This window comes from Lithobates pipiens, unplaced genomic scaffold (genome assembly GCF_037356315.1).
Source record: "Lithobates pipiens isolate NorthernLeopardFrog02 unplaced genomic scaffold, aLitPip1_a1.2 Scaffold_10, whole genome shotgun sequence".
NCBI lineage: Eukaryota > Metazoa > Chordata > Amphibia > Anura > Ranidae > Lithobates > Lithobates pipiens.
This window is the reverse complement of record NW_027507686.1, coordinates 196,561,117-196,705,295: the sequence shown is the minus strand read 5'-3', so window position 1 is coordinate 196,705,295 and position 144,179 is coordinate 196,561,117. Positions and strand designations below refer to the sequence as shown.

The 144,179-nt window shown below is 42.4% G+C and overlaps 1 pseudogene; it reads right to left on the bottom strand.

Moving 5' to 3' along the window:
* Positions 1–19,973: 19,973 nt before the first annotated feature.
* On the bottom strand, positions 19,974–20,023 carry LOC143956179 (U5 spliceosomal RNA; annotated as a pseudogene).
* Positions 20,024–144,179: the final 124,156 nt, after the last annotated feature.

Below are 144,179 nucleotides of genomic sequence, written 5' to 3'. Positions count from 1 at the left end.
GGTTAAGAATGTATTACACTATGGATATGTCTTCCCTTATATAATTAACGTTGGATACCATACGGACGGAACAACGAAGCTTCACCCAGTGCACCAGCAGCAGCCAGAGAGCGACACAGTGGCTTACATTGTGAAGGTCCATCCAGCCCCACAGGGGCATTAACTCTGGTGAGAGCATTCACATACTATAGCACAGAGTGGCGCACCGGGGATGAAGTTCTCTAATTGAAAGCCCGCACTATTTGCACGAATAAATCAAATACCCCCCATTGACTTTTTGTAACAATTACAAAAATAGTCTGAAGAGGCAGCACTACCAAGCCAAATATTAATTTTGGACTTATATTGGACACAGATGCGTCTTCATGCGATTATTGGTTGAAAATATTGTCTATTCGCACATTTAGCGACTTCATGCGATTTTATGGTTAAATTATTTCTGATCCTTGGTTGTTCTGACCTTTAGTTGCTTTTTTGTACATTTTTTTGCACATGTTTGCACAATCTGTTTTACACTAACATACTGTTGAATATTAACATTATTTCCACTAATTTGCACATTTAATGAAGGTTTACATGTTTTTAGCAGGCTGATACGTATATGATAATTTAATACTCATTTTCTGTTTTTTTATAATGGAACATGAATGCTGACTCCACATTAATCACACACAATTTGTTTTGGATGAAATTGCTTTAGGATATATATATTTTTTTCACGGTATCACCAACAGCTCTTTTCTTTTTCTTTCTCTTTTTATATAAAAAATCAAACACTAGGATTTGATAAGTCAACTCACCTCATCACTAATAGGGTTTAGCGCCATAACCTTTTTATTTCACATTTTCATTTCCCTCTCCTCCCCAATAAGGAAGTGAGGGCTTCAGGCAAAGGCAGCTCTAACCCAGTATATTTTTATTTTCAATTTATTTCACATATTTCTATCACTTAGGAGATTTGTTTTTTTCCATAGCGCGACTTTATTTATTTATTCATCTTGTTTATTATGTTGCTGAATATGTTGCTAGATGTGAGCTAGAGGGAGACTGTATACATATGCCACAGTCGTGAGGCTTTGCCTCACGTTGACCCAAAATTAATCCTCCCTGTTGTGTTCAGTAGGCAGTAATGCTGATAAACCCGACTTATTAAATTTAATGGCACAGTATTGCCTTTGGAAAATACCATTCTGCTGTCAAAAAATGGTATTCATTAGGAGGCAGTATTGCCACCTGAATGCCTGACCTGTCAACCACCACCTGGATGGATCACTTTTTATGCAAGTGTAAATAAGCCCAAACGATTGTAAAGGCAGAAGTTTTTTTTTATCTTAATGCATTAAATTAAAAAAAACCTTCAGTGTGCAGCAGAGAGACAAAAGGTGGTTATTCTGCATTGGCAAGATTTCTCTCAAGCAGAAATCATCAAGCTAAAAACAATAGACCATAATCCTGATAAAAATGTCACATATAAGAAGTTATGAATTTATTATTTTTTTTATTCATTTATTTTTGTGAATAACCCACAGTACCCAGAAACCCAACAAATAGAGAGGGTGCAGCAACAAAGTGAGACATCTCTGACTTAGGCAGCAAGGGAGTGAACTCAAGAGCAAATATAAGTTGAATTTTAGTGAGCCTGGTGCTAAAAAGTGTTACTTTTGGCATCATTAATGCTGTATGCTAGAAGGATAGTCCTGTCCTTTATTTCCATAAAGCTATGGGTATCATGAGGCCTCACATGTGACCACAAGATGTGACCATTAGAACTCCTTTAGAAAATTATTTTCTTGCATCACAAGTACAAATATTGTAATCACATAACATATATACTATGAATTAGCTTGCCTCTACTGAGTTTGTAGAAAAAGATAAGAGTTCTGATGAAAACGTCCAATCAATAACCCCTTTTTTCACAGCTAGCATCCTGGTGTTGCCATTAATAATTTAGACTGGCAATCCTATATTATCTTTCTTATGCAGCTCCCCCCTCAGTCCGCGCTAATACTTACCTAAGCCCAGTCTCGATTCAGCAATGTGCAATGGTTCCTGTTGCTGCCATTCACAGCCAGTAAGGCAGGAGCGGGGGGCGGAACTGAGCCGTACTCTCTGTGTCTTATGAATGCAGATCGGTGACTCAGAAGTGAGCACGCACAAGTGCCCCCACAGAAAGCAGCTTGCTATGGGGGCATTCAGCAAGGGGGGGGTCACCAAAGCGCTGGTAGGGGACCTGAGAAGAAGAGGATAAGGCTGCTCTGTGCAATACCACTGCACAGAGCAGGTAAGTTTGACATCATCAATCACTTTAAATACTTCAGGTAGTGTCAGATTTTGAAAATTGTCTATAATGTGAGTCCTCTATATACAGTTATCTTAAAAAATAATTTGATTTATTTGCAACCAATACCCCATGCACCTGTGCTGTGTATAAAACACGCTCTGTTGTAAGCATTTGCATATAATTGACCTGCGGTAAGAAAATAACATGCAATTAAAAAAAAAAATGATAGACTGGTCAAAACAAGCCAATCATATCAGGCATACAGAAGCCAGTTTTTGCCATTTTATTTTTGTCTTTAGGCATTGGAATACAACACCTGGCAACTGCCATAATTTATGCAGTTTAATCGTAATGTGAATGAACCACAGGGAAGCTTCTCCAGGTATTCTCATTTTGGTTGCCTGTTTCTAATTAATAAGTAACATTCCCTCCTAACTCAATACCTAACCCACATAGCTATTAACTAAAACATATGATACTATATGAATATCTATTTTTAACTAAATGCATAATTAAAACTTTGTACCTGTGAGCTAAAACTGATTTCAACTCAAAAAAGGTGTAATTATTTTTTTTCTTGTTTATTTTATTTAAAAGAAAAAAAAAAGAGTAGATATAAAAAGCCAGCAAGTGCTCAACAATTCACTTGGCAATCTAATTTTAGTTTCAATTCTCCTGTGGAGTTGTGTGACTGTTAGCTGAGAAATTACATGTCATAGTGGAAGATCTTTATTAAGTTAGCAAAAAATATATATTTTTCTCAGAAACCAAAGTATAATTACAGAAATGCTTAGAAAATGATATAAAAACAAGAAAGGGAAAACAACTTTATCTCATTGTAAGGACTTTTGCACACAGGCACCAAAAACAGCATGTTTTTATGCATCCGGTCTTTGTTTTTTTTTTTACTGATCTGCTTCCAGTGGGCCTGTACAAACAGGCACATACAGTACATATCAACAAAATCGGTAAAAAAAAATACATTTAAAATAAGTTTTAAAATAAAAATACTTATTAGTGTTTACAAACTTGGTTTGTCTTGGTTGTATTTGTTACTTTTTTGAGCCATGACTAGTTAACTGTAGATGAGATTTAACCTAAACTGGACCAATTTAGAGGACTCCGGACTTTCACAGATTAAGGAAACACTTTAAAAGTTTGTCCTTCAGTTCCACCTTTTCTTCTTTCTTTTAGATTGATATCACCTTCATGGGGTTCCTTTTGTCCACCCCCCAGAGTTTTATAAAAGTTATTCATTAGCGTACTTCAATGTCCTCATTTCATAAAATGAGGACGCTAATAGCATTTAATTCTCAAATCTATCCAATTTTTTTCTGGAGAGTCAAGGTGAAATTTCTGGCAGGCTTTTATTTATATGACAGTAGAAGAAAAACAGCATGTAAACTGTACATCTGGCATGCTGGCTTTCTTCTTCCTAATTGGTTCTACATAGTACCACAGTTGAGCCATGCACTAACCACCCAAGTCTTTACACTATGGTTTGATTAAGTGTTATGCTTTTATTTTTGTCTGTGACCCCTTTACGGCAATATTTTCTAACTTCCTGACCCTGCGATGCCTAAAAATGAAATGAAAGGTGTGGTTGTCACCAGGACCCTTCTCAAGTTGATTAAAAATAGTGTTTTTTTGTCTGTATCCCTACTGGAGAGATTTCCCATCACTTGCTGTCTTGACCAGACACGTGCAAAGTTAGGTATATCTGTTATGCATAACCAAGCATTTCTCCGACAGCCTACTGCTTAACAGGGTCAACATCTATATCAGGAAACCTCCCTTTCTTCATGGTAAAAATAAGATGTATGTAAAGGCAAAACCTTTTTTTTTTTGCGTATCCCTGACCCTCATTGGAGGGATTCACCCTACTATTTGTTCTGATGACTACTGTCGCCGAAACAGAAAGTGATGAAAAATCCAAAATTCGAGAACTGTTATCAGAGAAAGGGTTGAGGGTAAATCTTCCAGAGTGGATGAAGTTCCAGTGACAGCTGCAAAGAGTGGAATTTGCCTAAAGTTGCTGAGATTTCATTCCATTTGATGTTGTGCCTTCAGGATGGGAGGTAAAGGGAAATCTACCCAGAAGGACATGGACAGCAAAAAAAAAAAAAACTACAAACTATGTCCTATTCTATCCAAAATAAAAAAATAAAAAAGTTTTGTTACATATAAGCTTTAATCCTGCCTGCACATTCCCTCTCCTGCTTCCCTTGACAAAGTTCCCTCATCAAAGAAGCTTCCGAACTTCTTTTACCAGTATAAATCCCCATGCAGGTCACCAACAGATGTTAAGGACAACCTGTGACTAGTTGTAAAACAGCAAAGTATGTGCAACAGACTCACCGGGACAGAGGCTTTTGGAGGGGACTGAATGGCAGCCTCTAGCCCACCGTTTATGGGCCCTGGCATTTGGGAGAACGGTGCTCTTTGTGAGCTGTATGTCTGGGGACCTGGGAGGAGGTGTTACTTTGGATTCAGGTCCATGTCCCCCCAAGACACGCAGACTCTGGGAACCCTTTATTTGCCATATAAGAATAGTGGCTGATTCATACTGTTGGGACTCATACTGTTAGATGGTAATGTCATCAACTCCACTCACCTGTCTGTTATCCTCTATAATGTAAATGAGTCTTGTCTGGCTTACCACAGATTCTAAGAGTATTCCACCCATTGTTGTTTGTGCTAATTAACTCTGTGTTGATGTTTATGGTAATGTGCATTGAATATTCAGTCAGTGAGCTAAGAGAAGTAAAGTCTTACCCTGTAAAGTCTTATCTCTCAGTCAACTAGTCTGGGTCAATGATTACATAATTAGCTCATGTTAATTAGGTTAGGTTTTAGTCATCCTGCTGTATATATGTGTGTGAGATCTCAAATAAAAGGCTATTCCTGATGTACTCCAAGACTGGTGTTGTCTGCTTCTTGGGGGTTCCTACAACCAGATTCATTGGACTCGTGTTCCAGGACTTAAGAAGTGGTATACTGACGGAAACACTCAAGCGGAGTGTGGGGGACGTTCCGTTACAGAGCGTAACTATGTATCTGGCACTGCTGTGCTCCTGTGACTACAATATGAACTGAATTAGTGGAAGCTTCTTGAGGGAGTCGTGAAACTGAGAAAAAAAAAGGATAGTTGAAGGAGCTGGCATAACTATGACCCACAAGTGTCTTATATTAAATTTGTTCCTTCGATGCAGATTAGAGGCATTTAATCAAATGCTGAATGCCCACTAATGATAATTCCAGCCCTGTTTTCACACCATACGAAGTGAAGGGTGAATAACTAGAGATATTTAATAGGGTTATACTGTCAATATCTAGAGAACATTGCCCAACCACTAGCAGCAATTTTAATGGTTACCTTTTATTAGGCTCATTTTTTAATGAGTTTCTTGATTGATTTGCATTTCAGCGATTGAACTTTTATGCAAATTAGGGAGCTAATAAGTTAATATTTGCTTCATTAATCTACAGTCAGATAATGATTGTGCAGAATTGTCCAGATGTACATTCTCATTTCTATTCATTATCTGTAACAGAACAGATGTATTTATTGCCAAACCTTTTGTTTTTTTAATGATTAACCTGATGCAGCCAGATTTACATTTTTATGAATTTGATATTTTTTACCCACTAATGCTTAAAAAGGCCCTTTAAGTAACTCCATGCTTATCTAGAAGCCAAATAAGGGTTCTTTGGGACTTGTTGTGTCTATGAATTCAGCACAGGAACTCATTTGAAAGCAGTAGTTAAAATAACACTTGATATTTATTATTATTTTCCCTGTACTGACAGCTAGCTTGCTATGCACCAGAAAGTGAGATTTTTATAATTAATTCTATATAGCCAAATACAGAAATATACAGTATGAGTGGAATAAATCTTGTCCCAAATTGCCTTCTGTATAGGAAAGGTTAAAAACATTAAATCACCTTGATTTCCTACAGATTACCTTTAAAACAAAAATCTTTTTCATGCTTTTTCATCATTTTAGATACAGAGAAGTAAGAGTTAGATGTAAAGCTGTTTAAGTTGCATTATCCCTTCTTTTTTTTAAGTACACTGTATATGGAGGATGACACGGTATTCATTTTAGTGAAAAAAATCTATGTACCTTTTTTCATATTCTATATACAGCTGTCATGGGAACCAGCTCTTTCCCACCCCATCTGGGAAACATCAGGAGCTTCTTGTCTTCTGCTGCCAGTCACATGTTTAAAAAAACAGCCTTCGAAATACAAAGGAAATATACATAATTAATATAAAATAAATATTTTAAACCATCATTTAAATATATGTATTTAAACTCAAATGTTTATTATTTTGTGCAAAAACATAATATGGGCTATCTTGGGGAAGGTTCTGCCAATCACAGCCTGTTTCACATCCCTTCAGCCTGTATATATGTGCTTAGAATTACAGGGGTGGTGAAGCCTACATCAACCAAATAAGGGATGGAGTGGGCTGTCATGTATTCTGTAATGTATTCCGAGCTGAGTGTATACGCCCACATGTGTGTCTATAGTCATGTGGACAGCACAGATAAGAAAAAGGAGGAAATTAACAGCTTAGAAGGGAACTGAAACTGGAGCATGCCCAGTAGAGGTGGCAATGGCTGGTCTGCACAATCTCAAGCTGCAGTGAGGACACAGACAAGGAGGGAGGAACAGTGAACAGTAGGATCAACCAGTTTTTTTGGAAGAATTCAGAGAAAAATCCCATTGGGACTTAGTGAGCATGAACATAATGTTAGACAGCATGTACTGAAGTAGGATTTTATTGATGTGGATTTAATGCCACTTTTACAGGATCACAGATATAAAGAACTGGAAACAGAATGCCAAACCCTTCCCTTCAATGAATGAATGAATGAATGAAATACTTGTATAGCGCACAATGCGAACTGAATCGATTCTATCTAAAACCATTCAAAAAGCATACTTTGAACTCAAGGTGAATTGTGACGTTGCATAGAGGAGATTTCCCTTCACTTCCTGTCACATAGCCAAAACAGGATGTGAAACTAAATACTTCCAAAGTGAGAGAATCCAGAAGGTCACCAGAACTAGTGTCCCCATTGGGAGATTTCTCCTCTATTCCTGTTCTGATGTCAACCCAAAATGTAAAATTTTATTTTACTTTCACTTTTCAATGATAACGCTAAACATGACAAATAGAAGGGTGAATCTCCTTAATGGAGCACAGATAACAATAAAAAAATCAGGAGTTTTAATCCTTCTCACTTTATCCAAAAATAAAAATATTTTACACTTTAATAAAAACAGGCAAAGCTGTGTTCATCTTTGATACACAATAATGTGTAGGTTAAATTTGTTGCTAAGGGCTACTGGAGTATCCTACTCCCAACCAATCCAAGTTCAAGTTCTTCTTAGAGCATCAGAAAAAAACATACCCCCTAGACTGATTAATGGGCCTGAAGAGGCATTGAAACTGGGGGGGGGGGGGGGGGTTTGATTTACTAAACGTGGAAAGTGCAAAATCTAGCGCAGCTCTGCATAGGAACCAAACGGCTTTCAGTTTTTTTTTGATAAAGCTTAACCTGAAGTTAGAAGCTGATTGGCTACCATGCACAGCTGCACCAGATTTTGCAAACCCCAATGTGTGTTTGCTACTGAGAAAATGATCTGGGCAATCTACTTATCGGCTCCTACATAGGTAGTGCTACACGTACAACATTCCCCTTTAATTCTCATGAGTTAAAGGACCACTAATGTGAAACATATTGTGTTCTGGTAACCATGTTGGATTAAAGGCTAACTTCACCTTTTGCACCATGTGACATCTATACAGTATATAGGGTGCAACGTGTAACATGTAGCAAAGAAATAGACCTCATACAGTCATCTAAATAAGAATTTTGGTTAGATGGATCCTTCAACCACATGCCGATCAGCGCACGACGATATACGTCAGCACAATGGCATGGCTGGACAAATAGGCGTACAGGTACGTCCCCTTTAAATCGCAGCATTCAGCCCCCCAGAGTTAGAATCACTCCATAGGACACGCTTTACCCCTTGATCGCCCCCCTAGTGTTTAACCCCTTCCCTGCCAGTGCCATTTACATAGTAATCAGTGCATTTTTATAGCACTGATCGCTGTATAAATGACAATGGTCCCAAAATAGTGTCAAAAGTGTCCGATGTGTCCATAATGTCGCAGTCACAATAAAAATCGCAGATCGCCACCATTACTAATAAAAAATAATAATAATAAAAATGCCATAAATCTATCCCCTATTTTGTAGATGCTATAACTTTTGCACAAACCAGTCAATATACAGTGGTGTGAAAAAGTGTTTGCCCCCTTCCTCATTTCCTGTTCCTTTGCATGTTTGTCACACTTAAGTGTTTCGGAACATCAAACCAATTTAAACAATAGTCAAGGACAACACAAGTAAACACAAAATGCAATTTGTAAATGAAGGTGTTTATTATTAAAGGTGAAAAAAAATCCAAACCATCATGGCCCTGTGTGAAAAAGTGATTGCCCCCCTTGTTAAAACATACTATAACTGTGGTTGTCCACACCTGAGTTCAATTTCTCTAGCCACACCCAGGCCTGATTATTGCCACACCTGTTCACAATCAAGGCATCACTTAAATAGGAGCTGCTTGACACAGTAAGGTCCACCAGAAGATCCTTAAAAGCTACACATCATGCCGAGACCCAAAGAAATTCAGGAATAATTGAGAAAGAAAGTAATTGAGATCTATCAGTCTGGAAAGGGTTATAAAGCCATTTCCAAAGCTTTGGGAATCCAGCGAACCACAGTGAGAGCCATTATCCACAAATGGCGAAGACATGGAAGACATGGAACAGTGGTGAACCTTCCCAGGAGTGGCCGGCCGCCCAAAATTACCCCAAGAGCGCAGCGACGACTCATCCAAGAGGTCACAAAAGACCCCACAACAACGTCCAAGGAACTGCAGGCCTCACTTGCCTCAGTTTAGGTCAGCGTTCATGCCTCCACCATCAGGAAAAGACTGGGCAAAAATGGCCTGCATGGCAGAGTTCCAAGGAGAAAACCACTGCTGAGCAAAAAGAACATCAAAGCTCGTCTCAATTTCTCCACAACACATCTTGATGATCCCCAAGACTTTTGGGACAACATTCTGTGGACCGATGAGACAAAAGTGGAACTCTTTGGAAGGTGTGTGTCCAAGTATATCTGGCGTAGAAGGAACACTGCATTTCATAAAAAGAACATTATACCAACAGTAAAATATGGTGGTGGTAGTGTGATGGTCTGGGGCTGTTTTGCTGCTTCAGGACCTGGAAGACTTGCCGTGATAAAAGGAACTATGAATTCTGCTGTCTACCAAGAGATCCTGAAGGAGAATGTCCGACTATCTGTTCGTGTACTCAAGCTGAAACGAACTTGGGTTCTGCAGCAGGACAATGATCCTAAACACACCAGCAAGTCCACCACCGAATGGCTGAAGAAAAACAAAATGAAGACTTTGGAGTGGCCTAGCCAAAGTCCTGACCTGAATCCTATTGAGATGTTGTGGTATGACCTTAAAAAGGCCGTTCACGCTCGAAAACCCTCTAATGTAACTGAATTAGGACAATTCTGCAAAGATGAGTGGGCCAAAATACCTCCAGGACGCTGTAAAAGCCTCATTGCACGTTATCGCAAACGCTTGGTTGCAGTTGTTGCTGCTAAGGGTGGCCCAACCAGTTATTAGGTTTAGGGGGCAATCACTTTTTCAGACAGGGCCATGATGGTTTGGATTTTTTTTCACCTTTAATAATAAACACCTTCATTTACAAATTGCATTTTGTGTTTACTTGTGTTGTCCTTGACTATTGTTTAAATTGGTTTGATTTTTCTGAAACACTTAAGTGTGACAAACATGCAAAGGAACAGGAAATGAGGAAGGGGGCAAACACTTTTTCACACCACTGTACGCTTATTGCAATTTTTACCAAAAATATGTAGAAGAATACATATTGGCCTAAACTGAGAAAGAAACTTATTTTTTGGGGATATTTATTATAGCAAAAAGTTAAAAATATTGCTTTTTTTTTTCAAAATTGTCACTCTTTTTTTGTTTATAGTGCAAAAAAAAATAAAAAAACGTGGAGAAAAGCTCTATTTGTGGGAAAAAAAGCATGTCGATTTTGTTTGGGTGCCACGTCGCACGTCCGTGTAATTGTCAGTTAAAGTGGCGCAGTGCCGTATCACAAAAAGTGCTCTGGTCAGGAAGGGGGTAAATCCTTCCGGGGGGCACAAGTGGTTAAGCTTCCTATAGCCTAAAAGAAGCTAGAATATAGAACACAAGTTATATGGAACAACATTCTATTCAAAAGATTATAAAATTAACCATATTTCAAATAATCTGAAATAAAAGTTATCTAAGCTTTTCCAGCAGTATATCCTACTAGACTTATGGCCCATACACACGATCTGAATATAGTACGACCGATCATACGACCACTTCCGCTTAATAGTCGCAAGTAGAAATTGAATAGCTAAATAAAGTCCCGAAAATTCTCGTACGGCAGAAAAAAAAAACGGAAGTGATGTCATGTGTTGTAATGTATTTGCATTGAATTTTCGGACGACAACTATACTGACTAACCGAAAATCGTATGATCTGGAATCGTAGGAGGAAAATTATTGTGCAAGCCCGATCGAATAAGATGGGATGAACGGTCGTGATTGGCTGTCGAAAGTAATGTACACCCGATCCGAAAATTGTACGATCCTTCCTCGGACGAGCGGTTTTGTCTGATATTCGGATCTTGTGTACTGGCCATAAATCAGATTGTGTGAGCAATCTTTGCTAGTGATGCAGATCCTATTTCTATGTATTGATTAACCTTTCCGCTGCCAATCAGTTTTAAGCAAAATAAGACTTGTTTGTCCTTGATATATTCGTTCTATTTCAGGTTACAGTTTTACTCGGCTGCAATAAAATGTCAATTCCAAGGAAGAAAAGAGGTGACGGCACTTGCTAGACTGGGATCAACATGAGATCAGATTTGAACAGCAGCTTTTCTGTTGTCACAGCATATGTTAGACCGAATGATAACCTTGTTAGTGACATAGTAGGATACAGAGAGGTCAATTGTATTAGAGGTGCTACAACATTATAAGAGGTACCTGTATGTGGCAGACAGGGCTTTTTTCGCAGTTTTAGAACAGGTGCTGTCATTACTTGGCTCCTGCTTGTAAAAGTTAGCCTTTGTCCATGACACTTTAAATGAAAGCCTTTATAGCAGCTGTGCATTTATAAGGCAATTTACTGAAAGTGCTATAAAGCTGTGCACGATATTATGGTCGCTGTTAGTGATGAGCTGAATGCCTGAGGTTTGGATTATAAATACATTTTCAAACTTAAAGCTGAACTCCAGGCACAAAAAAATGTAATCTACATCTATTTCACGAATATCACAAAGAGTATAAATCCATTTTGTGTGCAAACAAATGCCTTTATAATCTTAAATATTACCTTAAAAAAGTAGGAGTGACATCATCCCTGTGCTGTTCACAGCTTGCGCAGAGAGCCAGAGCTGTGGGATGTACCCAGCAGGCTCCACCCTCTACAAGCTTCTGCAGAAAACTAGAGGAAGGGGCGGAGATGAGACCAGTCACTCTGCACAAGAAGAAGGACAGGTCTTTATCACATGAAGCTCCTGTACAAAGGCAGAGTTTCACACTGGATTATTGCAGAAATCTGGAAATACAAAAGCACACGACTCCTGTTATTTTGAAAATATTTGCTTTTCCCAGAATTCAGTTTTAAAGATGATTTAAAGGTTTGCATTTTTTTTTAAATAAAAATAACAAACATGTTATACTTACCTGCTGTGTGCAAGGGTTTTGCCCAGAGCAGCCCCGATCCTCCTCTTCTGGAGCTCCTGGCTCCTTCTTTTCATTGGGTGCCCCCACGGAGCACCCGTGTGGTTCCGCTCCCCAGTCCCTCTGCTGTGTCCATTGACACAGACAGCAAGACTTGGAGTTGCCCCCCCCCCACTCCTGGGTCACTGAGTTTGATTGACAGCAGCAGGAGCCATTGACTCCTGCTGCTATCAATCTATTCAATGAGAACAGAGAAAGCGGCTGGAGCCGCTGGGCTCATGCACATTGCTGGAACAGATGGTTTCAGGTAAAGGGGGAAGGGGCTCTGGGGCAGCTGTAGCAAAGAAGGTTTTTCACTTTAATGCATAGAATGCAGTTGGAAAACCATGAGACTTTACAACCCCTTTAACCACTTGCTTACTGGGCACTTAAACCCCCCTCAGTCCCAGACCAATTTTCAGCTTTCAGTGCTCTCACATTTTAAATGACAATTACTCAGTCATGCAACACTGTAACCAAATGATTTTTTTGTCCTTTTCTTCATACCAATAGAGCTTTCTTTTGGTGGTATTTGATCACCTCTCGGTTTTTTATTTTCTGCGCTATAAATGAAAAAAGACCGAAAATTTTGAAAAAAAAATGAATTTTTCTTTGTTTCTGTGATAAAATTTAGCAAATTAGCAATTTTTCTTCATAAATTTTGGCCACAATTTATACTACTACACATCTTTGGTAAAAATAACCCAAATTATTGCATATTATATGAGCTGTGTGAAATGTATAGAGTCTACAAGCTATGGTGCAAATCATAAAGATTTGCAAAAAAAGATCACATCTGATGTACTAAGGCCTATCTCCATTCTTGAGACCCTAACAAGCCAGGAAAGTACAAATGCCCCCCAAATGACCATTTTTTGGAAAGTAGACATTCCAATGTATTTAGTAAGAGGCATGGTGAGTTATTTTAAGTTGTCATTTTTTCCCACAATTCTTTGCAAAATTAAGATTTTTTTTTTTTCACAAAATTTTCATTGTAATAGCTTATTTCTCCCACACGGAATGTGCATACCACAAATAACACCCCAAAATACATACTCCTACTCCTCCTGAGTATAACGATACCCCATGTGTGAGACTTTTACACAGCCTGACCACATACAGAGGCCTAATTTTGAAGTAGCACCTTCAGGCATTCTAGGAGCATAAATTACACATTTCATTTCTCAACCACCTATTACAGTTTTGAAGGCCCTGGAACACCAGGGCAATGGAAACGTCCAGAAAATTACCCCATTTTGGAAAGCTAACACCCCAACGTATAATCTTTGAGGCATAATGAGTCTTTTCAATGGTTCATTTTTTTCCAGAAGTTTTTGGAAAATGTGGAAGAAAATGAAAACGCATTTTTTTTTACACAAAGTTGTCGGTTTATAAGATATTTCCAACACATAGCATTTACATAGCAAAAATGGCACCCCAAAATACATTCTCCTACTCCTCCTGAGTATAACGATACCACATGTGTGAGACTTTTATACAGCCTGACCACATACAGAGGCCTAATTTTGAAGTAGCACCTTCAGGCATTCTAGGAGCATAAATTACACATTTCATTTCTCAACCACCTATTACAGTTTTGAAGGCCCTGGAACACCAGGGCAGTGGAAACGTCCAGAAAATGACCCCATTTTGGAAAGCTAACACCCCAACGTATAATCTATGAGGCATAATGAGTGTTTTCAATGGTTCATTTTTTTTCCAGAAGTTTTTGGAAAATGTGGAAAAAAATGAAAACGCATTTTTTTTACACAAAGTTGTCCGTTTATAAGATATTTCCAACGCATAGCATTTACATAGCAAAAATAACACCCCAAAATACATTCTACTACTCCTCCTGAGTATTGCAATACCACATGTGTGAGACGTTTACACAGCCTGGCCACATACAGAGGCGCAACATGCAAGGAACACCGTCGGCGTTCCAGGGACACATAGCCTGCACATACCAAGAATTACACCCCCAAATACATTATGCTGAGCAAAGGGTAAAGAAAAGATTACCTGTGGTTTTAGAAGCGCAGTTGTCCACAGGAGGATATCACTGGTCCAGGCAGCAGGCAGGGACTTGGTCAGCAACAGCGAACAGTTTTTCAGGCAGCAGGCAGGGATACTGTCCATATTACAGTCCAGGGTCAGTGCAGAGATGTCAGCAGTGCCAAAAATATTGGTCCTGGTAGTAGGCAGGTCCTTGTGGTGTGGTCAGTGTGGCATGACGGCAGTAAGTCCTACAGGCAGCAGACAGAAGTAGAGCCTCGTTCAGGACAGAATGGGGATAGGGGTAAAGGCTTCTCCCTCCCAAATCTCTTTGAAGCCTCCGAGTCTCCAGACCCTAATCTAGGAATAAGAAAACAAAGAAAATTGTTTTCTTCTTCCAGAAAAACTATACTGGAGCCCCTCACATATGTGAGACCCCGTGTTGAATCCCACTAGTCCAGTTGCAGAATACAAGATCAGTCCAAGAGGCAGGCAAATATCATGGTCAAACAGTCCAAGGTCAGTTCCAGATCAGGCAGAGATATGTACAGAATCGTTAGAAAGAAGCATGGTCGAATAACAGTCCAGGGTCAGTTCCAGATCAGGCAGAGGTATGTACAGAATCGTTAGGCAGAAACATGGTCGAATAACAGTCCAGGGTCAGTTCCAGATCAGGCAGCGGTATGTACAGAATCGGCAGGCATAAGAGTGGTCAAATAACAAGCCAGGGTCAGTTACAGAGCAGGCAGTGGCATAAGGGGTGTGAAGGTGTATGAAGGCAGGAACTGAGGATTATGTTTACCATACTTCACTAAAAATTTATTGAAGTATGGTAACGCCGATAACAGTCGCCTATGCAGAGGCCTGGTTGGGAAGGACATTGTGCACAATAATAAGATGTGTCTCTTCTGACTCCTGCTCTGGTACACACCTTACATCTTTTTTGACGTCTTTGGCCTGTTGGTTTGGGAGGGATTTTATCGGGAAAGTGCCGCTCGGAGAGTCGACTAATAACATCTGATCGGATATTTTCTGGTGGGCCGTTTGGGAAAATAAGGGCAGTGAAAACTTCCTCCTGGTAGCCAAAGAAACATTTGGGGTTTTGGGTGGAGTTGCGGTAAATGACATAGGAATTGTAAATGGCCAATTGAAAAAAATAAATTGCTACTTTTTTGTACCAATGGTAAGTCCGTCTTGTGACAAGATATGGTTCCATCATTTGGCTGTTGAAGTCGACTCCCCCCATGAACAAATTGTATTCATAAATGCATTTTGGTTTTTTTTACGGGGCCATTCCTTCTGGGGATTTCCACGAAAGTATCATTGTGGATAGAAGACAACATATACACATCCCTTCTGTCCCTCCACGTCACTGCCAGAACCTCCTTGTTTCTCAGACTTGCGGTTTCTCCTTTTCGCAGCTTCTAATTCACAAGACTTTGAGGAAAGCCCTTCCGATTCCTTTTTACGGTGCCACATGCTGGCGTCTTCTTCCGGTGAAGGTTGTGGAACAGGGGCAGAGATGTGTAGAAGTTATCTACATACAGGTGGTAGCCTTTATCCAATAGGGGGTATATGAGGTCCCAAACAACTTTCCCGCTGGATCCCAAGTAGTCCGGACAATTAGGGGGCTGCAGCTGGGTGTCCTTCCCTTCGTACACTATGAATGAATATGTGTACCCTGTGGCTCGGTTGCATAATTTGTAGACCTTCACCCCATAGCGGGCCCTTTTGCTGGGCATAAATTGCTTAATTTTAAGCCTGCCGCTAAATTTAATAAGGGACTCATCCACACATATGTGTTGGTCCTGGGTAAACAATTTGGGGAATGTTTCTGAAAAATAATTAAGTATTGGTCGAATTTTGTAAAGCCTGTCGTAATTTGGATCATTTCGTGGAAGGCACTGGGAATTTTTTCGCTGAAATGTAAGAACCTCAGGATTATCTGATACCTGGTTCTGGGCATTACCGCGGAGAAGAGCAGTGTGTGGTGGAGGGGGTGGGTTGACCAATAGGTACGCAATTGATTATTTTTGTTGAGTCCCATGTTAAATGTGAGGCCTAAAAAAACCTTGAACTCCTCCACCGTTAGGTCTCTCCATTCGTAGGGACGGGCATAATAAGATGTCGGATTTTTCAAAATAAATTGTTGTGCATACAGGTTGCACTGGGCCACAATTGACGACAACATATCCTCCGTAAAAATTAAATTAAAAAAATCTATTGGGGTAAAATTCTCCGTGTCCACCTGGACTCCTGGCTGGGCAGTGAAAGGGGGAACATTGGCCTCTCCTGAATTAGGAGGAAGCCACAAGGGGTTCTGAAGGGCATAGGGAAGGCCGGCATGGCTCCTAACCCTTTGGGGCTGAGATGACACCCCACTGGTACTTGGCCTTTCTTGCCGGGGCACTGCGGTGCTGGTGGACAGCACTGCGGTGCTGGTGGACGGCACTTCGGTGCTGGTGGACGGCACTGCCTCACTAGAACGCCTTCGTTTGATGGGCCGGATATCTTCCTCCTCGGAATCAGTCAGTGTTTCACTGCTGAGGACTGGCTCATAATTTATGTCGGCTTCAGAATCCGAATCTGAAAAGGAATCTGAAGAGGAGAGCTCCCCGTTGCTCTCGTCGGCCGTGGAAAGAATTTGGTACGCCTCCTCGGCGGAAAAGACTCGTTTAGCCATGGTTGCTGGTTAAGCCTGCACTGATGGGCACTGATGAGGTGGCACTGATGTGCACTGATTGATGGCACAGATGTGCACTGATGAGGTGGTACAGATGTGTACTGTTGAAGCAGCACAGAGGTGGCACAGATGGGCACTGATGAGTCGGCACAGATGTGTACTGATTGTACAGATGTGCACTGTTTAGGTGGCACAGATGGGCGCTTTTGAGGTGGCACAGATGGGCGCTTTTGAGGTGGCACAGATGGGTGCTTTTGAGGTGGCACAGATGGGCGCTGTTGAGGCGGCACAAATGGGCACTGATGGGTCGGCACAGATGTGCACTGATTTATTGCACAGATGTGCAGATTTATTGCACAGATGTGCACTGATGAGGCGGCAGATGGGCACAGATGGGCACTGCTAAGGTGGCACAGATGGGCACTGCTAAGGTGGCACAGATGGGCACTGCTGAGTTGGCACAGATGGGCACTGCTGAGTCGGCACAGATGGGCACTGCTGAGTCGGCACAGGTGGGCACTGATGGGCTGGCACAGATGTGCACTGATTTATTGCACAGATGTGCAGAATTATTGCACAGATGTGCACTGATGAGGCAGCAGATGGGCACAGATGGGCACTGCTGAGGCGGCACAGATGGGCACTGCTGAGGCGGCACAGATGGGCACTGAGGCGGCACAGATGGGCACTGCTGAGGCGGCACAGATGGGCACTTCTGAGGTGGCACAGATGGGCACCGATTGGTACAGATGGGCACTGATTGGCACTGGCGGGCACTGGCGGGCACTGGCGGTGCACAGATGGGCACTGGCGGGTACTGACGGGCACTGGCGGTGCACAGATGGGCACTGACGTTGCACAGATGGTGCACAGATGGTGCACAGATGGCACAGGTGGGCACAGGTGGGTACAGGTGGCCACAGGTGGGCACAGGTGGGCACAAGAGGGGTAGAGATGAGCACTGGCAGGGTAGAGATGAGCACTGGCAGGGTAGAGATGGGCACTGGCTGGCACAGATGGCACAAAAACACATTTTTTTTAACTCACGGAATCTCTCTCCTCACACGCTATCTCTGTGTGAGGAGACAGATTCGGCAATGGGTGATGATCTCATTTGTCTACATTTGAGATCATCACCCATTGGAGGCGGCGATCGCGCTGTAAACGGCCGCTGTGATTGGCCGTTTACAGCGATCTGTGATTGGCTGTGTCCAGGGGACACGGCCAACACAAATTTTCCCCCGATGCGCGCTCCCGGGAGCGCGCGGGGAACCATTAAAGGGGACTACGTCAATAGACGTAGTCCCGGCATTCGAGATCCGCGCTGTAGCCGTCATTTGACTATAGTGCGGATCTCAAGTGGTTAATGAAAGCTTACGTGTCAAGTCTGCTTCCTATTACAGCCAATGGAAGCTGAGTGTTCGAAAAACAGTAATGGACATTTTATAAGCTAATATGCTAGGGAATGTCAAACATAAGGCATGGGCAGCTGAGCACTGCCCTTGGGAACATGTACAAAAGAAAAAAAAAACTTTTTAAAATTCCTTTTGGTGGGGAGCAGTGAATTTAATAATACAAACATGTTAAGCAACATAAAACATGCAAACTTCCTTTAAATATCATGCCCAGGGATGTCATAATCTGTTAGCGAAGTGGTGCATCTGTATAATGTATACAACTTACTACAGTAAAACTGATATGTACAAAAAATGCAGTGTACATTTCCAGTAAATGACAGTTCCCTGGTGCATTCTTTGGTTTGTAAATGGTCGGGGATTCTGATGTATCCTAGATGAGGGTCTGGCGTAAATGTTATTAGAGGAACCCACACACTCCCATATTTAGTCAATGGCATCACTGGGATATCCCACCCCTTTGATTAAATTTAGCAGCAGGGGCCGAGAGATGTCAGTCGCAGTAAACTGTTGTCAAGAGCATATCATTTCAGTAGGTTGTTTTTTTTTCAGAAAGTCAACCGATGTTGTTCATCGTGAGTGAGGTGAATCTTCATTGCTGGACAACATGATTGATGATAAATTTACATTGTGGGGTGTTTTTAGGGTTTTTATTTTTTATTAAAGGACTTGCAAAAAGTGCTTGTGTATTTACTATTTAATTTTCTTGTGAATGAGTAAGGCCGCGTACACACGGGCGGATTGTCTGCCCAACTAAGTTCGTCAGACAATCCGACAGACAGTCCGTCCAAATTTTGAATGAACGGACTTGACCACACACGATGAACAGACAGTCCGCTGAAAACTTGCACGATGACGTGTACAGCACGTACGACGGGACTAGAAAAACGACGTCCAATACACTGCAATGCAACCTTCGGCCGTGTAAATCCTTTCTGAGCATGCACCATACTTAGTCCGTCCAACTTGCCTACACACGAGCGGACTGTCCGCTGAAACCAAGTTTGGACGGACAAAACCAAGTTTGGACGGACAGAATTACGGAAATTCAGAAAGACTAAGTCCGTCAGATTGTCCGTTGAAAAAGTCAGCTGAAGCCCGCACACGAGCGGATTGTCCGCTGAAACGCGGTTCAGCAGACTAAGTTGGGCAGACAATCCGCCCGTGTGTACGCGGCCTAAGAGTACTATGTACCCCTTACTTGTTTACATGTGGGGGGGCAGTATCTGGGGGCCCCTTATTTATAAAGGACGCTTCCAAATTCTAATAAGCCCCCACTCACAGACCCTCACAGCCACCAGGCCAAGGTTGTGGGGAGGAGGCCCTTGTTCTTATCAACATCCTCCCTATCAAGACACCCTCTACATGTTGGGGGCATGTGACCTAGTATAAATAAAGAGATAAAAAAAACAATGTGCTACCAAGTGTAAACAAATATGATAAATATGCAACCTATGTGTAAATATAATAATCACGTGCACTAATCAGAGTGAAAACCAATAATAATTATAAAATATAAAATATATTTGGAGTACTTCCTAAATGTGAACAAATTGAATAGGCCTCATAAACAAGTTAATAATAATGTGCAAACAGTTATATATGTACCATCATCTGAATCAATTGAGAAAGAATGTTTGGGAGTCAGGACCCCACCCAAGACTCACCAAGGCAGAGGGGCGAGCAGACTATCACGGTACAAGTAATAAGATTTCTTCACGGAAATCTTTTGTAAAAGGCGAAAGATTTATTCGATCTGAAGAGTAACCAGAGTAAAGATTTCAGTGGAGAGGAACAATTATGAGTTTCTAATGCCTTGCATGCACTGAGGCATGGATGTATTTCCTGAAGAAGCGGTGAACCCTCAAAACTAGTCAAAACACCATGTCATCTGTGTAGCTTTTTAGCTCCTATGTGTATTCTTTCTATATTTTGTATGAATAAACTTTGTTAATTTGGTTTTAATTTGCTTTGTATTTTTGATGTATATTTTCTTTACTTGTACCGAGATAGTCCACTTGCCTTTCTCCCTTGGTGAGTCTTGGGTGGGGTCCTGACTCCCAAACAATCTTACTTCCTAAAAGAGAGGCACGGAATGATGCTGCAAGGGTTAATGGAGGGCCGGGCATGACAGTGGTGACTAAGGGACACCAGGCGTTAATGGATCTGCAAAGGAAGAGTGGGAGTTAGGAGGCTGGCTCTCAGGTTAACTTGTGGAGGAAGGGGAGGAGCCTTATAAAAGGGAAGGGGAGGAGCGGTAGTCAGTCTGTGGAGAGAATCAGGAAGAGGAGGCAGTTTTTCCCACCCTCCCTATATAAGGTGTGGTGTTTTTGGTGTGGTATTTTTGCTCTTTTTTGTTTCTTTCAGGTGTCGTTTGAAGGTCGTCATTACAGCAAAATTAGGTCTTCAGAGTGGGGCGGTGTTCCTGGTGGTCTTTGACGGTTGGCGGTAAATCAGAGGTGATCTGAAGGTGTGGGGGGCTCATCAATAGTATCGGCCCCTCCGTTGTATTCCGGAACGGTGGATGGAATACTGGTATGTGTTACTGCGGGAGGTTGTCTCCGACTGGTTACAGGTGGAGGCCTGGAAAAGTTATAAATGGGTACCGCAGTGACTTTGGTGTTTGGTGGAGTTATGGGTCACCGTCAGAGATCACCAGAATGGGCAGGTTATGGTTTGTTATGTTAATGTTGTATATATATCTTTATTTATTATATATATATATATATATATATATATATATATATTTTTTTTTTTTTTTTTTTTTGGAGTACTACTAAGTTGTTAATAAAGGCTGTTGTGGCCATTTTACTCCAAAGAAAGGTGTGGTCTCATCTGTTAATCGGGTAAAGGTAATGGGCAGGTGAACTATGGGGGGTAATTGAGTTATGGGGAAAAAGGGAACATTTAGGCTACACTGGTCATGTTATAAACCAATATATCTTCAAAAAAAGATAAAGCTGCCAATCCCTGTAGTGTCCCCACATACATAGAAAATATATATCACAATGGGTAGAAAGGTACTAAACCCATATAAAACAGTGCTCACATAATAATAAATGTAGCGCTGACCCCCGAAGGAGCGGTTGGTTTTGCTGGGCTTACCTTCTCCACCTCGTGCTCGTCTAGGGGTTTCCCAAGGTTGATAGCCCAATAAACTGTAGAGACCGACACTTGAATCCCTTTAGGAATTTTCATTTGCAAAACTCTGAACAGAACACAGTCTCTCAGTAGGGAATAGAGGGTATGGGTAGTAAAGCTCAGGTACTCTTGGAACTGCTGACACTTGAAATGTCTCTCTCTAGGGGATTCAGGGAATAGCCATTCACAACTGGATATTTAAACTATTGGATAAATCCCTTTTTGGTGAATTTAGCAACCGACTGGTGATTTAAGTATAGCAAAGTCTCTGCCACAGACTTGATTGTAGAACTTTAAAATACAACATAAAGTCTCTCACAGAAACTTAGTTGTAACTGAAGGATGAAATTAGGAACTCTCTTATGGTACCAGTATCTTGCAGCCGGTCCGGCGATACCATGAGAATGTGGATTCACTTGGTGTCCTTTCAGCTCAGCTTCCAGGCTCTTACCGATCAGCCAGCCTCATGCATGGCCCTCTTCTGAAGAGTCCTCCCCTGGTTGCGTTTTCAGTTGCTGGGCCTCTCCAAACCTGAGACAGCACCGGACCACCTTGAAACCCTCCTTCCTGTTACTGTGCCTCAGGCTAGCTACCCCTGAGACTCGGAAATGGATGGATCCGCACCCCAGGCCATGAGGGCCTCTGGGGGCTGGTCAGGAGGACCAGGACCAGGGAGTCAGAACATACTTCTGGACCAGAACCTCAAATCACGTGATCTCAGCACCTTAAGTACCCTCTCCCGGAATACACAGCGAGACAATGGACCCACTGATTGGCTCCGAAAGAGAGATTGGTACCCAATATGTCCAACCAGACTGCGTTCCAATGCCTGCCAAAGGTGATGCACAAACCTATGACCAGGCAGAACATAGCACCGTCCAGCCAAACTGATACTGAGACCATAATTTACTGAAATTAACCCTAAAACCCAACTAGGGTCTTAGGAAAACTAAATTGACAAAAACATAGTGTGTGCTCTTCAGGAGCCCGGCGCTACATAAACATGTAAAGTATTAAATAGGAAAAAAAATCTCACAGATGATCGGTCCGATCTGCCCGTATGTATAGAAGGTAATAAAAACTCCTAATGGTGTAGTACCCAAATTTAATTTACTGACAAATAATGTAGTAACTTACAGTTAAAAATTAAGACATCCAGCATAGGCAAAGCCTAAGGGGTCACAAACAAACAGAACACTGAAGCAATCACAGACTTCTGGCCCTCGGCCATGACATCACCCGACTCCTCCTGATGCGTTGCGTCACTGACACATGACTTTATTAAGGACATGTGGCCTGGTATGGTTCAAGAATGTAGGGTCACACGCTTATCCCCCCTTTTTCCTGCACTTCTGATCTACATACTCAAATAAAGGTCTGGTATGGATTTGGGGGGGTAACCCACATCATCTTTACGGTATCCTTGCCCATTTGTTTACATTCCTCTGTCAATCTGGAATCTCTGGCTGATAGCTAAATGGCTGGGCAAGTATATATCACTGGTTGTTAGAATGCTGGCATTTGCTGGATCGCTAACAACTCGATGCCCTGAGCAGGAATTGGTCACATTTAGCAGCAGTAATACCTTTGCTTCTGATAAAGGTTTCTCTTCCCAATGCAGCTGGAGGTTCAATGCGTCCACATGCCCATTTAATTTGGCCATTTGCTGAACCTCCTGAACAGCTGAAATTTAGTCTGAACCCTGCTGGCAGCTCAGGCAACCAGTGTGATTAGCATGTGATGTGTGATTAGCATGTGATTCTAATACAACGTTTAACCGCTTTATAAATACCAACTTCCTTTATTTTGGTGAGCATACATTTTGAGTTGTGTAAAATATAGAGATCTGCAGATTACCCCACTAAAGGGCGCTTGAGCATTGTTTTAGTGAGTCCTATAGACTTGCATTGTGTGAAGAAGCAGCAAAGCATATCCACTGTATAGCACTGCAAAATAGGCAGCTGAGCCTACATAAATAATGAGTAGGGATGAGCTTCGTGTTCGAGTCGAACGTACGTTCGACTCGAACATTGGCTGTTCGGCCGTTCGGCGAATTCCGAATGTTTGGGCCGTTCGTGTCAAAATTTGAGTGGCACGCGCGGACCACAATGCACTGCGGTGGCGCAGTGCATTGCTGGCTCATGATTGGCCAAGCATGCACTGTGACCCCGCATGCTTGGCCAATCGTAGTGCCAGCAGCGAGGAGAGCCATGATTGGCCACAGGCATCCTGCCTGTGGCCAATCATAGCTCAGGCTGTGTAGTGCACGCCCCACACTATATAAGGCCGCCTTTGAGGCGGCCTCGTGTAGTGTGTTAGCATCTGAAGCAGTGGGTGTTCTGTGTACCTTCAACACAGTACACACCAATCGTTTTTGGCTGATTTCCTATCTTGCTGCTGTGTAGTGGTTGTTGTCTGTGCCCTGACCGCAGTATACACCACTATATTCACCTCACCTATATAGCTAGTGATCTAGCTTTAACCACTTAACAACTGCCCATTGCCGATTAACGGCTTAAGGGCGGTTGTTTAACTCTGAGAGGCCGTTAATTAACGGCCTCCCAGAATTCTGCTCTCGCACGCCCCCTGGGGTGCGCACTCGAGAGCATCCGTGACCGGGACCCGGCGCATCACGGATCACGGTAAACGGCCGCTCGTCGCGGCCGTTTACCACGTGATTGCTCCGTCAAATGACGGAGTGATCACTTGTAAACAAACCGGCGTCATGTTATGACGCCGGTTCCTCCCTCCCCTCTCTGTACCGATCGGTACAGCGGAGGGGAAAGAGATCGGTGTCAGCAGCGATGTGGGCTGCATCTGCAGTGCCCACATCGCTGCTGACCGAATTTAACCCCTCAATTCCCTGCCAATACTCTGCAATACCAGTGCATACTCTGCAGTACCCTGCCATTACTCTGCAGTACCCCGCCATTACTCTGCAGTGCAGTACCCTGCCATTACTCTGCAGTACCCTGCCATTACTCTGCAGTACCCCCCATTACTCTGCAGTACCCCCCAATACTCTGCAGTACCCGCCATTACTCTGCAGTACCCCGCCATTACTCTGCAGTGCAGTACCCTGCCATTACTCTGGAGTACCCTGCCATTACTCTGCAGTACCCCCCATTACTCTGCAGTAACCCCCATTACTCTGCAGTACCCTACCATTACTCTGGAGTACCCCCCAATACTCTGCAGTACCCTGCTATTACTCTGTAGTACCCCGCCAATACCCCGCCAATACCCCGCCAATACTCTGCAATACCCTGCCATAAATTGCCATACCCAGCCATACTCGGAGATACCCAGCCATACTCGGTGATACCCTGAAATACCCAGCCATAGACGCCCCTCACCGCCCTCCGGTGCTTCTACCAACTCGCCAGTACGATCAAAGCCAGAATCTTTTTTTTATTTTTTATTTCAGGCTTCCCAGCCTAGAGGTGGGATGTGGGGTCATATTGACCCCCAGATTTCACTGTAAAGAGGACCTGTCACCCCATATTCCTATTACAAGGGATGTTTACATTCCTTGTAATAGGAATAAAAGTGATCAAAAATATATTTTTGGGGAAAAAAATGTCAAACTAAAATAAATAAAGTAAAATGAACAATAAAAATTTTTTTTTTTTTAAAGCGCCCATGTCCCCATGTGCTCGCATGCAGAAGCGAACGCATGCGTAAGCCCCGCCCACATATGAAAACTGTGTTCAAACCACACATGTGAGGTATCGCCGAGAACGTTAGAGCGAGAGCAATAATTCTAGTCCTAGACCTCCTCTGCAACTCAAAACATGTAACCAGTAAAAAAAAATTTAAGCGTCGCCTATGGGGATTTTTTAAGTAGCGACGTTTGGCGCCATTCCACGGGCATGTGCAATTTTGAAGAGTGACATGTTTGATATCTATTTACTCAGCATAACTTCATCTTTCACTTTATGCAAACATTGGGCTAACTTTACTGTTTTTTTTGTTTGTTTTTTAAGCACAAAACTGTTTTTTCCCCCCAAAAAACGCGTTTGAAAAATTGCTGTGCAAATACCGTGTGAGATAAAAATTTGCAACGACCACCATTGTATTCTCCAGGGTCTTTTGGTATGCATATGCTGTGTGTGTGAAATAACCTGATAATATGACAATTTTGTGAAAAAAAAAAAAAAAAGGAAATAGGCCGTCAGTACTTCAGGTGTGATCAATTTTCAGATATTGGCACCATAGCTTGTGGACTCTATAGCTTTCACAAAGACCAAATAATATCCACCAATTTGTACTTATTTTTACCAAAGATATGTAGTAGTATGAATTTTGGCCAAAATTTATGAAGAAAAAATTACTAATCTGCTAAATTTTATAACAGAAACGAAGAAAAATTAATTTTTTCACAGAATTTTTGGTCTTTTTTCTTTTATAGCACAAAAAATAAAAAACTGAGAGGTGATTAAATACCACCAAAAGAAAGCTCTATTTGTGTGAAAAAAAGGACAAACATTTCCTATAGGTCCAGTGTTGCATGACTGAGTAATTGTCATTCAAAATGTGAGGGCACCGAAAGCTAAAAATTGGTCTGGTTATTAAGGGTGTTTAAGTGCCCAGTGGTCAAGTGGTTAATAATAGAGCTTGCAGTCAGTAGTGTTAGGAGATAGTGCGTGCTGTCTGCGTGCTCTGTACCCAGTACATACCGCTATAATATAGGGCAGGCCCCTACTTTCAAACATCCAACTTACAAACATCTCCTACTTGCAAACGCAAGGAGACAGCAGCAAGTGAGATGAAAAAAGATGGACGACAAAACAAATTATACAGGGGTGATAACCCTTCCCTATGTTTTCCAAAAAGCTTAAAAATATTTTGTTTGACTGGAGCTACACTTTAAAAATGTACCGGTTGAAAATTACAAACAGATTCAACTTAACACAACAAACCTACACAGTCCCTGTCTTGTTTGCACCGCCTGTATACTGCTGTTCTGAGTATATAGGGCCTGGGGGCCACACGCATTTCCTTTTTTTAATATGGGTACGGGGTTCCCCTTAATATGCGTACAAGACCCAAATAGGCTGGTAATGGGCAGGGAGGGCTACCCATGCCATTTTTCTCAATGATTTTCAACCATATTGCAGGAACCAGATATAACATTAAAACCGCAAGCAGTTTTAAATGGTGTTATTTCCATTTAATGTCATTTTGTGCAGGGACTGTTCCAAACACGGGAAACACGTGGCACTTCACAGGCATACTACAGACACCCCCCAGGCACCATATTTAAAGGAATATTTCACCTTTTTTTTTCACTTTAATCGTCATTAAAATCAGTGCTCCCGCCAAAACGGCAGTTTTTAAAACTTTTTTTTGCAGTGACCCATGTCCCCTGAGGCAGGAGGCAGGTCCCCAAACCCTTTTTAGGACACTATCTTGCATATTAGCCGTTAAAATTAGCACTTTCCATTTCGAACGTTCGAGTCCCATAGACTTCAATGGGGTTCTAACGTTCGTTTCGAACGCGGGGGTCGTTCGCAAGTTCTGGTGCGAACCGAACCGGGGGGTGTTCGGCTCATCCCTAATAATGAGCAACAAGGAAAGTTTAATATACAAATATTGTTGCAAGCTGTACATAGAAACAACATATTTAAATATGTTTATAAGATTATTAACAGTATTAATCAATAAATACTAATATTCATTATTCATTAATAAATTAATAGTATTAATAGGAGCAGGGCTTTTTTTCTCAGAGAATAGGTACAGGTACTCCCTTTTAGAGTCACCCCTTATCTCCATCCCTACCCACCTTTGAGCACACTCCCTTGGGTCCACCCCCCTACCCACCTACCAGCTACCCTTTTACAGAATAAAGAACCAAGTATCATTTTGTGGTGCTAATTAATTTGTATGGAATTTGATAATGTTAACAAAAAAAACTGTAAAATAGATCCCCTGCAGCCAGCAACCATAGTCCCCCTCTGCAACAATAGATCCTCCTGAAACAATAGATTCCCCGGCAACAACAGACCCCCCCCCCATCCCAGCAACAATAGATCCCTCTTTGCAACAACAGATCCCCCAGCAACAATAGACACCGCCACAACAAAATAGCCACTAGTGACAATATATCCCCCAGCAGCCTACATCAATAGACCCTCCAGCACTCAATGTCATTACATACATGCAGTGTTGGAGGTGCTGCGTTTCCCACTGAAAAAAAGCCCTGAATAGGATTAACATGATAAATACCCAATACATAGACAAAGCATTTATGTGCATTTACTAGTTTTGGATAATGTCCCTTTGTGGGTTAATTAGTGTGCTTTTTGCTATATTAAAGGAGCTAGAAATCAGACATAATTACTCTAGTACAGGTAGTACAGTTTTCAGCCTGCATTATGTACATAAGATAGCAATCTGAGCACACAGCAGAACCTGTTTTGACAGTGTGGCTCTGTACATATGTCATGTTAAAGGAAATCTATACAAATCTGTTAAGGGTTATCTCTCCAGATAATGAACTTATGTGCCTTTCAACATTTACAATACTTTGTAGAAATGATATTTAGGCTGAACTCCAAGAAAACAGCTAAATGCACAGATAACATACATAAGGGAGCTGTTTTACCTACCAAATTATTTGTATTACTGTCCATCCGGTCTTGAGATTTATATAGCTTTGTCTAAATCTCACAGGTCTTTTTCCTACCTCATACTGTAACTGATTGTGGTGGTAAATATGTGCCCTTCAAAAATAAGTTCTTGAAAATCCTAGGCAATTGAAGAATGCTGATCACTTGATTAGTGTGTGACATAACGCAAGGCCAACATTGTTTGGGGGATTTCAGTGCCCTCTTCCTTAGGGCTTTTGTAGTGTTAGATCTATCAACCATGATTACTGCAGACTGTATCCTAATATGATAATAGTTTCATAGTTAGTAAGGTTGAATAATGACACCAGTCCATCCAGTTCAACCTGAGTGAGCGTCTAAAAGTTAGCCCATGGAAATCCAAGGGATTAGAGGGGGGAGACAAGAGCATTGGAGAATGGAGTTTGGAGTTCCCCTTTAAAAGCAAAAGTTAGCCCATGGAAATCCAAGGGATTGGGGGGGGGGGGGGACAAGAACATTGGAGAATGGAGTGTGGAGTTCCCTTTAAAAGCAAAAGCTAGCACAAGGAAATCATATGCATAGAGGGGAAAGGTTAAATGCCCTTTTAGGAGGAGCTAGAGGAGCATGTACTTTGCTTAACATTTACTAACATTTTGAGCTCACGCAGTTTTAAACATGCTTGCAGGTGTTCTGCCAAAAACTGTCCCCCTATCGGATAGTGTCCACCCTGTACTGCGCAGGCGCAGCGCTTACGTAGTATGGAGGACAAGGAGACTCCAAAAGTCTCCGAAGATGAATGGCTCCTGCGCACTCAGTCCAGCTTCAAGCCCCACCATCCAAGTGGACATACAGTAGCACTTAGTAGCAGGGCCCCTTGCGGGCTCACTTTGCTCTCCGTGCTTCATTCGCCACGCTTTGGGCACGGCCTCCCTTCGCTCTACAATTTTTTTATTCTAACTCTATGTCCACTTGGATGGTGGGGCTTGAACGTGGACTTAGTGCGCAGGCGCCATTCATCTTCGGAGACTTTTGCCGTCTCCTTGTCTTCCGTACTGTGCAAGCACAGTACAGGGCAGACACTATCTGATGGGTGACAGTATTCGACACAACACCGGCACAGCAGGCTTTCTCTGAAAAAATTACTTTCTCATTCTATAGTGGGCATATTTGTTACTTGGGTAGTTGTTACTAAACTTCCTCACATTACCCCATAATATTGACACCTCTATCTTCTGTCAATATTGAAATGGAGATGCCATGTGCCATGTCCATAGTGGCGCACAGATTTCATTCTCCTGTGCGCCGAGATCACTATAGTAAATGGGGGATTTGAGCTCTCTTACCAGCACACCATGTTGTAAATATGGAAATGTGTATTGCACCTCGCCGTGCGTCTCTACTGATGGCGCATGGCTTTCATAACTCCAGGCCAGGCTGAACATCCTATAGTCCAGTCAGACTGATGCTGAGGTCCCAATTTGGAACAATTGTACCCAAACCAAACTGCAGTTTAGGTGAAACATTAACTTTCAAAACATATAGCGTGTGCTCTTCAGGAGCCGGCACTACATGTATAGTGGCAACAGGGTGAGCTTTAAAGTGGTTATAAACCGATGGTCATTTTTTTCTTTACACCCTGCAAGGTAAAGGCGAAATGCATACTAGCACATTATGTTAAACTTACCTTGAAATAAGGCCCTCCCGCACTGAGATCTCAGAGCTTCAGCGGGCTCCCATCTTCACCTGTCTTGCTTCCGGGTTCGCGGACTCCGGTTCTGTGACTGTCAGGAGCCACGAAAATGTCACTCCTGCGCATGCCGTTCCATCAGAGCGCCTGCGCCAGTGATGTCACTGGCTGCATGTAATGTAAATATCTCCTGAACAGCACACATTTATGAACTATTTACACTACCTATAGGTAAGACTTATTCTAGGAACTTTACTTGGAACTTTACTTCCACTTTAAAGCCAACACACAGCATATATGTCTCACTAGGTGACCAATGTTTCTGTGCTTAGAGTGCACTCCCAGTAGGGAGACCTAGCTGTCACTGACAGCTCTCAGTCCTCACTAACATTCAGTAACCGTCAAGACTGACTCCCGATCATGTGACCATTGTGACAAAGTTGTCCAAATTATCGGTAATCATTCCCACCTCCAGAGTGTTCAGAGGTTGGAAAGAAGGAGGTTAATGTATATGGAGCTGAATTCCTCTGTGAGTTATATCTGCTGAAATTTCAGCTTTAACTAGCTTTGCGCTTGTTCCATTTCAGCGATTAACCTAGTAATGAACCTGTGAGCAATTACAGATCCCATATTTCTAGCTTCAAAAGTTAACTTTTTTTAAACTTTAAAAGTACTTTAATTTTATACCTTGAAGTTCTAATCACAGTATTTACTATTATAAGAGGACAGTGGGATCATCTTTTATGGCACTCTTAGTACACTGTATCAGGCTCCACACCTTTCTCTCAGATACTGACATCGATGGTGGAAAAACTAATTTAATGGACCCTTTGCAAGAACAATTTTTGAGCCCCTACTTCAACTACTGCTAAATTACAAACATTTATTCATGGTGGAGAAACAGACAGATTAAAGTGGTTGTAAACCCTTTTTTTAAACGTTATGCTACAGGTAAGCCTATATTGAGGCTTATCTGTAGCTAACCAGGATATCTCCTAAACCTGCACAGTTTAGGAGCTATCCCCTGTCTCCTGCATGTGCCGATGACATCGGCACATGCGTACTAGAGCAAACTGATGCAATGGCACCTATGTGCCGCTGCATCAGTCTGCATGCCGTTACCAGTGTCTCCCGCATGCATGCGCGGGAGTGACATCATTGTGGCTCCGGCCAATCAAAGGGCCGGAGCCGCGATACTCGGAAGTAATTCCAGGACGACATGTCACTGGCCGGGGGGGGGGAGATGAGGACGGCTTCAGGGGCTTCAATCTGAGGTAAGTAATACATAATGAGCTAGTATGCTTCCGCTTTAACAGAGACAAATGTAGACTTTGCAATACCCTGAACTTTCACATGGTATATAGTATGCATCTTGGGTCAGACAATGAACACCCCCTTAACTTCAGTTCAGTGGAGAAAGCACTCTGCATGTCTCTCATGTGGTTAGGCATGGAGTGAAGGAAAGGCTCACTGGCATGCGACTAGAAATTATAAACCAAGAAATCAGTTATACCATCATAAAGAATACTTCTCATCTTTTACTTGTACTAAAAATTAATAATGGTCCATGTAACAGTGGGAGAGGATCCCAGCACATGTGTGGCCCACAACCAGTATAAATGCCTCCCTAAGTCCCAGAGGGCACTAATGTATCAGCAGTTCTGCACAGCCTACACAAATGTTTTTACCAGCCCCAGACTGGCATTTATACACTATTATAAAAATCTATTTTAAGCAACAAGAGAAAACTTAAAGTGATTGTAAATGATCACCCTGTAAAACAACGTAATCAGTTTAAAATAGAAATGAAAATCATTTCTGTATAGATATAAATAGAACATTATAAATACTTTTTTCATCTTTTATAAGTTATCACATTCCCTCTGTTCTCAGCTGCATAGGAGCTGGGGGGAGAAGAAGCAGCAGCACACTGAGCTTCCCAGCTATTCATGCCCCGTGTCAGGACAAGTCTGATCCTTGGAGGAGAGTACACTGAGTTCCCAGCACAGCTAGAGAGCTGACTATGGTGTGCTTTCCTGCTTAGTGTGGTCAGTTTTTAATAGGGAAGCAGAGGGACTGGCGGGAACACCAGTTTGTACAAGTTGTACAGCCAAAAAGCAATCTGCAATGGTGGTATGCAATATATGATATCAGTTATTATTGTTCTTCAATTATAGGATGACTGAAAGGCTGTGCTTGAGAAGGTGACACAGAAGATCCAACCAAAGTCAGCATTCATTGTGTGATGAAATTACTATGGGGGCGTGGTCTGGAGCCGGTCCAAGATGGACGCCTAGATCCGGAGTTCCCGTCTCCCGAGGTCCAGCTTCAGTGACAGCAGCACCGCACAGCGCCGAACGAACACCGGAACATGGTGAGAACCCCCCGGAGCGACGCTGCATCCCGTTCACGATCCCCGCGGGTCCCAGACACCCCAGCGAGCAGCCAAATCCCCGCGATCTTCAGACTGCGGCCTAACAGCGGCATGCAGGCCTCACAATCCCCGGCCTCGCGTGAGCCGCGCTCCCCGAGCTCCAGCCCACACCGCGGCGGTAACCGGAGCCAGCCTGGCTCAGAGTCAGGGCAGAGACGCCCACACGCAGTTAGCCTAGAAGACCTCCACAGCGTGGCGGCAGACATAAAAAACACCCTCATGGCGGCCATCACTGACATGCGCTCGGACATACAGGCCATAGCCCTACGTGTGGAAGAGGTGGAAATTACTCAAGCCCGCCAGGATACTGCTCTATGCCACGTACAGCAATTGACGGAGTCCCATGCCATCCATCTCAGAGAGATCAATCGCCACATGGAGGACTTAGACAACCGCGGGAGACGTCGAAACCTCAGGGTGAGAGGAATCCCAGAGTCGATCGATCCTAGTCACCTCTCTCTGGCGGTCACCAATATATTTAATGATCTCCTAGAAAGACCCCTGGACACACCAATAGTCTTTGAACGGATCCACAGGGCCCTACGCCCGAGGGGACGAGACCTGGACCCTCCTAGAGACGCGGTTTGCTGTCTTACGGATTTTCCACTGAAAGAGGAAATTCTCCGCAAGTCAAGAAGCAGAAACCAGCTCACATATCAGGGGGCGACGATAAAGATTTATCAGGACTTATCCAACATCACCCTACAACGTAGACGTGAGCTAAGGCCCCTTCTGGAAACTCTGAGATCCAGATCTATTATCTACCGCTGGAAGTTCCCCTTTTGCCTGTCGGTGACGCACCAAGGCCGTATAGCAAATCTCAGAGTTCCGGAGGATCTGGAACACTTCTGTTCTACACTGGATCTCCTGATGGTCCCTCTTCCAGATTGGTATAGGGACTTCCGCTTGCCGTTACCCAAGAGAGCCACTTCCATGGACGGAGTGGACGAAGCAGGCACCTACAGCATCAGCCGCCGCCGAGCCTACCCTCTCACACCACTCACTCCACCACGGATACCTGGAGCCCAACGCAATGGTAGCCCAACGGTTTCCCCAGCTCACCGTAGAGCCCGCATCACCTAGACAGGTACTCAGGCCCTCTTTATACGCTTTTTTTACTTTTTGTTGTTGCTGTTGCCTCTCTTTGTTTTATGGTCCCTTCCCATGACACGAGGCCCTAGCTCTCTTCCTGGCGAGAGCAGGGGATGGAGAAAAGACTTTAGCCCGATATTAAGGTTGACTTTTTTATATTGGCAACGTATGGATGATACCCATTGCCCGGAACCACACTGAGACAATACTTTGTGCCCACCATGTCTTTAATTGATACGGATTAGCCATAACCCTAATATCCCTGACTGACTCACGCAATGTATGCCACTTCAAAGGAGCAGAGATGAGGCCCTCACCTCCGCGATGTGTAACTGCCATTACTGGTTCTTCATCCTCTGGCTGAAACTCTCTGTATTCCATTTGCCTTCAATGTCTTTTTTTTTTTTTTTTTTACGCAAGGTATCTCGAAAGGCAGACTTTCCAGCAGACTTCTATACCTGGCTCGTAGTTTACCTTATTATCCATAACAGCTCCCCCTAGAGATTCATGCAATAACAAAGGAGTAGTAGATCACTCCTCTAGGTGGAGTGCCAATCTCTTCAACCTTTTGGCTCGTCCCTTCTGCCCTCCCTTTCTACTGTGCTCATACCTCACTGTTTCCTACCCCTTCTTTATTTTTATTTATTTATTTATTTATTTTCATTCTCTTCTCTCTTCCTTCCCCTCTTTTCCTAACTATGCAGCTCTTGTCTTCAGGCCAACAAGAATAGGCCTATACCCAGATAATGCGTATTGCAATAAGACCTTTTTCTACTATTGTAAGATTGTGGCTATCCTTTTTTGCCTATGGCTCAGCTTTGATGGTGGGCGCGGGGGGCGCCAGGGGAGGTCGCTCGCAGGTAAGACTGCCAATTGATGACAAAACGCATATCCACGCATTGCATACAGAAACAGGGCTGTGCTCGACCCCCCCTGGCGCTGTGCCTTTGTTCACTCCTTCAGTAGGGCATAGTTTTATTAAGGGTTACTACTTCTTTGTTCTTTATCAATGTTATTGTTACCATGGTTATATTCATTAACACATAGTTTTCTAGCTCTGTGTCATGGGAACCATTAGTTTTAAGTGTTCAAATTATTTGTTCAGTTAAGCTAAAGACATACATATACGGTGTTTACGTAATATCTGGGCCCTCCCTAACCTCTCCAGCTGTAAGTCTGACCCCGCTCCCCCTTACCTCCCTCCACCTACTGGTCCGCGTCTCTGGCTTCCCCAAACCAGCATACTTGAAGGGGCTTCCTTCTACCCAAATAAAACATGGCTCTGTCCAAGACCAATAGACAAAACCTTTCCCTTAAACTTGTTTCCTTGAACACCAAAGGCCTGAACACCCCAGAGAAGCGTTCCCAATTACTGTCTAATATGAGAAGTATGAAAGCAGACGTAATATTCCTCCAGGAGACCCATTTTTACTCGCAAAAAAAACGCCACTCCTAACCAACAGATTATATCCCGTTGGCTTCCACTCGACTTCCCCGACTTCAAAGTCCAAGGGGGTCTCTATACTCCTTTCCAAAAACGTCCATATTGACATTAAAGAAAAAATCATTGATGACCAAGGCAGATTTATCTTTCTGAAGGGCACCTTTAAAAACCACCCCATCACCCTGGCAAATATATATAGCCCCAATAAAGCTCAAGTCCCCTTCTTCCAGGCCATCACGCGAATGCTAGCTAACTTCCAGGAGGGGATCTTGATCCTTGGGGGAGATTTTAATGTTCCACTTGACCCTCTCCTGGACTCCTCCACGGGACATTCCCACTTACCCTTCCGAGCCCTCACACAAATCAAAAAATGCTTCCAAGAACTACTAATCCATGATACTTGGCGAACACTTAATCCGAACGATAGGGACTACACTTTTTTCTCTAACCCCCATAAAAAATACTCTCGTCTTGATTATTTTCTTCTCACGCAACAAGACCTCCCCAAATTGCGAACGGCAACCATAGAGCCAATGACACTCTCGCACCACCACCTGATTACGATAACCCTCGTTTTCCCAGATAAGATCAACCATGCCTATATTTGGAGGCTAGACCCCACGATTTTGACAGACAATTCAAAAGAACAAGAGATCAGGGAATGCCTCTCCAACTACTTCACTGATAATGATACCCCCGACACATCAAAATTGACACAATGGGAGGCTCACAAATGCGTCATAAGAGGCAAACTGATCTCCTTGACGTCAGCAATCAAAAAAGAAAAGAGACTCAACCTGGCTAAGCTATATACCAAACTCAAGAATCTCGAATCTCTTCATAAACATAACCTAGCCATGCAAACACATGTCGAATTAGTCGCGACGCGCACCCAGATAAAGGAGGAATTGGGACAACACTTACGGAAAAAATATACATTGTCTCAGAAACTCTTTTATGAATATGGTAACAAGTGCGGCCACCTACTAGCGCAAGCCCTACGTAAAAAATAATCTAACATAACAGTCCACCAGCTTCGATCCAAGACAGGCATATCAATCATGACAAATCCTGACATAGCAGCGGAATTCGAAGCATATTACACAGCGTTGTATAACCTCAAGAGCACTGACCCGAATTCCCCACGGCCTCCCGGAAACATAGCGGCGATAAAATCGTTCTTAGCCCAATACTCCCCAGATAAGATTTCAGCTGAAAACGCCACTCATCTCGATTCCCCGATTACCATAACGGAATGGAACCAAGCGATAAAACAATTGAAACCAGGAAAAAGCCCAGGCCCAGATGGCCTCTCTGCGGATGGCCTCTCTGCGGTCTATTATAAAACATTCTCCGATCTTTTAACTCTATATCTCCAGAGAACCCCCTCTCTAGGGAAATGTTGGAAGCACACATTGTTGTCCTCCCCAAAGAGAATAAAGATCCAACTTGTACGAGTAGCTATAGACCCATATCTTTGCTAAATGCGGATATTAAGATCTTTTCTAAGATACTCGCGAATAGAATCTTGCCAATACTCCCTTCATTTATATCCCAGGACCAAGTGGGGTTTATCCCTGGCCGGGAAGCCAGGGATAACACTATAAAAGCAATTAACTTGCACTACCTGATGACGCACACGAACCAAAAAGGTTTTTTTCTCTCTTTGGATGCGGAGAAGGCATTCGACAGAGTGTCATGGGAGTACATGGGAGAAGCCCTTCGAGCATTAGGAATGGGCTCGCGCTTCATGGACTTAATACTCTCGTTATACACAGAGCCCTCGGCCAAAATACGAGTAAACAACACTCTGTCGAATGCCTTCCCCATCCGCAATGGAACGAGACAGGGATGCCCCCTCTCTCCTATCCTCTTTGTACTTACACTTGAACCATTCCTCCGTAAATTGAGACTCAACCCCGATATTACGGGTATTCGAACACCTGACAAGGAGTATAAGTACGCAGCCTATGCGGACGATATACTGCTATTTCTAACGAACCCAGTGACCTCTCTACCAACTTTACTGGCGGAATTCTGTAATTTTAGCCACCTGTCCAACTTAAAAATCTATTTTTCAAAGTCCTTTGCCCTCAACATCTCCCTGCCCCAACTTTAGTCTCCCAATGCAAAGATAACTTTCCATTCCAGTGGAAACGGGATTCTATCACGTATCTAGGAATACAGTTGCCATCCAAGCTCTCGGATCTATACATGTTGAACCACCTTCCCCTTCTGAATAAATTATCCTCTGACCTCACTTCATGGAATAAATCTTTATTTTCCTGGTTTGGTAGGGCGGCGATCCTAAAAATGAACGCTCTACCACGAATGCTCTATATATTACAAACGATACCTATACTACTCCCATCCGTATTCTTCAAAGCTTACAGAAGCATCTGCTCCAGATTCCTATGGGGGAACCGCAAACCCAGAATTAGCTTCTCCCAACTTTCCCGCCCAAAGAGACTAGGAGGAATAGGTCTCCCAGACCTTCTAAATAACCACATGGCCATACACCTTACAAGAATAGTAGATTGGAACGTGCACTCGGCCCATAAGGATTGTGTTTCACTGGAAGCATCCTTCACAAACATGTATCTGGCATCCCTTCCTTGGATTCTCCCTAAACATATTCCCCAAAGTTTAAAACAACACCCCCTAATTGGATCCACGCTAGAGTGTTTTCGGAAATTATGTCACAAAACCCCAATATCCTCCATTCCGGGCCCACTAACAGCGGTCAAACTAAACCCTGATTTTCCGCCGGGCTTGCATAGTAGATTCCTCACAGAATTCTGTCCGCATGATCAGATAAGGGCCCATCAATTCTTTCACCAACATAAACTACTCACAGCCTCCCAGCTATCTACCCAAGGAGATAAACCACCCATTCCTCCCTGGACATACCTACTGCTGACACACTTTCTAAAAGCCCTCAACAAGGACATGCACTGCTCTAGGCAGCTCACACCCTTCGAACGGTTATGCACCCAACGTTCTCCACAAGCCCACCTAATAGCTGTCACACATGAGCTCCTCTTCGCTAATATACCAGCCAATGATAGCCTGTCGTGCAAAGCATGGGAGAAGGACCTTGCCATATCGCTCTCAGAGGAGCAATGGGAAACAATCTACCTAAACATCCATAAAGGTTCTGTTAATGTTAATACCCAAGAAAAAGGATATAAAATCCTAACCAGATGGTACCGTACACCTTCCCTTTTACACAAAATGAACCCAGCCATATCAGACGCCTGTTGGAGGTGTCATCAAGAGAAAGGCTCCCTACTCCACATCTGGTGGTCCTGCGCTACCCTTCAGACGTTTTGGAAGGAAGTTTGCCGGATCACATCCCAGGTCACCTCATACACTCTTGATTTTACCCCAGCCCAATTCCTTCTACACTACTCATCCTTATCACATCATTTATATCACAAGTCATTGGCAATGCATATGATTAATGCAGCAAAACAATGCGTCCCCTTATTCTGGAATTCCAATTGCGCACCTTCATTCAAGGACTGGTTTTTCAGACTTAATAAAGTGGCTGAAATGGAAAAACTCATCCACATTGCACGGGATACCCCCACAAAATACAGCACTAAATGGGCCTGCTGGTCTCATTTTCAGTCGACACCAGAATATAGGGATATAATGGCTTCACCCTCACAGAAGAGGAATTAACAAGAGCCCACTATTGGGCATTCCACCCGGAACTCCACTATAACCGCCTTCTCTGCCCTCCCCCTTATCACTTGTAGGACCTGCCATACAGAAGATCATCCCTACCCCTGGCACTCCTGTCTCCAATTGGACCTTAGAGGATTAGGGGAAGCCAGAGACGCCCCCCCCCCCCAACATCCACCCTTGACCCTGTCTTCTTCCCTTTATCCTCCCCCGCCCATTTCGTACCTGGTCCCCAATACACTCCCTGGTCATCCCTATCTAGGCACTTTCCCTAATCGGCACCCTTCATATGCCGGACACATATCTAGTTCATCTCTTCCTATTTACAAGGCCCAAGAATGAGGAGCAAATATCCATTACATGATTGGAAAAACGCCAGACTTCCCTCCCACTTGTGGGGTCCCATATAGTCAAAATTCCTTTAAGCCCCCTGGATTAAGCCCCCTAGACCCAGCCACAGCACACCTTCCTATAATTATGCCCCTCCCGCTCTAATGTTTTATACCCCCTTCACACTCTATGCCTATCCACCAGGCATCCTACTCTGAACAGCAGGGAAGGTCACGACTCTTGTCTCCCATTCTCATTTGTTACTGTATGTCTTGGTACCATAAGTCTTGTAATAAGATGAAAGTTTTGGGCTTTGTATCCCCTTTTTGTGTGTTCGTCCCTACTATTCAAGACTTCTGTAAGCTCTTTTTTCTTTTTTCTCAATAAAGAAAAATTTCTGGAAAAAAAAGGAAAAGTAATTACTATGTACAATAATTTTTTAGTTTAGGGTTTGAATGTAGGCTAAAATGGATTGAACGAACATTAATTTATATATAATATAATAATAGATTGGAAAATAATATAATATAACGATTATATTATATGATATTGTATATATTAATATAAATTAAAGCGGAAGTAAAGGCAATTTTTTTTTTTTTTTAAAACACACCCTGTAAGGCAAAGGCATAATGAGCTAGTATTGTTAAAATATATAATGAGGGACCCAGGCGCTACCTGTATATTATATATTATATTATATATTTTTACAACAATCACAGCTCACGCCCTCCTTTGGGAGGTGTGAGGTATAGGGACGGCAGCACCTTATATAGTTTTTTTACATTTATCACCATAGCGTGGTTTTGCTTCTTCTTTAATCTTTCTACTCATAATGAGCTAGTATGCATAGCATACTAGCTCATTATGAATAACTTACCTAAGAACAAAGCCCCCGAAGCGGTCCTCCGTCTTCCTCTTCGCCGCTGCCATGTATCCCGGAGCAACTTCCCGGTCTCGCGGCTCCGGCGCTGTGATTCGCCGAAGCCATGATGACATCACTCCCGCGCATGCGCACGGGAGCCGACACTCGCGGCATATCACCACGATCTGCGGCCTGCCCCAGTGCACACGCGCACCGCTGTCTACGGCGCATGCCCCGTAGACAGCAGTGGGTGTCTTCGGGTAAATATCTCATAAACCGTATAGGTTTAGGAGATATTTCTTGGACCTACAGGTAAGCCTTAATCTAGGCTTACCTGTAGGTCAAAGTTGGTTGTAAGGGTTTACAACCACTTTAATTAATGTAATACAGTGGTGTGAAAAAGTGTTTGCCCCCTTCCTCATTTCCTGTTCCTTTGCATGTTTGTCACACTTAAGTGTTTCGGAACATCAAACCAATTTAAACAATAGTCAAGGACAACACAAGTAAACACAAAATGCAATTTGTAAATGAAGGTGTTTATTATTAAAGGTGAAAAAAAATCCAAACCATCATAGCCCTGTGTGAAAAAGTGATTGCCCCCCTTGTTAAAACATACTATAACTGTGGTTGTCCACACCTGAGTTCAATTTCTCTAGCCACACCCAGGCCTGATTATTGCCACACCTGTTCACAATCAAGGCATCACTTAAATAGGAGCTGCTTGACACAGTAAGGTCCACCAGAAGATCCTTAAAAGCTACACATCATGCCGAGACCCAAAGAAATTCAGGAACAATTGAGAAAGAAAGTAATTGAGATCTATCAGTCTGGAAAGGGTTATAAAGCCATTTCCAATCGCTCTCAGAGGAGCAATGGGAAACAATCTACCTAAACATCCATAAAGGTTCTGTTAATGTTAATACCCAAGAAAAAGGATATAAAATCCTAACCAGATGGTACCGTACACCTTCCCTTTTACACAAAATGAACCCAGCCATATCAGACGCCTGTTGGAGGTGTCATCAAGAGAAAGGCTCCCTACTCCACATCTGGTGGTCCTGCGCTACCCTTCAGACGTTTTGGAAGGAAGTTTGCCGGATCACATCCCAGGTCACCTCATACACTCTTGATTTTACCCCAGCCCAATTCCTTCTACACTACTCATCCTTATCACATCATTTATATCACAAGTCATTGGCAATGCATATGATTAATGCAGCAAAACAATGCGTCCCCTTATTCTGGAATTCCAATTGCGCACCTTCATTCAAGGACTGGTTTTTCAGACTTAATAAAGTGGCTGAAATGGAAAAACTCATCCACATTGCACGGGATACCCCCACAAAATACAGCACTAAATGGGCCTGCTGGTCTCATTTTCAGTCGACACCAGAATATAGGGATATAATGGCTTCACCCTCACAGAAGAGGAATTAACAAGAGCCCACTATTGGGCATTCCACCCGGAACTCCACTATAACCGCCTTCTCTGCCCTCCCCCTTATCACTTGTAGGACCTGCCATACAGAAGATCATCCCTACCCCTGGCACTCCTGTCTCCAATTGGACCTTAGAGGATTAGGGGAAGCCAGAGACGCCCCCCCCCCCCCCCCAACATCCACCCTTGACCCTGTCTTCTTCCCTTTATCCTCCCCCGCCCATTTCGTACCTGGTCCCCAATACACTCCCTGGTCATCCCTATCTAGGCACTTTCCCTAATCGGCACCCTTCATATGCCGGACACATATCTAGTTCATCTCTTCCTATTTACAAGGCCCAAGAATGAGGAGCAAATATCCATTACATGATTGGAAAAACGCCAGACTTCCCTCCCACTTGTGGGGTCCCATATAGTCAAAATTCCTTTAAGCCCCCTGGATTAAGCCCCCTAGACCCAGCCACAGCACACCTTCCTATAATTATGCCCCTCCCGCTCTAATGTTTTATACCCCCTTCACACTCTATGCCTATCCACCAGGCATCCTACTCTGAACAGCAGGGAAGGTCACGACTCTTGTCTCCCATTCTCATTTGTTACTGTATGTCTTGGTACCATAAGTCTTGTAATAAGATGAAAGTTTTGGGCTTTGTATCCCCTTTTTGTGTGTTCGTCCCTACTATTCAAGACTTCTGTAAGCTCTTTTTTCTTTTTTCTCAATAAAGAAAAATTTCTGGAAAAAAAAGGAAAAGTAATTACTATGTACAATAATTTTTTAGTTTAGGGTTTGAATGTAGGCTAAAATGGATTGAACGAACATTAATTTATATATAATATAATAATAGATTGGAAAATAATATAATATAACGATTATATTATATGATATTGTATATATTAATATAAATTAAAGCGGAAGTAAAGGCAATTTTTTTTTTTTTTTAAAACACACCCTGTAAGGCAAAGGCATAATGAGCTAGTATTGTTAAAATATATAATGAGGGACCCAGGCGCTACCTGTATATTATATATTATATTATATATTTTTACAACAATCACAGCTCACGCCCTCCTTTGGGAGGTGTGAGGTATAGGGACGGCAGCACCTTATATAGTTTTTTTACATTTATCACCATAGCGTGGTTTTGCTTCTTCTTTAATCTTTCTACTCATAATGAGCTAGTATGCATAGCATACTAGCTCATTATGAATAACTTACCTAAGAACAAAGCCCCCGAAGCGGTCCTCCGTCTTCCTCTTCGCCGCTGCCATGTATCCCGGAGCAACTTCCCGGTCTCGCGGCTCCGGCGCTGTGATTCGCCGAAGCCATGATGACATCACTCCCGCGCATGCGCACGGGAGCCGACACTCGCGGCATATCACCACGATCTGCGGCCTGCCCCAGTGCACACGCGCACCGCTGTCTACGGCGCATGCCCCGTAGACAGCAGTGGGTGTCTTCGGGTAAATATCTCATAAACCGTATAGGTTTAGGAGATATTTCTTGGACCTACAGGTAAGCCTTAATCTAGGCTTACCTGTAGGTCAAAGTTGGTTGTAAGGGTTTACAACCACTTTAATTAATGTAATACAGTGGTGTGAAAAAGTGTTTGCCCCCTTCCTCATTTCCTGTTCCTTTGCATGTTTGTCACACTTAAGTGTTTCGGAACATCAAACCAATTTAAACAATAGTCAAGGACAACACAAGTAAACACAAAATGCAATTTGTAAATGAAGGTGTTTATTATTAAAGGTGAAAAAAAATCCAAACCATCATAGCCCTGTGTGAAAAAGTGATTGCCCCCCTTGTTAAAACATACTATAACTGTGGTTGTCCACACCTGAGTTCAATTTCTCTAGCCACACCCAGGCCTGATTATTGCCACACCTGTTCACAATCAAGGCATCGCTTAAATAGGAGCTGCTTGACACAGTAAGGTCCACCAGAAGATCCTTAAAAGCTACACATCATGCCGAGACCCAAAGAAATTCAGGAACAATTGAGAAAGAAAGTAATTGAGATCTATCAGTCTGGAAAGGGTTATAAAGCCATTTCCAAAGCTTTGGGAATCCAGCGAACCACAGTGAGAGCCATTATCCACAAATGGCGAAGACATGGAACAGTGGTGAACCTTCCCAGGAGTGGCCGGCCGCCCAAAATTACCCCAAGAGCGCAGCGAAGACTCATCCAAGAGGTCACAAAAGACCCCACAACAACGTCCAAGGAACTGCAGGCCTCACTTGCCTCAGTTAAGGTCAGCGTTCATGCCTCCACCATCAGGAAAAGACTGGGAAAAAATGGCCTGCATGGCAGAGTTCCAAGGAGAAAACCACTGCTGATCAAAAAGAACATCAAAGCTCGTCTCAATTTCTCCACAACACATCTTGATGATCCCCAAGACTTTTGGGACAACATTCTGTGGACCGATGAGACAAAAGTGGAACTCTTTGGAAGGTGTGTGTCCAAGTATATCTGGCGTAGAAGGAACACTGCATTTCATAAAAAGAACATTATACCAACAGTAAAATATGGTGGTGGTAGTGTGATGGTCTGGGGCTGTTTTGCTGCTTCAGGACCTGGAAGACCTGCCGTGATAAAAGGAACTATGAATTCTGCTGTCTACCAAGAGATCCTGAAGGAAAATGTCCGACCATCTGTTCGTGTACTCAAGCTGAAACGAACTTGGGTTCTGCAGCAGGACAATGATCCTAAACACACCAGCAAGTCCACCACCGAATGGCTGAAGAAAAACAAAATGAAGACTTTGGAGTGGCCTAGCCAAAGTCCTGACCTGAATCCTATTGAGATGTTGTGGTATGACCTTAAAAAGGCCGTTCATGCTTGAAAACCCTCTAATGTAACTGAATTAGGACAATTCTGCAAAGATGAGTGGGCCAAAATTCCTCCAGGACGCTGTAAAAGCCTCATTGCACGTTATCGCAAACGCTTGGTTGCAGTTGTTGCTGCTAAGGGTGGCCCAACCAGTTATTAGGTTTAGGGGGCAATCACTTTTTCACACAGGGCCATGATGGTTTGGATTTTTTTTCACCTTTAATAATAAACACCTTCATTTACAAATTGCATTTTGTGTTTACTTGTGTTGTCCTTGACTATTGTTTAAATTGGTTTGATGTTCCGAAACACTTAAGTGTGACAAACATGCAAAGGAACAGGAAATGGGGCAAACACTTTTTCACACCACTGTATATATACAGTATCTCACAAAAATGAGTTTATATATTTTCATGTGTCAACACTGATGAAATTACACTTTACTACAATGTTAAGTAGTGAGTGTACAGCTTGTATAATGCCGCGTACACGCGATCGGAATTCTGGCCAGAAAAAGACAGATGAGAGCTTTTCATCGGAAAATGCGACCGTGTGTATGCTCCATCGGAATTTAGCTGTCCGAATTTCCGCCAGCCAAAAATTGATAGCATGGTCTCAATTTTCCCGAAGGAAAAACTTTCTATCAGTAATTCCGATTGTGTGTATGCAATTCCGACACGCCAAAAATCACGCATGCTCAGATTCAACTACGAGACAGAAGCTATTGGCTACTGGCTATTGAACTTCGTTTTTCTAGTCCCGTCATATGTGTTGTACGTCACCGCGTTATAAACGATCGGAATTTGATGTGACCGTTTGTAGGCAAGACAGCTTGAGCCAAATTCCGTCGGAATTTCCGTCGGGAAAACTATCAGAGCTTTTTCTGTCGAGAATTCCGATCGCGTGTACGCGGCATAACAGTGTAAATTGGCTTTCCCCTCAAAAAAACTCAACACACAGCCATTAATGTCTTTATCGCCGGCAACAAAAGTGAGAACACCCCTAAGTTAAATTGTCCAAATTGTACCCAAAGTGTTAATATTTTGTGTGGCCACCATTATTTTCCAGCACTGCCTTAACCCTCTTGGGAGTGGAGTTCACCAGAGCTTCACAGGTTGCCACTGGACTCCTCTTTCACTCCTCCATGATGACATCATGGAGCTGGTGGCTGTTAGAGACCTTGCGCACCTTCCGTTTGAGGATGCCCCACAGATTCTCAATAGGGTTTAGGTCTGGAGACATACTTGGCAAGTCCATCCCCTTTACCCACAGCTTAGAGGTGTGTTTGGGGTGGTTTTCATGTTGGAATATTGCCCTGCGGCCCAGTCCCCGAGGGGAGGGGATCAGGTTCTGCTTCAGTATGTGACAGTACATGTTGGTGTTCATGGTTCCCTCAGTGAACTGTAGCTCCCCCATGTCGGCAGCACTCATGCAGCCTCAGACCATGACACTCCCACCACCATGCTTGACTGTAGGCAAGACACGATTGTCTTCGTACTCCTCTCCTGATTGCCACCATATTCGCGTGACACCATCTGAACCAAATAAATTTATCTTGGTCTCATCAGACCACAGGACATGGTTCCAGTAATCCATGTCCTTAGTCTGCTTGCCTTCAGCAAACTGTTTGCGGGCTTTCTTGTGCATCATCTTTAGAAGAGGCTTCCTTCTGGGATGACAGCCATGCAGACCAATTTGATGCAGTGTGCAGCATATAGTCTGAGCACTGACCTCACACCCCTTCAACCCCTGCAGCAATGCTGGCAGCACTCTTACATCTATTTCCCAAAGGCAATCTCTGGATATGACGCTGAGCATGTGAACTGAACTTCTTTGGTCGACCATTACAAGGCCTATTCTGAGTGGAACCTGTCCTGCTAAACCACTGTATGGTCTTGGCCACCGCGCTGCAGCTCTGTTTCATGGTTTGGCAATTTTCTTATAGCTTAGGCCATCTTTATGCAGAGCAACAATCCTTTTTTTCAGATCCTAAGAGAGTTCTTTGCCATGGGGTGAGATGTTGAACTTCCAGTGACCCGTATGAGAGAGTGAGAGTGATAACACCAAATTTAACACACCTGTTTCCCGTTCACACCTGAGACCTTGCAACACTAACGAGTCACATGACAGGGAAAATGGCTAATTGGGCCAAATTTGGACATTTTCACTTTCATTCTTGCTGCTAGTGGTTTAGACATTAATGGCTGTGTGTTGAGTTATTTTGAGGGGACAGCAAATGTACACTGTTATACAAGCTGTACACTCACTACATTGTAGCAAAGTGTAATTTCTTCAGTGTTGCCACATGAAAAGATATAATATAATATTTACAAAAATGTGAGGGATGTACTCACTTTTGTGAGATAATATATATATATATATATATATATATATATATATATATATATATATATATATATATAAAGATTTTTCAAGAATAAAATCATCTTGACATTGAATTTAGTCAGTGTGGCTAGTGAAACAAATGGCTGAATGACAGCAAAAGGATTTAACTAAGAGGATTATTGTGGCATTCATTGTGCCTACTTGTTAGGTACAGTAAACTTGACATATTGTTCTCAATTAATGTGGCTATTTCCGTTGTAAAATAAAGTTGCTTGGCACAATGGAATATTTTCTTTCAGTTGTTACATGTTTTAAAGGAAAATCACCATGAAATATACAATAGGCTCAACTCATAAAGCTTTTACACATAGATAAGTAGTTTCATATTAGCCATGTGACTGTAAATTTCAAATCTCATTGGACACAGATGAAAGTAACTGTCTATTTTTAGAAAATAGGTATGCTTTACCTGGTGTTTTTGCTTTGTGATCCAAGTCCAATGTGACCAAAAGATATTGTACACCTGCCCTACACTTCTATAATGCCCTGTACACACGGTCGGAAATTCAGACGGAAAAGGTCCAATCGATTATGTTGTCAGAAAATCCGATCATGTGTGGGCTCTATCGGACTTTTTCCGTCTGAAATTCCAACGGAAAAAATTTGAGAGCAGGATCTCAAATGGTGGTTTTGTTATGGGTGCAATGAGCTTTAAATGGCTTCCAGCTGCTATGTGGTTCTAAAACAAAATTGTTAAATGTTAACATCAATGCCAACCAAGAATTCAACATATCTGTGCAATATTTCAGCTTTTCATTTGTAGATGATTACACAGTTAAAGTGATTGTAAAGTCATTTTTTTCTAAATAACAAACATGTTATACTTATCTGCTCTGTGCAGTGGTTTTGCAGAGAGCAGCCCTAATCCTCCTCTTCAGGGGCAAACCTCCTACCCACTGTTTATGGGCGTGGAGAGAGCAGCTCAGTTTATAATGGTGGACAGTAAGGATGGGCGAACATCCCCCCCGGTTTGATTCACACCAGAACCTGCAAACAGACCTAAACTTCGTGTGAACTTTAGAACTCTATTAAAGTCTATGGGACTCGAACATTCAAAATCATAAACTTGCGTTACATCAGAGGGGGCGGGGTCACCCACACGTCATTGGGGAAGCCAGGCTTCCCCAATGCGTCAAAGGGGGACGGGGTCAGCTGACAGGTGGCCCTGCCCTCCTCATATAAAAAAAGGCAGGCTGCCGCAGTGTCTCCGTCAATGGAGACAGAGGATGGATGGACTGCGCAGCGTTGGAGAGAGAGATCACCCATCATTGGATCATATCAGCCATCGCTGGACCCCGGAGAGATGATCATCCATCGCTGGATAGCAAGAGTGGATTACCACCGCTGGAATCTTTTTCACCGGTTTTTCAACGGTGTGTGTGCCTTTTTTAACATTCTTGTACACTTTCTTTGTAAAATGGTAGGGGTACCCCTTACCATATTCAAACAGGGGGGGCTGGGATCTGGGGGTCCCCTTGTTAAAGGGGGCTTCCAGATTCTGATAAGCCCCCATGCCCACAAATCCCCACAACCACCGGCCAGGGTTGTGGGGATGAGGCCCTTGTCCTCATCAACATGGGGACAAGGTGCTTTGAGGGTTTACAGACCCCTAAAGCATCCTCCCAATGTTGAGGGCATGTCGCCTGGTACAGTTCAGCAGGGGGGGTGCTCTCTCGTCCCCCCTCTTTTCCTGCGGCCTGCTAGGTTGCGTGCTCGTATAAAGGGTCTGGTATGGATTTTCAGGGGGAAACCTACGTCATTTATTTTTAAATTTGACGCGGGGTTCCCTTTAATATCAATACCAGACCTGAAGGGCCTGGTAATTGAATTTGGCGGAACCCCACTCTTTTTTTTTTATCAATGACTTTCAATGACTGTTCTCTGTATTACGGGGACCCGATAATTCATTATAGTCACAAGTGATTTTAAATGAATTTTTTTCTGCAGAAATTACACTTTGTGCAGGGACAGTTATAAGCACAGGAAGCATGCGCGCCTTCAAAGGCATACTATAGACACCCCCCAGGTACGAAATTTAAAGGAATATTACACTTTTATTGTTTCACTTTAAGCATTATTAAAATCACTGCTCCCGAAAAAACGGCTGTTTTAAAAAAAATTATTTGCATTGATACATGTCCCCTGGGGCAGGACCCAGGTCCCCAAACACTTTTTAGGACAATAACTTGCATATTAGCCTTTAAAATTAGCACTTTAGATTTCTCCCATAGACTTGTACAGGGTGTTCTGCGGCTTTTCGAATTTGCCGCAAACACCCCAAATTGTTCACTGTTCGCCGAAGAGGCCGAACAGGCAATGTTTGAGTCGAACATGAGTTTGACTCGAACTCGAAGCTCATCCCTAGTGGACAGCAACGTGATAAACTTTCAGAGCATGGTTCGGATTAATTCTCTGAATAAGGACAATAAAGCTTCCTTTCTGGAATAGATGGAAAGGTGTAATATTAATCTTGTACAGGTTAATGGTCAGAGGGAATATGGTGGCCCTCCTGCAGACTAGGTTGGAGAGACTCCCTCATTTGGGACATAAATATTTATCAACAAGATCCCACAAGAGATCTATGAAGTTAAATTAATTCCACTTTATCAGACTGCTAGAACATTGTTTGTCTTCTGATGACTTGTCTAGTGAACAGAATACAGAAGTTTGTATCTCTCCTATTGTTTGCCTCCTGGGTGTGCATTCCCATTGTTAATTGTGTTAGTTGAGTCACCTATTGTTTCTTTCAGTCTGCTAGTATAGTGTCCACTTTACCTTGTTACCAAATTATTGTGGGATGTTATATGTTTGTTGATTAATTTACAGTTAAATTGGATTACTGTTTAATTAAGATCACTAATAGCTGTTAGCTGTTAATTGGATTGGTGTTTTAAGTTTGCATTGTCATGCTAATATCCTGAAGATGGCATTGTCCTCCTGTGTGGTATAAAGTATGTGTCTGAGTTTCAATAAACAGTCATTGCTTTGGTTCTATCCCAACATCTGTCTGTGTATGATGCTTGGGGTAACAGGGCTGGTATTAGCTCTAGACCTGCTGGAATGCTTTGGAGGGCATGAGGCACTGTTTGGTGGATGTACCTAATCAGGATGCCAAGCGGCTCCATCACATCTACAATACATGTGAATTTCCATTGATTTATGCTTTAAAGCATGCCATACAATATGCTTAATTCCACCATCAACACAATCAGTTTTGTCAGCTTATAACTGGCGGCAGTAATCATTCAGGAAAAACCTTACAGGCTGGTTGTACACAAGACGATGGATGGATGAACTTGTGTACAGCCAAGCTGCCCATACATGGCCAGCGGCCATCAGCTTTACAAATGCTGCAAGTACAGAAAACTTTTAACTTCACGTTTGAGCTGACAACATTGCTTCTGCTGCTCTGAAATACAAACCATTGTTTTCAGCCCTGCCCAGATATCTTCTGCTGCGCTGGGCTACAGAAAACCTCTGCTCTCACTATCTTCAAAAAGAGAAAGGGTTCTGTAATCCAAGAGAAGACAACTCATTTATGGCTGACAACAACACTGCTTGTGACAGCAGAGGCAGCATTAGCAGTTCAAACATGTAGTTAGTAGGGATGGGCGAACAGTTTGGCCCAAGCATTAGTTCAGGCTGAACTTTGGTTGTTCGGATGTTCAGCGAACAGCGAACATTATGCGGTGTTCGCGGCAAATTCGAAAGCAGCAAAACCCTGTTAATGTCTATGGGACACTAACATGAAAAACCAAAAGTGCTCATTTGTATGGCTTATATGAAAGTTATTGTTATAAAAAGTGTTTGGGGACTTGGGTCCTGCCACAGGGGACATGTATCAATGCAAAAAAAGTTTTCAAAACTGAAGTTTTTTCAGGAGCAGTGATTTTAATAATGCTTAAAGTGAAACAATACCAATTAAATATTACTTTAAATATCGTGCCTGGGGGGTATCTATAGTATGCCTGTAAAGTGGCACAGTTTTCCCGTGTTTAGAACAGTACCACAGGCAAGATATTTAAAGGAATATTTCATTTTTATTGTTTCACTATAAGCATTATTAAAATTACTACTCCCGGAAAAACTGACATTTTTAAAACTTATTTGCATTGATACATGTCCCCTGGGGCAGGACCCAGACCCGGGTCCCCAAACACTTTTTCTGACAATAACTTACATATAAGCCTTTAAAATTAGCATTTTTGATTTTTCATGTGCATGTTCCATAGACTTTATTAGTGTTCATCCGAATTGTTTGCCTGTTCGTAAGCTCTGGTGCAAACTGAACCGGGGGGGGGGGGATGTTCTGCTCATCCTTAGTAGTTATGAGCTCACTGAATTTTTGGCAGAATCAAGGTTAAGGTATCTTTCTATATTTATAACTTTTTTAATGAGGCAGACCAATTAGGGAATGTACATGTATTACAGAGATGCATGTTTTGCAGAGAATATATATTTTTTATATTATCCAGACATATTATTTAAGGCAGTCTTGATAAGAGACCTTGTCAAAAATCTCACCTGTCATACAAAGTAGAGCAGACAAGGCCGTGGGGAAAACTCATTTCATTACCAGGCACTCTTAGATACCTTAGAGATTCATACAATGCATGTCTTGGGGGGTCATACTTGAATAAGAAAGACAAATGTTCTTGGACTCCAAAAGCACATTTTCCAAGTAAAGGCGAAATTACCTGCTGCTTGAAAAACATTGAAATTACTAAAAACCATGAAGCAAAAAACAATTTTTTATTTTTTTGCAACGGCTGACAAATGTCAAAAAACTCTCCAGTGAATTAAAATGCACCCTATGACAAACTTTGCCCTCTGTAGACTTATTATCATGCCGTGTGGTGCACCAACAAAGCTGTTATTCATCGATGAGATGAAAGTACTTTGAAAGCTCAACACACTCTGAATCCATCTATATACAACTCACACTTACTGAGCCACTGAGATATATCATGGGCTTGAAGAAATCTACTTTTCTCCAGTACCAATTTATCTCCTAGATTTTTAAATTGCTTACTCTAAGCTCAAATTTCAAAGACCTTACTCAACTAGATATAGGTTCAAATCCACTAAGATAAATAGAACTTATATTTTCAACTTACTCTGCCATCTCTGAAATTGCTTGAAGATGAAATAATTTGTGTTTACTACATAGACATTTTGTACCATTAAGGTAACACTCATATTAAGGTTTCTTTCTTTTCAATTGGTTTCTATTGAACAATATCGCAAATTACATTGGTGCAGTCATTAAATCATCGTGTACAATAGACATATTGCTTTAGATTAACGAGTGCTTTTTCACAGCTTAAGCCATCAAGATAAAAATAGAGGTGTTATCTCTATAACTTTTTCCCAATTGGGAGATTGTTCTTTCTTAAAAGATAAGGATTACTTGAGTTAACAAGGTTAAAGGGGGGAAAGAGAAAAAAGAAAAAAAGAAAAACAGGGAGTAAACATAACAGAACTAAACATAGACACCATATTGTACCAAGGGTTAAATGGTTTCAAGAGACTAGATCTTGTATGTTTATCAATTTATGAATCTTTGATCGGGAATTGGTGGAGCCAAAAGTTCCAATTGTTGTGGAATTTTTGTATAGAATCTGCGCTGTATGCCAATGTTCGTTCATATTGGGCAGAATTTTGCACTCTACTGATAGTCTCTGACACATTATGGGCTATATTCGTTTTCTAGAGGGATGCTATAGTCATACAAGCTGCAGTGAGGATTTGGACAATTAGAAAGTGGAATTGTTTTGGCATTTTGTCAAATTTTTGATGTAGGAGAACCATCTCAGGTGTTGGAGAGATAAAGAAACCCATGACCTTTGAGATTAAGGCAAATATTTTATTCCAGAAGCTGCAAAGACACCTGCACCTCCAAAATATATGGAATTTTGATATTGTTGTCATCGGGTTTTAGATGAGCATATAATCTTGAGATGCCTCCCTCCTTTTTATATGGTCTGTATTATAGCTCCTGCCACATCTCTCTATTTACCCCAATAGACCTTATATCATTTTTTGGTACCGGTAAGTAAATGTTTTACCTGAAGAGAATAGCAATGGTTATATTTCGGTTTACTACATTAATGTCTTTAAAGCGGAGGTCCACCCTAAAGTGGACCTTCCGCTCATCGGAACACTCCCCCCCCTCCGGCGCCACAATTGGCACCTTTCAGGGGGGAGGGGGGTGCAGATACCTGTACAGTACAGGTATCTGCACCCACTTCCGGGACAGCTCTCTGCAGAAAGGGGCGTAGATTACGCCCCTTTCCGCAAGTGCCCGCCCCTTTCCGCAAGTGCCCCGCTGCCTGCTGGGAAACACACAGATCCCAGAGGCAGCGGGGACCGTCCTTATTGCGCAGCGCGACTCGCGCATGTGCAGTAGGGAACCGGGAAATGAAGCCGAAAGGCTCCATTTCCTGATTCCCATACCCAAGATGGCGGCGGCAGGACCCGAGAGACGATCTAGAGATCGGCTTCGGGTGCCGTCATCGCGGGCGCGCTGGACAGGTAAGTGTCACTATTTTAAAAGTCAGCAGCTGCAGTATTTGTAGCTGCTGGCTTTAAAAAAAAAAAAAAAAACGCGGAGTCCTGGCGGACTCCCGCTTTAACATATTTTATCCCATGGGAGAACCAGGGTCATGTTTTAATAGAGGGTATTATGTATTCTAATACTGAGACAGAGGCAATAATTTGGGTATTCATGGTATTATTTCTATGGTTTTGATGCTTTGCGTTCCAGGTGTATACAGACACTTGGATAGAAGGGATATTGGGTATATTCAATGGGAGACCAGTCCTGAAAGCTAGTAATAAGGTGATGAAATCTGAGGAGTCTGTTTAGGCTCTTTCCAGTATGACCCACTGTCGAGCAGAAGATTAATTGAACCAAGCGTGAAGTTGTTTTAATAGCACTGCTTTATGTTAGGTTTCCAATGCTGGGTCCCACCCGTCGGTTATGTTTAGGCTTTACTAGTGTCGAGAACACAATTTTTGGGATTCTTCCTTGCCAGACAAACCTTTTAAGAGTAACATTAATCTTTTGGAAAAAAACTAGTCGGTATGGTAATGGGGATTGTCCTAAAAAGATAAAGGATCTTAGGGAGAACCATCATTTTAAATGCTGCTATATGGCCTAACCAGTTAAGTTCAAACTTTGCAATGTGTATGGTATCCTGAGAAATTGTTTGTAAAAGTGGCAAGAAATTTGCTTTATATAGATTAACTGAAGTGGACATTAGGACTATCCCTAAGTGGGGTAAACTGCTGTGTTCACAGGTGTAGGAAAATTGTTGTTTTAAAGAGTCTATGAGAAGTCTGGGGATATTTATTGGTAGGACTGTAGACTTGGTGGTGTTTAACTTATAGTTTGAGACTTTGTTAAAGTTATTGATAATAGCTTGGACTGCAGTTAAAGAAGATTTTAGGTTGGTGAGGGTGATGATCACATGTCATCCAGTGACTTAGGCTCGGTTCACACAGGGGCGACTTGTCCAGGCGACTTCGCCGCCTGACAAGTCGCGCTCCGTTCTGTACTATGGAACCGTTCTAATAGGAGCGACTCAAGTCGCTCCGACTTAGAAAAAAGGTTCCTGCACTACTTTTGCGGCGACTTCGGGCGACTTGCATTGACTTCTATACAGAAGTCGTTTTGCAAGTCGCCGCTGATCGTGTGCAGGTCGCGGCGCTGCAAGTCGTGCCGCCCACTGTGTGAACCGAGCCTTAGACATACTGAGCAGGTGAGATGTGGATCTGGGTTTCTCTTGAAAGTGTATATGGCACCAATGGTGTCAACAACATAACATAGAAAGAATAAACATAAACAAAAATTATAACATAAACAAAAATTATAACATAAACAAAAATGATAAGGTATAAAAAAGTAACAAGTCATCTGAAGCAGTAACTTCTGCTTTTTAGGGTGGGGGTGTCAGTTCTTCAGAGCCACAGGTTTCCCTTAAATTTCACTTATGTTGCCTCCTGGCTGATGGGCTCTTAACTCACACGTTCAGCTGGGAGCTGTGTTCCACAAGGGATCAATTTTTGCCGGTGTGACACACTCTGGTTGGTTTTGGCGCTCAGTGGGCAATAGGCTCCACTGCTCTGCCAAGTGCATTCCCGCTTCTACTGTAAGTACCATGTAGCTCTTTCTTTCCCAAGCGACTAATAGCTTGGCAGGGTATCCCCAGCAGTAAACAACATTGTGGTTGTGGTACAATTTAGTAAGCGAGACCAACTTGCTGCAAGCTTGCATTGTGTGCTTGGACAGATCTCTATATAGTGTGATTTCATAATAAAGGTCCGGCAATTTTGAATCCCTCCTTGTCTGTTGCATGAGTGCCTCTTTCTCATGGTAAAAATGTATGTGGGCGATTACATCACAGGGCGCATTTTCAGGTAGAAAGGGTGGTTTAGGGAGTCTATGCACCATATCCACTTTTATTTCTCTCTTCTGATCTGATCAGGCAAGAAAGACCAAATTAGCTGCTGGATGTGGTTTGCGCAAGTCAGCTGGGGGTATTTTTTCAGCAACCCCCCTGAAGTTTATGTTATTTCTCCTGGAGCGATCCTCCAGGTCTGCTAATTTTGATTCAATGCTGTCAGCACATCTTCTGCTTCATTATGAGCGTCTACAAGTTTGTTGTGTGCGTTCGTTGTGTGCGTTCGTTGTGTGCCCCAGTCCCCCATTTTATTCTCCACGAGATGCACTCTTTCTCCTATATCATCTACTTCCCTGTGGAGCAATCCCCTCAGTGACACCAGCATGTCTTTCAGAGTTTTATCTGTTTGGAGCTGTCCCACAGCAAGGTAGTCAGATATGTCCTTCTGTCCCATCTCACCTGCATACTGGTATACTGGAGACTTCATGGGGTTTAATTTAGCAGGGTTGCTGCCCAGTGAGTCTCTGTGGGAAGAGCGGCTGCTGCTGCTGGAGTGAGATCCGCAAGGGGTACTGTGGTGTGAGGGAGAGTGTGGCATGAACTGGCCGGAGCCATCTTTGACTGAACAAGCTCCGGCAGGCCTAAAGTAGGTAGTCAGCTTGCGAGGTCCTGAAGGCGGCTTACATTTCCCCATGTTGTCAGCTGTGTGGTGCCACTTAGAAGCTGGTGGGGCACTTTTAAGCTGTCGGAGGTCGCTGTGAGAGATCGGGAACCACTATGCGGACCAAGAGGTTAAGGTTTCTTTCAAGCCAAAAAAAAAAAAAATGTTTTTCTTTAGTAAAGGTAGGTTTCAACCCAAGTAAGAATTTAATTTCTGCCTGTGCTCCTTTTGCAGATTTTCCTTCACCTTCTGTCTGCTGGATATGACTAAAGGACTTGTCAGCAGAGACGGCTCTCTAATTAGGCAAATTAGGTGATCGCCTAAGGCCCGCACTCAGAGGGGTCTCGCGGCCGCCTAGTTTGACTGTGACCAAACTCTGATGTCAAGATCTCATCACAGAGCGTCCCGGTCTGGTGGCAACAAGTGCGGGGAGTGGGACAGTAGAGGCCTCTAGGTGGCGGCAGTGGATCAAAGCACCCGGCTCCAAGGCATGCAGGCGACATGTCCTTGTGGGACCTGCAGCTGATCTGCTCCTTCATCCTGCGCCACTCACCCGACCTCTCCGCACCTGCCTCCTATTTGGTGCAGCAGTCAGCGCCGGGGGGGGGGTCGCTGAAGCTATCCAGCTGAGCTGCCCCATGATTGTGAAGAGGAAGGAGCTCTTATGCTGCCTGGCTGACCGGAGAGAAGGTGGGTAACCATGCAGCCTCCCTGTGTGCCTGAATAGGAAGAGCAGTAGGGAGAATGAACATAGTGGAATTGATTTTTTCATATTCGTCCATGCAGCCACTTAATGTCTGCAGGAAGGAGAGGAGGAGATGTTTTCATTCAGCGGGTTGCATGGACGAATATGGAAAAATCATTTCCTCTATGTTCAGTCTCCCCACCGCTCCTCCTATCTAAATTTTCTGCAACCTCGAGCCTTCCGGCCCCTCCTTGTGCTCCCTGGCTCCACCCCTCTGCTCTCCAGCCCCTCCTTGTCCTCCCTGCCTCTGCCCCATTTCGCCAGCACCCCCCTGTTCTCCACTCCAATTCTTTCTGCTCCCCCCAGCACTCTCTAGCCCCCATCCCTTCTGTGCTCTCCACATTTCCCAATTCTCTCTGCCCCCCAGCACTCTCCATCCCCCATCCCCAGCACTCTCCATCCCCCACCCCCAGCACTCTCTGTCCTGCACCCCCAGCACTCTCTGGCCCCCAACACACTCCAGCCCCCACCCCCCCACTGTCTGGCCCCCAGCACTCTCCAGCCCCCACCCCCAGCACACTCCAGCTCCTCCATGCTCTTTGCCCACACCCAGTGCTCTCACAGACTGGGAAAAGGGGCACAGGAAGGGCTGCAGACAGGGACATGGCTAGGGATCTCTCTCACCCCCTTTAACTCACCCCCTCTTTCTCACCTCCCCCTCTCTCTGTCTAACCCCCTCTTACCCCTCTCCCCCCTCCCTCCTTCCTCTCTCTACCTTCCCCTATCTCTCTCTTTCTCTCTCTCTCTCTTGCCCCACTCTCTCTCTCCCCTCTCTCTCCCCCCCCTCTTTCTCCCTCCCCCCCTCTCTCACCACACTCCTCTCTCTTACCCATTCTCACCACTCCTTCCCTCTCCTCTCTCCTCTCTCCCCCCCCCCTCTCTCCCTCCCCCTCCTCCCCTCTCGCTCACCCTCTCTCTCTCTCAATGGATTATCAGGCCTTCCCTTTACACACAGCCAGGCAACAGGGATTTTGCAACTCTCCCACAGGTTTAATAATCAGTTCTGGGTGCTTTGTTTTGGTTTTGTTTATTTAGGGGATCAACTTGGATAGGGAAATAGGAAGATATGGGATGCCCAGGACTTTAGAACTTGACTGAGCTTTTGAGGACTTGCTAATGTCTCTGGCTGCTAAGTACTAACTTCAACAGTGCTGCCCAACCGTGGGATTGATAGCACAGCTAAAATAACAACATCTCTCTATCCAGGCTTGGGGTATGATGAAAAGAGTTACTCAGCCAGTTCTTTTTTTTTATGGATCCTGGAGTCCAAGAAGCTATTGCACAGGCTTTCTGCTACACAGGCTGGATATTGTCTGTCAGGAAGGATGGCTTCAGCTGCACTTTCTTCTCTCTTTTTCTCCTGTCCTTCCTTCCTTCCTTCCTCTAGCCGCACCTTCTCTCTTTTTCTCCTGCCCCCCCCCCCCCCCCAAGCACAGAGGTCCCCTCCAGGCAACTGGACCACAGAACATTTATGCCCATATCCCCAGGGATTGGTGGAAATATTCAGGAACATATTAGCCTCTTAACAGAGTACAGTATTGGGGGCACGGTGTTGGCCAGCACTACACAGAAAAAAGATTTTGGGGGGGTTCTCTTTTTTAGATGAATGCAAAATGAGCAAGCAGTGTGGCCAGGCATTGGGAAAAGCAAACAGAATTCTAGGATGCATCACTAGAAGAGTCACCAGCAGGAGGAAGGAGGTTCTGATTCCCCTATATAGACCTATAGTAAAACCTCATTTAGAATACTGTGTCCAGTTCTGGGGACTTCATTTGTCAAAAGATATTGATATGATAAGATAGAATGAGTGTAGAGACAGGTAACACAAAGGGTGAATGATCTGAGTGATAAAACAAATTAGTAGAGACTTCAGGAACTTAATATGTACACTCTGGAGGAAAGAAGGGAAATGGGAGACATGACTGAAACCTTTAAATACAGCAAAGGGGTGAATAAGGTTCAGAAGGGCAAGATTTTCAATATGAAGTCAAGATCAAGAACACGGGGACATGAATTTAAACTTACAGGATGACATTTCAAAACTAGTGAAATTAGAGGTAGCGAGTCAGTAAAAAGTAAGTGGATTAAAACATACTTGAGACAATCATAGACCTATACTCAGTCAAAAAAATTCAAAGAAAAATGGTATGGACTTCAATGACCATGTGGTCTTTTTTCTGCCTTCACTTTTCTATGTTTCTATGTTTTTAATGCCTTTTTAGCTAGGTAACTAATTTTCAAATCTTTTGGACTAAAATAACTGTTGCTTTTATGTAAGTATTTGGATCCTGGTGTGTTAGCTATGTAAATTAAAGTGACGCCAAACTTTGTCCTTATTTTAAAAAAAAAAAAAATTTATATACATTCATTGCCTTATGGTTCTGTAATATATTTTTAACTACATTTTTTCTCTTTTTTTCACTTCTATTTATTTGGAATGAGCAGTGTGCACTAGATAAGGTCATTTACGCTGCTCTGTGTGCACATCCCATAGTCCATAGTCTAAAGTTCCTAGTCCATTTTGGGAGTTAAAAAGAGAGGGCGGCTATGTTCTTACATACAGTGAGACAATGGAGAAGTAAGATAGCCATCTTCGAACAGAAAGTCAGATCCCAGCATCATAAATAAACACCTTTAGAGATTTGTAGGCAGCTAAAAGCATGAGAAGCATATTTTCTTCAGTTAAAGCAGTATTAAACCCAAAAGAAAACATTTATTATATAGCAGCTTACCAGTTCTTAGATGTGGTGGCTGCATTTGTTTTGTTTTTTGAAGGCAGTCTTTCTTCTATTTTCACCTGGTGATCCAGCCAGTAAGACTGTTGTTTTTTCAAAAGAATAAACTCTCCTCCAGATGCATCAGTTTACAGGGATGAGACAAACCATTTAACACTGGCAGGAGTGTATAAAATGATCAGCTTTTATTTATTCATGTAAAACCTTTATATTAAAAGGAAAAAAAAACATTTGCTGTAACTGATTATAAAGTGTGAATTGGAGTTTAGCTTAATTTTGTTAGTGTATATAAAACTGCTAGTCGTAAACTTCTATCCCCCTAGACTGACAGTACTGCTGTCTGCTGTTCCCCTTGTGCTCACTCATTCGGAGTGGGGGCACTCTAATACATAAGGTGTGTTACTGGCCAGATCACCATGTGAAAACAAAGGGAAAAAAGCCTAAAGAAACCAAACAAATGCAGCCACTACAGCTAATGATTAGTAAGCTGCAATATATTACATGTTTGGTTTTGGGTTTATAATTGTTTTAAGATTACGTAATTAAATAGAATACACGTTTATCAAAAGTATTAGGACACTGTGGAAAAAACGAAGCGGGCTCACCAACCTTGCACATTACCCAAGTGCAAGTTGGTATATAAAAAAAAGGAAATATACTCACAAACAAGTAGGTTATAAAAACATATCCAAGTCCACAATGGACACAAAGCGACCAGGTCACCAGGGCCATGTCCAGAATGCCAGAGAACCTTCCAGAACGGCTGATGCTTTTGGAGAAGAAATCCCCTCCTCAAAGCCCCTGTGCCTGTGCATCTATCGGAAACTCATAGATATTCCAGGAGAGATTTATTGCTGACACATCACTTTTGAACGAAGGAGATTGTGTTTGTTTGCTATCAAACGTATTGGGCCCCCTACCTTTACATGTTCATGATTTTTAATGGCATCCACGTCTTATGCCCCATACACACATCAGCAAAAGTCCAATGTGAGCTTTTGGTCGGAAATTCCAACCGTGTGTATGCTCCATCTGACTTTTGCTGGTGGAATTCCCGCTAGCAAAAGGTTCTCAATTTTTCGGTCAGAAAAAGTTCTGATCGGAAATTTCGATCATCTATACCAATTCCGATGCGCAAAATTCCTACGCATGCTCGGAAACAGTTTGACCCATGCTCTGAAGCATTGAATTTAATTTTTTCGGCTAGTCGTAGATTTGTACGTCACCACGTTCTTGATAGTCGAAAGTTCAGAGAACTTTTGTGTGACCATGTGTATGCAAGCCAAGCTTGAGCGGAATTCCGTTGGAAAAAAACATCCAAGATTTTTCCAACGTGTGTACGGGGCATTCGTCCGTAAGGTTCAATATTGAGTTGGCCCACCCTTTGCAGCTATAACAGCTTCAACTCTTCTGGGAAGGCTTTCCACAATGTTTAGGAGTGTGTCTATGAGAATGTTTGACCATTCTTCCAGAAGCACATTTGTGAGGTCAGGCACTGATTTGGATGAGAAGGCCTGGCTAGCAGTTTCCACTCTTATTCATCTCAAAGGTGTTCTATCAGGTTGAGGTCATTTCTCTGTGTAGGCCAGTCAAGTTCCTCCCCCCCAAACTTGCTCATCCATGTCTTTATGGACCTTGCTTTGTGCACTAATGCACAGTCATGTTGGAACAGGAAGGGGCCATCCCCAAACTGTTCCCACAAAGTTGGGAGCATGAAATTGTCCAAAATGTCATGGTATGATGATACCTTAAGAGTTCCCTTCACTGAAACTAAGGGGTCAAACCCAACCCCTGAAAAACAACCCCACGCCATATACCCCCCTCCACCATATCATTTGAACCAGTGCACATAGCAAGGTTCATAAAACATGGATGAGCGAGTTTCGGGTGAAGGAACTTGACTGGCCTGCACAGAATCCCGACCTCAACCCGAAAGAACACCTTTTGGGATGAATTAGAGCATAGACTGTGAGCCAGGCCTCCTTGTCCATATGCGTGCCTGACCTCACAAATGCCCTTCTGGAAGAATGGTCAAACATTCCCATAGACAACCTACTAAACCTTGTAGACATCCTTCCCAAAAGAGTTGAAGCTGTTATAGCTGCAAAGGGTGGGCCAACTCAATTTTCAACCCTACAGACTAAGACAGAGATGCTATTAAAGTTCATGTGCATGTAAAGGAAGGCGTCACATAATTTTTGACAATATAGTGTATATATATATATATATATATATATATATATATATATATATATATATATATATATATATATATATTAAACCAGAGATTAGGGCCCCTTTAAGCCTTTTGTATGCTATTTATGTTATTAAGGAGTCTTTTGGAAAGTTTAGCAATGATGGAGGCCTTCTGCTAGGTAAATGCCACCAATTCCGATATAAAAAGTCAGTTTCATGCAAAACAATTTGATTTTGTCACGTTTGTTATTACCAAGACCATAATGATGGACCCTGCTCTGGAGGCTAAGACTGAATTAGAAAGCTTCTGGCTTTTGTTAAGAAATACATCTATACAGTGTGTGTGCAAATTAACATTTTCATATCAGATAACAGCTGATAATTCTATGGCAATTTCTTCTAAATATTAGAAAATGTCTGTCAAAAGCACTTCATATCTATCTAGCTTACAGTAAACAACATTGTATTAATTGAATGCCATGGAGACACTAGGTACAATCTTTATTTCTGAGCAGTACCTGTCCCAAGTTCTGCAGTGGTGCAGAAAATGAAAACCGTACAGGCATGAGATTCTCCTATCAGCTTCTAATTGTTTCCATAGAGACTGAAAATACACAAACAACACTCAGGAACATTCCGACTCTGGGCTACAAATGGTGTCTAAAAACATTTGGAAAGGCATTCCTCTTGCATATTTAAATTAGTGTATTGAATTAACTCTAGAAGATGTCCTACTGTAGTAAGATTTACAGATCTTTTACAGATGCTTTGTCTGCCGCAAATGTAGATGACAACAGTTGTGAATTAAAAAATGAATCGTAGCACTACCCTCAAAGGAGCCGCTTAAGTATATTTGGGTCTGTACTCTGCCTCTCAACCCCAAGAACAGTCTCAGCGCCTCTGGCGCACCTGGCAATAATGTTAGTGCTAACACCACCAATGAAAGACACATGTTATAGGAAAAACACAGAAATAATCTTTTCTGACGTACCTGTACGTCCCTTTAAATTTGCCGGCGGCGCACGAGCGCCGGTCGGGACCTCCGTCAGTGGGATTGCGGGTCCCGCGGACTTGATCTCCGCAGGGATACCCGCGAATGGCTCACAGGGCGAAAGAACGGGGAGATGTTAATTTAAACAAGCATCTCCCCGTTCTGCCTAGCGACAGTGTCACTGATCTCTGCTCCCTCTCATCAGAGCAGAGATCAGTGACGTGTCACACACAGCCACGCCCCCCCACAGTTAGAAACAAGCCCCAGGACACACTAAACCACTACACTGCCACCTAGTGGTTAACCCCTTCACTGCCAGTATCATTTACATAGGAATCTGCATTTGTATAGCACTGATTGCTGTATAAATGACAATGGTCCCAAAAATGTGTCAAAAATGTCCGATGTGTCTGCCATAATGTCGAAGCCATGATAGAAATCGCTGATCACCGCCATTACTAGCGAAAACAAATTATTAATAAAAATGCCATAAAACTATCCCCTTTTTTGTAAACGCTATAACTTTTGCGCAAACCAATCAATAAACGCATATTGTGATTTTTTTACCACAAATATATAGAAGAATACATATTGGCCTAAACTGAGGAAAAAAAAAAGTTTTTTTTAATATATTTTTGGGGGATATTTATTATAGAAAAATGTAAACAATAATGCATTTTTTTCAAAATTGACGCTCTTTTTTTGTTTATATTGCAAAAAATTAAAATGGCAGAGGTGATCAAATACCACCAAAAGAAAGCTATATCTGTGAGGAAAAAAGAACGTCAATTCTGTTTAGGAGCCATGTCGCGCGACCGCGGAATTGTCAGTTAAAGAGATGCAGTGCCGAATCGCAAAAAGTGCTCTGGTCTTTTGCAGAAAAATGGTTCGGGACTTAAGTGGTTAACAATTGACAGATCAAAAAATAGCAGACATTGTAATGAATTGACCACTACTCTATTTGAATTGGGCTCTACGAGTCCAGGCAGGAGGAGAGCAGAAGAATGACCCTCTCTTATGTCAGACTTTTCTCTTCTGTCCCTTGACACCACAGGCCCACAAGCCCATAAACTCCTAGTTCAGTGGTCAATAGCGTAACTCCCAAGTCACACTACTGTGCGTGCCCATACGGCGCCAATAAGTTCAGTCTTTTAGAAGAAGAAGGCCTTGAATCTTCAGCTAGCCATTTTAGTCGGTGCACTTAGAAATCTTGTTTGGTAGAGTGAAAATGCAGTATGCTGGCAGCATCAGAGTAGCAAGGCAGACACTGTGACTGCTCAGTGTACTCCACAAGTGTAGGCAAATTCGGTAAGTTGTCTGTATGCAGTGTCTTGGGAAAGGTGGGAAAATGCCCGCTCACCAATCCTGAGACTGAGGCCCAAGCAGGGTTCGGCAACCTACAGCCTGCGATCCGCCCTACTGCCGCTAAATGTCCAGCCCGTCAGTGCACGTGATGAATCCACGTGCACCCGGCCCGTGGACATTTTTTGTCGAGCCGATTGTTGGCTTTCTTGGGATAATGAGAGGGCCTGGGCGACCAGTCGGCGCATCCGCTGGCTGGCCGGAAAATCCAAAGGAAGTTGGAATCGGCTTTAATCGGGTCCTGGATCAAGTAATCCAGAAACGATGTCCTGATATCACTTCTAGTTTACAAAAGCCAAATTTGGTGTTTTGAATGCTTTTAAGTGTAAAGAAGGGATTTTAGGTTTAAAGTGTTGTCTATGGAGATTTCTAAGTACGGTAGAGTGTGCGCTATTTTAACGCATGACATGTTAGGTATCTTATCTTCATTTATTAGCAGGTGAATGCCGCACCTCCATGTATTCCTATACATTTAACCCCGCCCTAAAGTGGAAAAGGTTGCTGACCCCTACTCTATAGGTTGCCCAACTGGCTACCTCACAACCAGAATTCTTCACGCGGTCTGTACAGGTGTGCCTGGAGAGTGCATCTGGGATCCTCTTCTCAGGCCAGATGTCCCCCAACCGGCCATGGATCTTGGAAGGGACTTCATGCCGACCTGGAGGACAACACCCTTTCCCTGGGTCCAGTCTTCTTCCTTGCCTCGTGTCATCTCTCCAGTTCCCAGGCAGCCCCTTGGTATCAACATGAAGCAGAGGAGTTGTATCACTCCAGGTAATCTGTGAGGTCTCGACTTCTGTAAAGCAAGCCGGGTGCCAGGCTTGGTCCAAGGCCAAAGAATGCAGAGTAGGAAAAAGAAGATAGCGGCACTTCAAGGCAAAAAAAAGGTTACTTTATAGTAAGTCCATTAAAAACGAGGACATGCAGCTAGCTCAAATGTTCAACAATGGAAGGTGCGACTGGTAGCAGGTTGAGCATTATATGCAGTCATGTTTAAAAAAAAGCAATGTGCAAATGTCCTCTAACATACTTATCAGCAGTAAAATATGAATGTAGAGACCAAAAGCTCACTTCTACAAAATAAGTCTCTACATCCATATGTAGCGGGTGCCTCACTCTGTCACCCGTGACCCTGCTAAGCTGACCTCCCCAATGTACACATACTTTCCAGATTGAAAGAAGGAGAGTGCGCCTGTCATGTCTGTGGGGGGATTTCTTCCCCCCTCCTTCTCCTCATTAACACAGGCATCTTCCCACTCTGCCTTCCTCCCATGTGCTCATATTGGCAAGAGAGGAGCAATTTAAAGGCACAGTTACAGCAGCCAATCATAGGGAATGTACTAAACTGCAGGAAGCTGCTGCAAAGGACTCTGGAATATGAAGTCTCAGCACAGACCGGGCTCACTGACTTTTAAAGAGACAGGACTGCAAATCCCAGCATGCTCTGCTGGCAGGAAAAGAGAGACTCCATTTTGATTCCCTGAAGAGAATTTAGTCAGCACGAGGGGGGGAAGAGATCAGACCTGAGGGAGAGATACTGCCTCTGAGATGATCTCCCCCATGCGATATAGGCCTCCCCGTCAGTCAGGACATCCAGACTGGGGGAGGGGGATCCCAGGTGCACATCCAGGCGCACATACACTGACGGTGAAGCGTTCCACTGTGAGGTGACCAGTTAGGTGGCTAGGAGAGCCTGCTTGTTCCAGCATGTTTTGTTTGGGCCTTGACCACAGGATTTGGTGAGTAGACATTTTCATCTGAATGCATTTTCATCCGAATTTCAGGTATTTTCGTTTTTGTTTTGACAAACGATAACGAAAGTGCAGAATCCGAAAAATGAAAGATCCGACATAAATAAATGCTTTATTTTTGTTTTCGTTGTTACAACAGTTCAATATAGAATAGGAGATTCAACGTGACTCTAACAATAACAATCTGTGTCTATTGAACCTGTGGTTGAATGTGCCTAACCTTACCTCTATTAGTCCAAGATTATATCGAGAAAATATTCGACACAGAGAAAATATTCGACATAGAGAGAAAAGATTGGACAGAGAGAAAAGATTCTAAAGTGCTAATTTTAAAGGCTAATTTGCAAGTTACTGTCCTAAAAAGTGTTTGGGGACCTGGGTCCTGCCCCAGGGGATATGTATCAATGCAAAAAAAAATTCAAAACGGCTGATTTTTCAGGAGCAGTGATTTTAATAATGATTAAAGTGAAACAATAAAAGTGTAATATTCCTTTCAATTTTGTACCTGGGGGGTGTCTATAGTATGCCTGTGAAGGGGGCGCATGTTTCCTGTGCTTAGAACTGTCCCTGCACAAAGTATCATTTCTGCAGGAAAAAAGTCATTTAAAATCACTCGCGGCTATAATGAATTGTCGGCTCCCGTAATACAGAGAACACTCATTGAAAGTCATTGATAAAAAAAAAGTGGGGTTCCCCCAAATTCAATTACCAGGCCCTTCAGGTCTGGTATGGATTTTAAGGGGAACCCTGCATCAAATTGAAAAAAAAATTGGACGTGGGGTTCCCCCTAAAAATCCATACCAGACCCTTTATCCGAGCACGCAACCTGGAAGGCCGCAGGAAAAGAGGGGGGGACGAGAGAGCACCCCCCCTCCTGAACCGTACCAGGCCACATGCCCTCAACATTGGGAGGATGCTTTGGGGTCCCCCCCAAAGCACCATGTCCCCATGTTGATGGGGACAAGGGCCTCATCCCCACAACCCTGGCCGGTGGTTGTGGGGGTCTGCGGGTGGGGGGCTTATCAGAATCTGGAAGCCCCCTTTAACAAGGGGACCCCAAGATCCCGACCCCCCCGTTTGAAATGGTAAGGGGGTACAAAAGTACCCCTACCATTTCACAAAGAAAGTGTAAAAAATAGTTAAATAAGACAAACACACTTTTGAAAAAGTCCTTTATTAAAAATAAAAAAAAATAAAAAAAGATTCCAGCGGTGGTAATCCACTCTTGCTATCCAGCGACGGATGATCATCTCTCCAGGGTCCAGCGATGGCTGATCTGATCCAGCGACAAGTGAATTCTACTTTCACAGCAGGCCAGTCATCCGATCCGGCCTCTGCAAACCCATTCACAAAGTATGTAATATAAATAATGTACTATACCACAGTGAGACATTATAAAATATACAGCGCTGCAGTGAAAAAAAGTATATGAAAAGGTAAATAATTCTAAACCATATCGTGACTATAAATCTCAGGAAGGGAGATGATATAGATGTGATGTACTAAATCAAACAATGTTGTTCTGTTGCTCAATTTTTACACACCATATACCTCCATACGTCCTCAAAAGGGAAGAAACCATGTATTATACAGTAGTCCATATACAGTATATTAAAGTCCAGCTCTTGTGCAAAAAAAGGAAGACAATCTTCCAAAGTGAATAAAGTGCAAAAAGTGCAAAAAATGTACAAAAGAAAAATTCATATATTTACAAAAAAGTGCAAAAAGGCATCAATAAAAAGTCTACAATCCTCTGTGCATATATTTGTATATGAAAAAATTTCAATGAAATAAGAAACGTTAAACAAAATTTCAATGATAATGTGCAAAAGTAGGCCTATCACCCCCAGTCCTAAAGAATAAGGGTTATAGGATAATTGATCACAGTGAACAACGAAGCAAGAAAACAAAAAATAAATAGTGAGCACCCAATGTGTAATTATACAAACATTTAGATTCCAACAAAGTCCATTATAGATGAAAATCATCAAATCTTCTACTGTGTAGCAAGTGCTTGATCCACCACCATGCAGCCAAAATTGCTTCTTACCAGAATTTCATGACCCCCCACTACAGAGGGTCACCAACAGCATGTAGCAATAGATATCTACCACTTCAGAAGGGTCTCAGCTGTTCTCCTCCCTCCACCGATATCATGACCAGGTTGTCAAACAAGTATCTTTAGTTATCTCCCATATATTAGGTCATATGTGCCAATTCCATGCAAAAGAAATGAAGCTCCAATAGTGTAAAACCTTTTAATATAACTCAAATATAAAAACAAAAATGCACTTACAAAGCACAAAGAAAAAATCAGCCTTAAGTCCGATGCACCGGCCGGATGCAAACGGACAAACTCGACGTTGCATGGAATTGGCACATATGACCTAATATATGGGAGATAACTAAAGATACTTGTTTGACAACCTGGTCATGATATCGGTGGAGGGAGGAGAACAGCTGAGACCCTTCTGAAGTGGGAGATATCTATTGCTACATGCTGTTGGTGACCCTCTGCAGTGGGGGGTCATGAAATTCTGGTAAGAAGCAATTTTGGCTGTATGGTGGTGGATCAAGCACTTTCTACACAGTAGAAGATTTGATGATTTTCATCTATATTGGACTTTGTTGGAATCTAAATGTTTGTATAATTACACATTGGGTGCTCACTATTTAATTTTTGTTTTCTTGCTTCATTGTTCACTGTGATCAATTATCCTATAACCCTTATTCTTTAGGACTGGGGGTGATAGGCCTACTTTTGCACATTATCATTGAAATTTTGTTTAATGTTTCTTATTTCATTGAAATTTATGTGGGTTTATGATTTAGCGCAGCTTATTCAATTTTTCCTGTGTATTTTCTGTAATTATGTAATACAGTCAAGCCGCAGCTGATCAAAGTTCCATTGTGGACGATTAGTATAATATTTTTATCATAGCGCAGTTTTTTATTTTTTCCAATATATTTGTATATGTGCTCCCCACAAAACTCTATGAAAGAAGGGGATTTTTTCTATCTCACACTGATAGTGCACACTGAATATATATCCAATCCCAGAACTATAAGCCAGTCCTAGACAGGAGATAGCAGGACATCAAATTGAAAGTGACTTTCGTGCTCGCACGCTCGGGTCCCCACTCACCAAATCATTGTCCCCCTAAGGGGTAACGTGCGTGTAGTCACTCAATTTCTAGGAGTTTTTTCTTTCTTTCCGGTGCGTCCGCCTCCTCTGGCTTATCCGTATTCCTTATGGTTGGGATAATCCCCCTTTTGTAGCAGGCTTATGGCAGTAGGATGGATCCTTAGAAAAAGCAAAAATCAGCTCCCATAGTGCAGCAGATTAATAACCAAAAATGTTTTATTAAAAATCTCTTGCAGTCCAGAGCAAAATATATATATACAAAAAACGTTTTTTTTTAAAACTATATATTAAAAATAATATATAGTAATAAAATTATATTTGTACAGTATGATCTGTTTATTGCAGAAAATGGTTATATATGGTCGGCATAGAAAAACAATATAATAAAAAAAAAAAAAAAAAAAAAATACACACGAAGAAAGTAATATGTAGAAAATAAAAATAAAAATAAGAATCCTCTTGTAGTGTTTACTGACCAGATGAATGGACCACCTACCAAACACTGGTCAAGCAACATTCTACAATCCTTCTGTATTGACTTTAATAAGCAGTAGCCACTTTTGCCAGCACTAATACTTGTATCAGCTATAGGATTATAGTTCTATAAAGAATATGCCACGAAGGAGAAGTTGGACTGTAACATTTAAATAGATATACATTTAGGATATAATCTATATATACATATAATATATATATATATATATATATATATATATATATATATATATATATATATATATATATATATATATACAATTTAATGACGCAAATGTTAACAATGATTTTAGACAGAGGCTTACATTTAACAGTGTCATAATTTTGAAATGTATCCTTATGTGTAACCTAATTATACCCCAGCACTTCAAACCACTGACGTGTTGTCTGCTGATGGAAATCAGTATTCGTGAGCCATTAATGATATGACTCCTGTTCTGAAGTGCCTAGCCATCATAACTCTAAACTGTTAGTACATAATTTTGTCTTTGCTAGATTCTTGCTAATAATGTCTCCAATATGCCCATCAAGCACCCTCTATCATCATAAAACAACACTCAACATCTGAATCCAGCGGTACGATTCCAAAGAAACTTTGTTGTCTAAAGTGTTGACGCCATTAGACACCCCAGCATGTTAATAATCCTGCTGTGGAGATAAATGGGTTCCATTAGCTTTCTCATTAGATTTAACTAGGATTATTTCTTTAGCTATGAGTCATTTATCTCAGTTTGTGCTTCCTGTTTACTATAAACTGAACTTCTCTTGCCCGTGCTTTATTTCCCCTGAGCTCATTACTTTCATCCACACCACAAACTTTTTAAGTGACAAATCAGGTGAAACTTTAAGAGGGATGGAAGTCTAATGAAATAAGCTGGGTTTAATTATAGAGTGTAGTTTACATTAGTGTGCTTTATATATAACTATGCGTAAGTTTTGTTTTCTCCATATTTTTTATGAAACAGTTATATTTTTATACCTTACCCTCAGTGGTGTAGATGATACCTACCTGTTCTCTCTGCCTGTGCTGCACGCTTACCAGTTACATTGTTCTCAGCTATCTCTGGAAACTACAGAACGCTTTGGGGTTGATTTACTAAAATTGGTGTACACAGAATCTGGTGCAGCTGTGCATGGTAGCCAATCGGCTTCTAACTTCAGCTTGTTCAATTAAGCTTTGGCAATAGAACTTGGAGGCTGATTGGTTTCTTTGCAGAGCTGCACCAGATTCTGAGTGCTCCAGTTTGATAAATCCCCTCCTTTCTCTCTCTACGTTATAAAGAAGAGAAAAGGTCATTGTAGTCCTGCCTAGGACGACATTTCTTACCCAAAAACACAGTAAAATTTGTTGCTAACAAAAGAACCAGGTAAGAATAAAAGAAAACAAGGCTGAAAAGGACAAATAAACCAGCTAGTGCATCTAAAGCCGCGTACACACGGGCGGACTGTCTGGCCAACTTAGTCCGTCGAAACACATTTCAGCGGACAGTCCGCTCGTGTGTGGGCTTCAGCGGACTTTTTCAGCGTGCAGTCTGGCGGACTAAGTATTTCGGAATTTCCGTAATATTGTCCGTCGTACTTTGGTTTCAGCGGACAATCCGCTCGTGAGTAGGCTAGTTTGACGGACTAAGTATGGCGCATGCTCAGAAAGGATTTACACGGCGAAAGGTTGCATTGCTGTGTATTGGACTTCCTATTTCTAGTCCCGTCGTACGTGCTGTACACGTCATCGTGCAAACTTTCGACGGACTGTTTGTGCATCCGTGTGTGGTCAAGTCCGTTCATTCGAAAGTAGGACGGACTGTCCGTCGGATTGTCTGACGGACTAAGTTGGCCATACAGTCCGCCCGTGTGTACGCGGCTTAAGGCTTAGTGGACTTCAAAAAATTACATTTTTGTTAGTAGGTTTGTATATGCTTTAAAGCAGGGGTGTCCAAAGTTCTGACCTTCCTGGGCCATGTTGGAAGAAGTGGAATTGTCTTGGGGCACACATAAAATACACCAAAAATAATAATAGACGATGAGCAGAAAAGGCCAGACAGATTACAAGAAAATGATCACTGATATAGATAATATACCCATCTAAGTAATAAAACGTAATGTTTTTTGAATATTTTTTATTATATAAACATAAAACTAGTGCTCTATTTGACACTGTTTTTGATAATTAGTGCATCAATATCTGGTTCAATGCCTGTAATACCAATTCTCAAGGTGCTCATCAGATGTTGTGGTTCTAATTTTTCCCTTTGTGTGCTTCATGCTTGAAAATAGTTGCTCACAAATATAGGTGCTGCCAGGACTGGACTGGGACAGAAATTTGGCCCTGGACTTCATCCAGACCGGCCCACTTACATTTTCAGTGTCCCATCAGCACTCCCTTACATCAGAGTGTCCCAATACCAGCCCCCTTACATTAGAGTGTCCCATCAGCAGCCCCCTTACATCAGAGTGTCCCATCAGCAGCCCCCTTACGTCAGAGTGGCCCACTGAGTCATAGGCCCACCGGGAAACTGCCGGTAGTCCCAATGGCCAGTGCATGCCTGGGTGCTGCCGGAGACTGATGACATGAATAAGGCGTGATTGTAAAGAGTGGAATATTTTTCTTTGGGAAGATAAATCTTATAAAAGTCCAGGAAACAGGATTATCACATCTCAAGTAATAGGCGTATGGTGCCACATCCCAAATACTACAAGAACAACATTTGAAAGATCACCTCCAGAAATAGCAGGATTTTTAAGGCACTAATAACAACAATAACACAATTAAATAAAATTATATATTTATTCCACCTTACATTTTAACTGGAATTAAGTAAACATATTGTTTTAATTGTGTTATCATTGTCAGTATGGTACCTTGAAAGTGGTTGTAAACCCTTACAGACCACGTTGACCTACAGGTAAGCCTAGATTAAGGCTCACCTGTAGGTCCATGAATTATCTCCCAAAAACCTACGCAGTTTCGGAGATATTTACAAAAAGACAGGCACCGCTGTCTATGGCACATGCGACGTAGACAGTGGCGCGCAGGCACACTGAGCATGCCGCTGCTAACGGCAATATGCCATTAGTGGCGGCTCCCGTGCGCATGCGCGGGAGTGACGTCATCGCTGCTCTGGCCACTCACAGCGCCGAAGCAGCAATACCCAGAAGAAGATGGCCACTCCGTGCTGCAGGGGACAGCGGTGACATCGCAGGTTCCTGTGTCAGGTAAGTAACATATAATGGGCTACTATGCGATGCATAGTAGTCCATTATGCTTTACCTTTGCAGGGAGACAAAGAGGAAGTAAGCCTTGTTGTTCTTAAAAAAGTCCAGTAAAGAGACATTGTCAAATTTTTCTTCAGTCACATGTGTTCGCTAAGTGTAAATGCATTTTTACAAAAAATTTCCCAAAAAAATCAAAATGTTAAGTAAGTTTATGATTTCATGTTGGGCCGCATTCATAGCCATCTTGGGCCACAGGTTGGACACCCCTCCTTTAAAGTGTCATTAAACTCCTAGCCACTATTTCCCAACTATGATGAGTTTACATAAGAGGTAAAGGTTACTGTAAGCAGAATAAAGTAATAAACTAACTCCAAATGGGATATTTAAAGTGGTTTTAAAGGCAGAAGGTTTTTTTTATCTTAATGCATTCTATGCATTACGATAAAAAACATTTGGTGTGCAGCAGCTCCCCTCAACCCCCCCTAATATTTTCCTGAGCCCCACCTCAATCCAGCGATGTTGCATGAGAGATTTGGCTGTCCTCCTGATTTACTGAGACACACAGCATGCACCGTTGGGTCCCGCTGCTGTCAATCAATGTCAGGGAGCCAATGAGAAGAGAGAGAGGGGGGGCAGGGCCGAGCCACGGCTCCATGTCTGAATGGCTCAGGTGCCCCCATAGAAAATTGCAGGAGGGAGGGGACCAGGAGTACTGATGAGGGGCCCAAGAAGAGGAGGATATGGGCCGCTCTGTGCAGAATCACTGCACATAGCAGGTAAGTATAACATGTTTGTTATTTTTAAAACAAAAAAACAAGACTTTTATATCACTTTAAGTCTTATTGAGCTGGCCGTGTAACATGTATTTCTTTGCTACAGTGGAAGCCTCTGAATTATTATATTTTATAATATTATTATAATTTATTTATTATATTTTTTTTTCACATTTTTTGCTTCCACATATGTAAATCAAATTGTTGAGCACTAGCCACTTTTTAGAATTCATCTGACTCCATATATATATTTTTTAAAATACTGACACACACAGTAGCTATAATATACCCAGCAGAGCGGTGCCATACCCATTCTATTTTTCAACAATGTAACTTTTAATCGCAAAGGCTGCATGAGACTCAGGTCTTAAAATAATAATAAACACACATGTTAATTTACATTGTCCTTTGCATTTCTGTATGTGGATGATGGCACTGTAATTATTTTAACTACTTGACCTCCGGAAGATTTTCCCCCTTCATGACCAGGCCATTTTTTGCTATATTGCACTGCATTATTTTAACTGACAACTGCTCAGTTGTGTAAAGCTGTACCCAAATAAAATGTATGTCCTTTTTTTCCCTCACAAATGGAGCTTTTTGGTGCTATTTGATTCCCTCCGTGTGTTTTATTTGTTGGGCCATAAACCAAAAAAGATTGACAATTTTGAAAAAAAAACAATATTTTTTACTTTCTGCTATAAAACATATCAACATGGTAAAAAAATAATAATATTGGTTTGTGCAAAAGTTACGTCTAAAAATGATGGGATATTTTTATTTATTTTTATTTATTTTTACTAGTAATGGCTGCGATCAGTGACTTCTAGTGGGACTGCGATATTGTGATGGACATTCGGACACTAACTGACACTTTTGAGGGGACCAGTTACACCAATACAGTGATCAGTGCTACAAAATATGCGCTGTCATTGTACTAATGACACTGGCTGGGAAGGGGTTAACATCAGGGGCTAAAGGGTTAACTGTGTGTCTAACCAGTGTTTCACTACACTGTGGGAGGTGCTTTTACTAGGGGAAGACATGGATCCCTGCTTTGCACAGACATAGGAGCCATGCCTTCCCTCCTGTTAGAACAGCGATCTGCCTTGTTTACATCGGCATACCAGTGTTCTGTCTCGGAGGGTGATCAGCGGATGCCGGCGGACATCGAGTCTGCAGTAGCAACCGATAGGCTCCTGATGTGTGTAATTACAGAAGGAGTGAGCCGCCGCCCTCTACCTGGAAATGTCGGATCAAGTATATAGTAAAACTGCAGACTGCAGACCTAAAAGAGGAAGTAAACTTCCTCTGCTTACATTTACCTATAGGTACGCCTATAATAAGGCTCACCTGTAGGTAGTGAAAATATCTCCTAGACCTGTACAGTTTAGGAGATAATTACATTCCATGCAGCCAGTGACATCACTGGTGCATTCGCTCTGAAGGAATGGCCACAGGTGCTGTCCTTCCAAGCCCGTGCTGTGAACGGCGGCTCCCATGTGTATGTGCGGGAGTGATGTCAATGTGGCTCCGGCCAATCACAGCGTTGAAGCCTGCAAACCTGGAAGAAACTCCAGGTAAATTGTCAGCCAACTCAGCGATGTGCAGAGACTGCTGCAACAGCTTTGTTCTAAGGTAAGTAGCCTGTCTGAAGGGAAACATAAGCAAGAGGGGCTTCTAGTCCTCTGCTGCTGGTCACATCTTCAAAATAAAAATAGAGTAAAAATAAAAAAATATATATATCAATAAACTGTTTTAAATTATTATACAAATATAGATTTGAAATCAAATCTTTATTATTTTGTGGAAATAACATGGTGAGGGCAGATTTCTGGCTGTGTCACGCCCCTCCAGCCTGTGTCTTAGAATAAGAGGGAGGTGAATCAAAATGTAACCTTCTGCCCCCATTGTGTTTAGCTGTTAGTGGGCCTGGAGGAGGAGGAAGGGAGTGAGCTGTCATTTACCAATGTGTATACGCCCACATGTGTGACTCTATAATCACATGGGCTGCTCAGATGTGATAGGGAGAAAATGCTCAGCATACAAACTCACTGAAAACTGAGCATGTGCAGAGTTGCCACCACAGTGGCCGAAATCCCTAGCTGAATTGGGGACATGGACAGAAGGTGGAGATAGAGAGCAGCAGGATCAACCAGGTTTTCTTCAGAATACAGAAAAATGAATCCCATAGTGACTGGGTGAGTATGAACAGCATGTAATACACTATTTATTGATAGTTTTTCATGAGATGGATTTAGAGACACTTTAATGGTCATGTGACTGGCACCATAGAGGAAACTGGACAGTTGAAGGAGCAAGGTAAATATTTTATATCTCTGTCTAGCTTTTTAAGTCTCACTCAAGGTGATGAAAGTAATAAAAGAAAGCTGTATAATCGTAAAGAGTGTCCAACTTCACTTTGATTAATTAATTGACTTTATAACTGCGAATTACCTAGGACAGACAAACCTCAAGAAATCCTGGGCCAAGTACTAAACCCTTCCCATTTTTTTCTCCCCATTTTTTAGAAAGAAAGATCTCTGAATCCACTAGAAATTGAATTCTTCACCAGGGGCGGACTGACCATTTGGCTACTCGGGCACTGCCCGAGGGCCCCGGGCCACTAGGGGGCCCCATCAGGGTTGCCAGCCTCAGTAAAACCAGGGACAGTATGTAAAAATCTGTGTTTTATTTTACATCTGTCTCTGAAATGTCCCTTACCGAGATCCTTTTGGTCTAAAAATCCTGAGATTATAGCTGCCCCAACTCTCCAGTACCTTCTCAGCCAATAGAAACATGTCTGTGTATACTGTGTGTACATGTATGTGTATACTGTGTGATTGTACACTATGTGTGTATACTGTGTGGCCCAATAATCTCTGATTGCCTGGGGGGCCTATAATCTCCTATTGCCCGGGGGCCCCATAATCTCCTATTGCCCGGGGGACCCATGAGTTGTCAGTCCGCCCCTCTTCTGCACAGACTTTTCACACTTAGTTCCAAATCTTTGACATATTCTCCCCACTTCAGCTTGAAGGACTCTATCCCTGTACATACCTAAAGCAAACTAAAGGCCCTCTAATTTTTGCAAACCTACGAATAAACAAACCACATCCTTCCACGATATATTGTTTTTAATACAAATTCTATTTCTACAATCCTTTCTATCCTTGAAAAGAAAATGAGTAAGGTTAGAAAAATGGTTAGAAAAATGGTTAGAAAAATGCTCTAAGTGTTTTAATATTAATATTTTTAAAAAGTGTTGGTTGGCTTATAAAATTATATAGAAAATAATAGCAAATATAGGCTGTTGAAACCAACCAAATTAATTCCAAAAATTTTTTTAGGTAAAAAAATTGACACCTGATGGTCTCTTTTGGTCACAGCAACCACAGTTCTTTCTACAGTTCTTTTTTTATAAGTCAGCCCTAATAAGTGGTACCATCTTAATAATTAGATTTTATTTGAGCTCTACAATAAAGAGAAAAAACATAAAATATAATTAAATTTATATAATTCTTTTTTTTTTGTCTTTAAATTGTATTGCATTCGTTAACTATGAATCTTTTTTAAAATCTGAATTCTATCCATGCTGTGACCACAAAGAGCATTCATTAGACAATTCAGTAACAGACTTCTCATGCTACTTTTCTATACATATACATTAAGCAGTTCTCATTTAAACGTATGCATATAGATGTTCTACTAAATTCCAACTACATATTTAAAGGGTGACAGTTAAGACAAAGGATAGACTGCATGACTGGTTTCTTAAATGAATCACATGAATATATTATTTAAACATTAAATAACTTGTCTTTATAGTGCTGACTTAAAAACTAAACTTCAGTCAATTGGAGATTTTTTGGTTATGGACAAAATTGGGGAACTAATCTTAAAGTGGTTCTAAAAGCTGAAGATTTTTTATCTTCATGCATTCTATGCATGAAGGTAAAAAAACCTTCTGTGTGCTCTCCCAAGCCCCTGTAATCCTTATCAATCTTGAGCCCCCTCCGATCTAGCGATGTTCGTGACAGCCTTGGCTGTGTGGGGACTCTCCCTCCTCATTGGCTGAGACAGCCGCGGGTGCCTATTGGGCCAATGAAGAGCATAGGGTTGGTGCTGGGCTGCGGCTCTATGTGTTTTATGGATGCATAGAGCAGTGGCTCGGGAGCGAGTATGCAGCGGTGCAACCAGGGCAAGTGGCTTTCTTTGGGGGCACTGCTCGAGGGGGAGGAGCCAGGGTCACTGGTGGGGGACCCAAAAAGAAAAGGATTGGAGCTGCTCTGTCCAAAACCACTGCACAAAGCAGTTAAGTATACCATGTTTGTTATTTTTTTTTTAAATGAAGGTTTAATATCACTTTAACTTTTAATGCTGCATGTTTCCCTGTTTTGGAAATCCCCTCCTAAAGTGATACTAACGTCTCTTTTCTTTAAGTTAAAAATAACAAACGTGTTATACTTACTTGCTCTCTGCAGGGGCTTTGCATAGAACAGCTCAGATCCTCCTCTTCTCAGGTCTCTCGTTGGCACTCCTGGCCCCTCGCCTCTGTTGAGTGCCCCCACAGCAAGCAGCTTGCTATGGGGGCACCCGAGCCAAGCCATAGCTATGTGTTTCCCCCTTACTCTCCTCATTGGCTCACTGATTTTGAGTGACAGCAGCGGGAGCCAATGGCGCCACACTGCTGTCTCAACCAAAGAGGAGGGGAGTCCCGGACAGCTAAGTCTCTTGTTCAACATCACTGGCTCTAGATGGACCTCAGGTAAATATTAGGGGGCTGAGGGGGGCTGCTACACACTGAAGGTTTTTTTTATCTTAATGCATAGAATGCATCAGGATAAAGAACCTTCTGCCTTTACAAGCACTTCATTCCTGTCCAGGCCTTTATTCTGACATTTTTTTTTTTTTTTTTATTGCTAAGACCGTAGAGAATAAAATGCAATATTTAATGTTTATTTAATTTAATGGTTCTTAATGAACGCATGGTGGCCGCGGAGGGAGAAGGCTATTCTTAGGCTAGACAAAGTGACCTTCACTCACTCAAAACACTTCATTGACATGAACAGACACCTCGAGGACCTTGACAATCGGGGTAGAAGGTGCAACATTAGAGTCAGGGGGATCCCTGAAACAGTTGAGACTGACCAGATTGTACCATCACTGAGGAGGGTCTTCAACAGCCTATTGGACAGACCAGAGGACACAGACATAGAATTTGTCAGAGCGCACAGGGCTCTGAGGGCCAGAGGACCTGACAATATGCCACCACGCGATGTCATATGTTGTCTGCAAAGTTTTTCTCTGAAAGAAGAGATTATGCAGAAGGCACGAAGGAATGAGCAGATCATATTCAATGGGGAAACTATAATGCTTTTCCAGGATCTTTCTCAGATAGCACAAAAAAATCTCAGAGCCCCCGCACCCCTTGCTGGACAAGCTCCAAGGAGATGAGGTATACATGGCGCTTCCCGTTCGCACTATTAGTAACCCACAATGGCAGACAGCACACTTTGCGCTCTCCAGAGGACTTGCCTGAGTTTTGTCATGCACTACATTTGGGACATGTGGATCTCCCAGAATGGTATCAGGAATTTCACCTGCCTCCCCCCGAAAGGAGCCCCCCGGATTCGCCGGCATTTTCCCCCGGAGAAAAGACTGTCCAAGAAGTCAAGAACCAATCGCCATGGGGGATCGGTTGCCGGCACACCAAGCAGCAGCAGAGCGCACACCTCCAGAGAGCAGGATGACACGTACTGAACTTACCTGGATTAGCATACACTGACTGCCAAGAACATCTCCACTTACTGTTTTGCGTCCCTGAGTCTCCAGGATTCCGTAGACTTTGAGCCGGGGGGAACCCCCCCCCCCCCCCTTTTTTTAATAATTTTTTTTTTTTTTTCTGTCCCCCCATCCCTCCCTCCCTTTCCCTCCCCCCATCCCTCCCATCTTCCCTTCCCTTCCCCTCCTTCCCTTACCCTCCCTCCCCTTTCCCTCCCCTACGACCCATAAATGTGAGCTGAGATTTTGAATGGGCGAGGCTCACCGTTGGGACTTAAAATGAAAACTCAATTAGATTGAGAATGACCGTCCTCAGAGTAAGAGGCACATTATTTACCAAGTACTGGCAGTTGGTCTTAGCTAACAGTATGGCTTAGTTATTAATAAGTTGGTTGTTAATTCTTTTTTTTTATATATACTCGCAGTTTAGCTCTATGGTGAAATCCGGTTAGCTAATACATGACCTGATCTTAAAGGCTGTTTGTTAATGTTTGGCCACTCAGCTAACAGAAGGCTGAAGTGCAGAGGGGCTATTTTAAGCACATTATAATAACAAGTGATGTATGGCGAGGTTCTCCACCCTCTCATGCCAGGTGTTTTTCCTTTGTTGTTCTTTTTATTACCGGCTTGACTGGTGTTTAGTTTAGCTGTCGGCTCGGCCGACCGCCTCCCTTAGCCCTCCACAGTGGGCCAGAAGGGGTCAATTGGATTCTGTCGGGCCCACAACAGAAAACCTCTCAACAGTAGATGTACAGGTTGGCTACTGATAACTTTTCTCTACCCCATCCTTTCTGAATCCTTTTTTCTTTTCCTACTCTCGCTTCACAATACTTTCTTCTCAATTCTAGTGGCTGCATGCAGCGTCTCATGGTCAGGGTTATTAACGTTAGCACTTTCCTATTGTTCACTCTGCACTGCTTTTGCAAACAGGTCTTATTTCTCTGGATCTACAAGTCTCCGCGCTATGGCGTACTCCGCACTGGGACGTAACCCTATGGTGATCTCTCACAATGTACAGGGCCTGAACATACCGGAGAAGAGGTCATCCCTTTTACGGGAACTTAAAAAAGGTAGGCCACATTTTGCTTTCTTACAAGAGACTCACTTTCGAACGAATAACATTCCCAGACTTACTGACTAATTTTTCGTTGAGGCCCACCATGCCACGAATGCTCAAACGCAAATGAAAGGCATATCAATTCTTATCAGTAAAGAAGCACCCTTCACATTACTCGAGAAAGTGGCGGACACAGAGGGTAGATTCCTTCTCCTTAAGGGCCAGTAAGAAGGGCATCCCATAACATTGGCCAATGTATATTTCCCCAACAAACTCCACTTAACTTTCTGCAGGAAAATAATTAGGGAGTTGGAGGGGTTCTGCACGGGATGTACAATCCTGGGGGGAGATTTTAATCTCCCTCTTAACCCCCCTAAAGGATACCTCTACGGGCAAATCCCACGTAACATATAAGATCTTGAAACAGATAAAGGGCCTCCTACATTCCTTGCACCTGATGGACTCTTGGCAAGTTCTCCATCCAGAAGGCAGGGACTATACATTTTATTCTGCCCCGCATGCTAAATACTCCAGAATTGATTATCTATTCGTTTCACATAGGGACTTGCACCTGGTGACTGGAGCACAAATAGGAATCCAATGTATTTCTGACCACTCCCCTATATCTCTTACACTCAGACAGCAATACAAAACAAAACCCCCTACCTGGAGGTTGAACTCATCCCTCCTGACAGACCCCAAATTTTTACCCGAAATATCCTCTCAACTGCAGGAATTTTTCACACTTAACTCTACCCAGGACATGGACCCTCTGATGGTGTGGGAGGCCCACAAATGCACCCTTAGGGGGGTGTTGATGAAAATGGGCTCCCAACGCAAGAGGGACAAAGAAAATGAAATAACCAAGTTAGCAAATAGGATCTCAAATCTTGAAACCTTGCACAAGCAGTCTCTGTCAGCACAGATGGCAACAGACCTTTTAGAAGCCAGGAAAATACTACAACAGACTTTAGACGTCACGTCGAAGAGATTTTTATGGCGGAAAATTTACTATGAGCATGGGGACAAAACGGGCAAGTTTCTTGTGAGAGCTTTGAAAGGCTCTCGCTATCGAAACAGCATATCGGGCATAACCAATCATGAAGGAAAACTTGACATTTCAGACGACCAGATAGCTAGATATTTCCAAACATACTACTCCAAACTCTATAATTTGCCACCCCAACACAGACCCAGTGATTTGAAGGGGTCTAGAATTCAGGATATACAAGACTACCTAACCAATTCCAAAATGTCCCAGCTCTCTACAGCGTATTCTGAACTTTTAGAAGGCCCTATTGACGCGGCTGAGGTCCAAGGGGTGATAAGGGACCTGAAGACATGGAAGAGTCCAGGCCCTGATGGCTATACCTCTATATACTACAAAATATTCATCGACACCCTATCAAACCCACTAACAAAAGCACTGAACTCCTTCTCAACCCCCAGAGAAAATCCTCCAACATTTTTAGAGGCCCACATCACTGTCCTGCACAAACCAAATAAGGACCTGACCCTTTGCGCCAATTACAGACTGATTTCCCTACTGAATCTAGATGTCAAAATTATGGCCAAAATCATGGCGAACAGAATAAAACCCCTACTCCATACTATAATTGGACCTGAACAGGCAGGATTTATGCCGGGACGGGATGCAAAAGATAATGTGACAAAGTCACTCAATCTCATCCATGCAGCCCACAAGTGAAAAATCGAGGGCCTTCTCCTCTCTACGGATGCGGAGAGGGCCTTCGATAGAGTAGCCTGGGACTTCATGTTGGGGACCTGCAAATTTATTGGCCTGGGCACACAAATGATGCCATGGATATCTGCCTTATATAAAAATCCTACCGCAAAACTACGCATTAATGGCTCTTTATCAGATACAGTCCATATTTCCAACGGAACGAGGCAGGGTTGACCACTGTCACCCATTTTATTTATTATTTCACTAGAACCCTTTATCAGAACACTGAAGATGAACCCCGACGTGACTGGATTTTCTATAGCACAGACGGAATATAAGATCGCCGCTTACGCGGACGATCTATTGTTTTTTTTAACGAAGCTGCACATATCTATCCCAAACCTTTTACAAGAGTTTTCAGTTTACGGTTATATATCCAATTTGAAAATTAATCTCACCAAGTCTGAAGCCCTGAACATTAGTATCCCGAGCCATTCACTTAGACGACTCTGGAACAACAGTCCCTTTAAATGGGAGAACGAGGCGCTCAAATATTTTGGCGTCTGGTTGACCCCCACGCTCCCTCAAGTATTCGACAAACACCACTGCTTAAGGCCATAGAGACAGATTTGAAGGACTGGCACCCAAGGAACTTCTCATGGTTCGGTAGGGTGGCCATATGCAAAATGACCATCCTGCCCAAAATACTCTAATTGTTTAGAACCCTCCCAATCAGGGTCCCAGCAAGCTATTTTAAAAAATTACAGACGATTCAAACGCAATTTATATGGGCACATAAAAGGCCTCGCATCAGACATTCCCTCCTTACTCAGCCCAAGGACTCTGGAGGGATGGACTTGCCTGATTACAAACAATTCTACCAAGCTGCACACATGGCAAGAGTCATTGATTGGCACTGCCACAAGGGAATCAAGGATTGGGTTGCTCTGGAGAATGAACCATACCATTGAGGTTCTCACATTGGGTACCAGATTCCAAATATCCAAAAGCGTTAAAACAACACCCTTACAATTGTTCACCAGTTGGCCTTAAACTTCAGATTTTCTTCCTCACTGAGTCCACTCACACCTTTGTGCCATAACCCCGATTTCCCACCGGGGGTGGAGACACCACTCCTCAGGTCCTAAAACCCCCGAACCCCCCTTCTTGCGAAACACTGCTTCCAAAACGCACAGATGAAGGACTTTGCGAATTTCAAATTAGTTAACTCATTGCCTCATTTACCCTACTGGACCTATCGCCAAATCCGAAGTTACACCAATAGGACAACACTTAGAGGACACTTTGTGAGAGATCTAACAGACATGGAAAGATTATGCTTGGAGGGTAGCCAAATACCAAAAACCACATCTCTTTCATATGCCTGGTTGCGGAGTATGGAGGCGAGGCGAACAGAGAGACTCAGAGAAAGATGGTCAGAGGCACTTGGGGTAGAACTTTCCAACAGACAATGGGGGAAGGCATGTGTTTTGGCACATAAATGCTCACTGAGCACCAGAACGCAGGAAACCTCCTACAAACTACTAACGCAGTGGTACGCCACACCAGCAAAGCTGCGCAGATGGTTCCCTCAAACTTCTGACATCTGCTGGCACTGCCGGAGAGAAACAGGTACACTTCTACATATTTGGTGGCAATGCCCCATGATAGCTCAATTCTGGAACGACCTGATCAGTGCCATAACTGAAACATCCATGAGACTCGATGCAGCGTGCTGTCTGCTCCATGTCATATCCTTCTCTGTAAGGAGATACAAAAAATCTTTAACCAGACACTTGTTAAATGCGGACAAAGCTCTGGTACCGCTATACTGGAAATCTAACAATGTTCCTTCAATCAGGGAATGGCTACTCAAAATCAGGGGGGTATGTGACATGGAGGAAACGGTGGCCCAATCCAGCGATCTGGTGAACAGATACCACACAATGTGGACACCGTGGTTTACTTTCAGAAGCTCACAAACTTACCAAGACCTGATGGAAGGGAATTTCACCTGACCTCTTGCTTGTTAAACTATCTACCCTAGACAATAAGATGCAGCCACTGGACTAGCCTAGTCTAGTTTACATTACTCTTCTTTATATGTCCTTACTTTTCTAGATCTTTATCTTTCTTATCCCCTTCTCTCTACCACCCCTTTAAACCTAACCTCTCATCTTATGAGAGATAAAGCAATACTGACATAAATAGACAATATTACATAAAGAAATGAGCAGTTCTGCAACGAGGCTTTACAGTTATTCGTTAGATAATAAAGCTCACAGGAAGAATACACATCTCTAATATACTGTATTAATGTTACTATGTATCCTGGAATGACCATCATATGTAATTCCTGAGTGTACATTTTTATTTCTGTAACTGCTAACTTTCGATTGTTTACTTTTTGAGATTAATAGACTTGAAATGTTAAAAAAAAAAAAAACAGTAAAGTTAGCCCAATTTTTTGTATAGTGTGAAAGATGATGTTACGCTGAGTAAATGGATACCTAACATGCCATGCTATAAATTGCAAATGCTTGTGGGATTGTGTGTACGCTACTGTGCATGCGTGATCGCTGTCTGAAATTTAAAGGAATTGTTTGGCTTGCGATATGCTCTCAGCTTGAATGTAACTATCTAATGTAAGTGCACTACTTTTATTAAACTGCAAACGAAGAGACAAGGAGGGTCATCCACTATAAGAAGACGGCTTATACATTAATTGGTGCGCCGGAAACATTGTTAATCTAACGTTCAAACTGGCTCACGTTGAAGCGAAAATATCGATAATAAATAATCGTGTATGTACACTGCAACTTGCGCTAGGGTAACTGCAGTTTTCTCATTAATAATAGCGCAAGGTTAATTTCATCTAATTGGTTGTGTGTCTTGTTAGGCAATTAGTAGATGTTTTCAGTTAATTAACCCTTTTGATGCAAATCGCATTCCTATTACTTCTAATATATCTTTGAAATTTTTTATTTTATTTGACCCAAATCTATCCAAAACTTGTCCAATACTGTCTACTGTAATTTTTACTTTTTTTACACTTTTCTTGGTGAATGTGGTGAATGGTGAATGTACAGGGATACAATGTACCCGACACTTATTCACATGGGGGGGATCTGGGGGTCTCCTTGTTAAAAGGGGCTTCCACATTCTGATAAGTAGTGATGGACGAACTTCCGACGGGACGTTTCGTGAACGCGGACCGCGAACGCGGCCGATAGTTCGCGAACCGGAACGTTCGCGGCGGGCCCCATTGACTTCAATGGGAGGCGAACTTCGCAAACCTACAGGTCAAATTTGCAGCCACAAAATAATTAATAGCTGTGCAAACATAGTCCCACCACATGGCCAATGAAAATACACATGTATGAGGTGAATCTGAGATTGGCAACTACAAGCATTCTTTTTTTATATGGGAAATTGTTGTGACAATTCAGGACTGTGGAGCGCATAAAGGTAATGGAGGAGAGGGAAGGTCAGGGACCAGGGTAGGCAAAGAAGAGGGTGCAGGAGATGATCACCAGCAGCGTGACATACAGCAATGACACCTGCACCATGATAGAGTCATCTGACACCAGCACCGTGATAGAGAGCACTGACACCAGCAGCGTGACATACAGCAATGACACCTGCACCGTGATAGAGTCATCTGACAACAACACCGTGATAGAGAGCACTGACATCAGCAGCGTGACATAAAGCACTGACATCAGCAGCGTGACATACAGCAATGACACCTGCACCGTAATAGAGTCATCTGACAACAGCACCGTAATAGAGAGCACTGACATCAGCAGCGTGACATAAAGCACTAACACCAGCACCGTGATATACAGCACTGACAGCAGCACCGTGATAGAGAGCACTGACATCAGAAGGGTGACAAAAAGCACTAACACCAGCACCGTGATATACAGCACCAACAGCAGCACCGTGATAGAGAGCACTGACATCAGCAGCGTGACATAAAGCACTAACACCAGCACCGTGATATACAGCACTGACAGCAGCACCGTAAGCAGCCCCAGGAGGAAGTCAGCATAGCATAGGAATGGTGGGAGCCCCTCATAATGAGCATAGCACAGGGATGGTGGGAGCACCTCAAAATATGCACAGCACAGGGATGGTGGGAGCCCCTCATAATGAGCATAGCACAGGGATGGTGGGAGCCCCTCATAATGAGCATAGCACAGGGATGGTGGGAGCACCTCAAAATATGCACAGCACAGGGATGGTGGGAGCCCCTCATAATGAGCATAGCACAGGGATGGTGGGAGCCCCTCATAATGAGCATAGCACAGGGATGGTGGGGGCACCTCAAAATATGCACAGCACAGGGATGGTGGGAGCCCCTCATAATGAGCATAGCACAGGGATGGTGGGAGCCCCTCATAATAAGCAGCCCCAGGAGGAAGTCAGCATAGCACAGGGATGGTGGGAGCCCCTCATAATAAGCAGCCCCAGGAGGATGTCAGCATAGCACAGGGATGGTGGGAGCCCCTCATAATAAGCAGCCCCAGGAGGAAGTCAGCACAGCACAGGAATGGTGGGAGCCCCTCATAATGAGCACAGCACAGGGATGGTGGGAGCACCTCAAAATATGCACAGCAGAGGTACAGCCCCAGGAGGAAGTCAGCACAGCACAGGGATGGTGGGAGCCCCTCATAATATGCACAGCAGAGGTATAGCCCCAGGAGGAAGTCAGCACAGCACAGGGATGGTGGGAGCCCCTCATAATAAGCAGCCCCAGTAGAAATATGACACCGCTCAAACTCTTCAAACAGGAGGGTACGGGCATATAGTATGGTGTGCTTTTTTTGGACAAGGAAGTGAGCCAAATGAAGAAAGAAGGTATTTGTGCTCGTTTAAAAAAATTGTTTATAGACCTATACATGGTCTACTGGTCACATGTGTTGAATTCCTCCGAGATCCATGCCTCATTCATTTTTTGAAATGTGAGGTAGTTAACACTGTCGTGAGCTAGGCGAGTACGCTTATCGGTCACGATCCCCCCTGCTGCGCTGAACGTCCTTTCGGACAGGACACTGGACGAGGGGCAAGCCAACAGTTCGATTGCAAATTGGGCAAGCCCACCCAGTAGTCCAGGGCTTCATCACTCCTCAGAGCGTCCACATCGCCCGTTAACCCGATGTAGTCGGACACCTGACGGTCTAGGCGTTCCCTGATGCTGGATCCGGATGACACCTGTCGATGGGTCAGCTGAAAGAATGATATATCATATCCACCAACACATCTTCAAACCGGCCTCTTCTTGCAGGCGCTGTTGGATTGGTACCCGCAACTCCTTCTCTGGGACTGGGAATTGCTCCTCTGCCAGCGCACGCAAAAGCAGAATGCAGCATTTCTCGAAGCAAGGCCTGGAAGTGCTCCATTCTGCCAGCCCTCTGTGACGGCGGTAACATTTCCGACATTTTGTGTTTGTACCGCGGATCTAAGTACGTTGCCACCCAGTACTGGTCCTTGACCCTTATGCTTTTTATACGGGGGTCCCTATTAAAACACTGGAGCATGAAGGCCCCCATTTGTACTAAAGTGGAAGCGGTGTGGTGGCCTGGCTCCTGCTCATCATCCAGGATAATGTCGTCCTCTTCATTCTCCTCTCCCCATCCACGCACAACAGGGATCCCAGAAAGGTTTAAAGCATGCTCTTCTTGCTCCTCCTCATCCGCCCTGGCACCATCCTCCTCTGACTCCTCTTCAGACTCCTGTATTTAACTTGTCTCAGATAGAGTAGCCCCCCCTGGGAATTCATCCAGCATTGCGACTTCCTCATCTTCCCGCTCCTGCTCCTCCACAGCTTGATCAATGACACGACGCAATGCACGCTCCATAAAGAAGGCATAAGGTACCATGTCACTGATGGCGCCATGGCTCCGACTGACCAGTTTGGTGATCTCCTCAAATGGGCGCAGAAGTCTGCATGCGTCGCGCATGAGCAGCCACTGGCGCGATAAAAAAAACCCCAGCTCCCCAGAACCTGTTCTGCCGCAGAGTTCATACAGGTAGACGTTAACTGCACTTTTCTGCTGGAGCAGCCTATCAAGCATATAGAAGGTTGAGTTCCATCGCGTCGGGCAATCGCAAATAAGACGTCTGACCGGCAGATTGTGTCACCGCTGAATGTCAGCAAGGCAAGTCATGGCCGTGTAAGATCTTCTGAAATGGGCCGAGATTTTCCTTGCCTGCCGCAAGATGTCCTGGACCCCAGGGTATTTGACAAGGAATCGCTGCACGACCAAGTTTAAGACGTGTGCCATGCATGGCACGTGTGTGATTTTGCCCTGTTTCAATGCGCTAAGCAGATTGGCACCGTTGTCACACACCACTTTACCAACTGTCAAATTGAGCGGTGTTAGCCACTGATCTGCCTGTGAACGCAAAGCTGAAAGGAGTGCCGGGCCAGTGTGGCTCTTGGCTTCCAGGCACAAGAGACGCAGCACGGCATGGCAACGTCTCACCTGGCATGTCGAATAGGTTCTGGGGAGCTTGGGCGGCGCAGCGGAAGAGACGCTAGCAACGGAAAAGGAGGAGTGAGCCGAGGAGGAGAGGGAGGAGGATGGAGTAGGAGGAGGAGGAGAAGAAGAGTCAGGCCTGCATGCAATCCGTGGCGGTAAAACCAAATCTACACAGGTGCCACGGGTTACATGCTTGACGGCCGTCAGAAGGTTCACCCAGTGGGCAGTAAAAGTGATATACCTTCCCTGCCCGTGTTTGCTAGACCACGTGTCTGTGCTCAGATGTATCTTGGCACCGACACTGTGTGCCAGAGATACATTCACTTGCCGCTGAACATGGCCATATAGCTCTGGGATGCCCTTCTCTGAGAAATACTTCCTTCCTGGGACCTTCCATTGTGGTGTTCCAATGGCCACAAATTTGCGAAAGGCCTCCGAGTCCACCAGTTTATATGGCAGTAGTTGGCGGGCTATGAGTTCTGACAAGCCAGCCGTCAACCGTTGGGCAAGAGGGTTATCCGGCATCATCATTTTTTTACGCTCGAACATTAGGTCCACGGAAGCCTGCCTTTTTGCAGAAAAACGTGAGCTTGGCGTGATGGAAGGTGGAGTGGAGGACAATTGTGAGGAGAGAGGAGAAGGAGAAGTAGAAGACGAGGCTTGACGGTGAGAGCCTGGAGTGTGGCTTTGTGTGTTCCGTTGCTCCCACTGGGCTTGGTGATGGCTGCTCATGTGCCTTCTTAAGGCGGTCGTCCCTAGGTGAGTGTTGGGCTTACCGCGACTAATACGTTGACTGCAAAGATTGCAGATGGCAATGCTATTGTCAGCAGCGAATACGTTAAAAAAAGCTCACACTGCGGAGCCATGTGCCGGTGTCCTGGGAGCGCCAGATGTGACCGTACATGGTCGATGACTCGCTCCTGATACATTTGCAGTCTGCTTTGTCCCTCCTGTGCAATGTAAGTTATTCCTGCTTCTCCTCCCTATCTGCTGGTCCATATCTCCCTCTGAACTCCCCTCCTCTTCCTCTCTTGTGGGCACCCACGTGACATCACTAGACACGTCATCATCGACGTCACCTTCCCCACCGCTATAAGTAGAGATCTTGGAGTAGGCAGCAACACCGGGGACCAACTTCCTCCTTGGGCTGATCTGGGTACTGTCGTCAGAATGCTGAGTGGCGCTTGTTGCTACCTCCTCTTCCTGATCCAATGCCAAGAGTGGCTGCGCATCAGAAATGTCTTGATATGGATTGGAAAATAATTCCTGTGACTCAAGCGGAAGGTATGTGGTAGTGGTGGTGTTGTTGGTGGTAGTGTCTTTGGGGGTGCACATAGCAGAGAGTGAAGAAGAGGGTGCGGATCGAGAGGATGAGGAGGGTGCAGAAGAGTAAGGCTGAGTGAGCCACTCAACCAAGTCTGGTGCGTCCTTTAAAGTAATTGAACGCACCTTCTGCAACTTCCCACTTTGGCTCAAGTCTGTTGCTCCTGCCCTACCCCTAGCATCCCTGTAGAAGGGCCTGCCTCTTCCTCTGCCTGTCATTTTTTAAATGACCCTGTGACAAAACTCTCAGTCCCTACACTGATGAAGGACTGCTGCAGTATAGGGCAGTGGTCAGCAGTAGTGCACTTCAACCCTATGTATTGTGGACCTATACCAGTCCTTACGGAATAGCAGACTGTACCTCACTCAACCCTATGTACTGTAGCGCCCTACACCAGGTTACCAGTCCTTATAAGGACCTTTGTGGAACAAGTAGGTTGTGACTGATTAGCAGACTGCAGCAGAAGGGCAGCAGTCAAGTATAATATTCTTTCTATATTTGGAAGAAAGAATATTATACGTGTACAAGCCTATTACCATACCACTGATACCAGTCCTGAAAAGAACCTTTGTGGACCTAATATAGTAACAGCTACTGATTAAACTGACCCTCACTGCCTCACACACAGCTTCCTGCCTGTCCCTATATAAACTGGCAAAACAGAGGCTGCTGGAACAATAACTGGAATAGCGAAACGACCGCCGGGCGAACCGTTCGGCCATCACTATTGGTCACATGTTAGTCTTCTGCAAATGTTTTAGTCGACTAAATCTCCAGTACATTTTAGTCAACTAAATCCCCAGTACATTTTAGTCAACTAAAATAATTTTAGTCCAAAAGTGCGGTTAAAGCAGAGTTCCACCCAAAAGTGCAACTTCCGCTTTAAGTACTCCTCGCCCCCTTACATGCCACACTTGGTATGTCATTTTCGGGGGGGAGTGGGTACCTGGTTTTGACTCCTCTTCTCCCCCTAGGCAGCTCCTGTCGCTCTGCAATCTTCTGGGACACATCACAGATTCCACTAGAAGAGTGCAGCGTGACTCAGGCATACGCAGTGCGCACCTGGCTGTGAAGACACAAACTGTCACAGCTGGGTACCCACACTTGCACCATGGAGAGGAGGGGGAGAAGAGCGAGGCTTCAGGTGGCCGCATCGCTGGACTGTGGGACAGGTGAGTGTCTGTTTATTAAAAGTCAGCAGGCACTTTTTCTGTAGCTGCTGACTTTTAATAAATTGAAAATCTAGCGGAACTCCGCTTTAAGTGTACTGTGCTTACTTTTGTATGAACTTCAGGATGAGTTGTCCAGAATGTCTGCAAATGACACTTCAAGTTTGCTGTATTTTTAACTGTGAGTGTTGCTCCACGTGGTTTGCAAAGGGTCTTCTTATCTTTAACATCACAGTTCTGGACTGTCTGAGGACAGTGAGGAGACCTGTAATGCTGAACAGTGCTCTGAACGGTGGTCTGAGGAGACCTGAAACGCTGCAGAGTGCTCTGGACAGTGGTCTGAGGAGGCCTGTAATGCTGCACAGTGCTCTGGACGGTGGTATGAGGAAGCCTGTAATGCTGCATAGTGTTCTGGATGGACGGTGGACTGAGGAGGCCTGTATTGCTTAAGAGTGCTCCGAGTGGTGGTCTTAGGAGGCCTGTGGTGCTGCACAATGCTATGTACGGTGGTCTGGCTACAATGTACCCCATTACCAATTCACATGGGGGGCTGGGATCTGGGGGTCAAGATTCTGATAACCCCCCCCCGCCCGCATACCCCCACAACCACCAGGCAAGGGTTGTAGGGATGAGGTCCTTGTCCCCATAAACATGGGAACAAGGTGCTTAGGGTTCAAACCCCAAAACAGCCTCCCCATGTTGAGGGCATGTGGCCTGGTACGGTTCAGGCCCCTTCTTTTCCTGTGGCCTGCCAGGTTGCGTGCTCAGATAAGGGTCTGGTACTTTTGGGGGGACCCTTACGCCATTTTATTTTTAATTTTTGCACAGGGTTCTCCTTAAAATCCATACCAGACCTGAAGGGTTAGTTTATCATCAATTGGAACAACAATCCTGTGTCAAGTAGAATGTGCTTTCATGATGCAGCCAGAAATAGACTGCTTAATTTGCTCCCTCCAGAATGGCTTCTATGTGTGTTTGTCTCTTCCTCTTATGTACTGCAACCCACCTCCATTAACAGCATGCAATCATGTAGTGACTTTGGCATAAGACTCTACTCCTCTTTTGGCAACAGCTGATCTTGTTGACTATGCCAGATGTAGGTGGGACCCCCTTGCAGCTTCACATGACCATATCCTGCACAGAGGTTGCGTGTTGCAGTTTAATCTTGTAAACAGTCCACAACGCTGGGTTCAGTGCAGTTCCAGAAATATGGTAATGCTACCTTAACCATGTAGATTATAATAATCTAAAACAGGAGTAATTATAACAATAAAGTCAAGCAAGGTGAAAGGAGGAAGAACTGCTGCATTCACAATTCTGTAGCATGTCCTCCCTTAACCCTGAAGTTCTGGTCACCCTCAGTTCCCAGCCAAACTTTCCCAGAAAAGGGGATAGTACACAGCTCCTCTCCTACATTCTCAGCTCTCTGCAGGCCACTCTATTCTCCAAACCCCTCCTATTCTTTGCGTATGGGCAACCCTCATTCTCCACCTACAGGGTGGGTTGTACAGTTAAAAGGGGAAGTAACCCCTACTTACAAGATTCTATTTAGAAAAGTTTGGGGGCCCTTGGAGGTAGTCAATGTTGCATAATGTCTCTTTTTACAAATAGTACGTATCTGTCAGAGACCATGAACCAGGCAGAAACAGAAAATGCAGTTTAATGTAACAGTAAAAATAATACAAATCAGGAACGTAGTCAAAAACAGAAGCCAGGGTTAAGAAAGCCAAAACGGGAAATCACACGAGCCGTGATCGGGAAGCCTGGAATCAACATTGTCAGAAGCCAAAGATCAGGATCAGGAACCAGAAGACACATCAGCCAGGCAAAAGTCATAACAGGAACACAGCAGAGACACACAGGATATGTTGACCAGGCAAAGGCATGGAGGGAATGAGCAAGGCAGTTTAAATAGCAAAAATGATCTGGCTGTAGGCTGGACTAATGAGGCAGGTAATGGTAACCAGGTGAGTCACTGTGCAAACAATGGGTGGCTGGTAATTAACTGACAGCTCAGCAGCCTTGATCACTGTTATGAGAGCTGCTAGAAGCCCAGCCCTGACAGTACCCAGTCCACTGTTGATCCATGGGTGTAAGTGGAAGGTTCACTAAATAAAAAGTAAAAAGTATTTTGTTAATTTCACTCCTCAAATTTAGTTGATGTAATGAAGAAATTTATCCCAAAGGGAGGAAAAAGCTGGACAATTCCAAAGGCACTGTTTTAATGCTGTTCCTCGTAGGTTAAATTTTGGGCAAATTAAAATTGAAAACCCAGCAGGCCCTATGGATAATCTTGAACTGGGTCTCTCTCCACACCTCACTGATGATACATATTGAAGTAACTGATCAATACCAACTATTATTATTATCAGTTATGTATTACTTTGTCTAGTCCCTATAGATTAGTTAGTCTATTTATACTCTGAGCATATGCTATCGTTAATATCACAATACTATAACAATTAGCTATGAATCCAAATACTCGGTCTAAGATCAGTCAAATCTCATTTATTTCCCAAGGAAATAAGAAAGCTTGCATAAGGTATCAATAGAAGTTACAAGAGTACATAGCATACAATAAGAATACAATACAAGCAATACTTAGCAGATCCTCGTGATTGAGCCTCATGGTGGAGTGAGAGACAGCTCTCTTTGATGAATCCCTTTTTGATAAACACACCTCAGCCACACCACATCCCACTACTCACCCCCCTTTGCGTGTAGACGAATCAGTGTCTCTGGGGCGTCTCCTCCCCCATGCTACCCTCCTGCCATAATTGGCCTCTGGGGGGCAGTGTTTGCCCATGAATTGCAACTGCTCCGACTGGGTTCACATCTTGTGATTCGATCTCAGACGTCCTTCCCGCTCATTAGGCCCACCTGTTGTCCTCACAGACAGACCGGAGCCATCATTGTCTTAAATCTATTTGAAGCTCCGTGCACACCAGGTGGGCTGAATAGAACTCCTTCTGCTATGCAGATTTGGTTTGGTGCTTGGTTGTACAAACAGATATGTAGAAACTTTAGATGGATCATGGTCAAGTCCAACCATCCGCTTTGCGCCTAAAAGGCGCATACCACCCTTCTTCAAACACGGCTCCTATTGAACAGACCATAACCGTCTTAACGCGTGTCACTCCCCAACCTGTGTCTCCGAACCAGTACCTGTGGCACAGTCCTTAGCTTGTGTAACGTGTGGTGGTTTTCAACGTGTGCTCCAGATACATCTCCCATAGAACAGACCACGATTGTCTTACCGCGCTGTGCTTTCAACATGTGCAGAAACAGGTCCTATGGAGCAGTCCATAATTGTTTTACCATGCGATGCTTCCCAACACGTGCCACTTTGCCACTGAGTGACACATCACCACCATTCTCCAGTGACAGCTAACCATGTCACCATTCTGTATCTTCGGTATCTTCAGGACAGGATGCAGTACAGGCAAGGGATGTCCATTCACTCACCATTCACCAGCATAAGTTCAGAGCAATATTTCACCCAGCTCTCAACTACCGAGTTTCAATGAGGGCCTTTCTTGCCCATATTACTAGCCTACACTACACAGAGGTCACACTATACCATAACATAAATCCACTTATTACCACAATATGTACATACATATGTGTCCCCTCCAATTATGCACCCCGCTCCCAACCTCCTATAATCTCTTAGGCCGCGTACACATGCGGGGACTGTTCGCCCAACTTTGTCCGTCAAACAGTTTCGGCAAACAGTCCGCTCAAAATTAGCATGGACGGACATGGCCACACACGACGAACGAACCGTGCGCGATGATGTGAACGGCACGTACGACGGGACGAAAAATACGACGTCCTATACACTGCATTATAACTTTCGGCGTGTAAATCCTTTCTGAGCATGCGCGGAACTTAGTTTGACGAACAAGCCTACACACGAGGGGACTGTTCGCTGAAACGATCTGAAATTCCGAAAAACCTTGTTCAGCGGACTGTTCGCTGAAACTGTCCGCTGAAAGCCCACACACGAGCAGACTGTCCGCCGAAACACTGTTCAGCGGACAAAGTTGGGCGAACAGTCCCCGCGTGTGTACGCGGCCTTACTGTAAATATGGGTCGGGATTCGGAAAACTTGCTCACAGCAGTGTTGCAGGGCTCTGACTTGGCAGCAAAGTCTCTAACTTGTAGACAGAGACCTTACCTTCAAATCGTCCCTCAACTTGCATAGACAAATGGGAGACCCTTCTATATAAATATAGAGTTTAACCATACATACAAATCTACAACAATGACCAAACCCACACAATTCCACCCCTGTGCCTGGATTTCAGAGATCATGCCCATGGTATACCATGCACCTCTACCTATGGTTAGGTTCAAGGAACCCTCTAGTTCCATGACTAACACCACACAGGTATTCTTTAGGACAAAGAAACAAACTCGCCTATGTCCTAAATAATACCCGGGTGCCTCCTTCCCAGCAATGATCTCTCCATCCAGAACACAGAGAGAAATAACTTCCCAACATTATTCGTTCATCCCCATGTATTGAGCTGGCATACAAAGGACATCATGGTCATGCTTCCGACACTATCAACCTGCCTCCAGCTTCCATCTTCTCTGATCACATGTGTGATATAGCCTCAAATGCAACAAGATAGAATCCCCAGTCAGTAAGCCCATTGATGCCACCAAATATACAGACCAAGTCTGCACTTCTGTATATGGGAACATACAGCATAACACCTTTCACAATCCAAATTAGTACAGCCCATACAGGCATTCGACCACTACTTTGGATTAGTGTAAGCAACGTGTTTTGGCAAAATCTTACTGAGCGGTGATGCTAACTCATCAGGCCACTGCCCCTCATACAGAGATGGTACAATCAGCTTGATGTTGGCTGATTGTACCACAGAGTGCACACCAGAGCCAATGACAGGTTTCTGTCCTGTACCATCACACCCTCCACCAACCTCTCAACATGGTTGATAAATTCCAGAGCCACTATAACCTGGGTGTTTCTGTGACTTTGTTGAATGTTATCAAGGACGCCACCAATCTCTCTGGGTAACAAAGTCACGCTCCTTCTCTGAAGCTATGGCTGTGAGTTTGTTCCTTAGGAGGCCGATGTCCACTCCATTAACAACACCCATCCCAGCTATTATTCCCCTCCAATATAGTGCTGAATACATCCCTCCTCTTTCGGGTTACTCCTCAGAAATAAGCATCCTGCATGGACTTCATCGCATCTCTGGGAGTAAGTCACTGGTACAATGACCACACTTGATTCAGTGTATACTCAGCACATATAGGGTGATAGGTTTTTATCAACCACCGTGAGATGCTGCAGCACCATGTGGTGAAGTCATACGGTACCCTGGTAGCCAGCATTTGTTCCCTTTATTTAACAGAGCATACTCCCGTGTGTATTCACTGGCATTATCTGTGCAGGGTTTCGACCTCTCAGGTGAGACATCAACCAGGCGTATCTTCCCCATGTCTAGTTCTGGTGTCCCACATGTCCAGTAACCGAGAGCTTCTCTCTAGGACCACTAAGATTGAGACACCACCCCTACGAGGAAGTTTTCACCCCATTGATGTGTCACCTGGCACCCTTTAGTCTGGCCAACAGCTACCTTATTATGCATGAGTGCCAACCTCATTTCTTCTTTCAACTCCTCCTTCCAACAAAAACACATATTTTGCATTTTCATGTTCTGACGGATTGGATGTGTCATATTCCTTCCCCAACCTCCAACCCATTGCACATGTATTAATAACATGTTTGCATTCATCAGGAGAGACTTCAGCAAAAATATTTCACAAGTTCTGTTGTTTCAGATTCAGCATTCGCACCACATTGTCCATAAGAAAAAAACAAGTATCAATCTGAATCTTTCAGTTTTATTTCCCTCCTGATGTTTCTCAGAACAAATTTGCGGTGTGGTGTGGCACCGACAAACTGCCAACCAGATGATCATCTGTCATCCATGTTCCAGAACCCTCTCCAATCTTGCTCCACCAGGATTCTGGAAGTGAAAAACAAGAGCAGCATCAAATTCTTATCCATAACATCTGCTCGTTTACCATGTTTACTTATAGTTCCCTCCTTGGAACCCAGGACCTTAGTATTCCTGGCTTCTGCAACTCTCACCACACTATCAAAACACTCATGACCTCTTTAGGCTGAACCCACTCTAAAATTGATCCCCATGGTATGATCAAAAAAATGTTAAAACTGAATGTCAGTGTTGCTTCTCAAAAATTCAAATTTTACAAGCTAAAAAGACAATGCATTTATCTGTATCTTTACGATGTATGCACTACCCCCTTTCAGGTGGACAGAGCCTAAAACTTTTGGAACTCTTTTCCACCTGAATGAAAATAATGCAAAGAAAAAAAACACAAAGCTCCAGCGGCTTAGAATGGTTTCCAGCCGCTAACTGAGGGCATTGTCAATTACCCCCCTTTCAGGTGGACTAAACATACTAATTTTTCCACCTGAACAAAAATAAAAATAAAATAGATGACTAAATAAATATCACAAAAAAAAAAAAAATGTAGAAAAAATTAAAAATCTGGCCATTATCACACAAACAACATGACAAGACAACCACCATAAAACAATGACAAACACTCAACTTTTAGTTAACAACATCCATGGACCTTTCTCCTGAGAAGAGTGCTCATTCCGATCTGAAATACAATTAGTTAATGGGAAAAACAAAAAACAAAAACAAAACAAAGCATATGTATCTCATCACAACATTGTAGCTTCATTTCTAACTCTTTAGTACTATTTATTTTTCATTGTTTGCAAACTATTACTAACTAATGAGCTCATGGTACCATGTGATAATCGATTATGCGTTTACAATAACCTAACCCCTGTTCTGCTATATTTTACCACTGTTGTTCTCATTTTGACAGACCTGCAAACAAATGCAAACGTCAGTATCCAAACCAGTTTAACTTCTTCCCTGGTCTCTGTAAAAGGTACACACAGACAGTGATTACACACAATTCTTATATTAACCACTTTCAGGCCGGACCATTTTGCTGGTCAAAGACCAGACCACTTTTTGCGATTCGGCACTGCGTCGCTTTAACTGACAATTGCGCGGTCATGCGACGTGGCTCCCAAACAAAATTGACGTCCTTTTTTCCCCACAAATAGAGCTTTCTTTTGGTGGTATTTGATCACCCCTGCGGTTTTTATTTTTTGCGCTATAAACAAAAATAGAGCGACAATTTTGAAAAAAACGCATTATTTTTTACTTTTTGTTACAATAAATATCCCCCAAAAATATATAAAAAAAAAAAAATTTCCCTCAGTTTAGGTCGATACGTATTCTTCTACATATTTTTGGTAAAAAAAATCGCAATAAGCGATTATTGATTGGTTTGCGCAAAAGTTATAGCGTTTACAAAATAGGGATAGTTTTATAGCATTTTTATTAATAATTTGTTATTATTTTTTTTTTTACTAGTAATGGCGGCGATCAGCGATTTTTATTGTGACTGCGACATTGTGGGGGACCCATCGGACATTTTTGACACATTTTTGGGACCATTGTCATTTATACAGTAATCACTGCTATATAAATGCAGTGATTCCTGTGTAAATGACACTGGCAGTGAAAGGGTTAACCAGTGGGTGGCAGTGTAGGGGTTAAGTGTTCCTAGGGGTGTGTTACTAACTGTGGGGGGGTTGGGCTTTCATTTAGTGAACACTGATCTCTGCTCCAATCACATGGAGCAGAGATCAGCGTCACTAGTTGCTAGGCAGAATGGAGAAATGCTGTTTACACGGCATTTCCTCCATTCAGCCGTCCCGTGAGACGATCGCGGGTATGCCCGCGGCGATCGAGTCCGCGGTTCCCGCGACCGGACTCACGGGGGTCCCGACCAGCGATGGCAGGGCGGCATTGAAGATTGGACGTACATGTACGCCAATATGCCTGCCCGTGCCATTCTGTCGACGTACATCGTCGTGCGCTGGTCGGGAAGTGGTTAAGCAGCAGTATTGGATATTAATGAGGAAAAGTTTACAAAAATTGAAAATAAGAGAAGAGTAAAGAAACACAAAAAAACAATACTCATAACAGAAACATCTTTTAACCACAAAAAAAACACAATGCCAATTCAGAGGTTTATCCTTGAAAATACAAAAAATATATATATCAAGGTCCTCTATCATATTCTGAACCTGAAACTCACATCAAACCTTTTTCATAGCAAGGAAACATTGACCAGAATATTCTTACCTTGCCTGCAGCTCACTAAGTTCTGCTAACATTGTTTCCCCCAGTGCTATATTTGAATAACCATGCAGCTACCTCCATTTTGACTTTACGCAACTGTCCTACATATTGCTTTTCAGTTTGTAGACTCCGCATTTGGGTCTTATACGGGAAATGGGTTTAATTACTATGGGTTCCATGCTTTGGATGGCTACCCCACCTGGCTGAATAACACACATAACGCCTTGGGGTCATTTTCGGGTATGATCTCCTTTTGATATCATTATTCGCCGCCCAACAATATTTTGCAATGTGACCCCCCCTTTTACACAAAAAACATTTTAGCTCTGGTTTCCCTGCATAGGCCCTTCTTTGAGCATATGGCGCTGGAAACCTACATTGCTGGATAATATTACTGCGATTGGAATGAACAGACTTTACACTTTCATCGTCTGAGGAGTCATCAGATGTTTCCATGGTTTCAACTCCTGAATTAATTTGTTAATTATCGCACCTTTATTTGCCTCTTCCACATCAATTCCCATCACAGTAATATCATTTGCAGTAATAATAGCATACGGGTTTTCTTCATGTTCCACTTCTAGCTTTTCTGTACACTGAGCATGTGTGGAGGGTACCTCCACCATTGCACATTTGAAGGATAACCTGCAAATTATCAGCCTCCCTTTGATTCAAAGAGGCAATGCAACTTTCTCTTAATTTACATGTTTGTTCTAATTCTTTTGGAAAACTTTTATTAAATTTATACAATCAAACATTCAATCATGAAAAAGAAAGTCAAGAAGAATCATGCAAACATTGTAAAATGACCTTGACAAGAAGGTATAACATGCAAATTATATTTAATGCATAAGATCAATATGCTTTAGCCGTAAAGTGAGTGGTTGGGATCAAAATACAGTGTACAAGACATTATATACAGGTATCTCGCTGCAGCAGAACCGTTACAGAATTTGTTGATCCCGAATCCATGGTGTTATCTGAAGATTTGTACAGGCATTTAGTATAGGTGTGTATAGTTAAAAAGGCACAATGAGATAGCAATATATGGGCTTAAAACTAGGCCTCTACTTCTAACCACCCCAAATGGGATCTAACTGTGGCCGGCAATAGAGGCCTATTAAACTTGATAGGCTAAGATGAATTGGGACATTTAATAGTGCTGAGCGAATCATGGTGATCCCAAGGAATTTCTATTACCGTATATACTCGAGTATAAGCCGAGATTTTCAGCCTCTTTTTTGAGGCTGAAAGTGCCCCCTCGGCTTATACTCGAGTCACCGCTGTCTGACTGCTCGATCAGCGTATCGAGCAGACAGACGGCGGACATTAAAATTCAAAAGCCGCGCCTCCTTCTCCGCCTCCGCCTGTGATAGGCGGAACACTGAATTTCCCAGCAGTCAGTGTTCCGCCTATCACGGACATCCGCTCATTCTCATACTACGGACGAGTATGAGAGGATGTCCGTGATAGGCGGAACACAGGCTGCTGGGAAATTGAGTGTTCCGCCTATCACAGGCGGAGGCGGAGGCGCGGCTTTTGAATTGTAGAATGGCCGCCGAGAAGAGCGGCGATCCTGGAGCGGCGATCCATCGGCACGACACGGGACGGAGGAGGCACGGGACGGAGGAGGCACGGGACGGAGGAGGCTCGGGACGACGGCGGCTCGGGACGGAGGCTTGGGACACAGGTAGGCTGGACACACACACAAGGCTGCACGGACACACACACACACACACACACACACACACACACACACACACACACACACACACACACAGGGATGGATGGATGGATGGATGGATACACACACACACACACAGGGATGGATGGATGGATGAATACACACACACACACACACACACACAGGGATGGATGGATGGATGGATACACACACAGGGATGGATGGACGGACACACACACAGGGATGGATGGATGGATGGATGGATGGATGGACACACACACAGGGATGGATGGACGGACACACACACAGGGATGGACGGACACACAGGGATGGACAGCCATGTCTCACCCTCGGCTTATACACGAGTCAATAAGTTTTCCAGTTTTTTGGGGGTAAATTGGGGGCCTCGGCTTATATTCGGGTCGGCCTATACTCGAGTATATACGGTATATATGCAGGGAGCAATAATAAATATACGTCCCAAAAACACAGCTGCAACTGGGATAATCTTTGTATAACTGGTTCTTAAGGGGAATAGAATAATGCATGGTCCAATAAGCAGCGGACTTATAGAAAACTAAAACAAAAACACAAAAAAAAAAGGGACATATATGAATGGGGGTGGGGGGGAAGGGAGTGAGAGGGAAATAAATCCCCTAACTCGTACAGAAGGAAATTAAAATGTGAGGGTTACAGGTATTCGACCTTGAGAAGCATCTAGCCTGTCACTCAAGAATTAAGTTAAAGACAGGGTTTGGAGACAAATAGGGATTCTGAAAAAAGACCAAATCAGAATATTTTTGCATTTATTAGTTAAATATCGGGTGGTTTTGGAAGTGAATCATGAATCTATATCAAACACCTATACTGGACTTATAATGATTGAGGCAAGCCTCCTAAATATCCCAGAGTAGTATGGTCTTCTGTGAGTCTGTAGTACAGATATTGGTTACTTGATCAGGTCTTGGTAAGTATCAGTTGAAGTGAAATGTATTCAACATGACCATGTTTGTATGAATTTGGAAGGAGTATCTCTGGTTTGGTGTATGAGATCCTCCATCTCTGCGATCTTTTGGGTGCGAAGGAGCCAATCTTTTATGGTGGGCGGGTCTGGAGATCGCCATTTACATGGTATGCACATGTTTGCTGCTGAAATCAGGTACATGGGCAAAGATCCCAAGTATGTGCGGGGTTGTCTGGTGGAGTGATGCAGTAAAAATTGTGCAGGTGTGTAGTCAAGTTTAAGCGTGGTAATGCGATAGATGAATTTACGTACATTGTTCCAGAATGATTGTATTTTATGACAAGACCACCAGATATGAAGATGAGATCCAGGTTCTGTTCCACATCTCCAGCAGAGTGGGGAAACCGAGGGAAATATACGGTTTAATTTAACGGGTGTGTTATACCATCTCGATATAATTTTAAAGGCATTCTCTTGTGCAGATACGTTCAGAGAACCTTTGTGTGCAATTTTATGAATCGTTTCCCAATCCCTGCTTGAGATGTTTTTGGATAAATCCCTGCCCCATTGGGCAGCTCTACCATCAATTGTAGACTCCAGTTGGGAGAAAAGTAAAGCATATGAAAAAGAAATAAGATGTCTTTGCAGTTCTTTTTTAAGGCACATATCTCGTTTGTTCTAATTCATCTAATCTCTGTTGCAATACACATTTCTCAGTCACTAACTGTTCAATCCGATTACGAGCATCTGCATCAGCCTTTTCAATCCCCATTAATATATTTCTTACCTGTTCCATTACTTGTTTTCTTTCAGCAAACCATTCTAATTCTTTTTGTTCTGCAATTTCTTTCATTCTCATTAACATGCATAAGGCATTGGCCATTCTCTGTTTCCTGCCTTTTTTTGACTTATTACTTATGAGATCGTTATGTTTATTACATTGTCTCAAAAGTTCACAAAATTGGTGTGTTAAATCACTCTCTTGTGTAGATTGAGATCTAATACCACCATGCTTGCTAATGAAACCTTCAATGGCTTCCATTGATATGCTAATTAGCCTACCCACACCAAAGTTGCTCAACCAGTTGCTTAGACAATAGACACAGACGAATAGATAGATAACACCTACAAAGACACAGATAAAGCTGTTTAAAGCTAGCTTTCACCTGTAGTACCACCAACAAACAAATAAACAAAAAAAAGAAAACAGATACGAACCGTTTAAATCTACAGTGACTTGTGGTTTTACAGCATACAAGACACAAGGCACATTCTAAGACACAAGGCACACTCTTAATCAATGCCTGAGGTTGCAGGCCATCTTCTATTGGACCAGAGGTATTTCACTCTCACGTGGGTAGAAATAAAAACCTATATTTCCCCTACTTTTTTTCCTTTTTCCTCAAAGATATATGGTAATTCCTGTCAATATCTAACCTACACTTTGCATTAGCAATACACTAGACGAACAGATACCAAGCACACACAAAGACACAGATAAAGCTGTTTAGAAGCTAGCTTTCACCTGTAGTCCCACAACAAACACAAAAAAACGGAAAAGGAAAAAAACAAAAAAACAAAACAAATACAAATCCGTTTAACCACGAATTTCTTCAGGAGAACACACTCTTAATCAATGCTCTCCTCTCCAATTGCAGGCCACATGGAATTTCTATTGGGACAAAGAGCTTTTTCACACTCACGTGGGGATTTCCACTTTTCCCTCAAAATTGTATGGTTATCCTGTCAATCTGCGGTTATATCACATAACCAGGGATGATCAGTCCCTAACTCGCCAGTGCGCCAACTTGCCCTCTGCTTACAGGTCTGCAGCACAATACAACATTAACGTACATACATATATCAGCCACAGTTCTCACCAAGTTCTACGTGTCCGTTTCACCGGTGAAATATCTCACAGAATTTTCATGCTCATCCAAGCGTGCTTTCAGAATTCGCGAGCCAGCGCCAATCTTGTCCACACTAGAGATGATTTCCAGTTCTGGGTGTCTTTGAGGATTCGTGCTTACAGGGACTCAGAAACAAAAATACATTAGGTTTTTGTGGATTCTGTGTAAAAATACCTTCTACACGCCTTTCTGGGGTGCCAACGGAAGTAACTGATCAATACCAACTATTATTATTATCAGTTATGTATTATTTGTCTAGTCCCTATAGATTAGTTAGGCTATCTATACTCTAAGCACATGCTATCGTTAATATCACAATACTATAACAATTAGCTATGAAACCAAATACACGGTCTAAGATCAGTCAAATCTCATTTATTTCCCAAGGAAATAAGAAAGCTTGCATAAGGTATCAATAGAAGTTACAAGAGTACATAACATACAATCAGAATACAATACAAGCAATACTTAGCAGATCCTCGTGATTGAGCCTCATGGTGGAGTGAGAGACAGCTCTCTTTGATTAATCCCTTTTTGATAAACACACCTCAGCCACACCACATCCCACTGCTCACCCCCCTTTGCCTGTAGACGAATCAGTGTCTCTGGGGCGTCTCCTCCCCCATGCTACCGTCCTGCCATAATTGGCCTCTGGGGGGCAGTGATTGCCCATGAATTGCAACTGCTCCGACTGGGTTCACATCTTGTGATTCGATCTCGGACGTCCTTCCCGCTCATTAGGCCCACCTGTTGTCCTCACAGACAGACCGGAGCCATCATTGTCCTAAATCTATTTGAAGCTCCGTGCACACCAGGTGGGCTGAATAGAACTCCTTCTGCTATGCAGATTTTGTTTGGTGTTTGGTTGTACAAACAGATATGTAGAAACATTAGATGTATCATGTTCAATTCCAACACATATTCAAATTCAATAATACATTTTGCTGGCAATATCTTCCATGTGACTGCCTTTATGCAGACTTTCAAGGTTGGTTTTGTGAAGCAGGGGTACAAGAGCGTTACTTAGATGAGGGTATAAGGTAGAAATTGAGTATGGTCTTTGTTTTTTTATAGAATCCATTATATTCAACTTCAAAATAGGTTAATGCTGAACAGGTCCTCTTTAATTTAAGCAGCCTGCAAGAATGTCAGTATGTATTGCAACAACTACAGTATACCGAGTAATAAGCAATGTGTTATTAAACGTATGTGAAATATTTATTTTAAAATGAATATAAAATGTGTTTGCATTAATCATCATCATGCACAACCTTACTAGCACAGCACTTTGAGATAATGTAAGTTGTTTAATCACATTGTGAAATGTGATTATTCCACTTTCCTCGATTCACTTTATCAAACAAAATGGTTTAATTTTCACTTCTGAAAGTGAGGCAAAAAGAATGTATTTTGCCCCTGACACAAAGTATATTCAAATACGATAAATGAATCTTGTTATCTATAGCCCTAATTTGCAATGGCTAAATAAGTTGTTTGAACTATGATAGTAGACATGTAAATGGAATTGACCTTAGTCTACAAGCAAGCAGAAAGGATTTAAACAATAAATTAGAAATGCAGTATATCCTATAAGGCATTGCATTACAATTTCACAAAGAGCAAACATTTTTAGAACGCCAGGACAAGCAAATAAATACAAGAAGCATGTGGGTGGACCTTTCAATCAATTGCCCCTTCTCCATTTATCTATCCTGTTCCATTCATCGAAACTATAGAATGGCTTCTATGAATAGAGGAGGTGGGCAGAAAGGGTGGCTATAGTTGGGCAGTCTTGATGATCGCATGTCACAGTTCTAATAACCCCCACAGCACCAGAAGATTATGCCAGCTGGGGTAGGGATGATGATTTCAAGGAAACCAGGAGCCAGCAGCACCAGAGACACATCGGATTAATAGTAAGTATTGCCCTTTGTGCTATTTTTGTTTTTTTTGGCTAAACTTTGGCCATACACAGTGCAAATTGCAGGAACGAAATTTGCACTATCCCCCCATTAACAATTGTCTTCTCCCAGTGTGAGGGGGGGGGGAGGGGAAGCCATCCCCACCAGGAGACAAAACAGTGATAATCGCAAGAAAATCTTTAGGCTTTACGCCCATTTATAATGTGTTTCACTGTCCTTTTTATGTTGGTGTTTGTTTTGTAATTGCAGTAACTGACATTCTCATTGTATGCATCTTTTTTTTTTTTTCTTGCCTTATTCTCTTACTTTCCATTGAAGCTTCAATACATTCTCTCTGTGTAACAATGATGTAACTCTAAATTTAAATACAATTATTAATAAAAAGAAAGTAAGGATTTTTATGAAATATGTGCTTTTTTTTCTAGGATTACCTATTAGGTTTACTAAAGTGTCCTGATCACTTAAAAATAAAATTAATAATTTGTACAAATTTGCTAAATGTACTATACAATAGACACCGTCATTTTATTATTATTAACAAAATTCCTTTAAACTGTGCTAAAATAGTGGTTAATTTAGCTCATTTAAAAATACTAATGAACAAGGCTATAGCAACTAAATATACTGAATATATGCCTGCTTGCATATTTTGAATAGCAATAAAGTTTTTTTGAAAAAAGATTGATTGACATGCATAAAAAAAAAAAAAAACTTTTGCGGGTTTGCAACATTGCCACTGATCTCTGTAGTGAACTTCAAATCTCTTGCAAGACAATAGAATGATTGCTAGAAATTCGGAATTACATAGCTCAAGCTTTTGCCTTTATCTTCTAAATTATACAGCCTTTCAGCTTCTAGCTTTATGCCTGTCAAAAGTGAATGAATCTATAATACATAAACTCTGCAGGAGGGATTATGGCGTAGTATGGAGTTGTTTTTCCAGGGGTTGGGCTTGGCCCCTTAGTTCCATTGAAAGGGAATCTAAAGGCATCAGCATACCAAGACATTTTTGACAATTTCATGCTACCAACTTTGTGGGAACAGTTCCCTTCCTGTTCCAACATGACCGCGCACCAGTACACAAAGCAAGATCCATAAAGACATGGATAAGCGATTTTGGGATGGAGGAACTTGACTGACCTCAACCCGATAGAACATCTTTGAGATGAATTAGAGCAGAGACTGTGAGCCAGGTCTTCTGGTCCAACATCAGTGCCTGACCTCACAAATGCACTTTGGGAAGAATGGTCAAACTTTCCCATAGACACACACCTAAACCTTATGGACAGCCTTGCTAGAAGAGTTGAAGCGCTTATAGCTGCAATGAGTTGGCCAACTCAATATTGAAACCTATGGACTAAGACTGGGATCCCATTAAAGTTCATGTGCGTGCAAAAGCAGGCATCATAATACTTCTGGTAATAGTGTATAAACATCAGTAAATTATTACGTGTGGAACTGGCCTTACTGTATCAATAACCCAAACCAAAATTCCACACAAGTGTCAAATATTCCTCCTCATAAAGCAAACTCATTAGTTTATTTTCTATAATTACTGAACCAAACCCATCACTGGAATTTCTGATCTCTGTTTAAACTCCAGAAAAGTGATAAATTCATATAAAATGCTGCATTTCTTTGCCCATTTTATTCTTTCATTTGTTTATGGATATACCACCTAGAAGAAAATATAATGCTCCATGAAGCTTTTGTCCTGTAGAAGTAAATAAGGTCAGACGTGGACATCTTGCTACACTAGTGGATACTGGGCAGGAAGCAATAAAGTCAATCTGTGGGCAAACTAAATAAGAGAAGCTGACACGTAAGGGAAGGCAGCAGGTTAGCTTTATCCTATGCCAGCACCATATGCACCTTTGCTTTCCTTCCCCACCCCTCCGTTCAGTGTTGGGAGTAGAATGAAATAGCTAATATGGAGGAGCATGTGACTCACAACATGGGGGCCAATTAGCACTGGGTCCATAGCTCTATACAGTAGGCTACATCTCCAGGTCGTAGTTTACACAGGACTTTCCTTTTACTCCAGGGGGTTAGCTATTCTGTCCAGTCTTTTCTTTGTACTTGGCAACTAGACTCAAAATATGTTCCAAGTTTTGTAACAGGAATTGTTACTTTCCCGATTTTATAAAAAGCCCAGGACACATTGAAATTAATAAAAAAATAAAAAGAAAAGACTACTTTACCCCCAGAGACACTGACAGACTAGATATCTCACCGGCAATAATTACAATTTGTCCTCAAACTCATCACTCATTGCAGTTTCCACAGTTTAGGTCATTGTTATGACAGCATTACTTAGGGGTTTGGGCAGGCCAGGCATCTCTTAAAACAGGACTTCATAACATGTCTTTCTCATAACGGGGAATCTCAATAAAACATCTCCAAATATTTATTTGTTCTTAGAATCAGAGAGCTTGGTAGTGGAGTAATCAAAACTTTTCTTTAGGTGTACTACTCCCCATTGGCTTCATAAAAGTATCTATGTACATGTCCCCCTCGGTGCAACAGCAATAAGGATTAGCCCAAAAAGTGGCACAAACTTTCATAGAATACATTGAAAACAGAGCATACTGTATTAGTCATTGATCTTATATTCTTTTCTACTCTAATAACATAGCACATACTCATTCTGACATAAAGTGCAATAAAAAAAGAACACTGCTGTATAAGAATGATAATACCATAGGACAGGTTTAGTGTAAAGACCTTATTATATATTGTATGTACATCGAGGGAGCCATGTTTGCGGTGCATTCTTTTGCTTGGCGGCCAATGTTTACTTCAACTGCTATCTCCCAAAAGGTATACTGACAGAGCTTTGTCTATAGATTTCCACTGAACTGAATATACTCCAAGTGGCTGAAAATGTAGCAGCTGTTTAGCACAGTCTGACCTATTTTATGGCTAACCTTTCCTTCACGAAATGGCAAATGACTTAATGATGATGCACAAGCAGTGTAGCTATTATTTTGCAAAGAAAATACACAATTTTCTGTAAGGTGCTTTCTGTATAGGGCTTTCTGCTTTCAGTACAAAAAGAGGAGGATGCCTTAAGGATAGCGAAGTCCAGTGGAAAGGGTCCCTTGTAGGGTAGGGGCACACAAGCTTGGTGTAGTTCCCTGGTTTGGCAACAAGGTGTTGCCATAGCTAGTTAAGAGAATAGGTTCAGGCCAGGATTTCAGGCAAAATACTACTATTGTTCTCTGTCTGACCACTAGAGGGTTCAAAACTATTCCTAATAGCTGGTGGAAATAATTATACATATCTTTTGCTAGGTAACTGCAGTTTATGTCCTTTCACATAGTTATCCAAACAAATAAAACCACACCCCTTACTAATATGGACATAATAAAAAAGTAATTTTTAGGAAAAAAATGTCCTAGTCTGTAATAAGAGCAAACAGGAGCAGAAGAAAAATGTGAAAGATGTTTTGGCAGCTCAACGGGTACAAAGTGTTATAAATAATTTCTTGGAAACACATTTACTTAAATTATACTGTATATTAAAGTGTACATAAAGTATACCTGTATAAACCTTATATGATTATATAAAAAGCATATTTATATATAAGTATAATATACTTTCCTGACACCCACATGCCAGCATACATGTGATATAGCTCTGCCCCTATATCCACCCACAGGACCTGTTTGAATCTATAAAAGTCTGACTGAGAGCAACCTCCCCCATTCTCCTTTTTGTCCTCAAGAGCTACACCCGCAAGACCATGATATTGTGATAAGTCCCTACCTGCTGACTGTGTCAGAGTCTGCCTGGGTTCAGCCTCTTCCAGGCCTCTCCCAGGCACAGTCCCACATCTGAGGTTGCTAAATGCACCAACAAGGTGGGGAGTCCCTTCTGGTGATCTTTTGGGGCTGAGGATTGTTGTGCACCTGAGCTGGAGGTTTGGTTGCTGGAGTCCATGTTGCTTGTTTTTTTCTGCACACCTGAGCTGGTGTTTGGTTGCTGCAGTTCATACTGCATGTATTTATCTGCAAAAACTGAGTTGGTGTGTGGTTGTTGGGGTCCATGTTGCATGTGTTTCTCTTCACACCTGAGCTGGTGTTTGGTTGCTGGCGTCCATGCTGCTTGTGTTTCTCTATACACCTGTGCTGAATCCTGATGCTTGAGTTAGTGCTGCTTTTTTTTTTCTTCTACACGTTTTTTCTATCCTTTATGTTTTTCCTCCCTTGCCGCTACCTTCATTAGGCTTTGTCAATTCTCCTTTGTGGGAGTGATTTATTTTTCTTTCTTTTGTCTGCAATTTTTTTACTTTTGCCTGTAGCTTTTCCTGTAACCAGTGTGTGTGCATGATCCCATACAGATTTTGTGGCTGTTCCCAGTCTCATGGCCTGCTATGGCATCCATGCATGCACTGTGCAGAGGACCTCTTGTGGCAACCATCTTTTTTATGGCACGTCCAGGCTCACACATGCATGAAGTGGGTTTTGCACTGGAAACATCTTCTGTTTTCCTTGCTTATGCTGCAGGTGAATGGGAGGGGGGGAGGGGGGACTCAGGGTACATGTCCATGATATGTTTGCCTCCTTCTCTGAGTCTCTTTCATTTTACTTTCTGCACAGTGCTGATATTCTTGCTCCAATATGAACTTTCTGCCACATAACCAAAACCTCCATGTGCTCAGGTAGCCTTTCCTTGATCGTGGCTTCTGGGGAAATCTAGCCCGCTCTCACTCTTGCTTACAGTCAAGCTAAAAAGTGTTGCCATGTCATGACCAGTCCAGCATGGACAGAGGCTCATCGCAGGTCTCATCCAGGAGGCACAGAAAGTTACAAGTTAGTGTCGGCATTCCTACTCCCCTGAGTGCTAACAGTCACAAAAGGATCAAAAGTGCTGGGCCTGCAATGCAGACCAATTACCAGACTAACATGTCTGTGTATTTTGCCACCGAGACCTCTCTAATGGCAAAGGACGCTGGGAGACAGCAAGTTATGGCTCTTCATGGGCAAGTAATTAATGTTTCTCTGGCAGAGTTCTACAGCCACTTATGCCAGCGAACTCTAGGTTCAACATCAGGGCTTCACATTGTTGTGCTTTTTAAGGACAATTTCCCGCACAATATTTACTAAGTAATTTTTAACGAAGATATTTTTAAGATACAGAATCAGTCTATATGACACAGTCTATATATGTGAAACTTATTCACGGAGACGAGTGATCATACAAAATAGTTACATTTATTGGTTGACAAAAGACAAATATTTACATGAAATATTAAAATACAGATTGCATTACTTGATCCTTTTGACAATTAATAGAAACATCCTCAGACTGGGCGTAGTAGTACCTTGGACACAATTATCACCATTATCACTTCTCGGTAGAATCAATAACCTTTTGATAATTGACAATTAAACAGAATGTCTGTATTTCACACGTCCAACCGTTACTATACTGCAGGTAAGTAAGTGGTTAACAATGTGAAATAAATTAGACATTTGTTTGTCAATAAAATTGGCATCTATGCAAAAAGAAATTTATAATGAAAAATTGAATTTAGAGAAAAATCTAAAAGGCGGTTATTGATTCGGGAGAAATATTTTCAATAATAGAATATTCAAAAAATCAATATTTAAGAGAACATAGATAAGATGATAAACATATACTTATCAATGTGGTATATTTACCCATTCCGATTGGCTACTAGTGTGGATTGTTGGTTACCAGGAATTTTAAGATGGCTGCCGTGGCTTTCAACATGGATTCTGTTACAGAGGAATTACTTTGTGTGACCTCCGAGTTCCAAGGAGCAGGGATCTTCATGAATGTAAAAATGTGTATTCATGCATGTCTTCCAGTGTCCCTTCTCAGGGGGGGTCCCTAAGCTTCCCCCTGACTCTCTCCCCCCAGCTCTCCTCCGAGCTTTCTTTCTTTTCTTCCTTTCTCTTAGTTTCTTAAATATCCTCTTAAACAAAAAGGTCATAAAATTATACTAAGTTCTGCCCAGAGGGTATGTGTCCCTTTCCTATTGGCCGGCAGACTTAATGATCATCTTTCCCAGTAGTCTCGTGATTTTAAGGTAATAGCACCTTCAACCACCAGGTGTCTCACATGTGTTTGGTGTTTTATTTCTTTAAGTTAATATTTTTATTTCTATAATATGCGTTTGTTGTTTATATATGTTCTAACGAATATATTACAAGTGTTCAGGAATGGTAGTATAATATAAAATACGCTTAACATAATTTTGAATAATCACTTGCATAAAATGGTGATATATATGCATATCAATGTATATCTATTAATCTTTAGTCCATTTCGAAAGGACCCAGGTTAGATATATATCAAACAATATCACATACAATTATTATCTATATGGATACATGTATAATTCGGGTATCCAATCCATATTTGTTTATCTAAACGTAGGTTAAATTCTTATACAGTTATAATCATGATTATATGTTTTTCATAATACTAATTTGTTGCTAAAACACTTCTACTTATGATCACACTTTCATATATAATCTCTCCATGACAAAGTTCCCCAGATCATTAGATACCAAACCACAATATCTCCTTGTTGTGACCTATATATATAATTTGAATGGCTTAGAAAAATATTGATGATACTGGTATATGAATCTTACTCCAACATTGTGACACAACACCCCAGATATATGCACCTGTCATTCGACTCTCGGTTTTTATAACTGTTATCTTCCTAGCGTGTAAATCTCTCCTGCCATTGTTTCATGAGAAGCTAGGACAATACTGACTACTTGGCTTATTGATCTCTCACTTTCTGAGACAATGGGATATTTGTTCTGGTCATTCAGGTTTAATGGCTGTTGGTCACATGTACTCCAAAGTATAGCCCAAAACTTGCCATATATATTTGCATGGTTGTATACTATCCAAACAGTCTTTTTACTTACGCACAATGGGGTTTTCTAGTTAAGGGTTATTTCCATGCGATAAATACTTATGCAAGTTTGGTCTTCTCACTCTAACCAACAAAATAAGTAAACAGCTTTTTGTTTGGTGACAGAAAATACCATTGTTTCAGCGAGTTTCTGTCGCAATGCATGCTTGTAAAAGTTTTCAATAGTTGATGTAGTAAACATGAGATCATGTATTTTGTGTTCTCCAAGAGGGTAATAGTTCAATCATAGCAAAATCGTGGTTCATCTGTTCTTGAGGCCTAAACAAATCTCACCTCTCTGACAGTAAATATTGAATGTATTATTATTATTATTTTTTTCTTAATGAATTCACAAAAAAATTTAGCAACCCAGCGCACCCCGGAGCCCTCTGCTTACCAGCTTGCTGAGCAGCAACTGCTAGGCACTCTCTGTATCACTCCCAGGGGTATGTTGCACTTGGCCGCAAGGGGCGCCCTCTCAGCAATCCGGCCTCACGCCAGAGACGTGACAAGAGGCTAAGCAGGTTTTGAATGTCTCTTGGGTCCAGTAATTCATTAGGGCAATTAAGCAGGCCCAGAATGGGGTGACTCAGATGAGTACCTTCAAAGTCAGAACATACTTCATGGTTTCAAGTCATGGCCATCCATACTCCCCAATGAATGGAAAGCTAAAGAGGTTGATTCAACTGGAGTGGCAGTAGTAGTATGAAGTTTTACATAAGCAGCAGCAAAATGATACCCAACCCCAGAGGGAAATTTCACTTCTCTGTTCAAAAGAATGGCACTGCCATATGCTAATGCACTTAAAACGCATTGCAGCACTGCACCCCAATGCAAAGTCTGTGGATGCTAACGTTATGAATTTTGTCAGGGGTCCTCAATCGAATTGACGGAGATCTGAGAGATCTATTTTGAGAGGCATGGGGTGCTTGTAAACCAGTGATCACAGAAATTTGGGGTAAGTGCAATACAATCGGGACCCAGAATCTCAGGGTCACCCTTCTACTGTAAAACGTGTTTACTTTCTTCTTCATCCTGATGAGGATGGCACATTCCACTCTGGAGGTGGATACCGTCTCTTAGTACATCAATATTGTATGACTGGGGGGCAAAGGGCAATAATTCTAAGTCCTCCCTCACAGAGGTCTATTCTACATGGTGTCTCATAGGAAGAAGACCGGAGACTTCCCCTCTGAGGAAATGGGGGTGCTTCAAATCCATCATTACTTGGATGGTATTCTGCTATTGGCTCGGAATCCAGAGGGCCTACTAGTTCAAATAGGGATTCTTCTTGTGCTGGTTTGACAACAAATAGGGTGTACTAGGCCACTGGTGCTTGCCAGTTCACCAGAAGGATGAGCGGCACTAGTACTGGCTCTCTGCTCCATACAAGAGCCCTGCGGTTTTTGCACCTCAACAACAGCAGAAGAACAAGGTCAGGTACACTACTAGGTAGGGACCACTACTCTGTTGTCAGAGCTATCTGTCAGGGTGCCGCTGCCGTCTAAGGGTTTGAATACTGAGCCTGAATCTGACAGATGGGTGACTTCCTCTTAACTCTCATCTGTCGTGCTCAGAAACATGTAGACCTAATCATTGGTGTACCTTCGATTGGACATTGTGGCCTCTAAATTTACTCGTACAACTAGTGAGACTCACAGGCAAAAAGAGCACCTGACTGTCAGAGCCTGCTTCAATCATTACCAAAAAAACTGTTAGCATTCACAGGGATCAGGCCTGACTCTGCGAATGCTGCAGTTATGTATGTTGTGTTTTTGTAAGTGACAGTGACCGATTGATAGTGCACTTGGGTGGGCTTGGCTGGGCTGGGCAGAGGGGCTAAACACAGGTGCTAGCAGGTATCTGGGCTGATCCCACTAACGCTGTATTTATGGGAACCCTAAACTACTGGGGATGCTAGTATAGACCTTATCAGATCAAAGAAATTGATCTATTCAGACATTATACAACTAAGGGAGGTGTATGGTGCATGTGTGGGTGTTGGCACTACTCACACTAATCTGCCACTGCCTGAGGCGATGCAGACCCTAACTGATGATAAAAGCTAACTGATGTCCCCCACTGGGCAATCAGTGGGTTAATATACGGCGTGTGCCTTGACGCTATAAGAAACAAACTAACCAGCGTCACCCGTAACACTAGTACGGTGAACACTGGTGACAGGAGGTGAAAGGGTTAACTAGGGGGCAATCAGGGGGTTAAAAACTTTATTAGGTAGTATATGGGGGTACCCGACGCTAAAAAAACCTGGCGGGGAAATAAATCATCTAACTGACTAACCCGTGACACTAATACGGCGATCACTACTAATTGCCCTAACACTTATTACAAGTCACAAATTACACCAATGAAGTGATCAGTGAAAAATCTGACAACTGCAATTGGTGACACAGTGACATGGAGTGAAGGGGTTAACTGGGGGGGGGGCGATCGGGGGGTGACATGTGTATCTACGTGTACTGGTGTTAGTGTAGTGTTGTGCACCTCACATTTAGATGTCCTCTCTCCTCTCTCTGGAACCGAAAATAATTCCAGGGAGATGACATCACTTCCCCTGCCTGTGTTTACACTTACAGGCAGGGATGCATTTTCATTCGCCAGAACCAATCAGCGGGTACGCCCATTTGTGCAGCCATGCCATTCTGCCATATATCGGCGTGCAGCGGTCGGCAAGTGGTTAAAGTAGAAGTCCACCCTAACACTAAAATCCCTGCATCTACAGACATCCACGATCTAACACTAACCTATTTAGCCCTATAAAGAAGAAATCAGTATATATACCTTTTCTGAAGCTGATCTGACCCAAACCCAGGCGGAGCTAACAGCTGCGGCTTTGCTCTGGAGGAGGATGCAGAGGACACATCCGACAATAAAAGCCCCATGATAATATATCTATGTGTGACGTCACTCCCCATTCATTTCACAGCCATTGTCGCCTGTCTCCTCTGCAGAGCTTCCACCGCTGGAGACCGGATCGACTTCAAAAAAGATATGTATACTGATTTCTTCTCTACAGGGCTAGATAGGTTAGTGTTAGATGGTGGATGTTTGTAGATGCAGGCATTTTAGTGTTAGGGTGGACTTACACTTTAAAGTAAAATGTTTAGGCTTTGTAACCACTTTTAAAGAGGAAGTAAACCCTGATGAGTTTACTTCCTCTTTCATTCCCCGCAAAGGTAAAGCATAATGGACTACTATGCATCGCATAGTAGTCCATTATGTGTCACTTATCTGACACAGGAGCCAGCGAAGTCACCGCTGTCCTCTGTAGTCCGACGCATCCATCTTCTCGGTGGGTCTCGCCGCTCTGCTGCTGTCATTCGGCAAAGCCGCGATGACGTCACTCCCGCGCATACGCACGGGAGCCGCCACGCGTGGCATATCGCCTTTGATGGCCGCACGCTCAGTGCGCCTGCGCGCCGCTGTCTACGGCGTATGTGCCGTAGACAGCGGTGCCTGTCTTTCGGGAAATATCTCCTAAACCGTGTAGGTTTAGGAGATATTTCTTGGACCTACAGGTAAGCCTCAATCTAGGCTTACCTGTAGGTCAAAGTGTGTTGTAAGGGGTTACAACCACTTTAATAGAACTTTTTAGAAATTTAAACATTGGACCAAAAAGTGGGACTACTGAGAAACAAAGAGGGACAAAGGGATTTGGTTACAAAAGAGGGACAGTCCCTGCAAATGAGAGAATTGGGAGTTATGCCCTTATGTGGGTTATTGGTGTATACAAACTTCTGTCTATCACTAATGGTAAGGTTATTTCATCTAGTGCTGAGATTATCCTGATACTGACAGTATTCCTAGGAGTGGCACATGTTTTGTGGTTATTTAGACTACGCTTATTTTTTTTAGGAAACTGTGGCTTTGCTCTTTTCAAGACAGAATCTGATTCCTGGGTATTGTTTGACTAAGGCACTGTTATTGCATGATGTCTAACATTAAATTACTGAGCAGACAAGCATTTGCTTTCAGCAAGCTTTAAGAGGCTTTTGGGGAGCTTTTAAAACTTCAAGCTCCCTTTGGCTCTAGTTTGGGGATGTTGGATCTTACTGGGAACTCTGCCTGCTGCTGGCATCCTGCATAAAGTTTTCTCATTATGATCCCTGAGAAGCTATTATCCTTTTTTCACAATCATTTTAATAAAATTTTGACTTCTAATCAATTAAAACAAAATCTCTTTGAAAGTAACACTTAATGCCAAGTTTGAACTAGACAATAGGATCCAAAAGAATGAACATACAAATCTTAATATTTAACCATTAATAACGCAACAGAATGACACGCAAAATATGTTAAAAATCTAAGAACATGGAAAAACAGATAAAAATAATACAATAAAACAAATCAAATAAATGAATGACCTAATTTTTCAAAATATTTGAAAAAATGGATCAACCCAATAACATGGAAAACATTTTAGATACAAACCACAAAAAATGTAGAAATGGGGGGCAGGGAAGGTTATTCTACAACCTGTTTGAAAACCATTTTGTAGAAATGCTATTAATTTAGGCTTGTCATACTGGCAATACCACTGTTCTCAGCAGTCATCAAGGCACAGCAGGCACTTTACATCGCTGGTTATAGAACATAGAATAAACAGTGCTGCACTAATCAAAATATGTTTATTATCATACCAGAATTCTGTGCAATAAAAACAATTGAAAAAGATAAAAGTGATCTACACCACTTGTGGGCTGCATGCATACAAGTGGTGTGGATCACATCCAATTAAATTTCTTTCCTTCGACATTTTTTTTGCACAGAGATTATTATTATGGGACTTTTTCACAATTTTATGGTGAATGGACTTTGTTTTTTAATTTTGTGACACTATTGAATACAATGTCTTTTTTTGATTTATCTTCACTTTTATTTTTTATTAATTTTTTTGCACAGAATTGTATTATGATGATAGGTATAGTTCTGTATTCTGTTTTTTCTATACTGTGTAGTGGATGACATTTTGGACTAAGTGTCATTCATGTGTAAATTTAGTTTTTGCCTCAGAACAGTAGTGGGGTTCTGAGGGTTAATTATGTAGGTTAACTTTGACATCAGTTTGGCTGGGCTGTGTTAGAGTTCTGCTTGGTCATGTGTACAGTGAGGTGCACATGACAAGCCAGAACCAGGCCTGGTTGGACGTTTTGGGTATCAGCTTCCTCGGAACCAATTAGTGGGTGTGCCGGGCTCTGCTGAGGAGTCTCGGAAGGGGTACTTAAGATGTTGAATTCACGTGTTTCGTAAGAGTTCGTGAGGCCCGAGTGGTCTGTTCTTGTTTACTGGACCGGGGTAGCCCCGCAAGGGGTCCCGCTCATGGGGTGTTCGACATCCTGCAACATGCTTCTGTTGGTTACCCCCAATAGACTGGGTCTGGGGTAGGGATCCGTCTGTTCCAGAGTCTCGGAATCGGCTGATCCGAGGTGCAGTAACTGAGGGAGGATTTAAGGTGTCTGGGTGTGCTCTCGGCTTAGAGGGGCACCACAGCTCATGAAAGTGACCGGGGGGAGGACTCTTTGGAGGAGGGCCAACAAGCTGGCATCCTGAGAAGTGCCTGGTTACTGGGTTGGGAAGGAGATTGACAAATCCATGCTTTTTCCAGTACTATCAAGGAGACATAGGACAATCCAGGTACTGAGAAAAAAGGTTCCTGTTCACTTTCAGCTACAACTTGTTCAAGGTCAGAGATTTTACAAGCTCTGAATCAAAGTGCTGACTGCCATAATCTCTGGCTAGAGATTTGTTCAGCCTTGAAGCGCCCAGTTGCGAGTGGCTACTCTCTGGGTGGTACTAGAGACTTTATGTCTGCAGTTCAAGGTGCCTGAGTTTCTTCATCCTTGCCCTCTGTTCCTATACAAGACTGTGTTGTTGGATGTTACCCCTGCAAAATAAAACCTTTCAAAAGGACTTTATTGGTGTCAGCGTCCAAAGTTGTTGAGTAAACCTGGAAACCCCTAGACGTGGAAGAACAAGCCAAGCGGAGGTAACCGGTAAGCCCATAAAGTTAAGGCCACCCTAAAAAGGGTTATGGCCGCTACAACTGTATAACCATTTATATCTAGTTGTGTGCTAAATGCCTTCCCTTTTGATTGAACCATAAGCCCGGCCCCACTCCTTTTATTTTTTTGTATCTTTACATTGCTGGCTGAACTGCTGCAGATTTAAAATCACTATAGAGACATCAGCATCAGAGTAACCTTTCACAAGAAAGCAACAGCATAGCAGTAGACTATATGTAATTCTGTCTTTGGCTAGTTGTTGCTTGTAACAAAACAGTTAATATGATTTGGGCAATTAAACTTTAAGGCCCCATTTACATCTGGTGTTTTGTGATCTCAGGCAGAATCACAGCAATTCTGCCTGAGATCAACAAAATACCAGATGTAAACAGGGGCTGAAGATGAACTCCGGGCATGCTATATTTTTACACAGTAAAGCCTAGTACACACTATCAGTTTTTGTTTTTGTTTAACCCAGCAAGTTGAAGGAACAAAAATGGACAGTTCGGGTTGGAGCCCCTGTACTAATAATCCAATGTTAGTACAGCAATTTCCCCTGCTGATCTATTGTGTTCTGACAGGGGGGTGGCCTACTACCCCTCACCCCCTGTCCACCAGAACACTTCGGTCAGCCAACGAGCACTAATCAGGAGTCAGTTAGCTGCTGGTTTTCCAGTATGCTCATCCGACAGAAGCCGGCCGGCGTTGGGTCCGAGTATAATAGGCTTTACATCGGTCCTTCACCACCCCGCCACTCCAACTCATGCAATCAGAGAACACTTTGCATTCATTCAGAGATGCTGACCTCATGTGATTTAAATGAACCAGTATTCAGCTAAACAGTTATGAATTGTAAATCTGTGTAGTACTGATTAGCTATGTAACTATGTAACTATGTAACACTGACATGTGCTTCAGATCGCAACTGCAGTGCATTTTCACCAAGGTGTGGGGTGTTTGGCTGGAGACAGAGAGCGAATTAGGTCTCTGTGATCCGGATTGGGCTTCAAATGAATGGGTTAACACTACTTAACTTTCATCCACCAGGGGGAGCTGAGAAGCACAAGGAGGTCAAGCCACATAATAGTGGATAGCATGAATCATGGAAGATTTAGTGCAGTGGAAGGATCATGCTATGGGATTCAATAGACTATAGCATTACAATTCCCCATGTAAGCCAGGTATAAAGAGAGAGCTGTATTTTCACAGGCTGAATAATGAGGAATGCTTTCTTTACTGCAAGGATACTGAAGTGTGCACATTGCTACTCCTGTGTGCACATCAACTTGCTACAAGCTTGTGGACGTGTGCTGAGAACCAAAGTATTTCCAGGTAGAGTCAAAAATGACATGTGAACAGCGAGACCCCTGTTACTCTATCATTGGGACTGGTGAGAGGACACTGCTGTTATTGTCTGCTGCTCCTAGCAGAGACTGAGCACATAGGGACTGGTCATCTAACTAGCAGAATTATTTACTGCATGCAGACTTTATTGGGACTGTACTTATTTGTGCCACCATAAAAAGTGGGCCCCGAAGCTAGCCAGCTAAAGACTGCTCACTCAGAAATCTGTTTTATAATAGGTACCTCTTTAGGGAGCCCTAAATTGTATCACTGCCATTCATATAGAGGGCACTCTAAAGTGACTATAGCCTACTGTTTACAGAGCAGTTATCACAGTATTGATTATCATTGCTGTTACTGTTTTCTAATGCCATTACTTATTGCTGATTTTCTGGTTTACCAGGTTTATGCCTATTTAGCTGCATAGAACTCCATTCTATGCCGCGATAGCCTAGTTAATATATTGTCTAGTGAATGGTGATTGATCTAATCCTGTACTTACTCATTTATGTGCATACTGCAATTTACTGACAATATATTGTGTTAATTTACTAATAACTATTTTGATGTTTGTTTTTTGATACTGAACCTTACTTGTGTGCAGGGTATACATACAGGTGCATCTCAAAAAATAGAATATCATCAAAAAATGTATTTATTTCAGTAATTCAATTCAAAAAGTGAACCGCATATATTATATAGATACATTACACAGAGAGTGATATATTTCATGCATTTCTTTCTTTTAATTTTGATGATTATGGCTTACAGCTAGTGAAAACCCAAAATGCAGTATCTCGGAAAATTTGAATATTACATAAGACCAATAAAAAAAAAGGATTTTTAAAAACAAGAATATTGGCTTACTGAAAAGCATGTCTATGTACAGTATAGTATGCACTAAATACTTGGTCGGGGCTCCTTTTGCATGAATTACTGCATCAATGCAGCATGGCATGGAGGCGATCAACCTGTGGCACTGCTGAGGTGTTATGGAAGCCCAGGTTGCCTTGATAGTGGCCTTCAGCTCATCTGCATTGTTGGATCTGGGGTCTCTTATCTTCCTCTTGCTAATACCCCACAGATCCTCTATGGGGTTTAGGTCAGGTAAGTTTGCTGGCCAATCAAGCACAGTGATACCATGATCATTAAACCAGGTATTGGTACCTATTTACTAATTAGGTGACTTCTGAAGGCAATTGGTTCCACTAGATTTTAGTTAGGGATATCAGAATTAGATGGCTTTCCCACCAAGCCGCCCATAGCGTCGGCAGTAACTGCGTTTTACCGTTGGATTTGCAGCGCATTTCGCCACTAGCAGGGCTCTTTTACCCCCAACTAGCAGCCGCGAAAGGGTTAAAACCGCCCGCAATGCGCCGCAATAGCGGCGTTTTGCCGGCGGTATTGCAGCGCTGCCCCACTGATTTCAATGGGGAGTAGCGGTGGAGGAGGGGTAAACACACCGCTCCTTCATCGCTCCAAAGAAGCTGCTGGCAGGACTTTTTCTGACGTCCTGCCAGCGCACCGCTCCAGTGTGAAAGCCCGAGGGCTTTCACACTGGAGACAACGGAGCAGCAGTTTAAGGGCAGATTCTAACGCCATAGCGCCTGCAAAATGCCCTCGGTGTGAAATGGGTCTAAAGGAGCTGAATACAAATGCACGCCACACTTTTCAGATTTTTTTTTGTAAAAAAGCATTAAAAACCTTATAGAGAGAAAAAAATATATATAGATAGATAGATAGATAGATAGATAGATAGATAGATAGATAGATATATAGATAGATAGATAGATACAGTATATACTGTATATTTTTTTTCTCATCTTAAGTAACTCACAGTGCATAATCATGGATAATATAAGAAGTCAGTAGGTGATTCGGTTTTGGGCGGCCTGATTTTTTTATGTACATAGTTTTATCTTTTGTTTTTTTTCTAATTCCTTGGTTTTCTGATAAAATACTATGGGTTTATTGTGAGCAGTTGGCAGAATTTTTCATTGTTAAACTGCATGTGGTGTGGAACGCTGCGCAAGTATGAAAAAAAGTGAGACCTTACCATGCAAACAAGTCTATGATTTATTAAAGACTTACCGGCACTGTGCAATAAAAGAAGAAACGGCACAAAATCCATCAGGGAAAAGCCCGCAGTCACAAGAAGGAGGGATGTTGTCTTTGATAGATGTGCTGCGTCTGTCCCTGGTGTAGGGGAGATAAACATTCCCCTGACTTTTAAAGCTATAATCCAATGCTGAACTAATATTCACTGGCAATAACAATGCATTAAAACCGTAACATTAAAGAACAGCCAATACACAATTTGTAATATATTTACCACTACATGCCAATCAATGTATATTGAACTGGGCATGGGACAGAATGCGTATTTAGTTTAAAAAATTCAATAGTGCATTACAATAGTACATTACAAAATATGCCGCTCAATATATTTGTTCCTGTTTTGTATATTCTGTATATATGGGGCTGAGGTCAGCCCTTGGATCTATGATGCTTTGTATTTAAAGCAGAACTCCAGGCAGATATTTTTTTAAAATACTCCAGCTCTGCATTCAATAATATATTATTAAATGTTACATTTTTTGAATGCAAGCAGTCTAAATACCTTCATTTGACCTGTTATCAGCATTATGCAATCCCTGTTGCAGCAGAACTTTGACTCAGAGAGGGAGAAGCACAATGAGCCAATCAGGTGTGCTCATGACACAGAGACCTGAGATGACCTCACAATTGCTTCTACTTTCACTGTCCAGTTACAGGTTTGGGGAGAAATAAGACCTGTAAATATAATTTATCTGGAACTGAAAAATCTGGTCTCCTGCCATGCCAGGCTGGACTGTGCTCAGGCAAAGTTGTGTATACCTCTGAATTGGATTAAGGAGAAATATAAATATTGAAAAATATTTTTTTCATTTGTGTATTTAGTTGTTTGCCTAGCGCTCAGCTTTAACTTTAATGTAAAGAATGATTACAAGTACATTAATTAAACTTTAAAAGACTAACATTTTTAACTCACCTAGGTAGCTGTTGTTCTTCATATCATCTTCCTCTAATCCATCAGGCTAGGAGAGGGAGGGAAGCACTTCAAACCAATCATGCCTCTACTGCGTTGCATACTGCCATAAGTCAGAGCAGAGGGTTGACCTTATCAGTGTTTACTGATAGTTCACTGTCCAATCCCATATTTTGTGGACCCTGGTCCAGGCTATATTACTCGACTGCGGAAGTTATTAAATGTAGAACAATATTAAAGCAAAGTTCCCCTCAAAAGTGGAAGCTCTGCTTATCTGCCTCCTCCTCCCCTCTGGTTCCACGATTGGCACCTTTTGGGGGGAGCAGGTACCTGTTTTTTGACATGGTCTCCACTTCAGATAGATCTCGCAGCAGTGATTATGTGGCCTGGTACGGTTCGGGGGGGCGCTCTCTCGCCCACCCCCCTCTTTTCCTGCGGCCTGCCAGGTTGCCAGATAAGGGTCTGGTATGGATTTTGGGGGGACCCCTACGCCATTTTCCTTTTAATTTTGGCACTGGGTTCCCCTTAAAATCCATACCAGACCTGAAGGGTCTGGTATGGATTTTGGGGGACCCATACTCCATTTTTTTATTTGGTGCAGAGTTCCCCTTAATTTCCATACCAGACCTGCAGGGCCTGGTATGGATTTTTGAGGAACTCCCATGCAATTTTTTTTTTTTGATTCGGGGTTCTCCTTAATATTTATACCAAACACAAAGGACCTGGTAATGGACTGGGGGGGGGGGGGCATGCCATTATTTTCTATATTGCAGAGACCCAACAATGCATACTATAGACACCCCCCAGGGACCCCCATGCAATTTTTTTTTATTTTTGATTCGGGGTTCCCCTTAATATTTATACCAAACAAAAAGGGCCTGGTAATGGTCGGGGGGGGGGGGGAGACCCATGCCGTTATTTTCTATATTGCAGAGACCCAACAATGTATACTATAGACACCACCCAGGCACGATATTTAAAGGAATATAACATTTTTATTGTTTCACTTTAAGCATTTTTTAAAATCACTTCTCCTGAAAAAACATCAGTTTTTAAAACTTTTTTTTGCATTGATACATGTCCCCTGGGGCAGGACCCGGGTCCCCAAACACTTTTTATGACAATAACTTGCATAGAAGCCTTTAAAATTAGCACTTTTGGTTTTTCATGTTAGTGTCCCATAGACTTTAACGGTGTTCCGCAGCTTTCAAATTTGCCGCAAACACTGTATATTGTTCTCTGTTCACCGAATGTCCAAACAACCAAAGTTCTGCCCGAACCTATGCTCGGGCCGAACCGTTCACCCATTCCTACTTGTAGTTCTTTAATAACCCCAATAGTGTGTCACCCCACTGGTGTTGCCCTCTTCTGGGTATGTTCTCACCTTGCTGCGTGTGACCTTACACTTAAAAGAGAAGTAAGGGTTTCCTTTTTTTTTGCTTACATCTATTCTGTGTGAGCAGCTGATATCAAAAAATCTTTCCAGCCCTCTCAGAAGTGACCCATTCTGTTAAAATCAAGCTAAATACCTGTGGGAGGGGCTACAGACATCCATACATTCATACCATCAATGGTCTTGCTCTGAAGTCTGGATCCACCCACTTTCCTGTCATCTTGCTTGATTGATGTCCTCTCTCTGCTCCCTCCCAAGACTTCAAACAGTGTAGCTGCTCCCCCCTCCCTTCTCCTCTGCAGCCTGTTCTGATGTTCAGAAAAGTCAGCAGAGATATCAGCACTTCAGTCAATGACTAAGGCAGGAGAAGTCACAGATAGTTTGTGTATGTAAATGTCCTCTACATATTACTATCTACCAGAGTGAAAACATTGTGACTGATTCATTTTATTGACAATCTGGATTTTTATATGAGACAATGAAACCTTCCATTCACATTTACTTGTATTTTCATACTGAAGCATAGAGCTCCTCAGACATGGACAGAGCTTTGCTCCCCCATAATTGGTGTATTACCTGGTACCCCTATAGTAATAATGTTTCATTCATTGTAAATAGAGTATTACAGGATCACATGCCACACAGTGACATCACATGCCGTACAGAGTCATCACATGCCATACGGGGATGGGGATGATGGGATTGTATAGGAGTAAAGGGGATGAGGATGATGGGATTGTATAGGAGTACAGGGGGGTGGGGATGGGGATGACCTGACTGAATAAGAGTACATGGGATGGGGATTATGGAATTATATAGGAGTACATGGGATGAGGATGACGGGACTGTATAGGAGTACAGGGGATGGGGATGATGGGATTCTATAGGAGTACAGGGGATGTGGATTATGAGACTGCATAGGAGTACAGGGGTTGGGGATGATGGAACTGTATAGGAGTACAGGGGATGGGGATTATGGGATTGTATAGGAGAGTACAGGGAATGGGGATGATGGGACTGTATAGGACTACAGGGGATGGGAATGATGGGACTGTATATGAGTACAGGGGATGGGGATGATGGAACTGTATAGGAGTATAGGGGATGGGGATGATGGTATTGTATAGGAGTACAGGGGATGGGGATTATGGGATTGTATAGGAGTACAGGGGAAGGGGATGATGGGATTGTATATTAGTACAGGGGATGGGATGATTGCATTTTATAGGAGTACAGGGAAATGGGATGATGTGACTTATAGGAGTATAGGGCATAAGGATGATGGAATTGTATAGGAGACATTGGGATGGGGATGATGAGATTGTATAGGAGTACAGGGGATGGGGATAGGGATGACATCAGCAGGAGAGGGATGGTGGTGGGGGATGGGATCAGTGACAGAGGGATGATTTGTATGTACAATAAAGGAGACTCTTGGGACATATCACTTTAGATGTGGGGGAGTTGTCAGTCTCCCTTTCCTATGTACTGTACACAGGTATGCTCTCTACACATAGCACTGTGTACATTTCAGAGAACAGACACAGGGTACAGGTCACTATGCTCATCACCATGTCTCCTCTTCTGATATAACACAGTGCTATGTGTAGAGAGATTACCATGTTCATTACTGAACATGAGAAGTGACTCGCCCCCCCCCCATCGGCTGGACATGAACTTTGAATGAGTGTGGGGAGAGGGGGTGAGGGAATTCAGAGGACACAGGAACATCAAAGCCCAGGGGAGTCTTGCAGAGGAGAGCTTGCAGATAACAGCCAGAGAAAGGTGAGGATTTCACTGCTTGTATCACACGGTCTCTCTGCTTCTGAGTTTTAGCTGGGTAAACACTGCCATGGAAACAGAGACATGTGAAGACCGTGTTCGTTCTAGATAGCAGCCTGGCTGTGCAACTCTTCACCAAACACACCCACATGTCCTCCAGAGGAAGGGAGTGAAGGAGGGGCTGGATTGTGGATTGTGTTTTCACCCCCTGGAAACTTTTGAACTGAGAGAGAACCATTAGAGGCTGATTCTGGACACTTCAAAATACTATTCTGCAAAAACTAAAGGACTGAGGAAAGAAAGAAATACAATGCAGTTATGAGGGTAGCATGTACTACCTATTTTTGCATTCCCATACTTCTCCTTTAAGTTTGGTCAAAAATGCTTTTCAGCCTCTCCAGGGTAATGCAGAGTACAGAAACATTGGTCCGATCGTGTGTGCAAGTCAAGTTTCAGCCAACATCCGTCGGAAACAAAATCCACGGTTTGGTTGTCGGAAATTCTGATAAGAAAATATGTAAACCGAGTTTCCTTGTTCCTCCTCCCTTTAATACTGGCTCATATAATGTCAGTCTCATCAAATGGCATATGCAATGGAAAAACAAAAATAGTGCTTATACCTTAAAATCAATCTTTATTAAACGTTAAGGAAATGTACTCACATTTTTGAGGTGTGTCCAGTGCACCACTCTATGAATGCTTAAAATGAATTCTTTATTTGATATGTCCGTGACACCGCTCTAACAGCATAAGTCTCTGTCTTCACATAAGATCTGGGTGCCGTTCCCCTGGGAAGGGCAGGGTATTGCATGAATTTATGTAAGGATGTCATTTTAATTCACTTGTAAGATGGTACACAAATTTAAATTTTCACAATATTTGTTTATTTTTTCCACATTATTTCTAATACACTTTTGTAAACACAAAGAGAGGATGTGCGTTTAAGGTATAGTTTAGGGATCTTTAGCTCAGCACATCGATTTTTTGGTTATGGAGTGAAGTATTCCCCCTCTCCTTGGACGTTCAAAATGTTATTGTCATGGAAAACTGAATCACAGTGGATTTATTTTTATTTTTTTTACATTTTCCAACTGTGTGTATGTCAATATTAATCACTTGACCTCCATAAGATTTAACAAGCCCCCCCCCTGCTTTATGACCAGGCCAATTTTTGCTTTTTGATATTTTACTTCACCCATGCAACGCTGTACTCAAACAAAATTAATATATATTTTTTTCCACATATAGCACTTTCTTTTGGTGGTATATGATCATCATGACACTTTGTGAGAACCAGTGACACTAATACAGTGATCAGTGCTAAAAATAAGCACTGTCACTGTACTAATGAGCTCCAGCCCCCCCACACTAAAAACTGTAAAGTCAGCAGCTACAAATTAGGACACTTACCTGTCCAGTGATCCAATGGTGTTCTCACTCATGCCAATTCTTGAAACGGCCTCCAGGCGCTGGTGCCGCCATCTTGGAGAAGGGAAACTGACAGTTAAGCCTTACGGCTTCACAGCTGGTTTCCTACTGCGCTGCACTTTCTCAATGGACTGGCTGCAGCGAGGGCTAAACTTCTGGCTGAGTTGCCCGTGGCAAAAACTCAGCAGGAAGTGGGAGTGGTTACCCATCAAAACCATGTACCCGCTCCCCCCTTGCCCCCACAAGGTGCCAAATGTGGCACTGGAAGAGGGGAGGAGGCAGGCACTCCTTTTGGGTGGAGCTCCACTTTAATAAACATCTAACGTGATCAAAAGGTTAATTGTGTGTCTAATTAGTGTTAATGTGTGTGCTGTGTGGTGCTTTTACTAAGGGACGTGCCGGTTTTTATTCCCTGCCACATTCCCACTGAAATAATAACATAGAGCTCTGTCCAGTTTTCCTCCTTGCCGATCAGCTGGTGCTGGCAGTCATCTATTGGCCAGCGTCCGCTGATTGGCTTGTGCCGTGTCTAATTACAGCGTGTCCCCCCCCCCCCCCCCAGCTCGAAAGGCACGTATATATATGTGATTCTTCACACAGCGCCCGTCTGTAGCAGTAAAGCTACATGGCTGCAGAGATATGCTTTAACCAGTTAAGGACCAAAGTGATTCAAATTATTTACAATTAAATTACAGCTATACTTTAGACTTAAAAGGTAACTTCACTTTTGTAAAAAATTTATAAATAACGACAATGATAGTCTTCACCCAAGCTCTGCCCCTTTATTCATCCAATCAAGGGTTAATTGTATCTCTACGATTAAGCCTTGATTGGGTGAAACACATTAGAGAGGCAGTACCAGAGCAGGGATTGTCATTGTCATGATTGTGAATGATTTGTACAATAAATGAAGACTTGTATGATACATCCAGTATGCAGTAGCTTCTCTTTTTGCTTCTGGTTGTTGAGCGTGGACGGTTCAGCTTGCATCTATCACTTGGGGTTCGAGTGGCAGTGGGGAAAAGCTGCTTGGAATTGTTTCTGTTTGATGCTGTTTGATGCTATCCAAAGAAAAAAATTAATAATATAGCCTTTACAACTGCTACAGAAGCCATGTTGTAATTTAATGTTATTTATGTTTAATCTATTTTTTATTGTTTTTCCGAACAAAGTACAGAAAACAATGTGTACATATCCAGAAGGTGTAATACCAAGGGTAATACATAATTACAGACCTTAATGGGAATTGAAATAAAGAATGTCTTTCTGATGTCATTGTAGTACTGAAATATTTGCGAGGAGTCAGTAAGCAAGTGAGAAAAGAAGAAAGAATAAAAAAAAAGAGTGAAAAAAAAATGGGGAGGGGGAGTTTTGGATGGAGCTGTAGCAGTTATCCAGAGTCACTCTCACTGCTACACTGGGAGTAGGTAATGATATACATACCACACATAGATATGCCCTGTATGCACGATAGGATTTTCCGATGGAAAATGTGTAATAGGACCTTGTTGTCAGAAATTCCGACCGTGTGTAGGCTCCATCACACATTTTCCATAGGAATTTCTGTCCCAAACATTTTTTGTTCGACAACAAAATCCGTTGTCGGAAATTCCGATCATGTGTACACAATTCCGACGCACAAATTGCCATGCATGCTCGGAATTAAGCAGAAGAGCAGCACTGGCTATTGAACTTAATTTTTCTCGGCTCGTTTTACGTGTTGTACGTCACCGCTTTCTTGACGTTCGCAATTTCCGACCAACTTTGTGTGTCCGTGTATATGCAAGACAAGTTTGAGCCAACATCCGTCAGAAAAAATCCATGGATTTTGTTGTCGGAAAATCCTACTGTGTGTACAGGGCATAAGGCTCAAAGTTTAGAGGAACAATCAGAGGCATATAAATGATTAAAAAAACTTTTTTAACTTATAAAAAGATAATCAAATTTAAATAATCAAAGCAGCACTCCAGTCAACATGACACATTGACATACATATACATGATTAAACTGTATATATTCACATATACTTCAAATAGTGCTGCTACAACATTAATAAGCTTATAAAGCATGTGCTGGTAGATAGATTAAGTCTGTGAGAAGGCAATAGAGGGTGCGTTTCCTGGATGTTAATAGTGCACTCCTACACCAAAATCCTCCACACGGTGCTTCCACACATCCCCCTAAGGGGTTAAGGGGTTAAATTTACATGTTTTTAGTAAGACATAGTCTTTTGAAGTAGCTGCTGTTTGAGGTGCAAACCATTAACTAATATATGTTGAGTGTGATCCTTGAACCTGTAGCGCTGAGGTGGAAGGAATTGAGTAGCGCATTTTTATTATGGAAGGAATTGAGTAGCGCATTTTTATTATCCTTCCCTTGTTTTGTAATCAGAGGCATATGTAAAGTGGGACCAGATCCTCCATGTAATTTTATAAGCTTCAAACTGGCCATTTTCCCATGAGACCAAACGCTTCATATCACGTATGGCAGCTCACACGCCCACTCCACTAGTAGAGGGGTGTGCAGTTTGCGCCAGTGCCTGGCAATGACAGTATGGGATGCAGTCAAAAACGGACATACAAGACCCTTTTGATTTGTTTATTTGACCCAGGTGCCATCAAGAGAATAGTGAGTTGAGGGGTATTCACAGCCTTATCAACTAGCAGCTTATGATACATCCATAATATTTTGTCCCAGAAAAGAATTACCAGGAGGCAGGTGCTCTAGATGTGTCATGGTACCAGCTTTGGGCAAGCATCACTAGCGGGTATCAGGTTTAGATGTATCCATGACATGTAATATTGTGGGGCACCTATATCAACAAAATATAAGTTTATAGTTGCGTTCTTGGACTCCAGACGTTAACAGCCGGTTCACACAGGGGCAACACGACTCTGGTTGTGACTTTGTGAGGCGACCTGGACACGACCTGAGCGTGCACCACAGTGCGACTTGGGGCGACTTACAAGGTGACTCCAAGTCACCTCCAAGACAGGCGACTTTCCAGTGGTCAATCAAACAACAATCAGCTCTGTGGGAGGGAGGGGAGGGAGGAGTTTGCCTGAGAAAACAATTTTCTCTTCCTGTATTGTTGCTTCATTTAAGACACAATCTGACTTTGAAATCAATGGGTACAAGTCACCTAGAAGTCGGATTGAAGTAGTACTGGAACCTTTTCTGAAGTCGGTGAGGCTTCAGTAGTGTGCATTAAGTCAGATCTCATTCACTTACATTGATTTTATCATGTCGCGCGACTTGAGGCGACTTGGGGTGACTTCAAGTCGGATCCAAAGTCGCCCCTGTGTGAATGGGCTCTAAGGAGGTCTTATGAGTCGAGATTAGAATTGTCTCCCAGGTCATGTCATCATGAGGAATCACACATTCCTCTTCCCACTTACAAATAAAATGAGATGACTGAAGGTAAGATTCTTTCAACAACAACTGATATATCACAGATGAGAAGTGTTCCAGTCCAGTGAATTGCAGTGGTAAGAACTCAAACTCTGTGTGTGTGTGTGTGGGGGGGGGTCTATCCATCCAGTACTTTAGCCAGGCTTTAGACATGGTGTGGCATGAACATCATGGTAGCAGTCTCATCAATGGTAACAGCTTCCCTTGTGATAGGGGTCTCTGTAAGAAGCGGCTTGTGCCCTTTCGTCCAGGATAAAAAGCAGGGTTATTTGGACTTTAAAGTGATCCTGCGTTCACTATATCTGGTGTCCCACAATACGCAGAACATGGAAATGCAATAGTTTTAGTAAATATAAACTGCTAAATACCTTTTTTCATCAGCGATTAGAGCAGTCTTGTGACTTCTATCAGTGTCTGGTTAAAGCTTGTAGGAGGAGTTTTCCTTCTGCACTGACTGTCCTATGATGCTGCAGGACCCCTGACCCCCTGTCCAGACAGTGTTGATTGGCCCTGTGCTGATTAAATACACTCTTCCAAGAAAAAAAAACTCTCTAGCAACACACACCAAACTGAGCATGTGCAGCTTGTCCCCTAGCCTCTGTTCTTTCAGGAGATGGATTGGGGACAGTGGGAAAATTGGAGGATCAGAGAAGACAGGATCAAACAGCCTTTTTACACAATGCAGAGGATTGACCCCTTAGGTTCCACATTGAGTATAACAAGCGTGCTTTGCTGCATATACATACTTATTTTACTATTGTAGGTTTAGTAACACTTTAGGGTCATTTAAAATTCCTTTATGTTTTCAATATGCAGCTGCTGTACATTTCTGTAAATTTTGATGCAATATGGCACCCTGTTAGCATTCTGTACACTGCTGGTGGACAGAATTCCCCCAGAAATCATATTTCCTGCTTGTGCGATGGGCACCCAGAAGTCTGCACTAAGCTACAAGACACATTTCGGACACCCCTGCAAAAGGAATTTCAGTTTTGGTAAAATACTCCTCAGGGCTTAAAATCTCCTATAGGGATGCAGACCTTGCAGATTTTCTCATTAGAACACTGAAAATGCACCAGGTGGTTATAAAGAAGTCTTATTTTCAAAAGAAGATTTGTTCGAATTTGACTCATGTATGGCCTGCATAAGCCTGCATAGGATATGGTAAAACAAATAGCCATTTCTTCAGAGCAACAAAAGGTAGGAAGCTGCTACAATGTTTGTTAAAATCCTTGCAGTGTACCCAGGGGTGATTAATTTTTCTAAGCAAATGTGGAATTATTCTTTAAAGTACAGATCCACTTTAAATTTGCAGCTCCAGATAAAACAATTTTAGTAGCTCACAGTTCTATATTCCGTCAGCCACAATAAGAGAATATATTACAATAAGTTCTACCACCAGATAACTATCCGGTTCATAAAGTTCATAAAACTCTCAGTTCAAATGCATTTCATTCTTTGCATTCTTATTATTAGCTGCCTTTTATGCTCCCAGACATCCCAGTGTAAAGGAAAGCACACAAGACTGTGACATTCATTTTATAATGATACCACACACTTAATCCTACATTGGCTGAATTCTCACACTATTTCATAAACAGAAATCGAGTAAATGGATTCACCTGTTAATTGGAGCTCATGGGATATAGAGAAGAAACACTGATGCTGTTTGCTGAAATAGATTCTGTGAACTAAGGCTGTGAATATGCTTGACCATAAGCTAAAGAATGAAAGAATCTTTAAAGGTGATCTCCATACTTTAGGATCTCCATACTTTAGGATGGTACAACCACTGTTTTAAATCATATACCTACTGACATTGTTCCTAGAGGCCACCCAAATCTTTTCAATACTTTAGGACTCATCACCCTCTGCCCTGTACCAATTAAAATGCTCAGAATGCTCTACCCCTTAGCTACGGAACACTTCCCTATAACTCTACCCACTGCTGTTTGCATGCCATGGCTGGTTAAAGTGTGGGCATTATATAACCGATCTGGAACGATGCAGGTAATAGAATTCCAAAGTATTTTCTTTCGAAAAAAGTTTGAAAGAATTTTCGTTACAAATTTCGTACCATTATTGGGCCACAGCAACGGCCGATTTTTGTGCGACCATGAAATTTCAGTAATCGAAATGCGCATGAGCACAAGCAAATAAAATTGCCAGAAAGAAAGGAAAATTGCCAGAAAGAAAAGAAGATTCCCAGCCATGGAAATTATTTTTTGTAGCAACATGAGCTAAAATTGAAGGCTTGTGTAGCATTGACCCCCGAAGGAGCTGCAGAATTTGTTTGGGCCTGTATTCTGCTAATGAACCCCCACTGACTTGGCTCAGTCCCGTTGACACAGCTGTGGTGCAATGCTGGTGTGGAACTAATGGTGAAGGATAACCCCACAATATACAATATAATAATAGTATACCTTTGTTATTACCTGGGTATCCGATGACTCCATCTGCTGGGAAAGGAACAACACTCCCCACCAGTTGTACTTAACCAAGAACGTATATTTACTGAGGTTAGTGTAAGGTAGTAGTTACAGCATTTGGACTGTCACACCAACATAATGTGACAGCACAGTAGGAACACAACAGTATGCACATGTACAGTTGTCTTAAGTGATCCCTGAGAATGTATCTCCAATTGGAACTAGTGCTCAAAGTGACTGCACCTTACTCTGGTCACCTTCCCACTTCCAGTACACTCTGGTTGTCACAGAAATGCAGGGTCAGTAATGAATTACAACACAGTCACTAGGGAGCTCCCCCTACTTTCCTACTTTAATAAGATGCAGGGCCTTGCAATACAATAGGCAGTCTTTGATCTTCTTTCTTCTGCTAGCTATCTGTACTGTGACAATTTGTAATCCAACAGTAATCCAACAGTGGATCAAACAAGGGTTAACATGAGATGAATATCAGAACTGTTCCTATAGTGTGATACACCTGTAATTGCTTTGGAATAACACAGTGCTAATAGTATTGTTATGAATAGGCTTGAGGGCCGCTTAACTCAATTTGTCTATTAGATTCTCCTCCGTGGGACTACAGGTCCCAGAAACAATGTGTTAAAGTACTAGGTGTATGAAAGTGCGTTAGAAACTGTGGGCAACAGCCCTCTCACCAAACTGGGTCTGAACAGCTCCACTCCGCTGGTCTCAGTCCATTTGTTGCGGCCACGCCGTCACGCTGTTCTACTTCACAAGGTCACCAGGAGCTCTCAGTTACCTCCATCAGGGTGCCTCTGGATCCTTCCCGATCCGACCACACTGCTATTCCAGCACGCTGTGGTGTGAAGTCCTCCTCTGGCTTCAGATTGCTGCTGCGCACCGAGCAGGCCACAGTGCTGTGGGACACACACACCCACGGGTCCTTGCAGGAAGGCCATGCATCCAGAAGAGAGAGAAAATGGCTGCGCTGGCCTTTTATAGCCTACCCAGCATGCGGTTCAGTACAGGGTGATCAAGGGGTAGGTCACCTGGCATTCTGGGTAAGCAGGTCACAGTAAAATGTAAACAGAACAGTCACTTCCTGTTATCTTTCTAGTGCTTGGAAAAGGAATAGAATTGAAGTCAATTTCCTGTTTTTGGTCACTAGATGGCACCAAATACTAAAGAATAACACTGTGCTTAGGCTTACATTGCATTAACATTAACATTGCATTAGTAGGCAAAAATGCCAGTGCTACACTTGGTTGGTCCAATTTTGAAATGAAGGGGTCAACTTATCTGGATCAAGGGGGCAGGCTATAAAAAAATTTAATTATAGTTTGAGTCCATTTTGTTTTTTCTTGAGTTTTTGGATGGTTGTTACATATCTGTTTATTTGGGGGGAAGCGATGTGCTGATGTCACTGTGCTGCTGTGATCCCGGGAAGGACGTGCGAATGTGTATCAGCTGACCAGCTACTTTTCCTACATGCGATTTTATGCTGTACTGTTGTAAGTACAACCTTTTACTCTTGATTAAAAGTTCTATACGTTTTTACACTATGACGAGCTTTATGTTTTCTTCTCGGGGAATCGGTCACTGTATGGAATAACCTAAGGTGGACTTTAAGCTTTATGTGTTAGGAGGAGGACCGCAATCATTACAGAATCATGCCTGTAGGCTGATCGGTTGTTGTGACCATTCCTTGCATGGTGGGATTTGATCATGTCTTCACCTTTCTTTGAGGACAAAGGCCTTGGCTCGGTTCAAGTCACAAGCGCTACTGACCTCTCTCTGTAAGGGGTCAGATTTAGCTGGTAAGCAGGCACTTCTGTACGGTGGAGGTCATGTCACCTTGTGGGTGATAGATGGTGTCATTATCACGTGGATGATTCCCCTCTACCATGGTTGGACTGGTGCAATATCACTTTGTGGAAGGACTTTTCTTTTCTTTTTACTAAGATTTTTTTTTTATGGTGTATATTTTTTCCTCATATAAAATATGCACAACTCTATTCCTTTTTTAAATCTGTTTATTTACCAACATTCTTTACCCACCTTAAATCAGCATGTCATACCCTCTTCCCCAATTTTTAGTGCTGCAATAGTTTTACTGACAATTACTCATGCAACGCTCTACACAAATTCACATTTTACCATTTGTTTGAGACAGACTGATCTTTACTATGGCAGTATTTAATAACTACTAGGTTTATTTTTTACATTTCACTATAAAACATATCAAATAAATGCTAGGACATTACAAACACCCTCATAATGACTTATTTTTGGAAAGTGGACACCAAAAGCTAATTACATTTTTTTTGGGCCACACATTTTTGTAAATAAAGACACATATGACAAGTGCAAGTTTTATGTTATTAGTGGAAGAAAGTTCCCTGGAGAATGACATTGTATTAAACTGAAATTGCATTGGGGTTGATTTACTAAAGACAAATAGACTGTGCACTTTGCAAGTACAGTTGCTCCAAAGCTTAGTAAATGAGGTAAAGCTTAATAATAATTAAAAAAAAAATGCATTTTTGCTTGCACATGATTGGATGATGGAAGTCAGCACAGCTTTTGCTCATTTACTACTGCAACTGTACTTTTCAAAGTTCACAGTCTAATTGCCTTTAGTAAATCAACCCTATTGCGTGCAATGGTTAGATGTTATGGATAAAACAAAACTTAAACCTTTTTAAACCCCCCCCAAAATGATTCTATATTATGTGGTTAGTGACATTTACCTCCCTCTACCAAAAAACAAACAAAAAACAGACCCTAATCATTGGTGGTCAGTGGCATTTTATCCACCCACCCCACAAAAAATGCCCCAATATTGGTGTTCCAGATGGCTGTGTGCCTTCAGCCTACCATTTCAGTTGTCTAATGACAGCCGCGTCACTGTACGAGAGGATTTTCAAATTTCCCAGAATTGGGCTTTAAGCTAAAATCTATCTGAAAGAGGAAAAAAAATCACTAAAAAAATAAAAGCGACTATATCAGTGAGCTTTGTATTATAAACGTAAAATTTCCATTGTTGGAAACCTTTTCAGGGTTGCATCTACACTTCACATTTTGAAATCAATGACGTTCTTCCTCCAGTTATTATTAACGAGCCTGATAAAATCTGTTTCATTTTATGTCCAGCTTGTTTACTAGCTAGTAAAGCTTGCAAGAGAATCACCAGGGAAATTAAGTTTTAATTGAAATTGCTCCGTTAATAAAAGAGAGACATTAACCTGTATGATGTCCTAATAAATTGAAGATCTTTGTCAAGAGATGGGAGATAAAAGCATTAAAGCGGTTGGTGAAGGTAAAGTTTGATCAATCTGTTGGAGTTAGGAGTTTCTTTATTTAACTGTGATAATCAGTGACAAATGTTAAGTGCCATCCTCCAGGAAGACAATCAATGACCAATGAAGAATGATCAGACCCCGCCCCCCCCCCCAAGAAATCAATGACAGCTCTGTGTGTTCTGTGTCATTCAATAGACTTCATCTCTCAAGAGCCTCAGTTACAGTGAAATCCCGGTGAGACATCAATAGCTAAATAGAGTCTGCCTGTGAGCTGAGAGTTTGTAGGGCAATGTTAGTCATGTCTTATCCAGTCCTTTCATCTTCTTAAAGTGGAAGACATTGGGATCAAGTATTGCTGTACAGTACAACTGCTGTACATAGTTATGGTTTAAACTGGTTATAAGCTTCATTTTTTTAATAAAAATAACAAACATGTCTGTACTTACCTGCTCTGTGCAGGATTCATCTTTTAGGGTCCCTTCGCTGTTACTCCTGGCCACTCCTCTTCGTCGGGTGCGTGTTTGCTCCTGAGTCTCGCTGCTGCATCCATTGAAACAGACAGTGTGACTCAGCCCCACCCCCTTCTCCGTGTCACTGGATTTGATTGACAGCAGTTGGAGCCAATTGCTCTAGCTGCTATCAATCTGTCCAATGAGGAGAGAGACAGTGGCAGGAGCCACTGCACTCGTGCCCATCACTGGATCGGATGGTCTCAGGAAAGGAAGAGACAGGGGGGGTCGGGGGGTAGCTTCAGCACAGAAGGTTTTTCACCTTAATGCATAGAATGCATTAGGTGGAAAACCTTAAGGCTTTAGAACCACTTTAAAGCTGAACTTTGTAATAAGCTAATATTGTCAAAGTAAAAAAGCCATGTTTATTCTTACTTGAATCTTGGTGTGCTTAGGGTTGCCACCTCATCCCTTTAAAACCAAACACATATGAATTACACAGGTTCTGTGGCTGATTAAGGTAGTAATTAAACTCACTTGGTGCCTTATCTGCATTCATTTAGCCCCAGAACCTGTGTAATTCATATGCGTTTGGGTTTAAAGGGTTGAGGTGGCAACCCTAGGTGTGCTCTGTGCATATCTTCCAGAACAGTGCAGTGATCCAGTGTGGAGCTTTGCCTCTGTACAGGAGCTTCCTTCAACAAAGACCAGTCACTGATGCTCTCTCTCCTTGTCCTAGGGGACCAATCCAGTGTCCACCCCTTTTTCCATAGACAACGTGTAGGGTTAAGATCTGCTAGATCCCTCCCACAGCTCTGTTTTTTGTTTTTTTTTGCACAGGCTATGTGCAGCACAATGGTTGTCACCACTGCTTTTACAAGGTACTATTTGGCATTTGGTGCACCCAAAGTGGATTTGCATTTTTTAATGTATTTTTAGAAATATATTTAAATGAAAGTTTAGTGGTAAGGACCTCTAGTGTGTGTCATCAGAACTGCAGGTAAAAAGCAAAGCGTTCTGCAACAGTATGCTGTTACAGTATATTGATCAATTTTTGTCAACCAAGGTTTTGCGGAAAATTATGGCTCATTTCAAAGGTTACTAAAGGTTTCTTGAGCAATGACAGATTAATTTCTCTACAATAACCTACAATAACTGCCAAAGTAAGGGGGCAATATCACACTGTAATGGGTCAGTTTTGCAATGAAAAACAGTGCAAGGGTGTATTTTGTTCTACTGACAACGAATGTATAAGATCGTTTTCCCAATGACCACCAATGCAAGGTAGCATTTTGCACTGATCACCAATGTAGGGGGGCATTTCTCCACTGATCACCAATGTAAGGGGGCATTTCTTCACTGACCACCAATTTAAGGGGACATGTCTCCACTGACCACCAATGTAAGGGGGCATTTCTCCACTGACCACCAATGTAAGGGGGCATTTCTCCACTGACCACCAATGTAAGGGGGCATTTCTCCACTGACCACCAATGTAAAGGGGGTATTTCTCCACTGACCACCAATGTAAGGGGGCATTTCTCCACTGATCACCAATGTAAAGGGGGTATTTATCCACTGACCACCAATGTAAGGGGGCATTTCTCCACTGACCACCAATGTAAAGGGGGTATTTCTCCACTGACCACCAATGTAAGTAGGGGTGATGGTTTATTGGATGGCGTCCAGTCCTGTCACATTGACAGGTTTTTAAAAAGTTTTATATATGCTGCTATTTTTCAATAAATCAACCAAGGATTTTACTCATAATGATGTTAATAAGAGATAATTTTTAGACAAAAGAATAGGTCCAGGATAGTGAAAGAAGCCACATAACACCAACTGCAACCTTAATTCCAATAAAAACACCTTTATTTCACCTTCCATTTTAATTCCAATGCTTTTCAACAAAATTGTGAAGTTTCACCTAAATCTCCTGATTTTTGGTGAAATTTTGGGAAATAAAAATATAACGTTGTTTATTCCTATAAACTTTACAATGCATTCATATCTAAAAAAAAAATTCTGCATACATTATTCAACTTTATAAGGGATGTCTGTTTGAGTAGTAGAGCTAAATTCTTATTTAACTGTACTCATATGTGTATCATTAACCAGTCAACAAAAGGCAATCACTGAGAATCAAATTTTCATTAAATCCTAGATAAAACAAACAATAAATCATTCTCACAGAGATCCATGTGTATATTTAATATATACTATCGCTAATGCAAAGTGTTTTGTATGTTTTGAAAAGTAACTTAATCACAGTAAACATTGAATAAATTAAAACTTTTCAGTACAGAGTTGTGAACACAATTGCTATAGTGTTTATATCGCTATATATAATATTATATTATATATATTATATTATAATATATACTATATATATATATATATATATATATATATATATATATATATATATATATATATATATATATATATATATATATATATATATATATATATATATATATATATATATATATATATATATATATATAATATTATAACACGGCTTTAAATTACACATACTCATGAATTACTGAGCAAAGTGCACTGAACCATATGGAGCAAATCCTAAGATCACAGCATAATCAATGTTTTCAGTAAGCCCCAAACTTCCACTATATTTATCTTATAAATCCCCTTTCTTTCTAGTTTTACCAAGGGAATATTTGTTGCTTTGCTTCTTACTTGCTTATGAATCTTCTCCAATATGTCTTTTTTTTGGTCAAAGGTTAATTAACCACCTGCCCTCTGAAAGATTTACCCCCCAGGCCGATATGGCACTGCGCTATTTTAACTGACAATTGCGCGATCATGCGACGCTGTACCCACATAAAAAAATCCTCACAATTAGAGCTTTCTTTTGGTGGTATTTGATTACCTCTGTGTTTTTTACTTGTTACGATATAAACAAAAAGACCAAGGATTTTGAAAAAAATAATATTTTTTACTTTCTGCTATAAAACATCCAATAAATTTTTTTTTTAATTGAATTTTTTTCATCAATTTAGGCCAAATATTCTGCTACATATTTTTAGTTTAAAAAAAATCACAATGAACTCTCCTGCCCATATGAGGATGGGTAGGATGCGGGGAAATTGGAGACAGATGATTCCTATGTGAAACCTATGGACAGAGATGAATTGTTATTAAATTCCAGCTGTCATCTTCCCTACAGCATTCAAGTCCATTCTCCATAGTCAGGTAACGAGCGTAGAGCATATAGTGGGTGATAGTCAAAAAAAGAAATGCAGAACAATCTGCTGGTGGGGGGAAATCCTACTGACAAATTATGCATGGAGAAACAGAAAAAAGAGGCATAGAGTAGCGGTGAAGCAGGAAATCAAGTCCAAAGATGTAGGTATAATAGGATCCCTTTTGTTTTCCTAATATTATTCGGCAGTGGAAAGGAGGATAGTTTAGGGTATAGGCTGATTTTTGGAGAACTTAGAAACCTGCTAAATCAACTTTTTGTTGGTACATAACAAAATTTCATCCATGCCTCAGTGTTCAAACCTGATAAAATACTCTTTTTTACCCACCTTCATACAGGCAGGAGATTTAACATCAAAGGCTTAAATCCTGAGTTTGCAGACAGGAGGTAATAGGGAGCTCAAACTTAAACAGAGAGAGGTTAAAGCGGTAGCAAAGCCTGCTGTTATTTTTGCCTACAGGTACAGTGCCTTGAAAAGGTACAACCAAAATGTCAATGTATTTTATTGGGATTTTATCTGCTAGACCAACACAAAGTGGCACATAATTGTGAAGTGGAAGGAAAATGATAAATGGTTTTCAAAATGTTTTACAAATAAATATGTGAAAAGTGTGGCGTGCATTTATATTCAGCCCCGTTTACACTAATACAGCTTACTAAAATCTATTGGAACCAATTGCTTTCAGAAGTCACCTAATTAGTAAACAGTCAATCTGTGTGTAATTTAATCTCGGTACAAATACAGCTGTCCAGAGGTCTGCTGAGAGTGAACATGGCCCAGAAGTTAGAAGCGTTTTTAAACTAGGCGAAGGGGTGGGGGCTCCAGAGGTAGAGATAGTCCTCCCTCCTCGCCCGATCTGTGAGTTTTGGTGTGCGGCCCTCTCTTGGCAGGTTTGCTGTTGTGCCATGTTCTTTCCATTTGGTTATGATAGATTTTATGGTGCTCCTAGGGATCCTCAAAGATTTGGATATTTTTGTATAACCTAACACTGATTTGTATTTCCAACAACATTGTCCCTTACTTGTTTTGAGAGTTCCTTGGTCTTCATGGCAGTGTTTGGTTAGTGGTTCCCCTTGCTTAGGTGTTTCAGCCTCTGGGGCCTTTCAAAAAAGGTGTGCATATGTAATGACAGATCATGTGACACTTAGATTGCACACAGGTGGACAGCATTTCACAAATTATGTGACTTCTGAAGGTATGTGGTTGCACTAGAGCTTTTTATGGGCTTCATAACAAAGAGGGTGAATACATACAGAAGATTTGGCTGTTGAATGACCAGGCCATTTTTTGTGATACGGCACTGTGTCGCTTTAACTGACAAGTGCACAGTCAGGAGGCACTGCACCTAAACAAAATTGATGTCCTTTTTGCCCCACAAATAGAGCTTTCTTTATGGTGGCATTTGATCATCTCTGCGGTTTTTATTTTTTGCACTATAAACAAAAAGAGAGAAACGATTTTTTAGTAGTAATGGCAGCTATCTGAGATTTTTATTGGGACTGCAACATTATGGTGGACACATTGGACACTTTTGACACATTTTTTGGACCATTGGCATTTATACAGCGTTCAGTGCTATAAAAATGCACTCATTACTGTAAAAATGTCATAGGCAGGGAAGGGGTTAACACTAGGGGGCGATCAAGGGGTTAAATGTGTTTCCTCTCTGTGTTATAACTGAAGGGGGGATGGCACTGTCTAGGAGAGATGACAGATCGCTGTTCATACTTTGTATGAACAGATGATCAGTCTCTTCTCCCTCAGAGAACCAAGATCTGTATGTTTACACACACAGATCCCAGTTCTCGGTGTGTCACATGTGATCGCGGGAGCCTGGCGGTCATCGCAACCGCCAAGCACTTGCATCGGTGCCGGGGGCGAGCACCGGGCATGCGCGCCCCTAGTAGCCACAGGGCGAAGCGACTTTACAAAACATAGTTTTGCAAGGGTACATTCTTGTGGGGAAAAAGTACATTTTTGTAATGTAACCTGTCTAATTCACAGGTTTCTGTACAGAATCAACAACCTATCCGAATTTAAGCTGCTCTATGAAAAAGCTTTGAGATGAATTTGGAAAAATAAATAAAGGATAAACACCGCTAATTAGAACAGGTGTGCACTGGAAAGACATGAGCTGCAGTGCTAGTCAATGGCCAGCAGATGGCAAAGGCTCAAAGCTGGTTGACGAATTAGCTCTACCCTAAACTGGTCTAACCTACTAGTCTACACAATGACCTGTACCTAGAGCAGTGGTGGCTGGTGCTCAATTTTCTAGGGGGGTGGCAAACAAACCTCCCCCCTCACTTGCTCTACCATCACTCACGGCCCTACCCCCCACTCTCACTGCCGCCACCCACTGCTGCATCCATCCCCGCCCTCCCATGTGTGATGGACTGGAAGGCTGCCTTACCTTAGAAGAAGAGGAGGGGTAGGGCTGCTGCTCCTCGCTCCAGCCGAGGGAAGAGCGGGGGCTTATCCTCCCGGCCAAACAGACATAGCTTCTCTTCCTGGCCAAACAGGAAGTGGGTCCTGACTCCTTTCTGACTGGCGGGAGGAGAATCAGAAAGACAATAGCGAATATTAATTTGTTGTTGTCACACAACTGGGTGATCTTAGGGCGCAGTGGTATGCGCCCCAAGCCCACCCTTTTGTGAAGCCATCTAGAGCCTCTAATTGGCTAATCATGTACTTAAAAAAAAACACCTACTGAAATCAATGCGTCCACAACCATGCATGTAGATTAGGGGTCGGGCGCATGGATAGGGAGGTGGTTCCCATGCACCCCCTATGAATGGACCGCCACTGACATATAGGCAACATAGGCACAGGCTTTATCCTGTATGGGTATGGGCCACACAATATAATTTAGAATTTGTTAAAAATACAGTTATGTCCTGTAAGCTTATGTACATATTGTCACAATATTGTAAGCCAGGTATGGAGCAGTTAGAAAAAAAAAATATTCATTGTAAAAAGGTGACTTTAGCAGAAGAACACTGTGTGGGGTACTTAGGTTGTATGCCTCAAGGCTTCAGTGATGGAGATCTTGCCCGGGTCTAGAAACAACTTCAGCCTTACTTTATCAGTTATTTTCCTCTGCGGTCAGCCATCAGTCACTATGCAGCAAAGGGTCCACTAGTTTGGTGGGCAGAAAAAAGAATGAGTATTTATTTATTCCTTGAGCTTTTCTGCATATTTGCTCAGTGACCCCTTTTTGTGACCAGCTTGATTCATATTCCACTTTCCCTTCACTTGTATTTAAAATGTGCTAATGCAGATGGCACTTTTTATGCCCTTTTCTGCTTTTCTGTCATTTTCTTTACCAGTCAAGGAGAAGCTAATCAACAAGTGAAAACAGCAATTCAGGAAAAGCCAATAGACACGCTCACCCTTTTATATACTCTATCTTAATAAGGTGTCAGTTGTGTTGGCTGCTGGTGTGAAAACTCTACAAAACTCAGTAGATGAATTCCTACGATGTGTCATGATTTCACAGAAAAAGGATATTGCACTGGAATACAGCACTAAAAGGTCATAGAGCAATTTTTAAATTAATGTTGTTGCGTTTGCAGTTGGGTATTTTTCATCAATATTTTCTGCCTGGCAAGAGTGTACGTGAAAGCAATTACCAATTTGACATGTTAACATATTAAGCTGACAAGCTGCAAAATTAACTTGTTAAATATAAGTGGATAGTACTAATTGAGAAATATGATGGTAATGCCGTGTTCCCATATATAGGGAAAACATTGTGGCATATGATAGAATCCAACAACAAGTTACTAGCTAGCCTAAAATTAGCTCCATTTAGGATGTATGAAAGGCGCAAATGAATGTTAAGCTGCTCTAAAAGGAGGAAGGAACATCCAGTATTGTTTCCAATAAATGCGCTGTATTGGGATTCATATTATGTGATGAAGCCTACTATGCTAAAAGAGAAAAGGGAGTCCAATCTTTTTTCCTCATTGCTTACCATGACAACTTCCATTAAGTTGTACGTAGTTATTACTGGTTGGGATGTAAGATCCTACCTATGAACGTGAGAATAGTAAAGGGTATGTAAACACCAACAATGAACTTCTCTTATTTACTTCCTTTTGCACTGTTCAATATACCACTGCAGTTTTGTTTTATGTTTGAGAAGTGCACTATTGTGGTTTAGCACAGTAAATCACCAATTGTTTCTGCACAAGTGTATTTTTATAGCACTGATCGCTGTATAATTGTCAATGGTCCCAAAAATGTGTCAAAAGTGTCTGATATGTCCACCATAATGTCGCAGTCCTGATAAAAAACGCAAAACCCAGTGAAAAAGAAAATAATAATAAAAATGCCATAAATCTAGGCCCTATTTTGCAGATGCTATAACTTTTGTGCAAACCAATAAATCAATCTACGCTTTTTGCAATTTTTTATTACCAAAAATACATGTCGGCCTAAACTGAGGAAAACATTCGCTTTTTTTGGGGCTTTATTACAGCAAAAAGTACAAAATATTGTGTTTTTTTCAAAATTGATGCTATTTTTTTGTTTATAGCACAA